The sequence below is a fragment of the Schistocerca serialis genome, chromosome 5 (assembly GCF_023864345.2).
Source record: "Schistocerca serialis cubense isolate TAMUIC-IGC-003099 chromosome 5, iqSchSeri2.2, whole genome shotgun sequence".
Taxonomy (NCBI): domain Eukaryota; kingdom Metazoa; phylum Arthropoda; class Insecta; order Orthoptera; family Acrididae; genus Schistocerca; species Schistocerca serialis.
The window spans coordinates 445461332-445605510 of record NC_064642.1 but is presented as its reverse complement, the minus strand read 5'-3'; positions in this window follow the sequence as shown (position 1 = coordinate 445605510).

Here is a 144179-nt window from a genome sequence, read left to right as displayed (position 1 = left end):
GTCTCCTCAAGACGCTGCTTAATGGGCCTCCGCTGCAGGCGTTTTATTCATGCATCTTTGCCAACTGCTGTTCATTGGCGACGAAAGCTGGACTTTGCAACTTGACGTACACTGACTGATGACAGCTTGCCTTTTCAGATGAGTCACCTACATGCTCCATCGGCAGATGGACCATGGCGTGAATCATCTGAAGGCAAACAGCTTGGAACAATCGTCGGAAGGGTCCAGGCAGTAAGAGGTAGGGTTATGGTCCGGGGAACATTTTATTGGAATTTCCTGGGTGATCAAGTCATTCTGAAAGGTACAGTAAATCAATACAAGTACGCTCTTATCGATCGGGAACAAGTCCACCCCCCACATAAAGTTTGTTTTCCTCGACACAATGGCATCTACCAGCTGGACAATGCAACGTATCACACAGCTTGCAGTGTACATGCGTTGTACGGAGAGCACCAGGGTGTGTTTACCGTACTCGCCCGACCACTAAACTCCTAGGATACTAAACCAATCGAGAATCTATGGGACCATGTGGATCGGACTGTTCGCGCCGTGGCTTCTCAACCGAGAAACCTAGTGTAGCTGGCCCGCGTCTGGAGTCGACGTGGCTCCACATCGCAGTGGGTACCCTCCAGATCTGTATTGACTTCCTCCTATACTTCTCGCAGCTGTCACCCTTGCAAAAGTAGGCTATTCAGGCTTTTGACAGGTGGGAACATTAATGTTACTGGACAGTTTATTTTATATAATTTAGTCCTGACAAAACTCTACAATCTGGTGAGCAAGATGTATGAGACAGGCGAAATACCTTCAGACTTCAAGAAGAATATAATAATTCCAATCCCAAAGAAAGCACGCGTTGACAGATGTGAAAATTACCGAACTAACAGTTTAATAAGACACAGCTGCAAAATACTAACGCGAGTTCTTTACCGACGAATGGAAAAACTGGTAGAAGCCGACCTCGGGGAAGATCAGTTTGGATTCCGTAGAAATGTTGGAACACGTGAGGTAATACTGACCCTACGACTTATTTTAGAAGAAAGATTAAGGAAAGGTAAACCTACGTTTCTAGCATTTGTAGACTTAGAGAAAGCTTTTGACAATGTTGACTGGAATACTCTCTTCCAAATTCAGATGATGGCAAGGGGAAAATACAGGGAGCGAAAGGCTATTTACAATTTGTACAGAAAGCAGAGTCGAGGGACATGAAAGGGAAGCAGTGGTTGGGAAGGGAGTGAGACAGGGTTGTAGCCTCTCCCCAATGTTATTCAATCAGTATATTGAGCAAGCAATGAAGGAAACAAAAGAAAAGATCGGAGTAGGTATTAAAATCCATGGAGAAGAAATAAAAACTTTGAGGTTTGCCGATGGCATTGTAATTCTGTCAGAGACAGCAAAGGACTTGGAAGATCAGTTGAACGGAATGGACTTGAAAGGAGGGTATAAGATGAACATCAACAAAAGCAAAACGAGAATAATGGAATGTAGTCGAATTAAGTCTGGTGATGCTGAGGGAATCAGATTAGGAAATGAGACACTTAAAGTAGTAAAGGAGTTTTGCTATTTGGGGAGAAAAATAACTGATGATGGTCGAAGTAGACAGGATATAAAATGTAGACTGGCAATAGCAAGGAAAGCGTTTCTGAAGACGAGAAATTTGTTTACATCGAGTATTGATTTAAGTGTCAGGAAGTCGTTTCTGAAAGTATTTGTATGGAGTGTAGCCATGTATGGAAGCGAATCATGGACGATAAATAGTTTGGACAAGAAGAGAATAGAAGCTTTTGAAATGTGGTGCTACAGAAGAATGCTGAAGATTAGATGGGTAGATCACATAACTAATGAGGAGGTATTGAATAGAATTGGGGAGAAGAGGAGTTTGTGGCACAACTTGACTAGAAGAAGGGATCGGTTGGTAGGAGATGTTCTGAGGCACCAAGCTGAAGATTAGATGGGTAGATCACATAACTAATGAGGAGGTATTGAATAGAATTGGGGAGAAGAGGAGTTTGTGGCACAACTTGACTAGAAGAAGGGATCGGTTGGTAGGAGAAGTTCTGAGGCACCAAGGGATCACCAATTTAGTACTGGAGGGCAGCGTGGAGGGTAAAATTCGTAGAGGGAGACCAAGAGATGAATACACTAAGCAGATTCAGAAGGATGTAGGTTGCAGTAGGTACTGGGAGATGCAGAAGCTTGCACAGGATAGAGTAGAATGGAGAGCTGCATCAAACCAGTCTCAGGACTGAAGACCACAACAACAACAACAACAACAACAGTTCCATTCTCTCTCTTTTCGTTACTATTCAATAATTACAAAGGTGTTTCAATGCTGTAATTATGTTATCAATATCCGTCATTCCAAACTGCCACAACAACGTTACACATCCAGCAGGTACCTGGCCGCACAGTTCAGAATGCTATTAACGCAAGTAAACCATATATTTAAGATTTTGCACTCTCATTCTACCAAAAAAACCTCTGTTTTTCTTCTTCAGCTGCTCACTTATATTTCAGCACCGTATTCGTCTGTTGTATCTGAAAAACTTGTATGTTTTAAATTTCCTTATTCTCATGTTTGTCCTTTTTGCAAAACGTAACACTGAGAAAAACTTTCCTGAGAAGGAACCAATGTATAATATTAAGCTTTTACTCTATTTGGAATATTTCAGAAAGTCACCTGAAAATCAACTCTGTGATTGTCAAGTTGAGACTTCAAATTTTCGTCCATCCATTCTCATTTAGGTATTCCACAGTTTCTAAAAATTAACGTTTCTTAGTAGTTTCCTATACAAACCCAGTGATGATTATCCTTCCACACTCCTTTGCTTTCTGTCTCTAACAGCCTCAATTTTTGACCTCATTGTTAAATTACAGTTATTTACAGAGTTCCCGTAAAATGAACCGTCCATTATCCTGGAAGAGGTTCATTTCAAGGTACAGTACACTGGTTACCAAGGCCACTATACTTTTTTCTGCTTATATTTCATATTTGAACTTTTGGTCGCTTCCATTTCTTTCGGTATCTGGAGAGTCCCGGACCTCATTACGCTGCAACCTAGAACTGCCTCGGAAAATTTCCTCTTTTTTAGACACTGTAAGCCGTCTGTGGTTCCTTTTCCCCTCAATCAGGCGCGGATTAAATGATTCTTTATCTAAATATAATATATTACAAAACTGCTGAGAAAACTATATCCTTACAAACAACTAAATATTAGTGGAAAACTATTCGGTGTATGAGCATACGTATTCATTCGTCGTTATGCGCTTGAACAAGACCGTGCATTCTGTCCCAGAACATATTTGCGTCATTATCCCTTTCTGAACCCCATCTGCTATATGAGTGAAATTTCGTAGGACATGATGACAAAGGGAACAAGTTTGCTTGCACGAGCTTGTGGTAGAAACGACGGACTGGCGTTTCATTGGTGGTGAAGTTGTTTTTCAATTTTCGCGCACGTTTCTCTTCCCCTGACCCTTTATATGGTGGAAAGGCACTTGTTAGAGACGATCACGTCTGGAATTGGTCCTACCCTTTTCAATGAAACAATCCCGGCTTTCGTCCTAACTGTTTTGGAAAAAACATGGAAAATCTGTTTGCGTGGTGGACCCAGATATCAGTCCAACTCCATCATTGTATGAATGCAGTGCCCACGTTTTCCGGCACTTACCGAAGAAATCACGATGATGATGATAAGGTCCTATACTCCGAGGAGCGTAGGGAACGATTCGGGAAACCCGCACCGCCGACTAGGCAAAGTCGTAGCGGTGGTGATTTGCCATTGCCTTCCTCCGATCGTAATGGGGATTAATGATGATGAAGAAGAGAACATAACACCCAGTCATCGCGAGGCAGGGAAAATCCCTGACCCCTCCGGGAATCGAACCCGGGCCCCGTGCACGTGAAGCGAGAACGCTACCGCAAGACCACGAGCTACGGACGTTGTACTAGGATACTCGTACATGGCACTTTATGTGCTGTACGTGATGTCGAATATCAGGATCAGTACCAGTGAAACAAGATGAGCTTGTCTGGTTGATAGTTCTGCAGTACACCTTGAATTGACGTATGATACAACAAGAGACGATACCCACCCCAATTTAATGTAATTTCTCCATGCGCCTACTTGGTAACGGAGTTACGTCTCCTAAAATACGTTCTACGTCGTGTCACATGCCACCATCCTCTGTCACAGTTGTATTTCAACGCAGACTAAATCCAGGTGAGACCAAGAGTGGCGAACACTACTGAGTTTGACCAGAGGGGTCGGCAACGTGGTCTTGGCCCACAATGCCGTACGCTCATTATTTTTTCCTGGCAGATCATTTCATGATGAATTGGTAGTACGTCCAAAATGTAAATGAGACCGAAACACATGAAAAAAATTAGGTCACTTTGTTTCCCTAAGACAGTATGCCTAGTCTGTGTTACTGGATTTGTTGAAAACTGTCAGCGTTAAAAAGCAACTCAAAGATGTGTGTTATCCTACCTTAACGGAAATACGAAAATAACAAGGATTGTTTCTCAACATTACAGCTATCTCAATCACACTCTGATAGGATATGTAGAGTTTACAGGACGATTCGACGAATCTTTATGCCATTACATGTAAAATTTCTTAATTAATTAATTCTCTGGCGCCCTCGCCCACTGTCGCCTCTATACAACGGTGCAAAAATAATAAAGCATAGATTAATGAACTTCTCAAATGGAGAAGAGCTAATGACCGTTGTCAAAACATCACTGAGAATTCGCATAGAACATGTAGACCATTTATTATCAAGTTTTCGGCTGTGACCTCGAATCTGAGACTTTCACACGTTCTATTGTACTAACTTCGTAACGACTACCAGCCAGTAACAACACTAAATTTTTCTCTACCTAAATTATAAAATATCTACTACTTTGGGTAACTTCCGAGTTGGTGGCCACTGTCGTCAGTCCCTCTATATGGTTTTCTTAAGTGTTCCAATAATACCAAATGCCACTCATAATATCGCTGTACTTCTTTCGCTCATTTACCGATTCTGCTACCTAAAAATGTGTTAATATTTCTACAGAACCTGTTTCCTAGATATTCGCTCACAACTGAGTTGGTAATATCCGGATCACTTAGAAACGGCAAGAAAGTAAGATTTTGTAAAGCTGTGAGTGCCTGTACCAGAACAGACATTAGGAAATTATGAAGACGACAGAAGAAAATGGTCTGACCATCTCACCAGAATGAATGGTAGTAGACTAAGACCAAAATGGCTGGAGCTCTGAGTCCGAAGGGCTTAACATTTTAGCGAGCGATCCTGTCACCATCAACCGTTGCATTTTCTCCATTAGCGCAGCTTACCAAGTCTTTTCATGCTGTGATACAACTTCTCCCTGTAAAGATACATGTTGCAAACAAAGGGATGCACTGTGGCCATAAAGTCCTAGTTGCCTTCTTTAACAAAACATATCTTAGATTCTACCTGAATTTGGAATTTTACCATTGTTCAGGTTTGATCCTGGAGACAGATACAGAATTTTTAGGCGTCACTTATGACTTCTTTTAGCTCCAGTAGTGTTTACTAATGTGAAAAATGACAAACTGCAATGCGATTCGATGTCCACCTTTAACTGTCGCTTCCTTATAACTGGCTCGGCAATCCAGTTCAAAGGTTGTAAGAGGCCAATGGCAGACCACCTACTTGAGGTGGTAAAGCGCTGTGATGTATAAGCCAATCCGATCTAAGGAAATCATCATTATTCGTTTTACTAAATGCATAGCTTCTTTAAGTAATATTATGAACGGCAACAATTCTTACGCAATAACCAAAGATGTTCATGACGTTGAGAAGCCAGTTGTTCGCCATATAATGCTATCTGCGTTGAAATATTACGATAAATCATTTCTAGAGCAGTGTAGCCGAAAGCATAAAGGGCGTAAGTTAGGCTTTCAGACGGACGTATCTCGCTGTGTTTGTGTGTATGTGTGTGTGTGTGTGTGTGTGTGTGTGAGAGAGAGAGAGAGAGAGAGAGAGAGAGAGAGGATGGGGGGGGGGGGGGCAAGGAGTAGCGGCGGAAGCTCTGGGTGGGAAAAAAATCTTAATTACCTCATATTAATTGCCATTAGTGCCCATTAACGGCGCTGCGCAGATTTACGTCCATCCCGGGAGTCCCCGAGGCGAGCCGGAAGCTACTAGGGCGTCCCCCCACCACTCACGCCGGACGCTGCGCATGCGCAATAAAACGCTCTGCCCGCCGGCCATTCGTTTGCGGTCAAGTCCAGCGTTTTAACAGATATTCGCCAAATAAATCGTGCGCGCTACTAGCCGACTGCCGGCCGACCTGCGCGTAATTTATTGCCGCCGATATACCGGTACGGAAACGCCTCTTTTCTCTCTCCCACTCCCACCCTCTCGTCTCTTTTTTTTTGTTGCGATGGAACGCGGGAGTGGGGGGGGGGGGGGGGTAGGTTGCTAATAACGTCGAGCGCTTGTTTCCTTTTTAGGAAATTATTGCCGTTACGTGTGATTAAATTCGGTGTTTTTTTTCGACCTGGTAGTTTTTTTAACTCCTCTTTTATGTTTCGTGACGTTTTGGTTGTTTGATTGACCAGTCAGACGACGGATAATGCACGGATCCAGTCAAGTACGATGTTTCATAGTAAACTATTCTCGGACGTTTTCTGGTCCTCAAAATGGGAAACTTTAAAGTGAATGCATGTTAATGGTACATATCTGAATTTAGTCTGCTGATGGTACATTATTTGCCTCTAGTACAAATTAAATACAACGAAAGACAGAAATTAATTGAGAAAATGAAATATTTTAGAGCTTCCAGCTGCATCAAGTGGTTAAATACCCACGAGCTTTTGGATGACTGCCTCTCAGTTATTGTTAAGCGGCAGCTGTTTACATCCACGTGTGAGCCTGCATCTGTACACTGAGTACCTCTTCGAGCTGTAAAGGAGTGCAGTAATAAACGCTTATCGACATGAAAGTAGTAACAATTATCGATGATGTCGTAGTACCTATGTACGAGATTCTGTATTAATGACAGTAGAGGATCATTACTAGACGGACAGCGGAAGACATAATGGTGGACGGCCAAACACATTTCCTTCCTAGTTTCCAACAAATAACGATAGACGTAAATGATGTCCTAATTGACAACAAGCAAATGACACTAGAAAGCATACAAGTTTTATAGCTGAAAACTATAATGGGCAGAAAATTCTGGAAGAGGTCTTTATCCAGCAGTGGAAGGCAAGTGGCAGATGATGTTGCTGCTGTTGTTGCTGCAGCAGCAGCTGCTGCTGATTATGAGGATGCTGAATATTATTTCTTCACCTATAAGTGACAGATAGAGATGATTACTTCAAAAGTAGTCGCCATAGTTAATACTTTTACCCACTGTGAGACAATAAGTCAAGTTTGCTTTTGCCTACGGAATTATGCTTTCACCCTGCCATTCACGTCTTCGTCCGAAGCAAATCGACGAGCACGAAGTCCTTCTGCCGTGCCCCAAAAATGTGTAAATCTTACGGGGAGGAATCGGAACTGTATTTAGGATGTGTAAGGTTTCCCTGCGAGACTTTTGCGACATAGTCGAAAAAAACATAGCAGCATGTGGGCGGGCATTTTGTTGGAATATTACTTAAAGAAGCTATGCATTTAGTAAAACGAATAATGATGATTTCCTTAGATCACGACCTTAATCACTGAAGAGTCCTATCACGTTACGAGTGTCTAATACACTATAAGAAAAGTACAACACCAACAGAAGTTGAAAGTTTTCGTAAGTCTTCAGCATTAAACAAGTAATTACTACCCATATACAGTGAAGCAGAAGAGGATACGTTGCAGGTATGGTACGTTAACTTTCAGAAGAAACATTCGTGCATACCAAAATTTATTTGTGTATTTACTTTGGACATATCTTAGACATAGCTCCGCAAGCTATCTCCAAATGACAAAGTGACAATATCCAAACTCGAACAGCAAAAATGAGCTACAAATAAAAAATGACTATTGATAATAAACCCATAGCAGCCGGAATACCAACATGAAAACAAAAACGCCACGAACTTATCACCAACCTAGTACATCATAATCGATAATCGCCGGGCAATTTGTTGAACGTGATAGCAAAATATTTTGTCACAGCACGTATTCAAATGCATTGTTGCGTAAATATGTGCTAAATGGCTTGAAACTACACAGCGCCTTCAGTGCAGTGTCGGTCCCGAAAACCCATTTGTATACAGGAATATCAAAGTATTCGAATCGATGCGTGAAGAGGGTCTTACAGTTAACTTCGATTGAGTGAAGTCACACTGCGCAATCACTGGTAGTGTGGCTGTTGGGCCCTTAGACGAAGAAGGGCGCAGCGTCTGGACTGCAGTCCCAAGTACGTCTTACTGATAGCCTATGTACTACATAGAGGTATGATAGAAGACTGGAAGTGAGAAAGGGACGAAAAAGGCTTAAAGTCGCAATAATTCACCTGTCGGTCTCCTACTCCACGAAATCCCATACACATTCATTATCTGGGTATCCCAATTTTTTTTAATTGCACGATTCACGTTGATATTTCAGCAAACATCTTCACGTGCTTGACATCGTAGACACACCTTTCTGCTCTTGTGGAGAACAAGACGCAGACCACCTTTCTTTTTGGATAGCCCAGACTACAACAGAGTATTATAATCCCGTCACGAGACCTTCTGAAGTTTGGTCATCCGTTACCAGTCTTCTTTATGGCTTTGTTAGCAATGAAGGACACGGACTCTCAACATGTACAGATTTTCTTGTTGCTGGACTTGCCGCAACAAACGCAAACGTATCGCAGGCAATGAACTGTACGAAAATATTCTATAACGCGTTGATACAAAACAGTGTACTGTACCTGTGTATTTGTAACTAGTATGTTCTGTCTGCAATGTGTTCATGTGTGTGTGTGTGTGTGTGTGTGTGTGTGTGTGTGTGTGTGTGTGTGTGTACATGTTGCACACGTGTTCGTATGTCGGTATAAAACAAAAATCGAGTGTCTAGTGTAGAGATTTGTTTGGAAACTTGTGCGCGAGTTTGTGTTCGTTCGCGAGTTCGTGTGCGTGCGCAAACAAATAAACAGTCTAACAGTAATGGCCTATTAATATCCATATATTAAGTAAAAATATTTAAAGTAAAAAAACTTTTAATGCCTAGACTGCAAGTTTCCTATTTCAATTAACGTGCGATTAACTAGTTTCGATTGCTGTCTACAACCATCTTCAGCTCGTTCAAAGGGTAAAGAAAGGCTGAATATGAACTGAAAAGCATCATTAGCTGTAGTCATGCAATAACACCCATTCGTACACACCAAAACAGTAACAATACGTGGTTTTAAAATATCACCGTGAGCAAGCCAGCTTGTAGATCGTAATCTCCAGTAATAAAGGAAAATGACCATTTGCGCGAGTAAAAGTTGCGTTAATAGCTCTATCTTTGCAACAGTATAGCGGGAATTGCAATGAGGACAGTGTACACAACGGTTCCAAAAACTGTCAGCTGATCCGTATCCTGGCTTACAAAAGAATGATCCTGTTTGGCGTATGAAATAGTCATTTTTATAAAATGTGCAGAGCTTTAAGGATAAACGGAAAATGCAGTAAGCCCACCAGGTTGACGAACTGACTGTTTAGTTACGACGTGTATTGCAGATACTCTATGCGATTAAAAGTATCCGGACACCTGGTTGAAAACGGCTTACAAATTCTTGGCGCTCTACATCGGTAATGCTGGAATTCAATACGGCACTGGTCCACCATTAGCCTTGATGACAGCTTCCACTCTCGCAGGCATGCGTTCAATCAGGTGCTGGAAGTTCCACAAAATTTTGGCGAACTGCCGGATGTTTACAACTTCCTGCCACAATATTTCGGCGCAGAGTCTTCTGGCCATCTTCAGGCGATACTGGCGAAAACTCCGTGAGCTCTGATATTTAAGGGCTCTCCGGCAGATGCGTGGTGGATTCACTTTAAATCTCACAGGTGCTGGAAGGTTTCTTGGGGAATGGCAGCCAATTCTTCGCGCAGTTCTGCACTGAGGAGAGGAAACGACGTCGGTCGGTGAGGCCTGGCACGAAGTCGGCACTCCAAAACATGCCAAAGGTCTTCTGTAGGATTTACGACAGAACTCTGTGCAGACCCGTCTATTACAGAGATGTTATTGTCGTGTAACCACTCCGCCACAGGCCGTACATTATACATAAGTGCTCGATCGTGTTGAAAGATGAAATCGCCATCCCCGAATTGCTCTTCAACAGTCAGGAAGGTACTTAAAACACCAATGTAGGTCTTTGCTGTGATAGGGCCAAGAAACAACAAGCCCCCTCCATGAAATACACGGCAACACCATAACAACACCGCCTCCGAATTTTACTGTTGGCACTACACATGCTGGTAGATGACGTTCATCGGGAATTCGCCTCACCCATACCGTTCCATCGGATCGCCACATTGCCTAACGTGATTTGTTACTCCACATAACGTTTTTCCCACTGTTAAGTCGTTCAATTTTTACGCTCTTTACACCACGTGATGCAATGTTTGGCATTTACCGGCGTGATGTGTGGCTTATGAGCAGCCGCTCGACCATGAAATCCAAGTTTTCTCACCTCCTGCCTAACTGTCATAGTATTTGCAGCGGGCCTGATGCAGTTTGGAATTGATGTGTGATGGTCTGGATAAATGTCTGCCTATTACACATTACGACCTTCTACAACAGTCGGCGGTCTCCGTCAGTCAACAGACGAGGTCGGCCTGTACGCTTTTGTTCTGTACGTGTCCCTTCACGTTTCCACTTCACTATCATATCAGCAACAGTTGTGCTAGGAATGTTTAGGAGTGTGTAAATCTCGCGTACAGACGTATGACACAACTGACACCCCATCACCTGAACACATTCGAAGTCCGTGAGTTCCGCGGAGCGCCCCATTCTTTTCTCTCACGATGTCTAATAACTACTGAGGTCGCTGATATGGAGTACCTGGCAGTAGGTGGCAGCACAATGCACCTAATACGAAAAACGTATGTTTTTGGGGGGTGTACGGATACTTCTGATCACTTAGCGTAGCTACCGCAACTAGGTATCCTACTTTAATTTAAATAACAACGTTGAGGTCTAGACATTAAAAGTTTTTTACTTGAAAAAATTTTATTTGATAAACCACATTAAAACCGCCATCCCCTCCCTGGCAATGTCAGGCTTCACTAATGTCCGTGTAATTTGTAGGATTGCTTCGTTAGTTACGCAAAATTCTTCTGACATTTTCAAGGATTGTCACAAAACACCCGCGTTCAAGAGCTATTCACTGCTTTTAAAAAGATATGTCCTGACGTTTAAATAAACTATACTTAACATCTTCGTAGAGAGGAAACTGACGAATGCTGAAAGTATAGTATGACATCCCCCTTTTATGTGCTGCAATAACTGAAAATGAATATTTCGATATGTTGTATGGGACTTCCCACGTATGCTAAGTTAAATTTAGTTCCTCATAGTCGGGGTTCGCAGTCGTGTAGAAGTTTTTAAAGCGTTTTATACGCGGCTTACTACAGAAATTATTTACTTCACAATTGCAATTTCGGATTTGGGGCATTTCCTAGTAACACTGCAAAAGATTTTTATTCAGCACACATGTCGCAGAATTTTAAAGTATGACATGTGCTGAAGCAAAATTTTTTGCAGTAGCTCTTAAAAATGGACGAAAGGCCGAAATTTCAATTGTGAAACAAATAACTTCTACAGTCAACGCCGTAAGTGATATCTTTTAAAAAAAATTAATTTAGGATCTTACGGACAAGTCAGTCCATTGTACAGCACAGGTAGCTCATTACGTACATGATTCCAGCAACACACGCCATAAAGTTCCCAAGGAGTGGATGTAGCTCTTTTAGGCTGCAGCACGAGCGGCGCTCGATGTGAAACCTTACAGCCTCTTGACTCGTGGAGAGGTGATGCGTCATTAACCGAGTAACAGAAAGAGCGAACCATAGCGGCATCAGTAAACGAAACACCGGATGACTCGCAAATGGACGTATTACCTCGTTAAAGGACATAAACTCCGCTTTAAACAAATCACTGCTGGTCTTTAGAGCGTTCCCAGAACGGAATGGCGCGGCGGCCCGTTGGAAACGGATAGGGACGGCGAGCGAGCGGCTAATAAGCCAATTTGTATGGCGTCCTGCGCGGCTGGCTACGTGAAGAACCCTTCAGGGGCGGCAAGGCGGCGGCGCCAGCCATTCCGACTTTGAACGGAGGAATGTGCGTGCTGCGTGCGCCTTCCTTTTCTCTAGCATTCAGCGACAAATTGGGGCCGCAGTAGAGTTCCAACTGATCGTGCGCCAATTTAGCCTCTGCTGCGTCTCAGTTCTTAACTGGATAGTTTGCCGCTACTTTACGGATCTGATTAGATATAAAGCACAGGTCTAACTTCGTAAAGCTTGTTACAGTTTCTGCAAATTTACAGCTCGTCGAAATAGCTTTTTCAGATTTCTCTGAAGAAATCACGTCTGTCCTGCGTGTTACGAATGAGGTATATTTATTTGCTCTACATGAAAAGACGCTTATTGCAAATGACACATCTTAGGAAGCATTATTAATCAGATAATTAACAACTACACAAGCTGCTGTGGTGCAGTGGTCTCTTCATAAACATCGGCTCCTCTGAAGCGACCTATAAGGCTCCGCAACTAACAAAAACTGTAAAAAAATTAGTTTCACTACACATGTCAACAGGAAGTGTAATTTTTTTGAACTGTTGTATACTGTAAAGATAATTCTGGTCTGGTTTTAAATAATAGATGATGAAAAGTCCTTTCGTCAAAACTTTCGTGCTGTATTCTCTCTTTAGAACTGCTCTCATTAATAAACGGTCACAACGCCCATATAGTACTAGGGACAGAAAGTTGGCTGAAACCAGACGTAAACAGTAATGAAATCCTAAACTCAGATTGGAATGTATACCGCAGAGACAGGCTGGACAGTGAAGGGGGAGGCGTGTTTATAGCGATAAGAAGTGCAATAGTATCGAAGGAAATCGACGGAGATCCGAAATGTGAAATGATTTGGGTGAAGGTCACGGTTAAAGCAGGCTCAGACATGGTAATTGGATGTCTCTATAGGCCCCCGGGGCTCAGCAGCTGTTGTGGCTGAGCACCTGAAGGATAATTTGGAAAATATTTCAAGTAGATTTCCCCACCATGTTATAGTTCTGGGTGGAGCTTTTAATTTGACAGATATAGACTGGGAGACTCAAACGTTCATAACGGGTCGCAGGGACAAAGAATCCAGTGAAATTTTTTTAAGTGCTTTATCTGAAAACTACCTTGCGCACTTAAACAGAGAACCGACTCGTGGCGATAACATATTAGACCTTCTGGTGACAAACAGACCGAACTATTTCAAACAGTTACCGCAGAACAGGGAATCAGCGATCATTAAGCGGTTACGGCATCGATGATTTCAGTCGTAAATAGAAATATTAAAACAGGTAGGAAGATTTTTCTGTTTAGCAAAAGTGACAAAAAGCAGATTACAAAGTACCTGACGGCTCAACACAAAAGTTTTGTCTCCAGTACAGATAGTGTTGAGGATCAGTGGACAAAGTTCAAAACCATCGTACAATATGCGTTAGATAAGTATGTGCCAAGCAAGATCGTAAGAGATAGAAAAGAGCCACCGTGGTACAACAACCGAGTTGGAAAACTGCTGCGAAAGCAAAGGGAACTTCACAGCAAACATAAACATAGCCAAAGCCTTGCAGACAAACAAAAATTACGCGAAGCGAAATGTAGTGTGAGGGGGGCTACGCGAGAGGCGTTCAATGAATTCGAAAGTAAAGTTCTATGTACTGACTTGGCAGAAAATCGTAAGAAATTTTAGTCTTATGTCAAAGCGGTAGGTGGATCAAAACAAAATGTCCAGACACTCTATGACCAAAATGGCACTGAAACAGAGGATGACAGACTAAAGGCCGAAATACTAAATGTCTTTTTCCAAAGGTGTTTCACAGAGGAAGACTGCACTGTAGTTCCTTCTCTAGATTGTCGCACAGATGACAAAATGGTAGATATCGGAATTGAAATCGCTCAAAAGAGAAAAGGCTGCTGGACCTGATGGGATACAAGTTCGATTTTACACAGAGTACGCGAAGGAACTTGCCCCCCTTCTTGCAGCGGTGTACCGTAGGTCTCTAGAAGAGCGTAGCGTTCCAAAGGATTGGACAAGGGCACAGGTCATCCCCGTTTTCAAGAAGGGACGTCGAACAGATGTGCAGAACTATAGACCTATATTTCTAACGTCGATCAGTTGTAGAATTTTGGAACACGTATTATGTTCGAGTATAATAACTTTTCTGGAGACTAGAAATCTACTCTGTAGGAATCAGCATGGGTTTCGAAAAAGACGGTCGTGTGAAACCCAGCTCGCGCTATTCGTCCACGAGACTCAGAGGGCCATAGACACGCGTTCACAGGTAGACGCAGTGTTTCTTCACTTCCGCAAGGCGTTCGATACAGTTCCCCACAGTCGTTTGATGAACAAAGTAAGAGCATATGGACTACCAGACCAATTGTGTGATTGGATTGAGGAGTTCCTAGATAACAGAACGCATCATGTCATTCTCAATGGAGAGAAGTCTTCCGAAGTAAGAGTGATTTCAGGTGTGCCGCACGGGAGTTTCATAGGACCGTTGCTATTCACAATATACATAAATGACCTGGTGGATGACATCGGAAGTTCACTGAGGCTTTTTGCAGATGATGCTGTGGTGTATCGAGAGGTTGTAACAATGGAAAATTGTACTGAAATGCAGGAGGATCTGCAGCGAATTGACGCATGGTGCAGGGAATGGCAATTGAATCTCAATGTATACAAGTGTAATGTGCTGCGAATACATAGAAAGATAGATCCCTTATCATTTAGCTACAAAACAGCAGGTCAGCAACTGGAAGCAATTAATTCCATAAATTATCTGGGAGTACGCATTAGGAGTGATTTGAAATGGAATGATCATATAAAGTTGATCGTCGATAAAGCAGATGCCAGACTGAGATTCATTGGAAGAATCCTAAGGAAATGCAATCCGAAAACAAAGGAAGTAGGTTACAGTACGCTTGGTCGCCCACTGCTTGAATACTGCTCAGCAGTGTGGGATCCGTACCAGATAGGGTTGATAGAAGATATAAAGAAGATCCAACGGAGAGCAGCGCGCTTCGTTACAGGATCATTTAGTAATCACGAAAGCGTAACGGAGATGATAGATAAACTCCAGTGGAAGACTCTGCAGGAGAGACGCTCAGTAGCTCGGTACGGGCTTTTGTTAAAGTTTCGAGAACATACCTTCACCGAGGAGTCAAGCAGTATATTGCTCCCTCCTACGTATACCTCGCGAAGAGACCATGAGGATAAAATCAGAGAGATTAGAGCCCACACAGAAGCACACCGACAATCCTTCTTTCCACGAACAATACGAGGCTGGAATAGAAGGGAGAACCGATAGAGGTACTCAGGGTACCCTCCGCCACACACCGTCAGGTGGCTTGCGGAGTATGGATGTAGATGTAGATGTAGTTATACACATTTGCTGCCAAGTCCGTCCTAGCAAATATTTTCAGAAATCAGTCAGCGAAAATAAATTCGTAAGGGATAGAAGCTGAACTACTGAGTAAAAATTTGAAGCAAAACCAGAAGTTAAACCCAGGTATGCTGCTTAATGGGCAGATATGCTATCCTCTACACCACCTTTTTTTTCTGACCTTTGCCTTTCGCGGGCAAGCGCTTTACCGACTTCTTTTTTAAATTTTTTTGCAGCCTATAAGAAAACAAATAAAAACCTCTTTTGTATGAAAATAAAAGACGACGTTCTTCATAAAATAACACAATATCCTTTGAAAACGGAAAACAGAAAAGATAGCTATATTTCCGCAGCGGCCTTCTTTTTTTATTCTTTTTTATTTTAATTTTTTTTTGTTAACATTAATGAGTATACAGTCTCACCATCAGCAGCAACCTTTTTTTTTGTTAACATTAATGAGTATACAGTCTCACCATCAGCAGCAACCTTTTTTTTTGTTTTTTTTTTTTGGGAGCGCAGGAGAAAGAAAACAAATAGGCTGCAGATAGAGAGCTATGTGTGAAAAGGATAAACATGTCTAAGTAGAAAAAAAAACTTAGAAGAGGAGGAGAAAAGAGAAGTGAAATAAAATAGTACTTTTCGCACCATGCTCCACTTTGGCGCGCCATCATAACAAAATGCATTCTATCATTGACCATTGAAGAGGAACGTGGGATCGTGGGATCGTCTAGTCTTGGCTGGCACGGTTCGTTGAGATTCCAGCTTTGAGGCGGGTTAGTGAAAATACTCTGTAAATAGTTCGCGAAAGTGGCCCCATAGTGTCGATGTCGGCGAAGGGTATGGTGATGTACTTGGAGGCGTGTCCAAAAGTCCGCCGGATCGACGATGTCGTCTCGGAAGAGGTAGTTGACAGCCATGCCACTGATCCATGTGATGGCGTGCCACTTAGCCGATGGAAAGTAGGTCGTGTCGGGATATATCATCATAGTGGGAGAAACATGATGTGGTGGTACTCGGAGGTAGAAAGCCACAATCTTCTGTACGAGGGTCCAGACAGCTGCTGCTGGCCCACACTCAAAACGATGTAAATCTGTATCTTCGACATTGCACTTGAGGCACAGGGGTGAGTCCACCAGTGCGATGAGATGCAGTTTCTGTCTTGTAGTATACTTTCCGTTGACGAGAAGGTACCACATAGAGGTGGTGTCAGTGGTGTGATATGGTTGGTGGATCATTTGTCAAACTGTAGGCCATGAAACCTGGGGGTGACGTGTTTCGACGGGGTTGCGGGGTGGAGACTTTCGGAGAAGGCGGTAGATGTCGCGGGTGGTAGTCTTCTTGGTCCTGGGGAGCTCGGTGCATATGTAGCTGTACTCCAAAAAGTAACGGCCGATATGTGACATCGGAGGTGAGATGTGTGCCAAAGACGTCGGTGGGCGTCTCGAAACAGGTGCGAGCTCGGTGGTCAACATTCCAGTAAAACTAGCATTTTGGCTTTTCCATAACCGGAGCATAGTATTGGTGTAAAGTGCCGTAGTCCTGGCTCTCACATTAACCAGATCGAGGCCACCATCCCGCTTCGGTAAGGTGAGAGCTTCATACTGGACTTTGAAGATGCGTCCAGAACAAATCAAATAGCCGAAAGCCGCCTGTAATCTGGTCGCCGTTGTCGCAGTGATGGGCAGAATCTGCGCTATATGGGGTATCCGGGCTGCTAGATGGGTATTGACGAAGGTGACTCTCTGGCACATATTCAGCGGGCGTAGTATGTGATTTTGTACGTTGGCCCAGATGCGTTGCAGCAGCGCCCGAAAATTGATCGCCGAGGTGCGGCGAATGTCTCGCGTGTACACCAACGCGAGACAGCGAAGGGTGTCTACCAGCTGAAATGGGACTACGCTGTCTGCGGGAAGGCCGCGGCCGATCTTCATGGCGCATGATTTTGCCACGTTCATAGCGCTCCCTGCCCCTGCACTGTAACGGGTAATCCACTGCATCGCAGCTTGTACGTCGGCCGCTGAACGTACGACGAGGGCCAAGTCGTCTGCGTAAGCTCGGCAGCGAAACATATGATCCCGGAGTGGAATACCTGTCAAACGTCGCCGTAATCCGCAAATGAGTGGTTCCATCGCAATGGCATAAAGCACCGTCGACAAAGGGCAACCCTGCCGTACTGAGCGTTCAATCCGTATAGGTTCTGTAAGTCTGCCGTTGACGAGAAGTCTGGACGTTGCTCCACGAGGGAGCCGCATAATCACTTGCGTGAACGTCGGGGGAATTGCCATTCGGTCCATCACTGCGTTGAGGAATGCATGATTGACGCGGTCAAACGCTTGTTTGAAGTCGATGGAGATTAAAGCACCTGGCAGTCGCGAGTGTGTTGCCACAGCGATCACATCTCGATATTCACTGAGGGCTGTCTTTATATTACGATCGCCGCCTAAAGATGTTTGTTCGTGGGAAACAATGTCTCGTAAGACATGTTTGAGTCGCACTGCTAGAAGTCGGAATTGAGTAACGTGATCGGCCGATAACTGTCGAGTCGTGTTCCTCCTCCGGGTTTCGGGACTGGTACAAGTAAGCCTTCCATGAACATTGGTGATGGGTTCGCCACGCCGGACAAAAGTTCCCAGTACATGTCCCTGCATCGTGGCATCATCAAATCTTGGAAGGTTCTGTAAAATTCGAGAGGTAAACCATCCGGTCCAGGAGATCGATTCAGAGACCCTTTGGCCACAGCGCCCTGGACGTCGTCGGTGGTCACTTCAGAAGTCAGGAGGGTTGCAGCTGCTGCGTTTAGAGAACCAAGTGTCTCCTAGCCAACCTCAGCAATGGCCTCTGCACCGGCAGGTACTTCTTGATAGAAAGGTCTATAGTGCGTTGTGAATGCATCCGCAGTGGTAGCTTGCGAAGTCAGCCGTCGACCATCAGGTAAGTCTAAAGTTGCCATTAAAGCCTGTCGGCGTCGACGAACATTTTGAATAATATGATGCATAGAAGGTTCTTCACAGTTAATCCTATCTTGGCTGCGTGCTCGTACAATAGCTCCCTCTAGACCGCATCTGGTCAAGGTTAAAATCTTACTGCGTTGAGCTTCTTTTAGACGATCCGGGGATGGAGGTTGATCCATAAGTTCACGTAGAGCGCTATAGTAGAAATCAGTTGTATGGTGATTCCACCTGGCTTTGGCTCTGCCATAGTGTGTCAATGTGCGTCGAATGGCCAGTTTGGCGCACAGCAACAACCACTGCAGTGTGGTCTCGTAACGCATAATGCGTTGAACACAGGTGTGCCACGTGTCGGCGACCTGTTGTCGACATTCAGGGTCCCGCAGTAGCGCGACATTGAGTTTCCAAGGTCCTGCACTGCGCCATATAGATTGTCGACGTAGGTTCATGGTACAGATGTACATGTCATGATCCGGAAAGGCAGGCGGCCAACGTTCCGCGTCGAGGAGAGCTGATTTTAGAGCGTTAGGAATGTATATTCTATCAAGGCGGCTGTCGGAGTGGCTCGTGATGTGGGTATACCTCGGGCGGTCGCCGTGTACCACTCGCCAAGTGTCGAGGAGACGAAGGCGGCAGACGAGGAAGCGAAGTTCCGGACATTTGGTGAAATGGGGGTTTTGGTCTGTGCGCTCGAGGACACAGTTGAAATCTCCACCTACGATGAGATGATCGTATCGGCCGAGGAATAAAGGCGTGATATCTTCTGCGTAGAACTGGGAGCGATCCCTCCGTTTATTAGTGCCAGATGGGGCGTAGAGATTTATGATTTTGAGTCCTTCAACTGTTATGGCCACCCCTCGCGCTGTTGGGAGGTATGCGACATCGGAAACTGCAATCCCTTCTCGGAGGAGGATGGCTTTGCCTGTGTGTTCCATAGCTGCAGGGGTGGCGTACGTCTCATATCCATAACACCCAGTCCAAGCTGCTGTCCTCAGTTCTTGTAACAGGGCGATGTCGATGTCCGCTGCTCTTAGCGTGTCACGGAGCAGTTGAAGTTTAGCGTGGGAGCCGATATTATTAGTATTGATGGCAGCTATTCGGTACGCCTGATGGGAGATCCGTGCTGCCGATAGGTTCGTAGCTGATGAAGATTGTTGTGGTGGATGCTGGAAGTCCATAGAAGTCGCAGGAGTCGCCGTAGAAACTTCCCCCATTTTAGTGTTGGTCTAACGGAGAAACAGATCTCATGTCAGCATCAGATGGAGGTGGGAAATCCGTGCCATCCGCCCATGAAAAGTGTCCGACAGGTTTGACATCGGCGAGAGGTGGCACCGCTGGCCGAGTCGGCTCCATTGTGTCGGTGACAACAAGCGTGCTATGTTCCATGGCTTCAGGGCGCGGGGGTTGCGCACGATCTCTGTTGGACGGTTCACCGTCTTGTGGATGAGGCGCCTCCGTGGCAGAGGAGAAAGTGTTATCGTGTTCTCCGTCAGAGTGATGTGCCATCTCTTCGTCCTGAGGAGGGGGCTCAATGGTCGATTCTGATGTCTTGCGGCGTTTTTTTCGTCGTTTGGGCGACTTCTGCTTTCGGCAATGAGTTTCGGTGTCTGAAGAAGGAAGAGATTCACGTCGTTCCCGTACAAAATCCGCGGGTGCTATGATGCGGTCGTCATTCTCCAGAACACTCTCATTAGTATCCTTGTGATCTTCTAGCGTGGGTGTGTCCGGCTGTTGGACATGTTCACGGGCGGCATCGCCGGTGTCAAGGTGCTGGGACGCCTCCGTGTGTATCGGACCAGAGAGACGCTCATGAACGGCGTCTTGTGTGGGCTGGACGTGCAGTGTCGCAGCATAGGTGACTGGAAGGGTGGTCGTGGTTCTGTCGGTGTTCGTATCGTCGGGGATTACTTATGTGATGCGGCGTTGCAGGCATTCATTACGGACGTGGCCTTCTTTGCCACAACCGGAACAGGTTCGAGGTTGTCCGTCGTAAATGACTACCGCACGGCAGCCGCCGATAGAAATGTACGATGGAACGTGCCGTTTGAGATCGATTTGGACTTGTCTCACACCATTAAGCACCGGATACTTCGTAAACTGTGCCCATGTCTCAGCTACGTGGCTCTGGACTTTTCCGAACGGGCTTAGCGCCGCGATGACTTCATCTTCATTCACCTCGAAAGGCAGTTCGAATACACGGATCGTCCGAAGGCCAAGTCCTGCATGGTCGACATCCACAGGCCCGACGTTTCCGTCGGAGTGCCGAAATTTTAGTCCATGTCGAGTCCTTTGAATAATCTCGTTGCAGGCAGCGTCGGAAGTCATCTTAACATAAACGACGCTGGTAATGAGCGATAGGTGTATGCCGATGAGTTCGTCACGGGGGATCTTCACGTCTTCGCGTAGGAAGCGTTCGACGGCCAGTCCTTTGGGTCGTGCGTATTCATCTGAGAAGGTGAACTTAAGAGAGTTCTTCCTGTAAGATTTGGCCATTAGAGCTTGTTCGATTGAGAAGCGTAGTGACGAGGAAGTAAACAAAACACTCCGCGCGCGCGGCGGCGTGGACGGCCGAGCGCGGTGCGCACTGCTGCCCTGCCGAACGCAGACTGCCGCCTTGGTACTGTAACTGATAAACCTGTACGGACTATCCCTCCCTAAGAAAAACTTCAATTCACACCTTAGCCCTTTTTCCCCTTCTTAAATCGTCAGTTCTGCCGAGGGTCTCCGATTTTGGAATAGCACCTCATCTTACGTTGTCTATCCTTATGGAAGCTGAGACTCAGAATGTCTCGAGGAAAATATAATTATATCACAAAATGAATTAGTTTTGTACTCTCTCTTTCTCTCTCTCTGTCTCTTTGTAGTAGCCAGTTTGAAGTTTTCACTTGGATCTCGTACTGAAAGAATCATACTTTTCGTTAGTTAACAAAATAATAGTTTGTAAAGAAAGACAGTGTTCAACAGTTGTGAATGCTCGCTCAAATGCTATACAGATCATCACTTTTGGACGTATAGAGATGGCGCTTATGAGTGCTCAACACGCCACTTTGAAACTTTTTCCCATGCAGAAAACATTGGAGGGAAGTGTGGAGGTTAAAAATCGCAGAAGGAGATCGAGAGTTGACTACAATAAGCAGATTTAGAAAGATGTAGTTGCAGAAGTTATGCGGAGATGAAGAGGCTCTCAGAGCATAGACCTGCAACAAACCCGTCTTCGGACCACAACAACAATAGTTAAGTTTGGGTTGTTTGGGGGGGGGGGGGGAGAGACCAGACAGCGATGTCATGGTTCTCATCGAATTAGAGAAGGACGGGGAACGAACTCGGTCGTGCCCTTGCAAAGGAACCATCCCGGCATTTGCCTGGAGCGATTTAGGGAAATCACGGCAAACCTAAATCAGGATGGCCGGACGCGGAATTGAACCGTCGTCCTCCCGAATGCGAGTCCAGTATAAAATGATTTCTTGTTTTTAATGTTTTGTTAAGCCAGACCCCGTAATAGTTTTTGATTTAAACGTAACCCAAAAATTTAAGTTTATCAGTATGTGTGAGTTGTTGCAGCAAATGTCATAACATATCTCCAAGTTCAGTAACCCTCTTATACATCTATATATCTTTAAGACAATGTGGTTGGTAAAACTTAACTATAATTAACGAAATCTGTATTTTTAGACAATTTTTTGTTGTGGTAATATAAACACGTCCTCTCACTGAAAAAATTACGGGAAATGGTTTGGTACTGCTAAGATTGTGTTAAAGGATATTACCAGGATCAGCACCTTTCACATACATTAGTGGCTATTTAAAAAGAAAGCTGTTGGTGAAAGTTAACTAAAATTAATGAATTTTCTTTTGTGCTCATAAAAAACACCCTCCCCCATGGTAGTATGCATTATGGAAAATATGTTGGCATTCCTGAAGCTATTTACGGGGCGCCGGCCGACGTGTGTCCGCATCAGTCGGCGCCACCAACTTGCTACCAGTGAATGCTCCGCCATTAGATAGCACGGGGATATTGTGCGGGCTGGTTCAATCCGTCTCGTGCTGGCCCACGCTATGCAGGTAATATGTCGTCCTTAATAATAAGAACTCCAATTTTTATCCAGCTGAAAGCCGGTGTCACGATTTATAAGATTATTGGCAAGACGTATTTCCACTGATTCCTTGATTACGGAATCCCAAAAACCGGAAACTGGGGCTAAAATTTTTGTTCCATTGTATTCCATTGAATGTCCCAATGAAATACAGTGCTCTGCTACTGCCGATTTTGACGGTTGCCGCAGACGGGTGTATCTTTCATGTTCTATACATCGTTCATGGACAGTTCTTGTCGTCTGTTATTAAAATTATACAATCACAGCGGAATCGACACTGTCATTCGATACTCAATGACTAGATGAACCTTTATTTTCACCACCAAGGGCAGCACGTACAACTCGGCTATGCTGCGCATGTCAAAACCTGACGCATGCGCTGTAGGATGCCAGTACATTTCGCATGCGCGAGATTCGGCATAAATACCGCGACTGCACCTGGACTCTTCAGTAGTTGTGTACTCACCTGATGATGGCCGGACGTCTCTGGGCCGAAATATCGTGGCAGAATGACGACGGGATCCGGCTGCATACCCGGAAATTATTAGAAGATGGACCGTATTTGTTTCGTGATACATTACCCGTGTTAAAATGGACGGTTTACCATTTGCGGAAAAGGTGGATATCGTGTTGATGTATGGCTATTGTGATCAAAATGCCCAACGGGCGTGTGCTATGTATGCTGCTTGGTATCCTGGATGACATCAACCAAGTGTCCGGACCGTTCGCCGGATAGTTACGTTGTTTAAGGAAACAGGAAGTGTTAAACCACATGTGAAACGTCCACCACGACCTGCAACAAATGATGATGTCCAAGTAGGTGTTCTAGCTGCTGTCGCGGCTAATCTGCACATCAGTAGCACACAAATTGTGCGAGAATCGGGAATCTAAAAAATGTCGGTGTTGAGAATGCTACATCAACATCGATTGCAAAAAAATGATTCAAACGGCTCTGAGCACTATGAGACTTAACATCTATGGTCATCAGTCCCCTAGAACTTAGAACTACTTAAACCTAACCAACCTAAGGACAGCACACAACACCCAGTCATCACGAAACAGAGAAAATCCCTGACCCCGCCGGGAATCGAACCCGGGAACGGGAAGCGAGAACGCTACCGCACGACCACGAGCTGCGGACCAACATCGATTGCACACGTACCATATTCTATGCACCAGGAATTGCATGGCGACGACTCTGAACGTCGTGTACATTTCTGCCACTGGGCACAAGAGAAATTACGGGACGATGACAGATTTTTTGCACGCGTTCTATTTAGCGAAGAAGCGTCATTCACCAACAGCGGTAACGTAAACCGCCATAATATGCACTATTGTGTAACAGAAAATCCACGATGGCTGCGACAAGTGGAACATCAGCGACCTTGGCGGGTTAATGTATGGTGCGGCATTATGGGAAGAAGGATAATTGGCGTCCATTTTATCGATGGCAATCTAAATGGTGCAATGTATGCTGAATTCCTATGTAGTGATCTACCGACGTTACTACAAAATGTTTCACTGCATGACAAAATGGCGATGTACTTCCAACATGATGGATGTTCGGCACATAACTCGCGTGCGGTTGAAGCGTTATTGAATAGCATATTTCGTGACTGGTGGATTGGTCGTCGAAGCACCATACCATGGCCCGCACGTTCACCGGATCTGACGTCCCCGGATTTCTTTTTGTGGGGAACGTTGAAGGATATTTGCTACCGTGATCCACCGACAACGCCTGACAACATGCGTCAGCGCATTGTCAATGCATGTGCGAACATTACGGAAGGCGAACTACTCGCTGTTGAGAGTATTACCAAATGCATTGAGGTAGAGGGACATCATTTTGAGCGTTTATTGCATTAATGTGGTACTTACAGGTAATCACGCTGTAACAGCATGCGTTTTCAGAAATGATAAGTCAAAAAAAAAAAAAAAAAAAGGTTCAAATGGTTCTGATCACTATGGGACTTAACATCTGAGGTCATCAGTGCCCTAGAACTTAGAACTACTTAAACGTAACGAACCTAAGGACATCACACAGATCCATGCCCGAGGCAAGATTCGAACCTGCGACCGTAGCTGTCGCGCTGTTCCAGACTGAGCGCGTAGAACCACTCGGCCACACCGGCCGGCACAAATAGTAAGTTCACAAAGGTACATGTATTACATTGGAACAACCGATATAAAATATTCAAACTTACCAACGTTATGTATTTTAATTTAATAAACCTACCTCTTACCAACTGTTCGTCTATAATCGGGAACCATATGTTTGTGACTATTACAGCGCCATCTATCACAAAGAGAAAAAAAGTAGTCCAACTAAAACATTCATATTTCTTTTCGTACTACAGGAATGTCTAATAAAAAATTGGGTTTCCTGTTTAAAAAAGCGCAGTTGATATCCGTTTGACCTATGGCAACGCCATTTAGCGGGCCAACCATAGCGCCATCTGGTTTCCCCCTTCAAGCTAGACAAGTTTCGTTCTTTGTAGTTTTTTCGTTTGATGGTTATTTCGTGAGAAATTTGACCCGGTCACGATCAATGGACCACCCTGTATATAAGATCTAGTGTTACCACTCCACGGAATCCAGCAGCACTATCAGCATTTTCATTATTAAACACAGTGATAAATGTTTGCTACATGTTTTCGATGTCATGTTTTTCAGCCCGAAGTTAATTTCATATTACTTGCTTCAAACCTGTAGCACATTTGAAGACGACTGTATCTGCAATGCGCAGTCACGAAACCGTGTCATTTCCGTTTTGACATTCGTGCTATAACAACTGATCGGTATTAGATGCGCACGCTCATGAGCTGTCAGCATTAGAAGACAACAATAAAATATTCCCGCTCTCACGTCTACTAACCCTGCAGAGGCCGCACTTCTTCCCATTTTGCCTCCTGAGGTAAGGGGCAAGCGTGACTTAGGTCTCGGCCGAATTTACCAAAGTCTATTAAAATTTGAACGGCAACGGCTTGCCGCAGTGGATACACCGGTTCCCGTGAGGTCACCGAAGTTAAGCGCTGTCGGGCGCGGTCGGCATATGGCTGGGTGACCATCCAGGCCGCCATGCGTTGTTGCCATTTTTCGGGGTGCACTCAGCCTATTGATGCCAACTGAGGAGCTGCTCGACTGAATAGTAGCGGCTTTGGTCAAGAATACCATCATAACGACCGGGAGAGCGGTGTGCTGACCCCACGCCCCTCCTATCCGCATCCTCCTCGGAGGATGACACGGCGGTCAGATGGTCCCGGTAGGCCACTCGTCGCTTGAAGACGGAGTGCAATTAAAATTTGGCACATCTTAAAATATTACTGTCCCTGCAAGTATTGTTGGCTCTGAGCACTATGGGACTTAACATCTTAGGTCATCAGTCCCCTAGAACTTAGAATTACTTAAACCTAACTAACCTAAGGACATCACACAACACCCAGCCATCACGAGGCAGAGAAAATCCCTGACCCTGCCGGGAATCGAACCCGGGCGTGGGAAGCGAGAACGCTACCGCACGACCACGAGATGCGGGCAAGTATTGTTGTTTTGTTACTGAACTAGAGAAATACACTCTTCAGAAAGTTTTAACGTCAGTTGTTTCTGGATTCTGCTGTTACGTATTTGCTAGGACATGTTATTATGAAATGCGGCTGGGAAGCGTGGGCCGCACAAACATTTGATTAGCGCCGCATGCAGCACGCGGCCGCAGTTTGGCGACCACTGCTCTATACGTGCCTAGCGATAAAACGCCGTACTGCAAAAGCTCTGCCCACCAAATATTAGTTCGGTATCTTTTTGGACCCTCTCTTATTACTTGGCGTCAGCACTCACTGTTAATACGCTATGAGTACACTGTGAATTGAAAGGAACACAAACTTCCAGTGCCCGGACAAGAACTTTTCATCCTACTCCCGTGAGGTATATCACGTGGCATACAGCAGCCACTGTTAATACAGGCAGACACGGCTTTCTGCGCACTTGGCTGTAGATAACCAACGCTGCTATTGCTGCTGCTATACGCGGCGTCATTTCACTGCGGCGAGCCGCAGCGGTTCACGGCTGGCGCTGAGGCCGTCCGTTTGACGGCGCGCAGGTGATGTTTGGTTTCTGCTCCCTCCCTCCCTCCCCCGCTACCCTAGCCTTTCCGCACCCGCTGGCAGAGATCCGCTCGGCAGAGCACGGCGCGATGCGGCGCGCCCGCCGGGACCACAAATCCACAGCTGGTGCGCGCACCGGCGCTGGGCGATACCCGGCGCGCCATGAGCCGTCCCGGCTTAATGAAATTCCCAAATGATTTCGCATTCGAAATCGCGCTTGCGGAAACCGCCGAGCGCCTCCCCCGTGGAGCCATTTGGCCACCGAGTGCTGAAATAGGTGCTCCAGCAGAGAGCCGAGCCGCGGCCGTGCTGTTTGAGTGGCTGGCCCGGCCTGCGCCCGGATGAACGGCGATCGTACCCTGCCGTTGTCCCAGTTACTCCTCGTGGCCTCATTTCCATGGACTGCTCATTTTGACGGCTCAAGTAGCGTGTCCCGTAGACTTCATGTAAACCAGTCTCTCTTACTCCTTGAAAAAAGTACCTGACACAGCAGATCTGCCCTCTGACAGTTATAATAATGTTTGAATTAGCCCAGTAACAAATAAAGTTACTGATGAAATTACAATTTCCTTGAGACATATAAGTCACAATTTTAGCTGAAGAAACGAATTAAAATCTATGCCACGGCCAGAATTTGAACCCATATCTTCTGCGTGCTGCCCATTACACCACCATAGCTATTTACGTGTACTAGGTATACTGCTAGTGTGGTGTAATGGGTACCACATCTGACTAATACACATGAGACTTGCGTTCAATCCCGTCTGTAGCACAAAAATTCATTTCTTCAGCTTCTGTCATCATCAAAGATAACGTTGAAACTCATATGTCTCAAGAAAATTTTAATTCCATCAACACTACCCTCCATTAGTTTGGAAACACCTATTGTGGTGTCACCGCCAGACACCACACTTGCTAGGGGTAGCCTTTACATCAGCCGCGGTCCATTAGTATACGTCGGACCCGCGTGTCGCCACTGTCAGTGATTGCAGACCGAGCGCCGCCACACGGCAGGTCTCGAGAGACTTCCTAGCACTCGCCCCAGTTGTACAGCCGACTTTGCTAGCGATGGTTCACTGTGCAAAAACAGACATGATGTCTTGTGGGATAACAGCAATCAGTGATTGTATAATGTTACATAAAATCCTTCTTGATTGCAAATTTTTTTTGTTTGAACTATAAATAAAAAAAAATTGCAATCGAGACGGATTTTAAGTAACATTACAAAATCACTGGTTGCTGTTATCCCATAAGATATTATGTCTGTTTTTGCACAGTGAAGAGCGACGTTCATCATTAATGGATTAAAGTGAAGTATCAAACTAATTACGTCCGCATTCTGAATTCTAATTCCTTGTCATGTTCTAGACCTCACGTCAGTATAGTTCTTCCGTCCTCACGCCAGCCTGCGTGAGCTAAAACGCGTGCATTTCGGCCTGCACTAGTAACATGGTGTTGGCTCTTCTGCCAACACACCACCTAGTAATTATAGACAATGGAAAGGAAACACGGTTGTTTTCCAAATGTTTATTAACCTCAAATAATACACAGGAAGACGCAACAATTAAATTTTCGATTCCTCAAAATAGCCACAATTACATTCATCACTGCCTTGCACACCTTACGCATGCACTGCGTCAGTTTTGCCAGGGCTTCAGTTGGAATTAATCTCTATTCTTGCTCCAGGACCTCCCACAATTTTTACCTACTCATGATTTCCCGTTTTAGGATCCTCCTGTCCAATTCATCCCATAGCAGCTCGATTGGGTTACAATCAGGGGATTGGGGTGGCCATTCCATGGTTTTCAATATTTTACGAACATCTCGAGATTTCACATAGTTCTGACACAAGCGAGACGTATGTTTCGTGTCGTTGTCTTGCTGCAAGACAAACCCTTTCCCAATCAGACGCAAACCAGATGTCTTAGCATGCCCCTGGAGAATGACATGATAATACTTTTGGTTCAGTTTTCCAACTATTTTCACCAAATCTCCGACTTTATTCCCTCCAAAGGATCCCCATACCATCGCAGAGCCCCCTCCGTGCTTTACAGTTGAAATTACGCATTGAGGATTCAAGCGTTGATGGGGTGAACAGCGTACAAATTTACGGCGTTTACTTCCAAATATTTCGAACTTGAAGTCATCAGTGAATAAGACTCTTTCCCAATCCCCGGCTGTCCAATGTTGGTGTGTCTTAGCCCACTGAAGCCTTTTCTTCTTGTTAACAGGGCGCAACAGTGGTTTCCTTGTTGCTACGTAACCTCGAAGGTTGTTGTCTGCCAGGCGTTGTCCCACTGTTGACTCACTCACCGGTGTATCCCTTGTTGCGTTTAGTTCAGCAGCCAATACAGGGACAGTTTTTAATCTGTTACGTTTACTTGTCACTACCAAATGCTTTTCATGGGGTTCTGGTATTTTCCTGGGTGCTCCTGAGCGAGGACGATCTCCATAGGAGTCTGTTTCTCGATGCCGGTGTATGGTTTTGACAACTCCGCTGATGGAAACCATCGGTTTCTTTGCTATTTGTCGGACACCATTGCCTTCTTGGTGAAAAGTGATTATCATTACTCGTGATTCATAAGGAATCTGGCACTTTGGGGCCATTTTCAATTACTTTCGCGGCGTGTTGTACCTTTACGCAAACTCAACTTCAAGTGAACAGAAATGTGAACATCTTACCTCTACACAGACATGCGGTCTACTTTCGCCACCTGGCGTGTTTAGTAGAACTGCTTGGAAAAGCAACATCGGTTTACATAAAACGGAGCAATACTAGTATGTTCCAATATGTATGTATATGTACAGTCATTCTCAAAAGTATCCGAACGACCTGAATTGCATTTCGCCTGATTCGCATGCAACCGGCATAACGCAGCTGTCTAGCAGGTCCTCTAATCGCTCCTTGGTACAGTCCTTTGACTATTGAAAATGGTTCCAACAAGTCACCACTAGAAAACACCGCTCTGTATCGCAGTAACTCATGATGTAAACTAATACCACGATGCTACAAATATTAGGGAACACCTTATCACAGATAAGACTGTCCTTAAGGTTTGTAAGCTCACATTTATTACAATAAATGACATACATGAAATGTTACCACTCTCATTATTACGACAGATAGGTAATGCACGTGATAAGTTCGTCGTATTCATGATTTCCTCTTCAAAGTAACATACAGTACTTATTATTTAACACAAAATGATATTAAAAATATAAGTTATCCACGAGCAGCTAGTTGAGAATATGTATGAACTCCAAATGACACGACGAACCGTATCGTTCTGCATATGGATTCAAACCCAGGTCAGGCAGACTAAGCAAAGATTTCGTGACTGACGCAAACTAGCAGTCATTCCTGATTAGGCATGCAGAGAGTGATATACCTCGATTATAGACAGTATCAGTTAGTAAATATCAACTTTAAATCACGCAAACATTTTTAACGGACGCGAATTCCTCCCCAGCATCTCTTGTCCCTGTTAACGAACTACGAGAGATGTTAAATATTGCTTCTTCACAAGTAACTTACTTGAAATGCCGTGAGGTAAAGCTTTGTGTTGGACAGGGATTCGAACGCAGAACCTAATCGGATTTCCTTGCCAGTACCTAGCTGTTTTAACTGAAATGACGAGAAGAAACATTAATTTTTTCCTTCCCAGGACTCCAACCCGGCACCTATCGCCGTTATATTCTAGAGAAAACGAACGTTAAATTTGGTTTGTTGCACCACCAGCGACATGTGAGCATGTTTGAACTAGAAATAATATGACGAAGAGTTCAGTGCTCACTGGGAATAGAGCCCCACACATATCATTGTTGACTACACACAAAGAGACGTCAGCTACCGAATTTTTCTCCACCAGCAGCTCGAAATAACATCTTGAACTTACAGTGATCTCACAAATAGTTCTGTGCCCCACTGCGAGTCAAAAACGTCAGATATCGTTAGTGTTGACAACGAGTGAAAACACATTAAAAATCAAAATTATTATCCACCAGCAGATAGGTGTTCTCATGCTAGAGCTTGATAATACATAATGAAATCTTTAGTGCCGACCGAGCGAGGTGGCGCAGTGGTAGCACACTGGACTCGCATTCGGGAGGACGACGGTTCAATCCCGTCTCCGGCCATCCATGATTTCCCTAAATCACTTCAGGCAAATGCCGGGATGGTTCCTTTGAAAGGGCACGGCCGATTTCCTTCTCCATCCTTCCCTCACCCGAGCTTGCGCTCCGTCTCTAATGACCTCGTTGTCGACGGGACGTTAAACACTAATCTCCTCCTCCTCCTTTAGTGCCGGCCCAGGATTCGAACCCATTCACACGTAATATGTGGAGGTGTTGAGGAATCTGCAGTTTTGAACAAACAACAAATTGTAGCCGAGCTATATTGCCACGAAGGGATCAAATTCCGCGTTAAGGGCGGTCTGAGTTGCATTCTCAGTTCAGAACCAATTTTATCGACATACAGAAGCTCAGATAAAAGATGGAATAAGTGTCCTATGACCCTACATAGCGTTTGTTTCATCACTAGAAATAAATAACTAGTATAAGAAAGGTTACTGGTGATAGAGTTTCTACATGTCGCCACTCCAGACTTTATTGTGGTTCAACCTAACGTCTACTTGGCACAGGAGGAATATCATCTTTAATGTGAATTTCAGGCCACACTGCCATTATATCTTTTTCACTTGGTGTAGTCAGAAGAGAATGGACTCTTTCTCTCCCTATCTAAAATCACTGACAGAAGTGGGAATCGAACCCAGACCGTAGGTATAAGAAACTACCATCAGTCCAACAGACCACCAAACCCTCTTTTCTATTAATCATTTTTCTAGCGTAACGCCGTTGCGCCACAGTGGATGAGAATTCTGACACACAGGCTCCCTGTAGTAAATTGCAGAATGTTCAGTAAATTCATTTACCTGGTTGACCGAATCACCATAAACTAGCTGCCTCGGCTACCCAGTGCATACATTAGACTTCTTTTACAATGGAATCATTCAGACATTTACCTATAGTCCTGCAGAGAATCCACGAACACTCCATATCTGCGGAGCCCACGCCTTCGCGAAAGCTAATTCAGTGTTTTAACCACTGCAATACGGCTATCGGCTATGAATTAAGCGAATGATTGTGTGGGACCATAACATGGTATTTATTTTATCAACGGTGGGACAATAGTGTAAATCAGTTCACTAAAAAGAAGCTTTTCTGTGTCAACTAGAAGCTCTTCTAAAAGGACTTGTAAATGAAACAAGTTCATATAATACCTTCTTAACATTTATATGTCAGAAGTACAGTCCGAAGTGTACACATTTGAAACGTCCCCTTAGAAAAATTAATGAATTACTGTGCTCATAAACCTCTTACGTTATTTGATTTTCAAACAGCTGTGCAGAACTGAACGTACTCAGACATTTCTCTCTTTACTTATTGTGATCAACACTAAACTGACACACAATATTTTTAGCGCAACGCAATCTGACTTTCAATAATCCCTACAAAAGAATGGCCCTGACTAACAATAACCTATTCCTTTCATGAATCACTTACCTCACAAAAATCTTCATTACTCGAACTACTGCAATACAGCGAGCGCCACTACTGCCTGCTAAATAAAAGATTCTAACTACTGAAGGCAATAACTACTGATAGGTATACTTAGCAAATGAAATATTTTTATAGAAAACAAACAATGTATTTACGTTAATAGTGTTCAAAAGTCATAATATATATATATATCAGTTCATGACATCCAGTCTTACAAATTTACTCTCTCTGATGGACACTCGTCTAGATCATCCGCTCTCAAAACTCCGCCATCTCTCTCCCCACATCCACCGCTGCTGGCGGCTCACCTCCAACTGCGCAACGCTACGCGCTGTTCACATCCAACTGCCCAACACTAGAATAGCGACTATTCCAACAGGCGTTACCAAGATAAAAACCTAAACAGCCTACTTGCACATTTAGTTGTCTCCCCTCCGGTCTGACGTGTCGCTCTCTATAGGAACTTTTGGCAAATGTTACCTATACGTCCAATACATCAACCTTTCACTCACACCAAGTTAAGCTCAGTCTTGCGTACAACAAAGTCACAATCTTTGTCGCTGTAGCATATAGTCTCCTGGTGAAAAAAAAGAACTCTCGGACGTAAATTCCTTCACTTAAAACGACCTGTCATAGCAGTAAGCCACAGAATTGTCATTTTGTCACGTTCTGAGTGAAATTAGACGTACCAGTGTCATTGTGTCCTTACTTCACTCTGTTGTACGGACGTCTATTCTTTTGCTGTCCGTCGCTTTCCAAACTGATTTGCTCCGGCAGGCGCACAGTGAGCGGGAGCGGCGTTCGGACGCAGAAAAGGGTTAAAAAGGCAGGAAATTGGCTCTAACCTGAAAGAGTTTCTGCGCGGCCAGCTATCGTCACGCGGAGGGCTGGACAATAAGGACACCGATCCGGCGTAATCCGATCGCCGTCGGCCGGCAGCGGCCCGACGGTTCCGGGGCATTGCCGTTTCCTCCTGACGGACGGCCAGTGGTGGTGGAGGAGAAAGGGGCGGGATTGGGGGGGGGGGGGGCCAAGCACTCCGCGTCCGTATCCCGGCACTCCGTTCTGCGCGCATCTCTTAGCTAGCGCCTTGAAGCTCAGAAAGCGAGAAGACGAGACCTTCGTTTTGTTCCTTTAAAGAGATCATCACACATACCAGTTGTAAAAAAATGTGGGCATCCAGGAAGTTCACTCTGTCAGTCATGTTGTACGTTATCACTATAAAAACAAACACCGTCCGAACAGGCCTTGCCGATTAAAGTTACTTAATGGTTGACATCTGCCACTTGCCGCTACAGTGGCGCCACACTAACTGCCGGCTGCATCTCAGTTATAGGTGGCACTCAAACACGGTGGATCACTTGGCAAATGCTGTTAATGTGTAGCGCGGAGCAATGTTGGAAGTGGCCCCAGCGGTCTATGTCAGAAACTATAGGTGTTCTGTCGACATCTCATTATACGGGAAGAATGACTCAAGTGCGGCAGTCGACGCGTTTTGTGGCGCTGAATTTAAACTCATGTCCTAAATTAACCACAATCTCATGTTGTGTGACGTGCCCGAGCAAACAGCGGTAAACAAAATGCGGAAAAAGTGAAATTACAATCACTTTGTTCATTGCGATTAAAGCTAATCTTTACGAGCAAATTCAAGACAGAAAAAAAATACGTTCCAGCTCTAAAATCAAACCATAATTTCTCGCTGTCATTGGTACCTGAAACTATCTTCACAATGGCTACACGAGCTGGTGTCTTACAAGACGATGAGCAGTCCTTGTTGGCACTTGGTTGCAGAATGTAGGCGACACATGTAGATTCCAAACGAAAAAAAAAGATCGATATGAAGAAAAATAAGAGCAAATAAAGAAGTCATTACAATGATGAAAATTACGTCAAAGTATTGGAAATAAAAACATCACATTTAAACCATTTAATTGAATAAAAATAATTTTTTCATAATGCGGGGCCATACTCTTGATATATTTATTTAAAGTCAGTACCGCAATTAGACAAATAAACAACAGTCTAATGGCGTTACTGCCTTTACATGAATAAAAATAATAATCAAACTCTTTTGACTAGATTTGAAAAAAAAAACAAAATTTACTATATTTGACAAAATTCGAACCTACGACCTTTTCGACGGCAGGTGTAAACGATAACCGTTGCGATACACCTTAACACTACGTTCATCATTTATATTTATGACTCTCGTATTCCAGCCCCAACGATGAACTGCAGCCTTAAAAATGTTCAAATGTCTGTGAATTCGTAAGGGACCAAATTGCTAAGGTCATCGGTCCCTAGACTTACACACTACTTAATCTAACTAACGCTAAGAGCAACACACACACCCATGCCCAAGGGAGGACTCGAACCTCCGGCAGGAGAGGCCGCGCAATCAATGAAATGGCGCCTCAAATCGCGCGGCCACTCCGGGCGGCGCAGCCTTAAAACATTGGGCTTCACACAATACATTGCCAAGTTTTTCTAATGTAAGCTGATCTGTGATTGTCGTAACTATATTATGTGATGCTCAATCGCGTCTGCCGCGCGGGGTTAGCCGAGCGGTCTGGGGCGCTGCAGTCATGGACTGTGCGGCTGGTCCCGGCGGAGGTTCGAGTCCTCCCTCGGGCATGGGTGTGTGTGTTTGTCCTTAGGATGATTTAGGTTAAGCAGTGTGTAAGCTTAGGGACTGATGACCTTAGCAGTTAAGTCCCATAAGATTTCGCACACATTTGAACATTTTGAATCGCGTCTTATGTGGAAGTATCCAGTAGTGTATGCTTAGGACTGTGTAAGAAACCTGTGTATTTCATTAGCATTAGTGTGCGTGCGTGCGCGCGCTCACAGGCGTGTGCGCTCGTGTGTGTGTGTGTGTGTGTGTGTGTGTGTGTTGTTTCTCGTGTGGTTATCATGTGTAATGACGTACGAAATAAAAGTGCCAATCACATCAAGATAGAAAGCCAGACCAGGAATTGGATGTGAACTGACCAATGCTTGTTGCGGTTTGACAACGGCGAACGGCTCGTGTGTGACGCAGACCGCTCTGATTGGAGGAAACGAGCTACAACTCGTGAAGCGTCAAGTACTTTTAACTGGACTCTAATCCCCACCCGCACCATACATTCAATAGAAACGAGTGAAGGCAAACACATATACCCAAAAGCTTGCCGTTGGGTAGCTCTAACCCATTTCGTAATAATTTACGATAATTAAATAATAAGACTACACTCATCACTGGAAAAATTTTCAGGTCCAGAGATGTTACCTCGGTAATGTACATCTGGAATCGACAGCTTCATCATTAGGCCATGATAAACACGCATCTGAGTGATTGCTAGTTGTCATCATCATATCAGGTTTTGGTTTAGGTACCCTTGCTCGTGCCAGTTTAAAGCAGACTACTGTTCATATTTACATCTCTTCTTAGGATGTCTAATAGTTCTTTTCCTTGAGGTATATATTTGTATATTAATGTTTAGGTATTCGTTCATCTGACATTCTTTGTACTCATTCCTCTGAGATTCTTTGAATGTGTTCATACCATTTATTTCTGTATGTTTTCTGAAGGAAACTTTCGACTCACACATAATTTATAATTTAATTATCATTTTTCCTGTCCTAGAACGTGTAACTAGTTAGTGGTCTTCGGAGTCCCATCTCTGTTGCTTCAATCCCAGTCAGTTGGCTTATGGTTACTGTCCAAATCTCTGACTCATACTTTACAACTAACAATGCTATCAAACAAACAAACACCATCGGAACAGGCCTTGAGGGCCGAACAGTACCCACTGGCCGCCGTGTCATCCTCAGCCCATAGCCGTCACCGGATGAGGATACAGACGGGCATGCAGTCAGCAGACCGTAGACAGATTTTGTGACTGGTGCCATTACCTCTCAATCAGGTAGCTCCTCAGTTGGTGTCATAAGGGCTGAATGCACCCCACTTGCCAATAGCACTCAGAAGACCCTGACGGTGATTTATCCAAGTGCTAGCCAAGGCCTATAATGCATAACTTTCGTGATTTGATGAGAACCTGTGTTGCCACTGCAGCAAGGCCGTTGGCTAGTACTCTTATCACCACCTCTTTCGTAAATTTTTATGGGGGAGTACCGAACAGCTGTTGAAATTTTTGTAATTTGCATCTTGAACACTGAATGTAACATTTGAGATCTCATATCCCAGGCATTCAAAAGTCTTTACCTCTTGCTGGCGTCAATTACTATTGTTGCTCTTCAGTTCTCCTTGGCGAAGAAAACCATTATCTTAGTTTTATCTTCGGATATAATCATATTATTATTTACTACCTTGTGCGAGAACGACTTATCTCCATAATTTCATAATTTATCTTCCGAGTTCGCTACGATTATTTGATCTTCTGCAAACAGGACTGTATTCATAACTGCCATGCTTTGGGCAGGAATCAGACAAAAAGCTGTGCACAGTGTGCGGGGGGGGGGGGGGGGGGGGGAGTCAGCGGCAGACGGACTCTGTAGCATATTGAAGCCAGTCCTTCCAGAGGTGACATTCTTTATGAAGAAAGGGTAAGGACATCCTACAAAACCCGTGTAGATAGGTCCATAGTGAAGGCAACTGTGTAAGGGAGCCAACCATAAAAGATAAAGACAATAGAGACACATGTGCTGGGATACCTACAAGTGGCAGCTCCACCAAATAGCTACCCTGGCTGCAGGTCGGTTTGCCGAAAAGGGGAAGAGTCAAGTAGAAATCGGACTGAGTTTTGCTGAATCCTTAATTTCAGTTTACGAAACTGTGTTGGAGCTTGCACAGAATGACAGAAGAATATACCAATATTTCTGACAATATTTATAATACAAGAAATATTCTTCTGTAATTCTGTACATGTTCTACCACAATTTTGCAGATTGAAGTTAAGAACATACTGCAACTAACACAGAGATACTTATATCTGGCTTGTTGATCGCACTGAAGGTGTATAAAGAAGCACAGAAGCCGAGGTGACGAAGCTGCGACTTCGAAATATACACTGTCACTATGTACACTTTTTGAAAGAAAGTGCCCAGATTGCCGGCTGGGGTGGCCGAGCGGTTCTTGGCGCTACAGTCTGGAACCGCGCGACCGCTACGGTCGCAAGTTCGAATCCTGCCTCGGGCATGGATGTGTGTGATGTCCTTAGGTTAGTTAGGTTTAAGTAGTTCTAAGCTCAAGGGGACTGATAACCTCAGATGTTGAGGCACATGGTGCTCAGAGACATTTGAACGATTTTTGAAGAATGGGATACAACCGGTCGGATTTCACCAATGGCTTCAGAAGTTACTATAGATGATTTATTACACATAGTCAATACCAAAGACGAATGTCGAGAAACAAAGAACTGCAGGACAGAGAAAACGGATGATAGACATATATCACATACATTCATTTTTCGAACATTATGTTCAGTATATCGCTTCTTTGAGCCCTAGTATGCTATACCTGAGTTGAGGTACATAGCTCAAATGAACAATGGGATACTAGTGCATAAAACAAAGAACAAAGAGGGACAGAAGTAACCTTAGCATAGAATACCTCAGATGACACGTACCGGTATGAGTCGTATCCAAAACTTCAGCTGATCTGTATAAATTAACTACAGTCCGGTATACAAATTTTGCAGGTATTGGTGTTTTCGCCCCCACTGCTACTATCATCCTATTCTTAAGTTCATACTAGCATTAGCGAAGGCGAAAAGACCAACATACGTAATATTTGTATGCCATACTCCACTTGACCTGCACTTGACCTAAGCGGACATCTATCCAGACCATCACACATGAATTCGAAACTGCATCAGGATCCACTGCAAGTACTATGACAGTTAGGCCGTGGGTGAGAGAACTTGAATTTCATGGTCGAGCGGCAGCTCATAAGCCACACATCACGCCGGAAGATGCCAAACGACGCCTCGCTTGGTGTAAGGAGCGTAAACATTGGACGATTGACAGTGGAAAAACGTTGTGTGGAGTGAAGAATCACGGTACAAAATGTGGCGATCCGAAGGCAGGGTGTTGGTATGGCGAATGCCCGTTGAACGTCAACTGACAGCATGTGTAGTGCCAACAGTAAAATTCGGAGGCGGTGGTGTTATGGTGTGGTAGTGTTTTTCATGGAGGGGGCTTGCACACCTTGTTGTTTAGCATTGCAATATCACAGCACAGGACTACACAGGTGTCCATTCACGTTTCCACTTCACTATCACATCGCAAACAGTGGACCTAGGGATGTTTAGGAGTGTGGAAATCTCGTGTACAGAGATATGACACAAGTGACACTCAATCCACTGACCACGTTCGATGTCCGCGAGTTCTTCGGAACGCTACATGTTGTTCTCTCACGGTGTCTAATGACTACTGAGGTCGCTGATATGGAGTTCCTGGCAGTAGGTGGCACCACAATGCACAATGCACACATATCCATCATCTATCATGGATCATTGGAATAGTGGAAAACTCAACGGGACTGGAAAAAGTCCCAGGTCATAGCAATCTATAAAAAGGGTAGAAATTAGGATGCACATAATTACCGGCCAATTTGTTGTAGAATCATGGAACATATATTGTGTTCAGACATAATGACCTTTCTAGACTCTGAGAAGCTCATCTGCAGAAACCAGCACGGTTTTAGGAAACAGCAGTCACGCGAGACACACCTTTTAAATGGCTCAGAGCACTATGGGACTTAACATCTGAGGTCATCAGTCCCCTAGAACTTAAAACCACTTAAGCCTAACTAACCTAAGGACATCACTCACATCCATGCCCGAGGCAGGATTCGAACCTGCGACCGTAGCAGTCTCGCGGTTCCGGACTGAGTGCCTAAAACCGCTCGGCCACCGCGGCCGGTCGGACCCTCTTCGTACATGATATAAACAGGCTCTAGATACCGGCTCCCAGGTTGATGCCATATTCCTTGACTTTTGAAGGGCGTTCGACTCAGTTCTACACTGTCGCTTGTTCAAAAAAGTGCTTGCTTACGGTCTATCCGATGACATATGCGGTTGAACAGAATTTTTTCTAACAGACAGAGAGCAAACAGTATGTCGTCCTGAATGGGGAGATTTCAACACAAACAAGCATAACATCAGGTGTGCCCAAGGGCAGCGTAACAGGTTCGCCGCTTTTTACGATTTACATAAACAATATGGTTGATGGTACTGATAGCGGCATTAGACTGTTTGCCGATGATGCTGTAGTCTACAGGAAACTAATATCACACGAAAGTTATGGACAAATCAATTACGATTTGCAGAAAATAAATGCGTGGTTTAATGACAGGCAGTTTCAATATTAGTAAGTATAACCTAGTGCGTATAACAAAGCGAAAATCCCCATTAATGTACGTGTACAAAATAAATGTCAAGTCTTTGGAAGCGATAACATCCGTGAAGTATCTTTTCGAAATGATCTCAAATGGAACTATCAGATTACATAAGTAACGGGTAAGGCGAGCGCTAGATTGCGGTTTATTGGTAGAATCCTGAATCGATGCAGTCCTTCAACGAAGGAAATTGCTTATAATACTTTAGTTCGACCAGTCTTATTGTTCGTCTGTATGGGACCCTTACCAGTTGGGTCTGATTCAAGAGATTGAGAAGGTCCATAGGGAAGCGGCAAGATTCGTGACTGGTAGATTTAGCCATCGCGACAGCGTTACAAATCTCGCAGAAAGTTTGAAGTGGGACATACTTGCAGACAAACGACGCGCTAAACCGAAGGGGCGGCTCACAAAATTCCTAAATCTGATCTTTCCCTAGAATGTAGAGCATATATTATTACCAACAATTTTCATATCGCGCAATGATCACCATTCGAAGGTAAGGGAACTCAGAGCTCGTACTGAGGCGTTCAGACTAGTTATTCCCTCGCGCGATCCGCGAGTGGAATAGAGGGGGGGGGGGGGGGGGGGGTGAATATGATTATGGCGCGAATAGTGTCACCGAGTGGTGGCTAGCAGAGTATATATGTAGATGTACAATCGCCCTTCAGTTGTCACAAAGTAAGAAAATTCAATAAAATCATATTCCTTCAACAATCGTCAATTACGCGAGCATATCGAAGAGACTGAAGGAAATGCCTCACCGTATTATAGGACAGTACACTGGCATAATTGTGGAAAAGTTATGACGCGATTTTTTGAGCTCCGGACAAAAATAGAAATTTTCTTGAATGAAAGGAATGGTCCTCTGGCTGAGTTACAAAACAGTGAGTGGATATGGAAATTATTATTTCATACAGATTTAACTAACATATGAACGACCTTAATATAAAATTACAAGGAGAACACCAGCTACTGCCTGATTTGTACACTCATATTTAATCGTATAATTTTTTTTTTATTTGGTCTCCGCTGAACAGAAAAACGTGTCAAGCATTTTAATACATGCCAAACAACCGATCAGCAATCAGAAACTACATTTCCAGTAGATTACACTAGTGAAACATCGACTGCTTTATAAACAGATATATTTTGAGTTTAGCGTGCCAGATACTGAAGCAAGTGCAAACGGATTCAAAGATGTTTCAAAATAGTTTTAGCGTCCCAGAACAGTAAATGGAGATGGATGATCTGCAATGTAGCGATTTTTATAAAGATAAATATTTAAATTCATCATGACAGGAATCTTATAAAAGTGTTTCACTCAGTCAGTTTGACCAGTTACATAAGTTTTCTGTTGGCTCTTTTTCCGCTTTCGGCACAGACTGTCTATGTGAAAAGACATTCTCCAAAATGAAATTTACAAAAAATGTTTACAGATCTAAAGTAAACTGATGTGCATTTTGAAGTAGCTGCTGATAATTTCCACTAGTAAACTTAATCCACAACTGCAGACAGTCGTAAATGGGAAGGTATAGCTACATAAATATCATTGATCATAATTACAGTGCTTAATTTCGTTATGAGAATTGCCCATGCATATCACTTAGGTACGGAGAATTTTCAGGTAATCCGAAAATTAGAGTTAAAGTTTTCAGTTACATTATGTTTATATATTGTGTACCTTAATTGGTCACAAAATAAAAATAACTGATTGTTGAACTATTTTGTATGATTTATTTGCGTTGTAAATTTTACTTTGTATCTTGTCACTTCAATTAATGAGCTTTATTTGCTCCTGAATCTTACTCATGAGGAACATTCGTTAAGTGAAGTACTTTTTCCCTGGGAAACCACGTAGTGTAGGTCGAGGCCTTCCATTGCGCAAACTTTTGTATTTTTAATTTGTAGTACAGTGCATCCTATTTTAGAATAAATTTATCTAAAGATATTTGTTTATACCTGTGCTTCAAAATTTATCGAAAAAGAGACATAACATCATCTTTTCTTCAATTCGTAGTGTGCTTAGCCACTGCCTGAAGGGCTTATTTAATGAATTTGTATTAGGTTACGATAGCAAATCAGAACTGGAATTTATAAACTGATACTTCAAGCGAAAGGGTTACGATGCGTCGGCGAAGAAAAGATCTTGCAACATCGTTGCAGAGAATTTGACTGAAAAAATAACATTAAACTTACTCTTTATGAAACACATTGTTCATTGAGCGAGTCAGTTACCTATATTTTATTCTACACATTAAGCAAATCACTCATTACTGGAAGTGCTCGATAAGCAAGGTTCGACTTTAATACAAAAAATTACGACGGGTGGGATACCACGCGCGTGTGACCCGTTACGGCGAGCCGGACTGATGGTGTTCGCGGGCCGGTGTTGGCCCATTGGCTGAAGTTTGAAGACCCCTGCGTTAGGACGTCTTGTGTATTTTATGTTTATCTTTCCTAGTCAACATTTTACTACTACGTTTTTTTAAAAAGCATAAGCACGGAATTTCACAATGCTTATTTCTTCTACTATTGAGGGACCGAAGACCTTGTCGTTTAGTCCCCTTCCCCAAAATCAACAAACCTTCTACCAAGGACTTTAGGAAAAGCGAGATTGAGATTCCAGTCCCACCATCCCGTGGTTTCTTCAGAAGCCTTTAATCTGAGATGATTCCTTTGAAAAGAATGCGTTCAGCTTTCTGCTTTGTGCGTGTCCAAACCAAAATTGTGCTCCACTTCTAATATCTTCGACGTCGAAGGGACATAAAACCCTAACATTCCTCCCAATACAAAATACGAAATTAGGAAAAAATAAACGTAATTACAGTGAAGTTCATAAAATAATTTTAATTAGAAGAAATAAGATTAAAATATTACTGGTTGAGCCGACCGATGTGACCGAGAGGTTCTAGGCGCTTCAGTCCGAAACCGCGCTGCTGCTACGGTCGCAGGTTCGAATCCTGCCCCGGGCATGGATGTGTGTGATGTCCTTAGGTTAGTTAGGTTTAAGTAGTTCTAAGTTTAGGGGACTGATGACCTCAGATCTGAAGTCCCATGGTGCTTAGAGCCATTTGAACCATTTTATTACTGGTTGAGTATACACTCCGGTTTATCCGACCAGAGAGTCTTGGTTTTAAGGTGTTACCATCGAGAGCACCGACGTGTCAGCTACGTCATACATCCGTGCGAAAACCGGAAATCGTTACCACGCTCGTTATTCACCATAATGCCACTGTCTAATGTGCTTGACAAAGGGAATGATACAGTTCATGGGAAACTGCGTGATGAAATATGTCTTTCGTACAACGGCGAAATAACAAAGCTTATTTAAGGATTTAATGCGAGCGACCCTACGTCCTTAGACACTCAATACAAAGAGATACGGTTCGTTTGTCAACCTCAGTTACCTTTATTATGCTTTTGTACTGTGAATGCATGTAAGCCAGAGCAACTGTGTGTAATACCGAACGTTTGTCGTGTTTGTGAAGTGAACGTTTCCGTTGCATTCTGTTATACGCTGGAGAGAACACAGTGTAACATTATTTTACGCTTTTTCCTCCAACTCTGCAAATCATACAGCACTATCATCTGTAGAGGAAAACAGTAACGATAACTTACGTATAATAGTATGCTGAAGCAACACTGCCGCCGTAGCTATAGAACATTTAATCTATGAAATTCCATCGGATTTATGTTAATCATTAGACGATATGTATGTGACCAAAGAGCTTGTGTCCTGACCGGAAACGACGTAAGGTCGGAACATGATGTAAGAGACTTACACAAAATAAAGCACCGCGTTTAAAGCAAAATTTGAGGAGTATCACCAGATGAAAAATCGTTTGTGCTACGGATTTAATTATAGCAGCCGGCGTGGTGTGGCGCAGCAATTTACTTGTGATGCGTAGTTACTGTAGTGAGCAAACAGGAATTGCGTTATTAGAGTGATAATTAGATAATTCAATAATATACCATTTCCTCATTGCTTGATGAACAGATAACGATCCCTGCGGCGTTAATTATTTTGAAATACAAACTGACATTCGTTTCGATCCCAACAAGAGTGAACAAATAAACCATTACAAGTAACAGAATTTATTTGAATCACTGTAATTCGATATGTTTGTATCTTGCCGTTCATGGTCAATGAATGATCCGTTCATTTCGTTGTGTCAAACTGCATGAAATGTTTGTAATCTTATTTATTCTTTATGTGCAGAAGTTCCTCTATCATGGTTTTACATGTTTCCATTTTTCTGTGCCTCATGTAGACATGGCCTATTGTTGAAACGAATTCTAGTACAGTCTGGCTCAAGATAGTTTTAGTCTTAGGCCCTTACTGATTACGGTAGCGTTCTCGCTTCCCACGCCCGGGTCTCCGGGTTCGATACCCGGCGGGGTCAGGGATTTTCTCTGACTCGTGATGACTGGGTGTTGTGTGCTGTCCTTAGGTTAGTTAGGTTTAAGTAGTTCTATGTTCTAGGGGACTGATGACCACAGATGTTAAGTCCCATAGTGCTCAGAGCCTTACTGATTATTGCACCTTTTCAGTGAATCTACGTTTCTTCGCCTGATTGCATCTACAGCACAATGTTATAACTAACATTAAAATCAGATATTTAACCGTAATAAGTAATTTCTTGATTGTAGTTCAGGCGAAGATGCGGCAATTTGTTACTCGAAGAATGATAAGAACTTCCTTAGAAAAAAAAAGAAAAATTGCTTAAATATTGGAGGGATAGAAAATATTTTAGTAGGTGATAGACAGACTACGAATGAAACATCTCATATAACATGTTTCTCATTTTTATTGTTCGTAGAGACACAGCTGTTAGAATGTTACGCAAACAAATATTCTCAGAAAACGTGAAGAAAAGATGAATGATTAATTTCAACGGTGATTTTCATGTATTCCGTCTTCATCTTAAATGCTCTTTTGAATTTTTTTGGCAGTAGTATGTGTAGTTCTTCTATTGCCACCTACGTATTCCGTGAGGAGGGCAGCACTATTCAATGATCAACTCGTGACTTGTGTTTATATATTTCTTGGTCGACTTCAACCACAGACAAAAATCTAAAGGGGCAAGGTCTAGGGACTTTGGCAGTGAAGAAACGTGACTATTTCTGCCGATTCATTTTCCAGGGAATGTTAGCTACAGGTCATACGTTACCTGATAACCAGAATGATTCTTCTAGATCTTATTTACCAAAGTAGCCAAAGGAACATCTCCTAATAATGCTTGAAGCTCGTTTTCAAGGAAGTCTAGTTAAACGTGACCCTATAAAACGATGCCGTAACACAAACAGTCCAATCAACTGACGGCCTGTCATGCCACAGCACACATTTACATAAAGAGTTCTGGAGAATGTGCCTCTACAAAGGCATGTGGAGTTTCATCGGACCATCGAGGTGTGTTACGAGTGTTACCGATACCGTCACAACTGAAAGTACGTTCATCAGCAAGCAGTATGAATGCGATAGCAGTATGAATGCGACTTATTAACTTACCAGATTCAGTCGTCTACGTTCATCTCCTTTTCGAACGCAATGAACCGGATTTAACACGTAATGTCAGTTTTATTCTTGTATAGAAAGCACTGATGCGTGTAGAAATCCCGAGTGCGCTTCTTGGACAACTACGATCCACAAGCTGAATAAGATATTCTACTACGTCCACACTCTCTATATTTGCACGTTAAGATGAAATATTACTGCTGGGAACTGTAGCTGTCTCATTCAGTTTAATGAAAACACGAGGAAACACCTTTGAATCTCGTACTCTGTACACAGGAAATCGTATACTTTACTCTCTTCGAGAAGCAGCGGCGATTCCATTACAAAACCCGTACACAAATACCATAACAACATTTTCTGCATTTGGAAATACAGGAGTTGGACAAAGACATGGAAACACCAGAAAAAAATTACCATGCTCAATACGGTGCAGGTATTCATAAGAGCTTTCAGTAAGACTCAGAATGGATAGGTGCAAGTACTGTATGGGTTTCAAGGGAATCCTGTACCATTCTTGCCTCAAAACAGCGGCACGTTTCAGGCTACGATGGTGGAGGTGTATAGCGATCTCACACCCTTCTCCCCACATCAGACCACGAAGACTCAATAATACTGAGATCTGCTGATTGTAGCGGCCAGGAAAGATACGACAATTCATCCTCGTGCCCACAAAACAAGTCCCGGACGACGCAAGCTGTGTGGAACAGAGCTCTGTCGCCTTGAAACACAGCATGAGCACAGACGAACAAACATTGTACCATGCATTCGAGCTAAAAGCCAAACTGGTCAAATAATCCTTTGCAGTAATGTAACCTGTCAGTGTAACCATGGGGCCCACGGAATGCCTAGAGGAGGTTGACCGAATCGTCACCGAAAGCCCCCCATAGTTCACTTTCCAATGAAAACTCGGATTGAAGTTGGAGAGAAACAAAACGTACCCGACAAAATGACTCTCTCCCATTGCTATACTACGTGATCAAAAGTAACCGGACACACCCAAAAACATACGTTTTTCATATTAGGTGCATTGTGCTGCCACCTGCTAACAGGTACTCCATATCAGCGACCTCAGTAGACATCGTGAGAGAGCAGAATGGGGCGCTCCGCGGAACTCACGGACTTCGAACGTGCTCAGATGACTGGGTGTGACTTGTGTCATACGTCTGTACGCGAGATTTACACACTCCTAAACATCCATAGGCCCACTGTTTCCGATATGATAGCGAATTAGAAACGTGAAGGGACACGAACAGCACAAATGCGTACAGGCCGACTTCGTCTGTTGACTGACAGAGACCGCCGACAGTTGAAGAGGGTCGTAATGTGTAGTAGGTAGACATTTATCCAGATCATCACACAGGAATTCCAAACTGCGTCAGGATCCACCGCAAGAGCTACGACAGTAAGGCAGGAGGCAAGAAAACTTGGATTTCTTGGTCGAGCGACTGCTCGTAAGCCACACATCACGCCGGTAAATGCCAAACGACGCCTCGCTTGGTGTAAGGAGCGTAAACATTGGACGACTGAACAGTGGAAAAACGTAGTGTGGCGTGACGAACCACGGTACACAATGTGGCGATCCGAAGGCAGGGTGTGGGTATGGCGAATGCCCGGCGAACGTCATCTGCCAGCGTGTGTAGTGCCAACAGTACTATTCGGAGGCGGTGGTGTTACGGTGTGGTCGCTTTTTTCATGGAGAGGGCTAGCACTCCTGTTGTTTTGCGTGGCACTATCACACCACAGGCCTACACTGATGTTTTGCGCACCTTCTTACTTCCCATTGTTGAAGAGCAATTCATGGATGGTGATTGCATCTTTCAGCACCATTGAGCACCTGTTCATAATGCGCAGCCTGTGGCGGAGTGGTAACACGACAATAACATTTCTGAATTGACTGGCCTGCACAGAGTCCCGAACTGAATCCTACAGAACATCTTTGGGATGTTTTGGAACTCAGGCTTCGTACCAGGCTTCACGGACCGACATCGATACCTCTCCTCAGCGCAATACTCCGTGAAGAAAGGCTTTCATTCCCCAAGAAACCTTCCAGCATTTGATTGAACGTATGCCTGCGAAAGTGGAAGCTGTCATCAAGGCTAATGGTTGACCAACACCATATTGAATTCCAGCATTACCGATGGAGAGCGCCACGAATTTGTAAGTCGTTTTCAGCCAGGTGTCCGGATACTTTTGGTCACATGGTGTACTTAGTCGAGGTTTATGACTTTCGAACCTCGATTTCCTGTTACCTGTCAGTGTCATCTGCTTCTCTTACGAGCAGTTTTGGGATTGCAGCTCGCCTTGCAATCCCCAGCGTATGGCTCCCTGTTCGTGTTATTTAGGTGCTGACAAGGTTCCGACTACGATAACAAGCTATGCAGTGGCTTTTGCAGCTTTCATTCTCTTATTTTTTGGCACAATCGTCTTCAATGACTGTGTCGCTATCGCTCAACATACACTGTGGCCCGCTTGTGACTTGGTGAATGATGTTTCTCGCCGCGCGGGATTAGCCGAGCGGTCTAGGGCGCTGCAGTCCTGGATTGTGCGGCTGGTCAGGGCGGAGGTTCGAGTCCTCCTTCGGGCATGGGTGTGTGTGTTTGTCCTTAGGATATTTTAGGTTGAATAGTGTGTAAGTTTGGGACTGATGAGCTTAGCAGTTAAGTCCCATAAGATTTCACATACATTTGAACAACTGATGTTTCTCCGTTTTCCCTGCATGCGGTGCAAGTTTTCGATATGGTGCATCTTGAATTAACGAACACTTCCGGACCCTTGGTTACGGAAGCATCCACCAAATTAGTACCAACAATTTGTCCACGTTTTAAATTCAGCACCGACACAATGCACTCGCAACTACACAGATATTTGCAGTGTACTGAGGACGCTCTGCAGGTACTGTTTGTGGTCGAATACAACAGTGAAATTTGCAGCTTGGCTAACATCTGCGTTTATATTCAAGTATGCATTTGTTGCAGTATTTCCATATACTTTCCCAACTCCAGTATGTGTGGCATGCTCAAGCGATTCTGTAGAACTGACAAACAATTACGTAAACTCAGATCATAAATTCACTATTTAAAAACTTAAAAACAAAAATTTAAATCGATTAGTAAACTCATAGAAACTGAATAACCAACACACGTAACGAAAACTTTTCTCTTGAATCGACTGTTTCTCTGTAACCAGTAAAACTTCGACATATTTTTTTTATATATGGGATGCATTGTTGGTATTAGCCAATAATACTGGGAATGGTGGGCTCCATGTGGTTCCCAAGTCGTGCAGCGACCGTTAACCATAAAATTACCAAATATGCAGTCGCGACTGGTTGCTGCATGTTTGGTAATTTAATAATACTGGCCACTAAAATATTTACTGGTCCTCATGAAACATGCCGTAATCGGTTTCGTTGGTTAGGTTTAATAATATCAATGAGATGTAGCGGAAGAGAAGGAAAAGTGTGCTTTTGTGTTCATTTTTCATACACCGTTTCACACATAAAAGCTGGAACCCTTCGTCTGGACTTCCTACTTAAATAATTTAGAACAGTTTATCAATAGAGACTGTGGGCAGGGAGCTCTGCTTGCTTACAGTCTACAAAAAAAAATGGTTCAAATGGCTCTGAGCACTATGGGACTCAACTGCTGTGGTCATAAGTCCCCTAGAACTTAGAACCACTTAAACCTAAGTAACCTAAGGACAGCACACAACACCCAGCCATCACGAGGCAGAGAAAATCCCTGACCCCGCCGGGAATCGAACCCGGGAATACAGTCTACAGCCGCGGCTGCCGGCAGGTACTGTAGTTTCCCCTCGAGAAGTGTGCCTCTTCTGGCACCTAAGTACCGTAAAGGACTTTGCCCCTGTTTCCTCAAACATGGCCTCATATTCCATCCTCCGAGGAAGTAAGCCATGTTCCCGCGCGTTCTCCACACGAGTTGGCTCAAGCGGTCAAAGCACCCAAACTAAACATAATTTTCAGACATTTACTGCGTATAAGTTGTTAGATAAGTTCAATTATCTGTTGATTCTCTGACATAATAAACGCCGGCCGCGGTGGTCTCGCGGTTAAGGCTCTCAGTCCGGAACCGCGCGACTGCTACGGTCGCAGGTTCGAATCCTGCCTCGGGCATGGATGTGTGTGATGTCCTTAGGTTAGTTAGGTTTAAGTGGTTCTAAGTTCTAGGGGACTGACGACCACAGATGTTAAGTCCCATAGTGCTCAGAGCCGTTTGAACATAATTAATCGACTAGACAAACAAAGTCAATAATGGAGTGACTGCTGCAGAGTAAAATGTCTACTGCCTGTAACTTGAATTTACGTACTACGATTCCGTGCAACCTTAATTTCGCATGTAATTATCTGATTTGTTTGTTGTCGGATACATTAAATGCTTTTATTCATTTTGTATACACACCAAATTACGTAGTTGTTGGAAGACAGGAGTAAACACAGCTCACAGTAACACACACACACTTTGAAGGAAACTATTTCATTAAAATGATATTTGTTGATTTTTTTAGGTCGTAATGGATCATTTTGACTTTATTTCTGAATGTGGTTCTGCGGGTGATGGAAAATATCGGACAGTCCCAAGTACGCATGGAAAAAATCGAGGGACACGAAAATTCATAAAGTGGACTACATGTAGATGTAGACTGTGACAAAGATGTAGAATCGAATAATGAAATGAAAATCCCATCAATATGTGATATAAAAGATGATTGTAACCTAATAGTTCGGAATAGTAAGCCAAAATTCAGTACTATGATGAAAGTTGCATGTCGTGAACATTAGTTCAGTAAATAGGATACAACGCAAGAAAGAAAAAAAATAGGGCAGAACATAGGAGATACAACAAAGGCCAAGACACAAGGACCATCAATATCTAATACAACACTATAAATGAAAGAAGGAAGTATAAGAGAGATAACAATGAGACTGGAAGGCAGGAACACAAGTCTCTTGGTACTGCTGTCAACACTAACTGAAAGGGGCATGCACAGAAAATCTCTACTACCATCCGATAGCGGGAAACGTGACGTCTGAGAAGCAAAGGCACTATTGTACGAATAGCACACGAAAAACTTCTGTCAAGACCAGGAAACACAAAAGGAGCATATCGAACACCTGAAGCGTGATGTGGGAGGAAGTCAATGTGGAAGAAGTCGGCGACCCAGTAATGTAACCGGAAACTGTAAAAGCATGAATGTCAACATTAAGCGATAAAAAATTTTCCAAGCTACTGAGATTCATTAGCAAGCACTTAAATTACGTAATTGCAGAGGGTAACAAACTGTGTTAAAATGAAACACCCAGTGGCAAAACTTCCATATTACCCAGGAGCGCAAAAGAGGATAAATAGGAAAGACAGTCTCATACACCGTGTTTCCAATCTGCTAACTAGAATAATACTCGACATAAAAGTTTTCTGGGTTTGGTACCGCGTCATAATGTAAAAACTTTTCTATAGCAGCAGTAGTTTTTACATTATGACGCGGTACCAAACCCAGAAAACTTTTATGTCGACCGACTCCGGCCGCGGAAGCCTACGCAATTATATTAGAATAATACTAATAAGCACAACATAAGAGATAATAATGAAGAAAATGTCCGGATAACGGTTACTTTAATCTCAAAGAAGGTTAAGTTACCAGAGAAGCAATTCTGACTTCAGCTTAGCAATGAAAAGAATAAGGAGTCTCAGTTAACCTAGCTTGCAGTTGTGGGACTTGAGGAAATCTCTGGCAATTTAAGATGGCGTAAGATGTTTACGTGCTCTGAGAATAATGTACGGAGACAAAACAGTAGACTACAGCTTCCAAAATCAACTGAAGACTCACAAATACGTGTTGCGAAAGAATGAAAGTGGAAAGAGAACAGATAATAACTCTTCTGTCTGAAATTGTGGAACTGAAACTTCATTCACAGGAAACCTGAACGAAAAAAGCATTCAAAGTGTTTAACATGTGACATTATTGACGAATGTCACGGCAATAAATCACAATGGCGCATGAGCTACTTCAGCGGTTCTAGAAGGGGACGTAGAAGGAAAAATTTGATTAAATCTATTTCATTAAAACGTTTTCAATCGCTTGTTGGTTGTATATTTCTTCTGGCGACGGGTTTCGGCCTTTTATAAGGCCTTTTCCACGCCTCTGGCTCCTGCTGTCACCAACGAGTGAAAAATGGTCTGATGATGAAAAGATCTAAACCGGTCACCGAACTAAATATATAACAATATGCAATTGAAGCTGTTTTACTGAAATAATGTTAATGTAATTTTACTGATCGCTGTTTATCCACGGGACAATGTTCCAAAAACATCGGAAAAATGTTTGTCTGACATAGAGTGGAATACGTAAAATATACACTCCTGGAAATTGAAATAAGAACACCGTGAATTCATTGTCCCAGGAAGGGGAAACTTTATTGACACATTCCTGGGGTCAGATACATCACATGATCACACTGACAGAACCACAGGCACATAGATACAGGCAACAGAGCATGCACAATGTCGGCACTAGTACAGTGTATATCCACCATTCGCAGCAATGCAGGCTGCTATTCTCCCATGGAGACGATCGTAGAGATGCTGGATGTAGTCCTGTGGAACGGCTTGCCATGCCATTTCCACCTGGCGCCTCAGTTGGACCAGCGTTCGTGCTGGACGTGCAGACCGCGTGAGACGACGCTTCATCCAGTCCCAAACATGCTCAATGGGGGACAGATCCGGAGATCTTGCTGGCCAGGGTAGTTGACTTACACCTTCTAGAGCACGTTGGGTGGCACGGGATACATGCGGACGTGCATTGTCCTGTTGGAACAGCAAGTTCCCTTGCCGGTCTAGCAATGGTAGAACGATGGGTTCGATGACGGTTTGGATGTACCGTGCACTATTCAGTGTCCCCTCGACGATCACCAGTGGTGTACGGCCAGTGTAGGAGATCGCTCCCCACACCATGGTGCCGGGTGTTGGCCCTGTGTGCCTCGGTCGTATGCAGTCCTGATTGTGACGCTCACCTGCACGGCGCCAAACACGCATACGACCATCATTGGCACCAAGGCAGAAGCGACTCTCATCGCTGAAGACGACACGTCTCCATTCGTCCCCCCATTCACGCCTGTCGCGACACCACTGGAGGCGGGCTGCACGATGTTGGGGCGTGAGCGGAAGACGGCCTAACGGTGTGCGGGACCGTAGCCCAGCTTCATGGAGACGGTTGCGAATGGTCCTCGCCGATATCCCAGGAGCAACAGTGTCCCTAATTTGCTGGGAAGTGGCGGTGCGGTCCCCTACGGCACTGCGTAATATCCTACGGTCTTGGCGTGCATCCGTGCGTCGCTGCGGTCCGGTCCCAGGTCGACGGGCACGTGCACCTTCCGCCGACCACTGGCGACAACATCTATATACTGTGGAGGCCTCACGCCCCACGTGTTGAGCAATTCGGCGGTACGTCCACCCGGCCTCCCGCATCCCCACTATACGCCCTCGCTCAAAGTCCGTCAACTGCACATACGGTTCATGTCCACGCTGTCGCGGCATGCTACCAGTGTTAAAGACTGCGATGGAGCTCCGTATGGCACGGCAAACTGGCTGACACTGACGGCGGCGGTGCACAAATGCTGCGCAGCTAGCGCCATTCGACGGCCAACACCGCGGTTCCTGGTGTGTCCGCTGTGCCGTGCGTGTGATCATTGCTTGTACAGCCCTCTCGCAGTGTCCGGAGCAAGTATGGTGGGTCTGACACACCGGTGTCAATGTGTTCTTTTTTCCATTTCCAGGAGTGTATTATTGTCGGTGCTTAGTAAACGTAGGAATGAAAGATTAACACATGATCTGAAAATCTCGAGGACAGTATCACACTAGTCGAAGGGCTTATGAAAAAGTCACAGTTTTATCTTTCGTATGGGTTGTATCATGTTACTTCAGCTGCCCAGTGATGAAGGCAATACGCTCGCATAGGGGAGCAGCGGTGTTCGAACCTCAGTCCGTAACTCCACATTGAAGTTTCTCATTGTTCTCCTAAATCGATTTATGCTAGTGCAGTTATAATTTGTTTGAAAAACATATAAATAATATCCTTGCTCATTTGCGCCCCGTCTCTAATAACCTGGTCGGCAATAGTACATTAAATCGTGTATTTTCTTTCCCTTTTTTATACAGTGAACAAACTGTACCTCTTTGCTGCACAGTACACACTGTCCTGAGAGTTTATGAAGTGTTAAAGCTGCATTCAAGACTTGAACAAAAATGTACGTAGCTCTCAGTTTTCCATAGGCAACGATGGGTCAAATCTGCAGCCGAGCACCACCTCACAACCCAGTTAAAAATCTCGACAATTATGGTTCTGATGTCCGTTTTCCTTACACTACTGAGGTGAATGCTGGAATGGTTCCTTAACTGGATTGTGGGCACTTTCATCCCCTAACCTACTGAGTAGTGTTCCATCTGTAGTACTTTAGACACTGACTTCCATTCGTTCCTTTCCTTCTTCGAAGCTGCAGTCTGTCAGAAAGTCCCTTTTCCAAGCCGCGTTCAGGTCGGATGGCGGGCGCTGTGAGACGAGCGTCTTCATAAATCGCGCGCCACGCGTCATTTGTCAACTCACATGCGATCCGCATTAGCCGACTCTGTCTGGTGGAGCAGTGCGTCTTATCAAACAGGAAAGGGCAGTGATCTCTCGACGAGTTTCCAAAGCTTTTAACCTGTCCGATTCGGTAGCTGCGCTGTCAGCGGGACGGATTGATGACTGATGAGATACGTGTTCGATTCCCGGACGGGTCGGAGATATTTGTCTGCTCACAAGGTGGACGTTGTCCTCACGTTCTTATTGTAATTGCATTTAGCAGTCTGACTAGACAGGGAAAAGTCACGCTTCTATTTCCATTTTCACATCATCAGAACACGTTGTGACAGGTATTTGTTCCTGTGTTAACCATCTCTTGATTCTAGCGACTTACACGTTCTCTCACTAAGAAAGTCATTTACCAGAAGTTTCTAAAATTATTTTCACGTATTCTTGCGTTATGAAGTTCGGAGGAAATGTTAGATATTACAGTCCGATGTTGCCTGTGCCGTTCGGAGTGGCCGTGCGGTTCTAGGCTCTACAGTCTGGAACCGAGCGACCGCTACGGTCGCAGGTTCGAATCCTGCCTCGGGCATGGATGTGTGTGATGTCCTTAGGTTAGTTAGGTTTAATTAGTTCTAAGTTCTAGACGACTGATGACCTGAGAAGTTAAGTCGCATATTGCTCAGAGCCATTTCAACCATTTGATGTTGCCTGTATTCGCCACGGTTAACTTAGTATACCTCCAGAATGAGATTTTCACTCTGCAGCGGAGTGTGCGCTGATATGAAACTTCCTGGCAGATTAAAACTGTGTGCCCGACCGAGACTCGAACTCGGGACCTTTGCTTTTCGCGGGCAAGTGCTCTACCATCTGAGCTACCGAAGCACGACTCACGCCCGGAACTCACAGCTCTGGAAACACCCCCCAGGCTGCGGCTAAGCCATGTCTCCGCAGTATCCTTTCTTTCTGGAGTGCTAGTTCTGCATGGTTCGCAGGAGAGCTTCTGTAAAGTTTGGAAGGTAGGAGACGAGATTCTGACAGAAGTAAAGCTGTGAGTACGGGGCGTGGGTTGTGCTTCGGTAGCTCACATGGTAGAGCACTTGCCCGCGAAAGGCAAAGGTCCCGAGTTCGAGTCTCGGTCGGGCACACAGTTTTAATCTTCCAGGAAGTTAGTATACTTCGCCTATTCATACATTATACTGAATTTGTGATACGTTTGGTATTCACGAATTCATTGTCTTACACCTTTCGTTTTGTTCACAAATTCCACCACCTGTACCTTTTCTCCCAGTGTAAATAAATGAGATTTGTTTAATTAAAAACGTGCTCCATTGACTAATACTGCAAATTGCTGGCTACGATAAATACGCAAGCAGCGCTGGCTATTATCTTTCATAGAAACTGTTGAGTAATTCAGGTAAGGTATCACAAATGCAGTACTTCGATATAGATGGCGGAAGAGACGTCGTGATCGTAAATTATTGATTGCACTACACACGTCCCTCGTTTTCTGGTTAGTAGCTGATATAGGACAATGACCACAAACGTATGCATAAATCGAGCCTACAGATCCCAATTTTAGCTACGTTTAAGGCAAAATAGTTTGACATTTTCAGTCGAAGTTCTAAATGAAAACTCATTTTTGTTACTTCAAAGTAACCTCCAACCCCTCTACATCTTTCATTGCACTCAGCGCGCCATCTCTGAAACTTAAAATGGGCGATATTTAACGTCTGGGGTTGGTATTCCAGTGCCGAATCGACTTTCATATTCTTGCCTGAACACTCAAGTAGAGTGGTAGTCTTACAAGATTTACCTCTGTATGTTACTGGATTGAAAGCTCGTAATATTAAGACACAGTTTTAATGAGCGATGAAGTTTTTTCAGCCTCAACTAGTTAATGTATTAGAAACTTCTTTACAGCCTCAGAATGGTAACATACTTTTTTTCGGAAGAATGGAAGACACTGAGCTAGGCGATAAGATAATAAGAAATAGCTAACAAAGAATGGAGAAACTGATTGCTCAGAAAACAAGAAATTCTTGCCTTATTCGCAAAGACCTGATCACATTAAATTTTTGGTTCTTCTAAATTCTGCAGTAATTAGCAATGACAGAATTTCACCTGTGGCCGTAATATGATCTACGACACTCCTCGCTGCTGTAGAATGTAACACTTTAGACAATATCACAGCATCCTTACGAAATGAACAACTCAGTAGGCATCTCCGTAAGTACTTCACGTTTGAAACTGTTCTAATACCGTCAAATAATTTCATGTTACGCCTCCGAAGTGATTCATACGCAGCTTGTACATGTAAACTGAAATATGGTAAGCATTTCTCTTGCATCTTGTGTAGTGTTAAAGTTAGTGGCGTAAACTACTGGATTCAATGATAACATCAGTCTACCGCTTTCGAAGATTACGATGTGATAAATCTCTTTTTTCCACCTTTGGTACTCTCATAGAACACTTTGACATTTTTTTCGATTGATCTTCCCTTGACATGTAGTATCCCTTTGAAGATCAGTCTGGGCGTATGAAATCGTCTCTTAACAGCGTGTTTGATAATTAGAAGCAAAGCGTCATCATTTAATAGGAGCTAGTATGCCACACACAAAGCCCCAGCGGGCCTCACTAATTATGGAGGGAGGTCCTTTCTCCTTTCCTTTTTAACTACCCCCGTCTGTCCTTCATGCGAGACAATAAATTTAGGATGTAATTAACAGTCACTGGTTCGACAAAACCGTGATGGAATCCTGGATGGTTGTAATCGAGGCAGCCATAAAAGTAAAATACGGCAGCGACGAGAAGTTCCCTGCAGGACGGTTGCGTGACAAGGCAGGATTCTGCGTAATGACTTTCCATAAATACTACAGTTAACGATTTAGAACGAGATAAATGTTCCGCAGTCACAGTGGAACAAACTACAGGCATTGACGCTCTTCTGACAATGCGACGTGGACAAGGGAGAAACCATGTAAGCGAGATTCACGGACAAAATGGGTCACTCGTAATAGGGGAAGTGCAGAGAAAACTTCAATCTCTAACGACACAATCACTCAATTTTTACACAAACACAATGCAAATGCAATCAGTACTCAAAGAAAATTGACGAATCCAACGCGGTGCAATTATCCTTTGGTTGCGAAAATTGTAATACGTATGGATGTAACTTCAGTTTTTCCATAATGTCAATGTTAAGAGTCGTGGGTGTTTCATCCAACAGCAAAGGTAAATATATTCAATATGTATTCAATCACGAAAATTCATTTTCTGTTGCTACATTGTATTTCAACTCCTTAAGTCATTATTCGGGTCGTGACAGGGTTTTAAAACACGTCCATATCGACCAAGTTTCTTTGCGTGACCAAAGGATTGATAAAATGTTGTATCCATTTTGATTAATTTTTTAAACATGCTATTCGCTTATTAGCTTACCAGAGCATACACTGTGAATGAGGAAGAAGTGGGCATAAACCCGGCTGTTTCCTCTTCAGTGGAACTACACGAGCAGTCACCTTAACTGTTGTAGTCAAGCAATGGCAAAACCTAAATCTGCGTGCATTTGAACCCCGGCACTGCCGAATACCATCCATATGTCTGAACCTCTCAGTAATCTTGTTGTGTTTTATGTGGTACGAAACGTATTACGCATTACTCCCTGCAGATTGTTCAGCATTTCTGCTGCGCTCTTGCGCTGAATGAAAAAAACTGTAATGAATAGTGCTACTATTCTTTGAATCTTCTCTATTTCTTCCGTCAATAAGACTGGATATGGGGCCCACAAAGACGAGTATTTTGTAGTTATTTTGGAAAATACATCGTATTCATCCTACCACGAACTGCACTATATTTTTCTCGTATCCCATATGTTTTCTTATCGTCGGTCTAGGTTGAATTTATCTGTAGCTGTTTGACGGTTGGGGAAGATTTAGTGAGTTCAGTATATTACCAATAGACGACGAATTGTAACTGTGATTTAAATTAGCGATCCGTCTTGGTATAAACGTGCGCAACCAATCACTTTTTTTTTTTAATTTCAGGATTTATTGTACCATTACCTAGTTGTCGAGCCACTACAAGATCATCATCAGACGGAGGTGTTACAGGAACGCTACATCATGGACCAAGTGTAGTTAGACGCTGTACGGATGGGACTGGTGAAAATGACGGAAATTAGTAATTGGCAACGAAAGTTTACGAAAGGAAATGTTGTTGCGTTTTGGATAGCTACAGCGCACTGCATCGTGGTATCCATAGCAAATCCATTCCCATAACGTACATTGTCAGGTGTACGCACAAATTTACACTGTACTTAGCTGCACTTGGTTTCACACTTATTCACAGAATTTAAACATTGGATGTAAATATGAAGAATATGTATACAATAGATATAACGCTTTGCTACATCATGATCTTTGGCCTGAGATGCATTCGATTACAAAATAAATATTGACAAGTACAGATAATATATTTAAGTGAATATGCCCAGTAGCAAGTCTGTTCTTATATTGACAGTATTCAGCTAACGTGGATTAAAGGTTCACAAAAGATTAAACAAATGGAGTGACCTATTTGCTATGTAGTTAAAGAGTTACAGCATGTCATAGTTGTTACATAATGAGGTAGTGAAACATTTTATGTAATTTATATTTTATGTAATTAAAGAGTGAATAAGTTACAGAATGCCATAGCTGTTACAAGACTGAGGGAATATAACTTAAACAGGAGGATGAATATGTCGTATTATTGTCTTTTTTGGTCATTTGATACCAGAATGTCTTGGAAATTCTCGATATAATATTCCTGTAATACCTCCATCTGATTAACCCAGGTAAATCCCCGACTTATTGATTGTTCGGCGGCTCTGTATCAAACAATGCAATATATTTCTTCTTTTGTAGAAACAAGAAATAAGATTTCTTTATAGTGAGTCACTATTGTCATTTGTACCAAATGCTGATCATTTGAATCACATCATAAAAATAAACTATCACTCCCTCTGTTGCAGGTAACATCTCTCCCTGACTGCAAAGATTTTCAGATTTAAAGAACAACTTCAGTGTTCCACTAGACGCTGCTGCAGACACCGCTCTTTTACGTCTGTCACTTTTTAAGTCACTTGTATATCTACATGTCCACAGTGATTTAGTGAGAAACTAGAAGCGCATGTGGTGCGTCTCATCTTTCCCTTTTGAGTCCAAACAGCTAATTTCGCTGATGAATGGAACTTCTTTCTGCAGTTGTTCATTGAAAGAGCACTTGCACCTTTTTTGAACTGTTTCTTATAGGGAGGCGAGGATATGGAGAGTTTTTAATAAACTGGAAGACGAATGGTTACATGCAAGCAGCCATACGAAATATCAACTTCAGATTCTGTTAAAAACCTGCACAATAGCTACTTTTAAACCGTTTTCTTCAAATAAAAACACCTGTTACTCTATTTTTTCCTTTCCCTTAGTGCTTGGGTGAAACCGAAACCGAGCCCTTCTCCCCCCTCCCCCTCCCCCTTCTTCCGGACATGGCCCACCTCCCGGGAAGTATGGTTATTGAAGAAGAAAGAATCTTAAATAAAGCAATATAGTGCAACATTACGTACCATTCAATACACCTGATATAATTTCAAGCGTGTAGTGGGGTAGGAAACAGCTTCGCGCCTTGTGCGCAAAATAACTGCGCTCATGATGACAAAACCGAAGAGACTGTGTATTAGAACGTAAATGGGTATTCTTTGGTTTGGGTATTCTTTGTCAAACAGGTTCGCCAACTTAACTAAAATTAATAATGAAATATATCGATCCTGGTAAAATGAGCCGGTTGTAGTCGCTACAGTCTGGAACCGCGCGACCGTTACGGTCGCAGGTTCGAATCCTGCCTCGGGCATGGATGTGTGTGATGTCCTTAGGTTAGTTAGGTTTAAGTAGTTCTAAGTTCTAGGGGACTGATGACCTCAGAAGTTAAGTCCCATAGTGCTCAGAGCCAGTTGAACCATTTGAACCTGGTAAAATGAATAATTGATTCAGGATAAATTGTTTTATAATTGTTAAATCCGAGACAAGTAAAGGGTCCGGAATTACCTTTAAAGAATTTCGGGAGAGAGCCACGGAAACTGATCGTCCCGAAACAAACGCGACTGATTGACGCCTTAGAAGATACAGCATTCAGATTTGTCTCCAACGAAGTTACCGACAGTTTTCCGACTTTTATATGGATTCTTGCTTAGTAAGTTAAGTATATGTTCCACCGATCATTTTTTATAGAAATGAAGTGTAACCAAATAGTCTACAGGAAATGTGTAAGGCCGATCAAAAAGTTTTCGTTTGAGGGCGTTGCTGCAGCATATATCTAACATAGCGCATCTCCAACATGCGTGTATAAGCACCGACATGTAGGCAAGGAATTAGTAATATATTCGTGGCATTCCGACGTGCGTGTGGTAAATGCGGGAAACGTGAACTATGGCGATGGTATTACCAAATGTGTCCATACTGAAGCAATGTGCTGTTATTCTGAAGGACAAACACAAGTAGACATACATCCGAGACTGAAGAATGTGTAAGGCTCAGCATGTCAGTCGAAAACCACCTTTTGGCGAAACGTCCGGGAAAACTGAGAACAACGCCTGGTGCTGCTTCACGATAACGCACTTCCCCATATCAGAAATGTCGAATCGCAGAAGTTACGCCAACTCAAGTGGAGGACACTCGCGTATCTGCTCTATAATCTTGATTTCCCTCTACGCGATTATCACGTCTTTGGTTCCTTGAAAAAGACCTCGAACGGTCGATGATTGCTTTCGGACGGGGATGTGCAGCGGGCAGTTAGGTACTTCTTCGCGCATTAGGAGACGGTGTTTTGCCAAACTGATATTTTCAACATTGTGCGTCGCTAATATGATCGCCTTCACGCTCACGGCGGTTTTGTCCCATTGACGTACCAATTCTGGACTGTACGGCCTTCGAACGGGACCTCTTGCGTACATGACTTGTATGTGGGTACATCTGCGTACTGGCCATTTACGGAACACTATACAGCATAATGCCTTAAATTCCTACATATACATCGACGTCCATACTCCGCAGGCCAAGATCATACAGTGCATGGCGGAAGGTACCTTGTACCACTAATAGTCATTCCTTTTCCTGTTGCACTCGCAATTGGAATGAGGGAGAAACAACTTCATACGAGCCCTAATTTCTCTTATCTTGCCTTCGTGGCCCTTGCGCGATAAGTACAGTCTAGGCGCTCAGTCCGGAACCGCGCGACTGCTACGGTCGCAGGTTCGAATCCTGCCTCGGGCATGGATGTGTGTGATGTCCTTAGGTTAGTTAGGTTTAAGTAGTTCTACGTTCTAGGGGACTGATGACCACAGATGTTAAGTCCCATAGTGCTCAGAGCCATCGTACTGCACTCAGCCGCAAACGACCGTTCTCTAAATTTTCTCAATCGCGTTTCAAGAAATGAACGTCGTCTTCTCTTCAGGAATTCCCATTTGAGTTCATGAATTATCTCTGTAATTGTTGCACGTTGATGGAAACCAGCGGTAAAAAATCTAGCAATCCACTTCTGAATTGCTTCGATGCTTTAATCTAACATGGCGCGTAACCTATACACTCAATAAAAAAATATTAATGTTTCTCACAATTTCGATGAAACTGAAACACAAATTTAAGAACGAAGTAATATCTTTGGATACTGTACCACTTATTGTACCAGAGTTAAATGAGACATTGATTTATATCGTTTACACTGTTTTCAAAAGAAATGATAATAATTTAGTCCGCTATCGTCACATATTTTATATTACTGAACGAATAATAAAAAGAAATTTTTGGATCAGTATTGAACTCATTTCGGAGCCACTGATAGCCCCAGTAATTAGTAAGGAAATTATTAATCTTTCTCGTGTTGTAGCTGCGGTCATTAATAACGATTTGAAACTGCGATGAATTAATATTAAAAGATAGTCCTGGGCTCAAAAGCGCGGATCGGCCACCGGCGCTTGGTTCCGGGGCCATGTTTACAGTTGACGAGCGCGATCTGAGTCACTGATGACCCACATCGTACGAATTAAACCTACGGTTACACTTGTTAAGTATTCCTCTGTAGGTTTGCCCTTGGTGGTTTTCATTCAATTTCCTCTAAAGTTCTTCACATTTGTTTATCAGATTTGGGACATATTTGCCGGATGTTTTTCGGCAGTATTTTACGTACTTACCTGTTCTTTACATGTTACATATTCACGTTTTTAGTTTTCACTGCTGACTATAGTATCCCCGGATAGAGCCACGCCTGGTTATTTGTTATGTACATTTTTATTGTTCTTCAAGATAACTTGATGATGCCCTACCAGGGTGAAATGCGCCGTTTTTGAGCCAATAAAAATCATTCTGTAATCTAGGACTGCCTTTTAATGTTAATCACAACAGAAGGTTGCTGCATCACTGCGCCACAATGGATTGGAACAAATTTTGCGATGAATTAGTTAAGACGAATTTCATTTTATTACATAATTTACGCAATTTTTTGTGACAATTAAAAATTGATGACTATCCGTGATATACTGTTTATACAATTTAGTCACACATAGTCTTAATATAATTTGCCGGGCGGTATCAGCCGAGCGGTCTCAGGCGCTGCAGTCATGGACTGTGCGGCTGGTCTCGGCGGAGGTTCGAGTCCTCCCTCGGGCATGGGTGTGTGTACAATAAATGCTTTCACGACCGGATGGTACTGTTGTTGATAATTCTTCCGGGTTATATGGCCGTAGTCCCTGGAATTCTTCTATTCCTAACGTTTCGTCAAATACTACGTTGGATATCTTCAGAGGTACGGCTGGTCCTGCTGAGTCCTGCCGACTGACGAGTCGGGTGTCGGAGAGCGGCCTAAATACCGAGGAAAGTGGGCGTGGTCTAGCTTACACATAGTAGCAGAGAGAAAACTAGTCAAAAATAAAATGTAACTGTCGATAATAGGCCGTCATAGATAAAAATCACTTATCGATTCCGTAACGCAACTGTCCATATCTCACTTAATTTCAAGGCCGGAAGAATTATCAACAGAATGGGTGTGTGTGTTTGTCCTTAGGATAATTTAGATTAAGTAGTGTGTAAGCTTAGGGACTGATGACCTTAGCAGTTAAGTCCCATAAGATTTCACACACATTTGAACATTTTTGATCTTAATATAATTTGTTCAAAATCTGCCCTCCTGGTTTCAGACGTTTCTAACTGACCGAAAATACGTGAAATACGGCGATGACTTATTTCCGAAAGTCGATCTGCACAAGTGGTGCTCCGAACGAGATCCGGTCTCTGAGAAGTGCCCCGAGGTGCGCTTACTCATACACCAATTTAGCCCTCGAGACGGCGAGGAATTTGTGCGGCGCGCCCGCAGTTTTGCGAGCGGGGCGCCCAGCGACTGCCGCAGCCGTGCCAGCGCCTCCCGGGACGCCAGAACGGCCCATTATAACGTAATTGGGTTACGAGAGTACGATGTGGCGCGTTGCACGCCGCGCCCCGATCGAAGGGTAATGACGGAGGCGGCGGCGGCAGCCTCGCCGCACAGACGCCGCTGCTACCCTCGGCCGCAGTGCGCATGCGCGAGCCGAATGACACAAGCAACCCTCGGAGATCAAATCATCCCGCCCGCCGCTCTCCGTCCTCGCGCTCTTTCCCTGTCTACTTCCGTTGCCTTCCCGCCTGCTGGGGAAGGCTACAGATTGTCTTATAATTGGTACAAGAGACGAATCTGTTTTTAAAGTGGGAGGATATTGGATTAGTTGATTGCTCTGTCAAGAATGACGTGTCTCCAGCATTCGGAGAGGCGAAAGAGGGAGGGGAGAAAGAGAGAAAAAGAGAGAGAGAGATGAGTTTTTGGTGACATTGCCACAAAAGTATACTTAGCAGACTTATCAGGAAACGTCCCTTCATTACTAATAACTATTTAACGCCGACTATAGCCTCAAGATGTCCCTCATGTGGTACAAAATAATCTGCACGAGAGAGCACCATCTTATACGGAAATAGTATGCCAAGGAACGGATGATGGCTACGAGACTAGAAGCGACGAAATAAGGTCATTACATACTAAGAATTTACTTGCTTAACAATGCAAACTGGCGCGTTTCGACCACGAACCAACAAAAGAATGCAAAGTATTCTGTCCACTAACATCTGTTACCAGTCGACATGATACTTTCCATCTTGCTTAATAAATGATTCAAATGGCTCTGAGCACTATGGGACTTAACATCTAAGGTCATCTGTGCACTACAACTTAGAACTACTTAAACCTAACTAACCTACGGACATCACACACATCCATGCCCGAGGCAGGATTCGAACATGCGACCGTAGCGGTCACGCGGTTCCAGACTGAAGCGCCTAGAACCGCTCGGCCACACCGGCCGGCATCTTGCTTATTTGTGATGTTTTCGTGGTATCGCACAGAGATCGCGGTGCCACACCAAAGTCGGCAACGCGAATCGTTACTATAGACATTAGCGAGGGTTTGCTGCAATCCGTAACAACCAATGGGAAGCACTCGAGAGGACCACGCCTGTCTCTCAGCATAGCAGTGCCCTCACGCTGAGGTCAATGTAGCGTCGAGCGTGTTAGAGCTCATCGACAGTTATAGACCTCATCTTTATGTGCGGCAGTCAACAACATCATGTAGGACTATGACACTTAAAGTTTCTGATTAAACGTTATTTCGTTAAGGTTGCATTTTCTACTGCAGTAAAACAATTTGTTAGCAAGTGCATCAAGCGATGCTTTGTTCATCAGTGACGTTTGTAAATCATACAACAATCATGTGGCAAAAAAGGGTGTCAAAGTTAAGTAAATCTTTTATTTATTAATAAAATAAAGTGCACTAATATTTGATGTGTTCTAGTTTGATGAGCTTCTCCCAGAGTAGTCAAGGAACCCACAGTTATGGCGAGACTTACGTAGTTTCTTCTGGTCACAACAGTTCTGATGGTAAGTTGTGCCCGAAAGGTGTCAATAATTTTTTATACTAGATAGAATCCGTTTAATTAGCGACGTGAAGCAGTGTTAACGGTGTGTCCAGTTAAACGCATGAGGCTCGCGAGTCTCCTTTGCGACCTTTCAAAGAAATTTATACCAAAAAAGTACATATTTCCCACCCTTCAATTGTATTCTGTCATTGGATCGACACTGGCTGCTAGAGTTAAGTGTTTCTTATGACTCTTTCATTTCAACTTAATGTACCGAGTACATCGCCCAAAAAGCGCAAAATTTGACCAAACAAATTACGCCTTTTGTTTATTAGTAAAGATTTGCGGCCAGAACCAAAACTGTGTCTCTAGAAATAGGACATACTGCGGTTACTTACTTGTGGGTGTACCGCATGGAAGACAATCAGCGAAACGAGGTTGCACGTTTTGCAACGAATACAAAATCGAATTCGACGTTGAGGTTCAGAAGCACTTCTACCAACCAAGAGCGTGACATCACACCAAGAAACGAACATTCCGCTGCTGAAAATCATAATCAATAGAACAGCCCGTCGACGGTACAGGAAATCGATTCACTACGGGATACCGCAAAAAGTCTACAGTCCATTGAAATAACAAGACCCAGAGACTAGCACAGATTTCCAGTTCCTCTAACCAGAGACGACGTGCATTAAAGAATACTGTTGGAATTTTTGTTCATATCACATGAGGCAAAAATACCAAAATGCCTCCAGGAATCGAACTATCAACGTTGAAGTGCGGCAACAAACTAAATGTTTCAGAGTGCAATAATGTGAAACAGAAAAGCTATTGCCAAACACGAATCCGCTTAGACTTGCAGAACTGCATATAAACATGGGCGAAAAATAAAAGGGAATCATTCCAGTGACAATATGGGCCGCTAATGTGGAAATCCATGTAGATAAGTGGCTACAAAAAATGGTTCACATGGCTCTGAGCACTATGGGACTTAACAGCTGAGGTCATCAGTCCCCTAGAACTACTTAAACCTAACTAACCTAAGGACATCACACACATCCCTGCCCGAGTCAGGATTCGAACCTGGAGAGACGTCTACAGATGTTAACGTAACCTCTGGTGTGCCACAGGGGAGTGTTATGCTTTTCACAATATATGTAAATGACCTAGTAGATAGTGTCGGAAGATCCATGCGGCTTTTCGCGGATGATGCTGTAGTATACAGAGAAGTTGCAGCATTGGAAAATTGCAGCGAAATGCAGGAAGATCTGCAGCAGATAGGCACTTGGTGCAGGGAGTGGCAACTGACCCTTAACATAGACAAATGTAATGTATTGCTAATTCATAGAAAGAAGGACCCTTATTGTATGATTATCTGATAGCGGAACAAACACTGGTAGCAGTTACTTCTGTAAAGTATCTGGGAATATGCGTACGGAACGACTGGAAGTGGAATGATCACACAAAATTAATTGTTGGTAAGGTGGGTGCCACGTTGAGATTCATTGGGAGAGTCCTTAGAAAATATAGTCCATCAACAAAGGAGGTGGCTTACAAAACACTCGTTCGACCTATATTTGAATATTGCTCATCAGTGTGGGATCCGTACCAGGTCGGGTTGACAGAGGAGATAGAGAAGATCCAAAGAAGAGCGGTGCGTTTCGTCACAGGGTTATTTGGTAACCGTGATAGCGTTACGTAGATGTTTAGCAAACTCAAGTGGCAGCCTCTGCAAGAGAGGCGCTCTGCATCGCGGTGTAGCTTGCTGTCCAGGTTTCGAGAGGGTGCGTTTCTGGATGAGGTATCGAATATATTGCTTCCCCCTACTTATACCTCCCGAGGAGATCACGAATGTAAAGTTAGAGAGATTCGAGAGCGCACGGAGGCTTTCCGGCAGTTGTTCTTCCCGCGAACCACACGCGAATGCAACAGGGAAGGGAGGTAATGACAGTGGCACGTAAAGTGCCCTCCTCCACACACCGTCGGGTGGCTTGCAGAGTATAAATGTAGATGTAGATGTAAAGTACATACGTCTGTTAGGCATGATGCTCAAAGGAGTGACATCATTACGCTGTAAAGTCACAATTTTAAAACCACCTGGTAAATGTGAGTTGCCTAGTTCATGCCTACCGCAGGAAGAAATGTCAAAGTAGATAACACCGGGAGTGAATGCTGTTCATTCAGTGATACAAGGGAAAAATTGATAGGACATCTATCCGTGTGTGCGAATACGCCTGTCTCCGCGGTGCATGTTTGTCTTCAGAAAACTCTGATTTCAAAAATGGCTCTGGGCACTATGGGACTAAACTTCTGAGGTCATCAGTCCCCTATAACTTAGAACTACTTAAACTTAACCATCCTAAGGAGATCACACACATCTATGCCCAAACTCTGATTTCCTTGAGCCATTTGAGATAATACTTTGTGGGATTCTAGCACTGTTCGTGCGAGATACTAGTGTTAAGAGATCTGATGAACAAAAAATATATCATACGTGATTTGTTTAAATAAATATTCACTGAAAACGAACACGATGGCACAAAAACTTCCCATACCTATCCTGTTTAAATAAATATTCTCAACAAATGTACACGATTGCTCTGTTAATTGACTGTGTTCCCATCTTCGTAGGTACTTCTAGAAATCATAGTGTACATTGTTTTGCTGATCACGAAGCAAACATCTTTCTTTTTTATGTTTAAAATTTCGCAATAAATCAAAATATTCTTTCGGTACTTTTAAATCCAACGTAAATGAAACGCCTCGTTTGTCACATCTTCTTACTGGTAGGTAGAATCTATAGTGGTACGAGCAAGTTCTTTAACTAAAACCATTAATCGAATGAATCATTTATCAGCTGATTCGACTGAAATATGTCAAAATTTATGATCCGTCTATAGAAATAAGAAAACGACTTCAACAATGTTTAATACCATTTGTTTGGTCACAAAACGAATATCTGAATACCTGAAGTTTCTAACAACTATATGTTCAAAGGCGACACTTTCATTGCATCTTCAATTTCCTAGTGTAGTAGCATCAGTTTACATTATAAAACGACAGTATAGAGATATATCGTAACAATTCTCAGTAAACTGAAATGTCTGAGATTTTCTGAAATATGTTTGAATTCTAAGAGGGTTGTTAATAGAACAGTATTAAGACACATTCAGAGAAAACACGTACTATTGAAACGTTTTGGAGGAACAGAAACATTTTAAGGGATTAAGTAGAGCGAAGTATTATTGACGTTGGTATGGGAATGGTTACATTTTGTGAAGATTAACAAATACATTGAGTAAGTCATTAAGGACGTTCCCTGACATGTTAGAAATTTGTTGTGGTCCGAGACTCTAAGCAGGTACACACAATGTTAACGTCACAGAGAGACAGATTCATTCTAACTTCTATAATTTCTCTACGAGTGAGTGCATGCTTACGAAGATATCAAGAATACGATGAAACAGTAACGTTAACAATTCAGAATCTATTGTAAGGCCATTGATTAACGTGATACTGTAGCGGCGTAGCATTCTCCTACAAAATGACACTTGTCACTTCACAATTTTTGTGAGAAATTATTAGGAGAACAAGCGTATGATAGGAAAATTAGTTCCAACTTAAATATGTTAGACCATTACCTGTTGGTCTAACACAGAAAGTATAACTTTACTGTTAGTAGCTATAATTAAGAGCTATAATTTGTGACTTGTAAGTCTGGAACGAGAGTGTTCGAAGCCCTTGATGTTGGGATGCTGAGAAAATCAACTCAGTTCAGCCCATTTAGATTACATTCAACTCACTCCAAGATGCCATACTATTCAGCTAATTCCTCTTGTTAACAACAAATGAATTCAGGGTAAAAATTGTATAAATCTACTCGATGCAGAAACGTTAAATTTATGTGCCGTTTCTATATCGATGCTTTTTTAACTGTACGTGTCACAAGGATAGAGCACAGCGATACTCAACGACAATTTGTTCTTCCCAATGCTGACTCGTCGAACAACGATAAAACCGCCGGACGGATGAGGCCGGAAATTATCTTTGCTAGCCGACTGAAAATTTTATCGATAGGAAATTAACACACGGCTGGCTAGAGGCTAACAGCGAATGCAGAATACTTTTTTTTAACGTTGGAGTGATCAGAGTAGCTTGTAAAATACTGCATTATTTCATAACTGCTTTCTGTGGGACTTCGGAGGTGCTTTCGGTCACTGCCTGCGTGAAACGATTTGTCACACTTAGTTATAAGGATGAGAAACGTCGCACCGCGGGTGCAACAGTGAGACAAGGTTATCACATGGGGTTTCCTGTTTATTATCACATCCGTTCTCGTTTGTTTTCTTTCTTTTCTCGCTATAATTCTCCATCAGTTACAAGGATGCCTGTTGTTTGCTTAGATCGGAATCCATGGGACTGTGTAATGCATCAGAACATGCATGTACAAGAAGCCGTTAATATCTTAGTGTTTACATTCGTAAAGTCTATATCTTTTTCCGGCCACCATGTATTATGGTCACGAAATACGCGCTCTTAACCTGACTATTTTGAGACTATTTTTCTACTATGGTTTTAGGTTATAAATAAATTTTAATGATTTCTACGACTAAAAAGAAATGTATGTATCCTCAAATTGCACGTGACCAGCACCTACCGGCTTGCGATCCACTCAGGAATCACCAACATCTTCGAACGGAACATTGCGACAATCTGTCGAGGTTCATCAATGACAATACTATTTGTCCATTTTCTTTAGTGTGTAAATAAGGAACTCTAAATAGGAACACACTATAAAGCAAAAGACACACTGCGGCAGCGAAGACGCATGTTTGAGAAAATAGGCTCTACTACTCAAGTGAATGTAAAAATTTAGGAGTCAAAGTGATACAGTGATGTAACTAAGCAGCACCTGGTAGCAACGACTCACATCGTAAGAAGCTAATATTAGAGGGGACAATATTTACTTCATGCGTCTTGTAAGCTGCACTGCGTTTTCGATTCCCCGCTACATCGACGACCTAACATTTCAGACTTGTGCTCAAATTTTCAGTTTCTTCCTCCATTTTTTATTTGTAACATCTCGAAATTCTTAATAGGGCCGCAAGAGGTTATCAAACTGGACTCTCTCATAGGTAGGTTTGTGGGGGAGGGGACGAAACAGCGGGATTATCTGTTAATACTGGACTCCCATTCGTGAAATTTGTAGTTCATTTCCTATTCCGATAGTGAAAATTTAAGTTTTCAATGCGCGTTTTGTAAGCCGCTTAATACAGCTGTCGAGATGAACACATTCAATAGAAACAGTGGAAGTCTCGCACCCTCCTCCCCTGTTCGAGGTTCTGTCTTTAGGCAATCCGTCATCGATGGACGTTAATCCCTAATCTGCTTACATCGTAATTTTTTGATACATTTGCGAAACAGCCTGCATGTTCTGTTACGGTAATGTATACAGGTTGATTTTCTTCCATCGTGTACAAACTCTAAGGATTGATCGATGAGAGGATACGGAACAAAAAAGGATCTAATGAACTTATGTCCGAAAATGTATGATTTCCATGCTAGAGCCCATTTATTCAATCATACATTGTTACAGAGACTGCGGTCTAATACGCGCTGCAACATGCAGCCACAGCATCCATGGTTCCCTCCTGGAGGGTGGTACCGTTCCTCATACGTCACGCCCTAGCGCCATCTCCTACCATAGTAATTGGTAATATTGTGTCCGATTCACTTCTCCAGTTGACTCACCTTGCAGTGGATGTGATACAGCGTTGAACACAATGGTTCCGTATTGGAATCGAGAGCTTGCCGACATAGTATTCACTTACGGAAAGGTAAATGGCAACGGGTCGCCGGCAGCAAGGTTTTCTGCATCTACATCTACATGGATACTGTGCAAATCACATTTAAAAGCCTGGCAGAGGGTTCATAGAACTCCTTGCGATCTCTGATTTCCCTTATTTTATCATGGTGATCGTTTCTCCCAATGTAGGCTGGCGTCAACAAAATATTTTCACATTCGGAAGGGAAAGTTGGTAATTGGGATTTCGTGGGAAGATTCCTCCGCAACGAAAAACGTCTTTGTTTTAATGATGTACATCAAAATGGTTCAAATGGCTCTGAACACTATGGGACTTAACATCTGAGCTCATCAATCTCCTAGACTTAGAACTACTTAAACCTAACTACCCTAAGAACATCACACACATCCATTCCCGAGGCAGGATTCGAACCTGCGACCGTAGCAGCAGCGCGGTTCCGGACTGAAGCGCCTACAACCGCTCGGCAATGATGTACATCCCAAATCCTGTATCATTTCAGTGACAATCTCTCTCCTATTTCGCGATAATACAAAACGTGCTGCCCTTCTTTGAACATTTTCTATGTACTCCGTCAGTTCTATCTGCTAAGGATCCCAGACTGCGTAACAGTACTCCAAACGAAGACGGGCAAGCGTATTTTAGGAAGTCTCTTCGGTAGATTTGCTACAGTTTCTAAGTGTCCCATCAATAAAATGCAGTCTTTCGTTAGCCTTCCCCACACTATTTTCTATGTTTTCCTTCCATTTTATGTCGTTATTAATTGTAATTTCTAGGTATTTAGTTGAATATATGACCTTTAGATTTCACTGATTTGTCGTGTAACCGAAGTCTAACGGATTCCTTATAGCACTCGTGTGGATGACCTCACACTTTTCGTTATTTAGGGTCAACTGCCACTTTTCGCACCATACAGATATCTTTTCCAAATCGTTTTGCAATTTGTTTTGATGTTCTGATTACTTAACTAGTCGATAAACAATTGCGTCATCTGTAAGCAACCTAAGACAGCTGGACAGATTGACTCCCAGTGAAGGGTCTATAACACTACCTTGGGGAATGACGAAAATCAGTTCTGTTTTGCCGGCCGGTGTGGCTGTGCGGTTCTAGGCGCTGAAGTTTGGAACCGCGTGACCGCTACGGTCGCAGGTTCGAATCCTGCCTCGGGCCTGGATGTGTGTGATGTCCTTAGGTTAGTTAGGTTTAAGTAGTTCTAAGTTCTCTGGGACTGATGACCACAGATGTTAAGTCCCATAGTGCTCAGAGCCATTTGAACCATTTGAACATCTGTTTTACTCGATGACTTTCCGTTAGTTACTACGAACTGTGACCCCTGTGACAGAAAATCACGAATCCAGTCACGTAACTGAGACGATATTCCACAAGCACGCAATTTCACTACAAGCCGCTTGTGTGGCTTAGTGTCAAAAGGCTTCTTGAAATCCAGAATATGGAATCCATTTGAGATCCCTTGTCAATAGCACTTAACACTTGTGTTTCACAAGGACGATGTTTCCTAAATCCGTGTCGACTGTGTGTCAATAGGCCGTTCGAACACGATATATGTTCCAAAGTACTGTTGCATATCGACGATAATGATATGAGCCTGTAATTTAGTGGATTACTCCTACTCCCTTTCTTGAATATTGATGTGACCTGTGCAACTTTGCGCTCTTTGGGTACGGATCTTTCGTCGACCGAACGTTTGTATATGATTGTTAAATATGGAGCTATTGCGCCAGCATACTCTGAAAGGAACCTAACTGGTATACAGTCTGAACCAGATGACTTGTTTTTATTAAGTGATTTAAGTTGCTTCACTACTCCGAGGTTGTTTACTTAAACGTTACTCATGTTGGCAGCTGTTTTTGATTCGAATTTTGGAATATTTCCCTTGTCTTCTTCGGTGAAGGAATTTCGGAAGCCCATGTTTAGTAACTCTGATTTGGCAGCACTGTCTTCGATAGTATTTCCATTGCTATCACGCAGAGAAGGCATTGATTGTGTCTTTCGCTAGCATACTATACATACGACCAGATTCTCTTTGGACTTTCTGGCAGGTTTCGAGACAAAGTTTCGTTGTTCAAATGGGTTCAAATGGTTCTGAGCACTATGGGACTCAACTTCTGAGGTCATTAGTCCCCTAGAACTTAGAACTAGTTAAACCTAACTAACCTAAGGACATCACAAACATCCATGCCCGAGGCCGGATTCGAACCTGCGACCGTAGCGGTCTTGCGGTTCCAGACTGCAGCGCCTTTAACCGCACGGCCACTTCGGCCGGCAGTTTCGTTGTGGAAACGATTATAAGCATCTCGCTTTGAAGTCTGCGCTAAATTTCGAGCTTTTGTAAAAGATCGCCAATCTTGGAGATTTTGCGTCTGTTTAAATTTGGCATGTGTTTTCGTTGTTTCTTCAACAGTGTTCTGACTCGTTTTGTGTACCATAGGGGATCAGCTCTGTCCTTTGTTAATTTATTTGGTATAAATCTTTCAACTGCTGCCGGTACTATTTCTTCGAATTCAAGCCACGTGTAGTATACGCTTACATTGTTAATTTCGAAGGAGTGGAGATTGTCTCTCAGGAGGGCGTCAAGTGAATATTTATCAGCTTGTTTGAATAGGTACGTTTTTTATTTATTTTTTAAGGATTTGGGAGTTGCAATATTCAGTCTCGCTACGACAACCATGTCTTTGCTAATCCCTGTATCCGTTTTGATGCTGTTATTAATTCAGGATTATTTGCTACTAAGAGGTCAAATCTGTTTTCACAACCGTTTACTATTCTCGTGGGCCCATGAGCTAACTGCTCGAAATAATTTTCAGAGAACGAGTTTAGCACGATTTCGGATGATGTTTCATGTATACCTCCGCAATTAAACATGTATTTTCGTCAACATATCGAGGGTGAATTGGAGTCACCACCAACTATAATCGTGTGTGTTGGGTATGTGTCTGAAATCAAACTAAAGTTTATTTTGAACCTTTCATCAGTTGTATCATCTGGATTGGGAGATCGGTGAAAGGACCCTATTATTATTTTAATCCGGTTGCCAAGAATAATCTCTGCCCATATTAACTCACAGGAAGTATCTACTTCAATTTAGCGACAAGGTAAACTATTTCTAACAGCAAAAAACACGCCACTGTCCAATGTGTTTATCCTACCCTTTCGGAACACCGTCAGGTTCTTCGCAAAAATTTCAGCTTAACTTATCTCCAGCTTTCGCCAGATTTCAATGCCTGTAATGATTTGCCCATCAGTGCTTTCTATTAGCAGTTGGAGCTCTGGTGCTTTCCCAACACTGGTACGACAATTTACAACTGTTATACCGATGGTTACTGTATCTACGTTCTTCCTACGTTCGGACTGCATCCTTTGTGACTGGAGCGCTTTTTGTGTTTTCCCCAGATGCTCTAACCTAAAAGACCGCCCAGTCCACGGCACACAGCCCCTGCTACCCTTGTAGCCGTCTCCTGAGTATAATGGACTCCTGACCTATTCAGCGAAACCCAACCACCCTACGGCGCAAGTCGAAGAACCCGCAGCCTACACTGTCACAGAACCATCTGAGCCTCTGATTCAGACCCTCCACTCGGCTCTGTACCGGAGGTCCGCTAATGGTCCTGTCGACTATGCTTCAAATGGACAGCTCTGCTTTCATCTCGCAAGCATGACTCGCAGCTTTTACCACTTCTCAGTTCGAATATAATTAATTTCCTTGAGACAGAGAAGTAGCTGTCCATGCATCAGCGCGGCTTTAGAAAGCATCGCTCCTGCGAAACGCAACTCGCCCTTTTTTCACATGATATCTTGCGAACCATGGATGAAGGGTATCAGACGGAAAGCGTTTGACTCGGTGCCCCACTGCAGACTCCTAACTAAGGTACGAGCATATGGGATTGGTTTCCAAGTGTGTGAGTGGCTCGAAGTCTTCTTAAGTAATAGAACCCAGTACAATGTGCTCGATGGCGAGTGTTCATTGGAGGTGAGGGTATCATCTGGAGTGCCCCAGGGAAGTGTGGTAGGTCCGCTGGTGTTTTTATCTACATAAATGATCTTTTGGATAGGGTGGATAGAAACGTGTAGCTGTTTTCTGATGATACTGTGGTGTACGGGAAGGTGTCGTCGTTGAGTGACTGTAGGAGGATACAATATGATTTGGACAAGATTTGTGATTGGTGTAAAGAATGGCAGCTAACTCTAAATATATATAAATGTATAATAATGCAGATAAATAGTCAAAAGAATCCCGTAATGTTTGAATACTCCATTAGTAGTGTAGCGCTTGACACAGTCACGTCGATTAAATATTTGGGCGTAACATTGCAGAGCGATATGAAGTGGAACAAGCATATAATGGCAGTTGTGGGGAAGGCGGATAGTCGTCTTCTGTTCATTGGTAGAATTTTGGGAAGATGTGGTTCATACGTAAAGGAGACCGCTTATAAAACACTAATACGACCTATTCTTGAGTACTGCTCGAGCGTTTGGGATCCCTATCAGGTCGGATTGAGGGAGGACATAGAAACAATTCAGAGGCGGGCTGTTAGATTTGTTACTGGTAGGTTTGATCATCACGTGAGTGTTACGAAAATGCTTCAGGAACTCAGGTGGGAGTCTCTAGAGGAAAGGAGGCGTTCTTTTCGTGAATCGCTACTGAGGAAATTTAGAGAAACAGCATTTGAGGCTGACTGCAGTAAAATTTTACTGCCGCCAACTTACATTTCGCGGAAAGACCACAATGATAAGTTAAGAGAGATTAGGGCTCGTACAGAGGCATATAGGCAGTCATTTTTCCCTCGTTCTGTTTGGGAGTGGAACAGGGAGAGAAGATACTAGTTGTGGTACGAGGTACCCTCCGCCACGCACCGTATGGTATGTATGTAGATGTAGATGTAGATGTTAGCCACGTGAAGCCAGAGAGAATCATTATTACCGACGCTGGCCTCACACTGTGCTATTCATGGCACCCAGAAAGACCTATTCCTCGTCTGTGATGACTGCACCCAGTATGCACAGGAAGTGCATATTGGCTTTCTCCCCCTTCATGGCAGCCATGTCCCTAAGTGGCCCCACAACGCGCCTAACGTAAGAGCTCCCAACTGTCAATACTCCAACCCTCTATGATTGCCCAGATCCTGCAGGCTGAGAGGTTTCCTCTGAAACAGGACAGGCGATTGCACCTAGATGAGCGACAGTGTGAGCCACAGACAGTACCTGGAAACTGTTTGCAGAATAACCAGAGAAACCTTAAACACCGCCCCCTGGTAAGTATTTCGCTGCCTGCCACGCCACAGGGCGAACCCCATTCGACCACAGGTGAGGGGTCAACCTCAGTGCAAGCAGTAATTGGGCAGGCCACCGGTGAGGACCGGTCGGAGGACATGGACGTGCTGGGCGTCCGTTGGGTCCTCATGGCTGGCCCACAACAGAGATGACCATCCTAGGCAACTTCAAGCTGTGTAACCGAAGCTATCACAGCCTGGAGCTGAGAGCGAAGTGTCACCAACTCGGCTCGCATCCGCACACAACAATCGCAATCCCTATCCATACTGAAGACTGTGGAAAAGTAAGCTACCGACATAAATGGACTATTGGCATGTGCTCGGGAATTCTACTGTAGACCTTTGCGAAAACACAGGAGCTGTGTCTAGTAAATTGGATTCAAAGACCGAACAACCAATGCAGTCAGGTGAGACTAAATAATTCTCCCCTGATTAGTAACTCTTAATATGTCACATAACCGGTTTACTTTCCAACACAAAGGGAAACGCAAGAGCTGTGACTATTGGATATTAAATTAACATGCAGAAACTAAAGAAACTAAACTATCAAAGCACGCAGATGAAGTTAAACAATTCGCTCCTGGTTAGGAACTAGTAAAAGTCACAAAATTGGTTACTTTCCTGTTGCTGCTTCTGTCTTGGCCGGTCGCTGCTGCCTGTATCAGGAGACCTTCCCCCGCCGAAAAAAAACACAACATTCAGTGTTTGCAACAGTGTTTCACCGTTTGTCTGAGACAGCGTCGTTTCTGGGAGCAGGAAATCACGAAGAATGTGCTCGAAATTTTTGGGCACCAAACTTGGAAGAAAATGTGATAAAAACTGTGAAAGGCGACTGCCGTGTTAGTACCAGGCAGTTGGCCGACCAGTAAAGAGTAAGTCAGATGGCCGAGTGAAACAATCTCCATGACAATTGTTGCTACCCTTATCACTTACAGCGTGTGCAGGGCTTATTAGCGACAGACTTTCCACATCGGGAGCAGTTTTGTCATTGGTTCCTTCACCAGGCAAGCACGTTTCCGCGATTTGTGTCATCCATCCTACTCACAGATGAGGTCATATTTACGCGGAATGGTATCTTCAACATTCGTAACAGTCATCTGTGGGATAGTATGCAGAACTATGGTACGGTGGCAGCGAATCATCAGCATCGGTGCAGACGGAATGTGTTGGCGGGATAACTGGCGACCGTATTTTGGGACCAGTCTTCCTTCCACATCACCTAACAGGATGGAACTATAAGAGTTCCTTGTTGGTGACTGCGCCTCCCCTGCTGGAAGAAGTGCTATTGATGATTCGAAGGGTTATGTGGCTCCTACAAGTTGGTGCTCCAGCCCACTTTGCCGTTAACGTCAGGGCTCACCTCAATGGTCGATGGATCGGAAGAAGGGGTCCAGTGGCATGGCCTGCTCGTTCACCAGACCTCAACCCATTCTATTTCTGGTTATGTGGCCATCTATAAATTATCGTGTATGCAGAGCCTATTCCAGTTGTGGAGACAGTGGATCGGCGTATTCATGCTGCCTTTGACACTGTTCGGATGCTGGCTGGCCGATGTGAACGTGTGAGACGGAACATGCTACGGCGTGTACAACATTCGTTGACGCACATAGAAACCATTTTCAGCACATACCGTAACTGTGGCTGCATGGTACGAAGTGTATTAGACCGCAGTTTCTGTAACAATGTATAAGTTGATAAATGGTCTCTAGCATGGAAACCATACATTTCCGAACAAAAGTTCATTAGACCTTTTATGTTCTGTATGCACGCACAGATCAATCCCTAAAGTTTCTACACGCTCAAAAAAATCACCGTGTGCATCACAATCTTCAGAACAGAATTTATGTTTAATGGACCTGGCTTAAAAGAATTTTGAAGACTTTAATTGGCCGTCAGGTGCAATAAGATGGCTGCGTTAAATTTCAGTTCAACACACTTGTGACCAACAGGCTTCAATAGCAAATTTTCTCTTCTTCTTCTTCTTCTTCTTCTGTATTAAAGAACTTGATGGCTGCCCGCATCTCGTGGTCGTGCGGTAGCGTTCTCGCTTCCCACGCCCGGGTTCCCGGGTTCGATTCCCGGCGGGGTCAGGGATTTTCTCTGCCTCGTGATGGCTGGGTGTTGTGTGCTGTCCTTAGGTTAGTTAGGTTTAAGTAGTTCTCAATTCTAGGGGACTTATGACCACAGTAGTTGAGTCCCATAGTGCTCAGAGCCATTTTAAACTTGATGGCTCCTGATCGTCTCACCGCTCTCGTTCCATTCAACCCATTCTCCTTCTTTCTCCTGTATCCTAAGATCTCCACTTTTGGAAGGACAGTCACCATCCTGGTCATATATTTTGCTGTTGGTTGTTACATACTTCTCTCGTTTTTACTTCCTCGTGTTCTCTGTCATCCAATGTTTTTGCTTTGCTCTCCAGGTATGTTATTATGTAATCTACATGATTTGACAAGTCGACAGACATTTGGGAAGATACCTGCTGTTCCTCAGCCAGCTGCAGGTCTGTAATTCTGACTGCACGGTTGTTTGCATGAGGGAATTGAGCTCTCTGGTTTGGAAGCGAACTGTATCAACACACGTCTATCTTAACTCCATATCTTAGGCAATTTTAATCAATTTCCTCTCGCAGACGCGGAAATGATCCCTCGGATCTACTAATCGTGTCAGCGGTAACTTACGCTACCTGTCCCATCCAAGGCACCAAGGCAACTTTTTCCTCCCTAACTGCAGTCCTTCTCGTATACCTCCTACATTCCCCATTTAATCTCCCCACACACACACACACTATATACATTTTTAAGCTAATTCCCGTCTAATATCCTCTACATTCATATGTTTCAACCACTTTTCCCAGGGATGCCCAACATTAGCACTTCCACAGAGCAGAAGGGGCAAATTTCTACCGTCATGTTAAGCATACAGACGTCATTACTTAAATTTCTGTTACTTTTTGTTCGTCACATAGTCACTGCCAGTCCGTTCCCAAAACCGGAAATGTAAATAATAAGGGAATAAATAAATTTACAAGGAAGCAGTAACGCCACTCGTTCTTTAGCTCTTATATTAATTTTGAAAAGCAACTGACTCTAATAAATGTACACTAACAAGTGTATTCAGAGTGCTACTTGTTCACCAGCACCGAAGGCCTGAGTCGCCTGTACGGAGTAACGCAGAGCAAACAAGATGTTTATTCCTTTAGTCGGTCTCTGATGCGTGATCGGATGATACTGTTGCATACCTATTGCACGTGAAATGTAGCTGTCCGTATTCGCGTCAAAATTTGTTATCCTATTTCTATGGGGTATAGTCATAAAGTTTCAATTTTGCATTTTAAAAGTAGCGTAATTAATTTTTCGTTTGTATGCAGTTATATGGCTGCAGTCCTGGTACGCACTGATATCCTCGTGCCACAGCTCTAAACTAGGCCTTTAGAAGGGTCATAACGATATGGTACAGCTTAACGATATAGTGGAGTATCGTGCGGTAATTAGTTTTCTGAATTTGATGGAAAACAACAATGGAGTATCGCATGTTGAGTTTGTGGAAGCGTACGGTAGCAATGATTCTGTGGTTACATGGCACCGATCCTTCCAGTGAGGTAAAATCAGTCTGAACGACAAAAGAGAAGTGTCAGACCATCTCTCCAATGGAAAACCGGGGTTCGTAAAGGAACTGGAGATCGCGGTGCTTAGAGACGAGTGTCAATCAAGGCGAAAAGCGAAAATCGGTCGTATAGGAATTTTCAACATCTTAAAAGACATTTTAGACGTGACGAAGTCCACCGCACGTTAGAGCCCGAACCGAAAATTCCAGCCAAACAGAGGCAGCAGCTGCGTGAGTCCTTGCTGGATGACTTGTTCAGCCGCCTAACGACCAAGGAAGAGTCGCCACACGGGCAGTGGTAACTACCGTGCAATGTGCTGATTTATCTCCACTGTGCTGCTGAACACTCGCTCAGAAACGATCCTTCCTGTGCATCCTGTACGTGTGTCTCAATGTGAGCGCTCCAGCGGCAATTGTCAGCTGCATCTGACTACTTAATCATACAGTTTGTGTACGAAATGGATGGGTATAAAATTCCTACTTTCGGTTCCCGGCCGGTCGGGGAGATTTCACGCTCGGGGGCTGGGTGTTGTGTTGTCCTTACGTTCGTATCGTCATAACTGACATTACACTGTTGCGACGGCTACTCGATACGAAAACCAATGAAAGTAATTCTACGTTAGCTCTATTAGAACACACGTATCCTCCCTTGTCCATATGATTGTTCAGTCTGTAGTGTGAATAAATAAAAATTTCGATCTCCATCAACATGTTACAAGCCAAAAAAGAAAATTTCATGCGCTGTCAGTAAGGGCATCCAGTTTATAAAAGTTCCATAGTAAATAGTACGATACAACTTTACATAGTTCTCCATATGAAATCAAAATTATTTCATTATTCTCACTATACAGTAGAAAGTAGCAAGTAGCAGAACCGTTTGAAGATGTGAAATACAAGACCTTAAAAGAGAAAATGCCAAATATCTTACTGCATGTAGTGCAAGCTCTCTAGTAAATAAAGCCAATCGCAGAAACACACTCCTGAGAGAGAGCTCACTTACATTTATAATAGTATAGAATATACTTCTATTAAATTAATAAGAAATTCTCAAAACCTCTTAGAAAACACGAAGGTGACAAAAAACTGGGTACGGTGTGAAGCGGACCGGCTACACATCGCACAAAACTCTGTAAAACCGCGTTTCTATACTCTTCATCGTCTTTCTTTCGATCTGGTTCTCCGTCGTTTATCGTCAGTGATTATGTGCGGACCTCGCATGACGTCTTTCAGATTCCATCGCTGAGGTCTGCACTACCTGGTTCTATTACATATGGTGACCAGTTCCCTGAGCGACCACGAGGAGCTACCGTGCCTGCAGCTGAGCAGGCTCCAATGAATTTCTGCCACGTACAACATTGTCTCGTACTCTGCGACATTCAGAAGGCTTTAATAGCAGGTAAGTTATTAACTATTCAGTTATAACAAATCATAAGAAGATCAATGCGTTCTTGATGGATCTTCAATGTACCTTTGCTTGGAATGGCACACATCCATAACATGCAATCTACAATGCGAAAATTCTTTAACCATCAATACGACATTTCCCGTCATTTTATTAGAACAGACCGTACCAACAATTTACAGGTGCTCTAAAATGGCTTGTATTCATAGGACGTAAGTTATAAAACCCATAAAATATATGCTTAAAGTGAGAGCCAATCTGGCGTCTCCCGACTCTCTACTGAAGAGACGTTACGTGCATGTGACGTCGGTGGCGTCTTCTGTCTCATTTGTCTACGTTCAGTCGCACGTTCATGATATCTTTCATGCTTGATATTGCCCTACACATTCGGAAAGACTTCTCAACGCGTTTTTTTTCACGCTATAACGACAGAAACCCGGCACGCTCAACACTGGGGTATGAATGCACGGTCCGCGTGTCGATGGCTTTTGGGGAATGACTACGACACCGGCACAAGGAAACAAAGCATGCGGTGGAAACATGTGGTTTCATCAGCGCCGAAAATAGCCTAGACCCAGTCATCATTGACCAAGAAGATGCTTAGTATTTTTTGAGAATGACATTGTGTAATACTAACAGGTTATGGGTCAAAATGGCAAGCCGTCACAGAAGCGTAATACCGATACCTTCTGACGAGGTTGCGGGAGGCTGTAAAGACGAAACGTCTCGGGAAGCTATTGAAGGCGGTGTTTTTGCTCCTTAATTCATTCTTTACAGTACACAGTCCCAATTCCGGCTTCTTTGGGATCACTACTCGTATTCTCAGAAAGTAACAGAGTTCTCTTTCCCCGGATGAAGAAAAAAAACTGTTACGTGACAGCCTCGTCTCCAGAAAGGCGACGAGGTGATTTTCGAGGTAAAATGCTTCCTAAAGAGCTAAAATGAAAACTCCTACACTCAATGTCTCCAACAAGTCATTCACCATAAAAAATCGCATTGAATGGTGAATGTGTGTTGAGTAACCGAAGTTTGAAGATTACAGGTTAATATTTTCGAGGTGATAATAGGAACTTTATGACCACCCATTGTAGGGTTAGATGATGTGGTCTGAGGTAATTTTAGATTTCTGTACCTCAGTAGGTAAAAAAGGAACGATTATAGGATCACTTAGTTGCCCGTCTGCCTTTCCGTCCATCCGACTGTTAACACTCCATTTCCTCAGGAACGAGTGAAGGCACCAAACTGAAATTTTCAGTTCCTAAGATATAGTCCATTGACGGTGTGAAACATTTAAGCTTGAAAGTCAATTAAGTCAAAAGATATCGCCATTTATAGAATGAGATTTTCACTCTGCAACGGAGTGCGCGCTGATATGAAACTTCCTGGCAGATTAACCGAGTCTCGGTCCGGCACACAGTTTTATCTGCCAGGGAGTTTCAAGGCCTTTTTGCCACATACTTGTTTACTCACTCACCATGTAATGATTTTTTTTTTTTTTTTTTTTTTTTTTTTTTGTGGCGGTGACATCAGAAGATGACAGTTGCAACTATTAAAAACCTTTAGTCAATAATAAATACTAAGTAATGCAACACTGGTTATAAAACGTTTATTGAAGTTATGTATAGATCGCTTCTTCCATTTTCTCAATATAAGAAACTTCAGTCACATTGTGTACTGATAAACTTATATAGGAACACGATTTATAATAAAAATGATTTTGTTTCTTTTTTTAATATCAGAATATAAGTTACACTCTTAAATCTGTTCGTCAGTAACAAATCTTAATTAATGCGGTCCTGGCTGTAAAAAGTATGTTCACTCATCAAAACCTGTAGGATACTTCCGGCTGTCTTGAAATCAAAAAATTTGGCAACAAGTAAGGTTTCACAAGATAAGTAAAGGAAGAAAACCCGAAAACTGTTAATTTGTAATTATATCATACAAGAATTTTTTTTAACCTTTTTCCGTATGTCAGTCCGTTATCATCCTTTTTTCTCAGGAATGAATATAGGTATGAATTTAAATTTACTTCAGATACTGAGATTACGGTCCCCGACTGTGTGAAAAGAGAGAGCTTATAAATAAATACCGTCAAAAGATACGGCAGTATACATCACGTATTTTGATACTCGTAAACTCAGTCACGAAAACCTACAGATGAACACTCTTCTCTACACACTGAAATATCTCAAAAACTACGCATACTATCAACAAAATTGTAATTCCGATTTATTTGTCTCGGAGAGGGACACCAAGCAACATCGCACTTGACCCGCCAACCAACCCCGTACGTGGGTACAGTGGAGTAACATTGTAATCTTCAACGCCAAACTTTCATTCGTTTCGTCTGAAGCATTTTCCTTGTTTTGCCATAGATGTAGGTATAATTTGAGGAATACAAACGGGCACACAATCTTAACATCCACTGGCATGTGGGTCCACGCCTCTATGCTGGGAGGGTAGGAAAGACCAGTATTTCATATCTACTAATTGGGAACCCCTTTTGGGACGTGTTATTCCTCCAACAGGAGCAGGAACTTCAAGCAATAGTGAGGGATATTGACCTGGACGTTCGAAATAGTATGTGTTTTCAGCATGACGGTTGCCCAGTGCATTACGCAGTTGAAGCACGGAAGGTATTAGACCTGGTCGGTGAATCGATAGAGGTCGGCTGGCAGGCCGTCGCTAGGACGCCGGATTTGAATTCGCCAGATTTCTTTCTGTGAGGATGTGTAAAAGATAACCTGTACCAGAAAATGCCAACAGGCCCTGAAGACATGATCAACCGCATCAGAAACACCTCTGCTGACATTCCCGCGGATATGCTTCTGTCTTGTGTACGGAGATTTCAGAAGCAGATCGCTAAGTGTAATGAAGTTGCCGGTATCACGTTTGAACACTTACTCTAACTGGAAAAGTACAGTAATGTTCGTCTAGCCTCGGCCATAGTGGCGCGCAGAGTAGTCCCCTATTCGATATGTCGAAGGAATGCTATGATGCGAATGGTATTTACAATTAGAAGTTATGAAGCAACGGCGTGTCCTAGGCTTGCACCATGGAGGTGGGGTTCCACGTGCCATGGGATATTCAGGGTCCATTGGGTACCACGTCGTAACTTACGATTGTGTACCACTTTCTATTCCTCCTATGACAGCGCCACATGCGGTGAAACTACTCCTGACAAAAAGTATATACATTTTGCCGTACAATCGTAAACTGCAATAAAAAACGAGAGATCCTCCCCCCCACCCCCCCCCCCACCCCACCCCCCGCCATCCGTACACGCGGTGGAGTTGGGTGAGAGGTCGAGTGTGGTATCATGGAATGTCCCCCACCGAGAAAAATTGGAATTATAACTTTTTTTATCCGATGTGGAGTTTTCGACCTATTTCAATGTACTGAGCTAAAATGATTGTCCCGTATACATGTCGGGTCCACTGGCGTAGCCATAAAGTGCGTGCCTGGAAACCGATAAGTGGAGGGATCGACTACAGGTCGGAACACAGACATTTCTGTCTACCTTTTGAAATAGCCTTCACCTACGAACGATGTGAGGACTCACCAGAACCAACACGTTATTCGCATTCGAAGTTAAACTCCTAGGTCCCCTTACCTTGGTTGAGTAACTGCGAAGGTCAGGGACACACAAGTCACCGAAGTGCCAGGCCATTCAGCCACTTTTATTATCATTAATATCAATATGTTGTTGTTGTTGTGGTCTTCAGTACTGAGACTGGTTTGATGCAGCTCTCCATGCTACTCTATCCTGAACAAGCTTCTTCATCTCCCAGTACCTACTGCAGCCTACATCCTTCTGAATCTGCTTAGTGTATTCATCTCTTGGTCTCCCTCTACGATTTTTACCCTCCACGCTGCCCTCCAATACTAAATTGGTGATCCCTCGATGTCTCAGAACATGTCATACCAACGGATCCCTTCTTCTAGTCAAGTTGTGCCACAAACTCCTCTACTCCCCAATTCTATTCAATATCTCCTCATTAGTTATGTGATCTACCCATCTAATTTTCAGCATTCTTCTGTAGCACCACATTTCGAAAGCTTATATTCTCTTCTTGTCCAAACTAGTTATCGTCCACGTTTCAGTTCCATACATGGCTACACTCCATAAAAATACTTTCAGAAACGACTTCCTGACATTTAGATCTATACCCGATGTTAACAAATTTGACTTCTTCAGAAACGCTTTCCTTGCCATTGCCAGTCTACATTTTATATCCTCTCTACTTCGACCATCATCAGTTATTTTGCTCCCCAAATAGCAAACCTCCTTTACTACTTTAAGTGTCTCATTTCCTAATCTAATTCCCTCAGCATCACCCGACTTAATACGACTACATTCCATTATCATCGTTTTGCTTTTGTTGATGTTCATCTTATGCCCTCCTTTCAAGACACTGTCCATTCCGTTCAACTGCTCTTCCAAGTCCCTTGCTGTCTCTGGCAGAATTACCGCGACGTTACTCAGTAACAATAAAATTAGGTATAATGTAAGGCTGTATTTTTCGAATGGGCAATACTTCCACTGTCCATATGCGCCATGCTGAAGTGAGCATAAATTACAGAGAACTCAGATGCGTTCAAACAGTCAATCCTCCAGCGGTCCAGTGCCACTTGAACGGAAAGAGATCCTAATAAGTGATTCAGCGAACCTCAAAGTTTTTATTTTTTCTCCATGGATTTTAGTACCTACTCCGAACTTTTCTTTTGTTTCCTTTATTGCTTGCTCAATATACAGATTGAATAACATCGCGGAGAGGCTACAACCCTGTCTCACTCCCTTCCCAACCGCTGCTTCCCTTTCATGCCCCTCGACTCTTATAACTGCCATCTGGTTTCTGTACAAATTGTAAATAGCCTTTCGCTCCCTGTATTTTACCCCTGCCACCTTCAGAATTTGAAAGAGAGTATTCCAATCAACACTGTCAAAAGCTTTAAGTCTACAAATGCTAGAAATGTAGGTTTGCCTTTCCTTAAACTTTCTTCTAAGATGAGTCGTAGGGTCAGTATTGCCTCACGCGTTCCAACATTTCTACGGAATCGAAACTGATCTTCCCCGAGGTCGACTTCTACCAGTTTTTCCATTCGTCTGTAAGGAATTCGCGTTAGTATTTTGCAGCTGTGACTTATGAAATTGATAGTTCGCTAATTTTCACATCTGTCAACACCTGCTTTCTTTGGGATTGGAATTATTATATTCTTTCTGAAGTCTGAGGGTATTTCGCCTGTCTCATACATCTTGCTCACCAGATGATAGAGGTTTGTCAGGACTGGCTCTCCCAAGGCCATCAGTAGTTCTAATGGAATGTTGTCTACTCCCGGGGCCTTGTTTCGACTCAGGTATTTCAGTGCTCTGTCAAACTCTTCACGCAGTATCGTATCTCCCATTTCATCTTCATCTACATCCTCTTCCATTTCCATAATATTGTCCTCAAGTACATCGCCCTTGTATAGACTCTCTATATACTCCTTCCACCTTTCTGCTTTCCCTTCTTTGCTTAGAACTGGGTTTCCATCTGAGCTCTTGATATTCATACCAGTGGATCTCTTTTATCCAAAGGTCTCTTTAATTTTCCTGTTGGCAGTATCTGTCTTACCCTAGAGAGATAAGCCTCTACATCCTTACATTTGTTCTCTAGCCATCCGTGCTTAGCCATTTTGCACTTCCTGTCGATATACATAATTAAGTTTGTAAGGAACCCAATGAGCGTGAGTCCTATTCACACTTGTCCGGTATATTTTTTTTTTTTTTTTGCTTGTAGGCTTCCCTGCATACCTGATGATGCACAGCAAGTTTGATATGTTATGAAACATAATACTAATGAACTCGGCGGACTACGTGCCACGCTGGAAGCAGATTTCGCCAACCATGAGTCTTTCGGTGGTGAAAGCGGTTGCTGATTTCTTGCAAAAGGACGGTGCCGAGTACGCAGCGCGCACAGTTAGCAGAGCTACTGCCAACAACACACTATTTGCTCGAGGTATGTGGGTCCAGTACTCCCACACTGGCCGCCGATCTGACGCTCGTGTCGCCGCAGCCCGGCACGCGTCACGCACCGTGCTTCCGGCGGCAGACCTCGTCCGACGAGCGGCTGAGAGCGACTGCGCTCCGACATCATCGACGTTTCGACCCCAGTGCCGGCGGCCTCCGCGGTTCTACGACAGCGACGGTGGTGGTGGCGGTGTCGGTGACAGCAGGTCACTAACGATGCTGACGCAAGACCAGCGTGCTGAAAAATTTCGCCCGGCTTTAGCGACTTCGATTGGTAGCAAACTCTCGACTAGATTTCTTAAATTTCCCTAAAGGGACCGACGGAGTACTGCATCGTCGAAAACTAAGACCATATAGAACACCTACGCGAATATCAATATCTATGCAACCCACTGTGAAGTGCGTGAGAGAGGTACTTCTCACTGAATCACTTATTAGGATCTCTTTCCGTTCAAGTGGCACTGGACCGCTGGAGGATTGACTGTTTAAACGCATCTGAGTTCTCTGTAATTTATGCTCACTTCAGCATGGCGCATATGGACAGTGGAAGTATTGCCCATTCGAAAAATACAGCCTTACATTATACCTAATTTTATTGTTACTGAGTAATGTCGCGGTTTTCACAGTTTTAGCGCTCCACCTTTTTTCGTTCGTACGTAATAGTTTTCAGTTTCATACATCTGTATAGTTTTTTGAGTTGTTTATTCTTTTGTCAAGAACAATGCGCAGTTCAGTAACGGGCGTACCATTAGCCTTCACAATGTTTTCTAATCGTAAGAAGGGACAGACGTTTCAACGTGAGAGTAATGAATAAAGAATTAAGTAATATTATAAAATAGTGTGATCTAGAAGCAAGGCAGGAAAGTAAAACAACGTTATATAGTTGATGCCTGTTATGCTGACGTATCTCTACAGTCTGTTGCAAAAAATTCGAAAAGGCGTAATTTTCACTGGGATTACCCCTTTGTGCTCCTGGTAAAAAGCGTCCAAGATATGAACTACACAAGTTTCACTATCATTACTTGGATATGGATGTAATAAGAGACGTTACACTACTTACACGCGGACATGACATTTCTACTGCAATCTACAAACAGTCGAGAAGCCCGCACGAATAACAATGTTTTATTTGGCTTTTCACGACGAGAAAAGCATTTCAGTGGTTGCATACACACTATCAGCATTAATAAACTAATTATAGAACAGCCTACACAAATGAAGAAATGGTGGGTATTATTCCGAAAGTATGGTGTACAAGCCCTCATCACATCATCCACATGGCACAGATGCTCACTTCGTAACAGGTCGGAGGAAGGCATCGGCAAACCATCTCTGCTATGACTTTCACATGAGTCTGCTAGCCCACGCTCATGTCATGAGTATGTGACATTGCGTTGCATAGTCAAAAACCAGTTACACGCTAAATACATGAAACTGAAGCTATCTGCAATTATCTTTTATTTCCGTTACTAACACAGGGAAAGTTCTTAACACAATAAAAAATCTCAGTTCATTTGCGAATTCGCGTCTTCCACAGCAGAAGACCTACCATTTCGAGTTACAGTATAATGCTTGACTGACGAAGTTTGTCTTAAACATCCGCACATTACACAAATCGACAATATTCTCCAAATGTTTACAATGGCTGCCCAAAGCACGCCCCCGTGTCTCACAACAACAAAAACAGTAGAAAATGCTGGAAAGTGCTTTGGGCCGCCTCTAACGCGTCTTCCTTCACGTGATCCTACAATTTGTAACCACACCGAAACGCCGACAAGAAACATTATGTGTTCCTAGGTACATTATCACGGAGATAGAACACTCTCTCCTACTGGACGGCGAGTATCATACGAGGGTTTTCTAGAGAGTAAGTCCTCCGAATTTTAGATGTGAAAAGTCGTTAAGACTTTTTAAATAAAACAAACACAAGTAATATTCTGCATGTTTATTCTTCATGTCTGCGTATTTAGTTCTGAACATAGTCATCCTGGCGACGAATACATGTTTCCTAACGAGAGGACCAGTTTGTTGATACCGCCACTGTGAGATGTTTGACGCCGTTGACGCAGCCACAACCTCAAATCTGCTGTGACCTCTTCATCACTAGCAAAGTGTAGTCCTCGGAGGTGTTCTTTCAGTTTTGGAAACATATAAAAACCGGATGGGATCAAGTCGGGACTGTAGGAAGAATGATCGATAACAGTGAACCCAAGTGACGTATTTTCGCAGATCTCTCAGCGCTCGTGTGCGGTCTGGCATTGTGATGCTGAAGCAGGGAGTGCTCCATGTGTGTACGAACTCTTCGAATTCGAAACCTAGTTACAACACCTTGTTTCGGACGCACCTACATAGGTACATTACACACGGTCGCGTTACACGCTACAACTGGGAGCGGTAGAAAGCTGCAAGTATGTAGAATAAAGGTGTAGACGATAATAACATTTGTTTGATTCAGAAAACTTGAAGAACTTTCACATAAAAAATTCGGAAGCATCACTTTTCATCATGTATGTAACTGTGACTCTGCCCAGTTCAGGTATAAAAAGACATAATTATAATGCCTTCCCGTCGCGCTGTGTGGCCGCGCGGTTAGAGGCGCCATGTCACTGATTGCGCGGACTCTCCCGCCGGAGGTTCGAATCCTCTCCCGGGCATGGGTGCGTGTGTTGTTCCTAGCATTGTTGTTGTTGTTGCGGACTTCTGTCCTGAGACTGGTTTGATGCAGCTCTCCATGCTACTCTATCCCGTGCAAGCTTCTTCATCTCCCAGTGCTTACTGCAACCTACATCCTTCTGAATCTGCTTAGTGTATTCATCTCTTGGTCTCCCTCTACGATTTTTACCCTCCACGCTGCCCTCCAATGCTAAATTTGTGATCCACTGATGCCTCAGAACGTGTCCTACCAAGCGGTCCCTTCTTCTTGTCAAGTTGTGCCACGAACTCCTCTTCTCCCCAATTCTATTCAATACCTCCTCATTAGTTATGTGATCTACCCATCAATAATATTCAGCATTCTTCTGTAGCACCACATTTCGAAAGTTTCTATTCTCTTCTTGTCCAAACCATTTATTGTCCATGTTTCACTTCCATACATGGCTACACTCCATACAAATACTTTCAGAAACGACTTTCTGACACTTCTTAGCATAAGTTGGTTTAAGTAGTGTGTAAGTCTAGGGACCGATGACCTCAGCAGTTTGGTCCCTTAAGAATTCACACACATTTGAACATATAATGCCTTCCATAAATTTGTGGTGATTCTTTCCTACGTTTAAAAACCTCCGGAGTGACATGAATGACGCTGAGAGCAGTAATTTTTCAGTGTAAGACACATGGTGCCGCTTATGTCAGGAAATAGCCAAAAATAGATGACAAATGTAGTGCACAGGCTTACGAGAACGACAGGCCACGGTGCATACGTCACGAAGGTAGGCCTACGCTCGCTCGCACGGTCGCTCAACTCAGCAGACAAACTACATTTCTACACCTGTTAATCTGTAACTGGGTGTGTACGTACAAACGAGAATTTCATCCTCTACTGGAGTCCGCTATTATGGAGTCTTACTGTTATTAGTTCTATAATGTTTGGATGTCCATAGGCATACTTATAATTTGTTCGGGGTACAATAAAATTAAAATGATGCCAAAAAGATTATCAGCTCCACAAGGTACCACTTCTTGTGTGAAATGAGGACTGTTAAGCAGAAGAGGCTAAATGCTATGAACAAGCCTATATACTTTTTATATCAAGTATTGATCTTAAATTTTGTTGTAGTACTGCTAATCGGTAAGACTTCATAGTAGAATATTCCAGTAGAAGATGCAGTTCTCGTTAGTACGTACACGCTCAACTACGAGTTAACAGGTTTGGAAACGTATTTTGTCTGCTGAGGTGTGCGAGCGAGCGAGTTCGGGCCTTCCTTCGTGACGTACGCAGCATGGCCTGTCTTTCTCGTGGGCCACTATGTTGAACATATAACGTCACCAGGTGACGCACATCGCCGCATGTGCAGCGGTTGGGCTTACCGAGCCTACTCTCACTGGCCAGTAGCGGTGTTACACATCGCTCCGCTAGGCGACTCTGTTATCGTAAATGTAAACCGATCCATCGTAGTCTTGTGTTACCGCTATTGCGTATACTACCGTGTCACATCGGTTAATGCAAGAACGAATACGGAGTAGCCTAGCGGAGTAGTGTGTTGCATTGCCAACTAGCGGCGAGGATAGGATCGACTAGTTCAACCGCTGCATGTGTGGTAGTTTCTACAAGAAATACGGGCAACGCAGCGAACATAAGTCCGCTGCCTGCCGTACAACGCGAACGCTCGCTTCCGTGCAGGACACATGGGCATCTAGTACGTCAACGAAAGTTTATCCACTAAAGGTCTTAACTTTATCGTGAGCTTGTATGCATTTAAATGTGCAGCTGGGAATTATTATATTCGTCTAAAATCGTGAATCGCTCCCCGCTGGAGACGGCAGCTTGCACTCGTAAGACCTGTAGTGTCACCCGCTGTGACACATGCGCCGAGGCTGTCTTCCTCGTGGGGTCTCGAACTGCGGTTTCCTACTGCGGACAGCCGTGCCGTGGAGGTTGTACAGGTCCACCCAGCTCAGGTGTCACAGACCGGCGCTTGGCTGACTACAGTATGTGGCCTGGCTTCGCTTCCCCCTTAACTTCTCCGCTTTACATTACGATGCAACCAAACCACATCTCACCTAAGGATCACGACAATAAGATAAGACAGATTACGGTCGTACAGAGGCAAGTAGGCGGTCAGTTTTTGTCTCATTCAATGCGAGAAAGAAAATGAAAGAAAATCGATATAAGATTCGTACGATGTACCCTCAGCTATGCGCTCTACGGTAGCTTGTAATGCGTATTTGTGTATGTAGAGTACAAAAAATAATCCCTACGAATGGAACTCGCATACTGCACCACCAAGTATCAATTAAGAATCATTTTGAATAAGTTGTATAGTGTAAAGAATACTAACTAATGCCAAATTACTCTGAACCACCAGTCGTGAAATCTCAGAACCGTTTCGCCATTCACCACGATACTAATACTTATTTCCACAATCCACTACGCCCTTTCCCCCAATCTTAATTCTGAGTACGATCTTTCACTGAAGTCTTGCACATTTCTCGAGAAACTGCCAGAATAGAGTAAGGAACTGTAGATAAAGCTACTCTTAATAGCAGGCTCAGCAGGACGCAAAGTCTTTAAGGGAGATTTTGTCGAAATTTTTGGACAGGACTCGACATACCTCCAAGACACCAAGAAACTCTTACAGTTTCTTCAGTTATCAGAGCAGACTGAGCTTCAGTTTCTATTTTTAATGCCTATGTGGCCTACTGGAGCACTGAAGTATTTATCAAGTAAATTAACGTTAAATTTCAGGATACAGCCTTGCCTTCCAAGTCATCAGAACAACCTAGAACAGCGCAAAGTATCATTTTCCAAATGTTCTGCTGTACGTTTGTATGTGTCAGATAGTCAATATTGTTTCGAAGCCGATGTTAAACATGAAAACCATCACTCGCTTCTGCAATTTGCAACGGTACACAATATTCACAAAAGCTAATTAAATTGGCGCCGGAACATTGGTACGTGCCGATGTCAAACGAAGGGTGAATTTTTCCCCTTTTTATACCTTCATTTACGCATGAAAAAGCGACTCGCTCCTGTTTTGCCTTCTGAAGCATATACGAATACTCGCATAATGAAATTCTTTCGGAATTCATATTTCTGTCATCTGTCCTTTCCTACACAATTGGATATCAATTGTAATTTGTGTTCAACGTCCCCGTGTTGTGTCACATGTAAATAATCAACTGTTGGCCGTATCAAACTCTCGTCCCTTACGTTCATCTCCGAACAACATGCAACTCTCAGAAACATTATATCGGAAAAGACGACATTAAGCAACTTTCTAATTTGGTTTGCAAATTACTTTTTATCTGATTTCCATAACCTTTGTTCTGCTAATGGCACGTGTATATATATAAGTGGGGAACTTCTCGACCGCGTCAGATATCATCTTTCTCTACATGCTAATACTCACGCTCTTGTGATGTAAACCAGGTATCGTATTTTTTTAAATAAATAAACACACCGCCATTTGACTTTATTGTTATTTATTTAATTATGACCCATATTTCGGCCTCTTATGCCATTTTCAAGTGATTGAGTATGTGTCATTAACATATATTGCAGGACATCAAGCTCAAAATCAGCCATAAATTAAGAAAAACATTCGCTCCCCACGAAATGCCTTAATAAAAACAGGTCTACTTTAGTATATGTTAATGATATGAACTCAGTCACTTCAAAATGGTATAAAAAGCCTAAACCTGGTTCGTAATTAAGTAAACAATAATACAGCCAAATGGCGGTGTGTTTATTTAAAAATAAGGTATCCTACTTTTACGATTTGTATTTAAGTGTTCTACTTTCCGCTTTTTGCAATATCTGTCTTATGTCGTATATAGTTTCAAATGTCGCTGCCTCCCCATCGATGGGTCAATGCTGGAGAAAGAGATGTTTGGATAGTAAGTCACATGTTCCATATATTATGTATATATTATAGGGCTATAGTAAACATACGGATCACTACATGTAGTGTCTGCATGTTTTATTTTTGTACATCACTGTTTCTCTCCCGGATCATTACGACCACCTGCAGTAAAGCTACAGAAATTTGTATCTAGTAGAACGAATATTTCTTTGAAATTCTACTATCAGACCTCGAAGATCAGTCAGACTTTGCAATCAGATTTTTACGATTTTAGGTCTCCCGTTCGTTTAGAGCCAGCCGTTTCTCACTTGATATTATGATAATTACGAGTGGTCTTCGTAATTTTTCGATGATTATTCTTTGGCTTCCTGAATTTAGTTCACCCTGCAACAATGCATTTCAGGCAATGCTATCTAAAATGCTGTCAAAAAAACAAATATTATTGCCAATTATAAATTTTTCTCAGTCATGAGTACGGAGGAACGAGCTTAAATAATGTAAAATTAGTCACTTTGTTACATTTCAATAGAGTGCTTATTCTGTTGTATTTTCCAACTGTTAGTTCCTCTTTCGTGTAGTTCTGCGTAGTAGAAAATTGTTTTCGTTATTCATTAAAGTATCTTTCTCAAAATAGGTTTTTGAGCTATTAATATTTTTCTATTTTTGTAATATCAATAGGGTGTTGAATGTTTTCCAGGGAGCCGAATGTTCTCCCCAATGTCCACAGCAAAGAGAGTTATACGTGGAGAAGTGCGTGTGCCTTTCTGAGACTAAGGAAAAGTAGCCTGGGTAATGCTTCCCGCCTATTGTCTGTCTTGAATTATGGAGTATTACTAGCAAGATCTTCCGTTTGGAACGGTATATTCGCGTAGTGATTGTTGAATTGTCAATTTTTTTTTTAAGAGACGTTTTCTATAAAGGTATCACAGAATAGTAGCAAATACTGTGTTGCTCATATGGTAGATTATTGTTCTGTAAGCATTTTCTTTTTAAATACTCATTAGATCATAACATCTTATGAAGAAAATTAACGAATGAACTAACTAACGATCACTGAGGTATTTAATTTACGAAATGCAAAAATTAATGAACACACAGGTTTAAGACATTCGCACACTCTTTTGTTATAGTTCTGATTATATCTACACGTCTTTTACATAAGTAGAAAACAGAGATCTGATTGCTAGTTAATGCCTGTTTATTTCATTTCTGGATGGTTGTAAGTGAATTTGTAGATGTGATAGTTTAGTATACTTTCTTTCGGTGAAGGAAAGTACTAACAGGAAATCAGTCAATAATTATTATAAAAATTATTACTGTTTTCTATCTGTACATACACATTCTCCAAGCCACTTTGAGAAGCTTGGATGTGGATGCTTACCATTCTGTCACATCTGAGAATTTCTTCTCGTTGCATTCGTGCACAGTGTGCTAAAACGCTCAGGTGCCTGTCATATCCTCCTGTCTTTGTAGTTCTAAGAGAGAGATACGTAGGAGATAGTAACACAGACATAGTTTCATAACTTAACTCTGGATCTTTGTAAATAGGCTTTTGCAGAATTGTTGGCGCTACGTTCGTCCAACGTCCACCAGTTCATGCTCCTCAGCACTTCCGAGACACCCTCTTGCGGGTCGAACAAACGTGCCCTTTGTTACAATCAGGTATTTTTATGAGTTGAATGGTTCCAGTTGACAGGGTAATCAGAGGATATTGCAATACTGATGTGCCTGTGTCATTAGGAAGTATGCTACTATGTTCCTTCAGACATCCACGCTCTTACCCGCCGGTACCAGGCAGCGACTCTCAATTAAAATGTCCTCCCACTGTGCGGGAATTACATAACATGTACGCGTGCAGGTTGTGACACATGAACAACAACATATGATAGTTTGGGCATGGCTGTGAGTCGTGCGGCCGGCCGCGGTGGCAGAGCGGTTCTACGCGCTTCAGTCTGGAATCGCACGACTGCTACGGTCGCAGGTACGAATCCTGCCACAGGCATGGATGTGTGTGATGTCCTTAGGTTGGTTAGGTTTAAGTAGTTCTACGTTCTAGGGGGCTGATGACCTCAGATGTTAAGTCCCATAGTGCTCAGAGCTATTTGAACCATTTTTGTGAGTCGTGCTCGGAGAGCCAAAGCTGTTAAGGTGACTGCTCAGGTAAAGCGGAAAATCCGGGTTCGAGTCCCGGTCCTGCACGAACTTTCGCTGTCGTCATTTCACTATACAGCTGCTGGTTGTTCGTTTTCGCGGCTGAGAATATATTTCAAGTGTAAAGGATATTACGTCTTAGCGTTATGCGAAGAGCCTAGTTTTACATTTCTGTTTATTTAAAGCAAGTTGTCGTATTTTCCTCCGTTTGAAATCATGTCGTGATCTCTCTGAATATTTGTGGTTTTAATCAGATAGTACCTCATTATAGGCAACTTTATCATTCGAAACGTGTCTGGACATACTAGTTTTTTGTCTGCCAGTCATTAGTAAGTTCGCATGCAGTTACTTCTACCTCTGACGATTACTTTTCATTTGAGATAGTATCCTTAGTCCTCTCTGTGAAGTACTTCTCGATCCGGCAACGAATTTCGTTTCGTACTCCACAGTAAAACTGAACATTTCTGAAATCAAGAAAAAACTGTATCCATTTTGTTGCATTGAGTCACGTATTTCATTATATGCAACACAGGAAAGAGCTGAGTTTACTACGGCCATTGATGACAGATTCTACTACCCTTTCTGTAGACTGATATGATCTACGCTTTCTTCCAAATACGGGGAACACCTTATTTTTCATAGGCTTTTCGTATGTGTAGTGGTTAAAATGGGAGATAACTCAGCTGAAATTTCTGTATAGAAACTGACAGGGATTTTTCGGGTCCTGAGGCCTTATTCATTTTTGGTGATTTTAGCTGTTTCAGAACACCGCTGACACTAATATCAGTGTCACTCTTGTATGAAGTGGAGCACAAAGCAAACTAATTCAATGTTGTTGTATCTTTATTTGTATGGGAACATTTGAAAACGGAGCTTCAGCACACCGGTTTTTGCTTTGGTATCCTCAATGTTAATTTCTTTGTCATCCGTGGACTGACCTTAGGTTTGGTGCCATTGACAGTCTTTACATGTAACAAGTATTTCTAAGGGTTTTGTAACAAGTCGTGCTATAAGTTGCTGAAGGCTTCACGCTTTTGATAAAGGCGTTTCATTTTGCAACTCTCAACCTGTTGTTGTTGTTGTGGTCTTCAGTACAGAGACTGGTTTGATGCAGCTCTCCATTCTACTCTATCTTGTGCAAGCTTCTTCATCTCCCAGTACCTACTGCAGCCTACATCGTTCTCAATCTGCTTAGTGTATTCAACTCTTGGTCTCCCTCTACGATTTTTACCTTCCACGCTGCCCTCCAATACTAAACAGGTGATCGCTTGATGCCTCAGAACATGTCCTACCAACCGATCCCTTCTTCTAGTCAAGTTGTGCCACAAACTCCTCTTCTCCCGAATCCTATTCTCTCAACCTATAGCCCTTTATTTTACAGATTTTTTGGTTGTTTCTGTACAAAGTCTGTACAGTATGGAGGGGTCCCTTCCGTCATGATTCTACTAGTTACATAGTCCAGTGCTTGCTCAATAATTTTTCTAGAACCACATTTCCTCTACGAGCTAATATACAGAACTAAAGTTTGGAGTTCTCCCTTGAGATGTGACCCTACAGTTTCTTTATCTATTTACCTGGGCATGTAAATCTTTCTTCTTGTTTTAGTTGTCCTTGGTAGAGCGATAACCATTGGCGCTACTTGTGCAACTGCCTAATTGTCACTGGGAAGTTACGACAGTGACGGCCTACGTAAACACGGACCCAACTCTGTTTCCAGGGGCCAATAACACAGACAGTAAACTACGATGAAATTCAGTGGGTAACTCTGGTCCTTCCAACTTTTTCTACCTGTCGCTGTAGTGGTCCTAGAATGATCCCGGAGCTGTCCGTTGCTAAAGGTCTATTGGGATTAATACCGCTGCTTCCGTTTTAAATCGCAGGGACTATCACCAGTTCTTACGAAGAATAGTAATGTACGGTAGATAAAGATTTTGGGAATCATTTTTCTTTGGTATTCAACATTGTTATCGCAACTACACTCCTGGAAATGGAAAAAAGAACACATTGACACCGGTGTGTCAGACCCACCATACTTGCTCCGGACACTGCGAGAGGGCTGTACAAGCAATGATCACACGCACGGCACAGCGGACACACCAGGAACCGCGGTGTTGGCCGTCGAATGGCGCTAGCTGCGCAGCATTTGTGCACCGCCGCCGTCAGTGTCAGCCAGTTTGCCGTGGCATACGGAGCTCCATCGCAGTCTTTAACACTGGTAGCATGCCGCGACAGCGTGGACGTGAACCGTATGTGCAGTTGACGGACTTTGAGCGAGGGCGTATAGTGGGCATGCGGGAGTCCGGGTGGACGTACCGCCGAATTGCTCAACACGTGGGGCGTGAGGTCTCCACACTACATCGATGTTGTCGCCAGTGGTCGGCGGAAGGTGCACGTGCCCGTCGATCTGGGACCGGACCGCAGTGACGCACGGATGCACGCCAAGACCGTAGGATCCTACGCAGTGCCGTAGGGGACCGCACCGCCACTTCCCAGCAAATTAGGGACACTGTTGCTCCTGGGGTATCGGCGAGGACCATTCGCAACCGTCTCCATGAATCTGGGCTACGGTCCCGCACACCGTTAGGCCGTCTTCCGCTCACGCCCCAACATCGTGCAGCCCGCCTCCAGTGGTGTCGCGACAGGCGTGAATGGAGGGACGAATGGAGACGTGTCGTCTTCAGCGATGAGAGTCGCTTCTGCCTTGGTGCCAATGATGGTCGTATGCGTGTTTGGCGCCGTGCAGGTGAGCGCCACAATCAGGACTGCATACGACCGAGGCACACAGGGCCAACACCCGGCATCATGGTGTGGGGAGCGATCTCCTACACTGGCTGTACACCACTGGTGATCGTCGAGGGGACGCTGAATAGTGCACGGTACATCCAAACCGTCATCGAACCCATCGTTCTACCATTCCTAGACCGGCAAGGGAACTTGCTGTTCCAACAGGACAATGCACGTCCGCATGTATCCCGTACCACCCAACGTGCTCTAGAAGGTGTAAGTCAACTACCCTGGCCAGCAAGATCTCCGGATCTGTCCCCCATTGAGCATGTTTGGGACTGGATGAAGCGTCGTCTCACGCGGTCTGCACGTCCAGCACGAACGCTGGTCCAACTGAGGCGCCAGGTGGAAATGGCATGGCAAGCCGTTCCACAGGACTACATCCAGCATCTCTACGATCGTCTCCATGGGAGAATAGCAGCCTGCATTGCTGCGAAAGGTGGATATACACTGTACTAGTGCCGACATTGTGCATGCTCTGTTGCCTGTGTCTATGTGCCTGTGGTTCTGTCAGTGTGATCATGTGATGTATCTGACCCCAGGAATGTGTCAATAAAGTTTCCCCTTCCTGGGACAATGAATTCACGGTGTTCTTATTTCAATTTCCAGGAGTGTAGATAGAGCTTAAGAAAGGAATTAACACACCCAGATCGACGTGTCATGTATCAAAAAACATCCGAGATATACTGAATAGAAGTGGATTAAAATTCGACAACAGGACATGCAGCCTCGAGCACGGACTTGCAGCGTGCGCCTGTCCGTGATGTGAGAGTCGACTGTATCCACCTGGCGTTGCTACATTACTATTCAACTGCTGCGTGCAGGTGGCGTCTGCCATTCAGAGGGCATCTGCCAGCATTGTGGAGAGGGCTCGCGAAGTGGTCACGGGACGAGATGCCTATCGGCGTGAGAGAGCACAAACGACTATTGTACGTGCTGCGTCGTTTCTCGGAAATCTTGATTTCGGCCGGCGAATCGACGCGTAGCATTCTGCGGCACTCAGTTACACAGGAATGTGTGATCGTGGGTGTCCGTCTCCAGGCACGAGAAAAATAAATCTGGCGTTCTATCGTAGCCGACAAGTGACAGCGTTCTGGAGTGCAGCCACAGTCCTAGGGCTCCAGCAGAACAAGTGTTCCCACATCCGTTTAGCAGACAACTGGAGCTGATTTCTGAAGTGTTCTATGTAATACGCAATTTTTCTTTACAATATGTTCTCGTGCCTTGACCGGCAGTCAGTTTGGATATATATTTTGTATTTCTATTTATTTATATACTATCAGGCGGCACTACACGGGTATTTATTTTCCTAACATGCTTTCAGGAATGACAAGGGAAAAAATGAACTGTGTTTGTAGTGTGATATCGAAATGAATCAATTTTCGTGTATTCGTGAACACGCCTTAAAAATTGTGGAACAATTGTACAAATAAATACGCATAATGGACAAATGTATAAGTACAATATCCAAATTAAGAAGTGTAGTACGCAAAATACAGATTCTCTGTAATGTTTGTTTAACTCGGAACTTGGATACAAACAATATTTACAGTCACATGAGCAGCCAGGAGAGCACGCCGGCTTTGCATGTCTACAACGCGATTTGTGAAAGTCACTAAGAGAACTGCTCTTCATAGCTTATACAGCGTTATTGTTTGCGCCTGCAGCCTTTTGAGCTTCGCAGTTGAAAGTTGTCAAAAGAGCTTCCAGGTGCCAGGGATTTCTTAAAGTTGAGTCGACTGTAGAAGTATATTCGTAGAAGAAGAACCTCTGGTTTGTACGATGCGGCATGTCTTCACGTATCTCAGTGTTTGTGACGTCATATCTCTTGAATTATGTTTTGTAAAACGATATAATTTTGTAGATGCATTGAGCGGCATATGTTGATAATGTCTGTGAAAAATAGTTCAAATGGCTCTGAGCACTATGGAACTTAACGTCTGAGGTCATCAGTCCCCTAGACTTAGAACTAATTAAGCCTAACTAACCTAAGGACATCACACACACCCATGCGCGGGGCAGAATTCGAACCAGCGACCGTAGCGGTCGCGCGGTTCCACACTGAAGCGCCTAGAACCGCTCGGCCGCTACGACCGGCTGAAATCCGAAAAGAGTTAGTAGTAAAGACGTAATACATTTAAACGTAATGCGCAAAGCGGCAGATTTTCACGCATCTTTTTGTTTATAGCTTCATATTTGCTTAACTATGACAGGTAGGTGGTTCTTACTCCGACAGCGATTGTTGCTTGACGGTAATACATGTGTGCACACGCACCATATATATATATATATATATATATATATATATATATATATATATATATATGTTTTCGTCGACATGTGAATTAACCAGATTAGATATGTTTCAAAATATTATTTCATATCAGTCGAAGACATAAAATCTGAAAAAGAGTCCGTGATCACATTGTGGCACTTTGTTTGTAAAGGTCCGCCTTAATCACACAAACTTTTACAATTCACTATAAACGGTTTGGCTACTGTCATCTTCAGATCTTTTACAAACAGAAACCAGTAGTGTAACCAACTAAGTTCAATTAGCTGAATCAAATCCCAAAATAGGTGGCCGGCCGATGTGGCGAGCTGTTCTAGTCGCTTCAGTCTGGAATCGCGCGACCGCTAAAGTCGCCGTTTCGAATCCTGCCTTGGGCATGGATGTGTGTGATGTCCTTAGGTTAGTTAGGTTTAAGTAGTTCTAAGTTCTAGGGGACTGATGACCTCAGATGTTAAATCCCATAGCGCTCAGAGCCATTTGAACCATTTGAACCAAAACAGGTCTGGTGATGCATGAGAAAAGTAAATAAAAAATATTTACTCTATTAACAGCCATGTATACCAACCATACATACCGTAAAATATTCTGATTTAGGAATCAACGTCAAAATTGTAGGCTATATGTAGGTACATAAGAAGTCATAGTGACGACCTGGATGCTCGTAATATTCATACAAATAAATGAGGCCAGCAGAGGGCACTATAGCTAGGATACATGAGTAACCAGTATCGTAAATTTCATAGTTAAGACGCAGTATGCGTAGTCATTAACTAAAATTATTTCTATGGCAATATGAGCGTCTACAATAAAACATGTACTGACAGAAAACATGTGAAATTAGATACATACTTACAGTCCACATAAAAAGCGGAAATAGTAATATGGAAGGCTTCTAGCCTCATAAAGGAAAACACACAACTGTGTGAAAGCCAGTGTCAGAGATTTAAAAATAGAATCATATCTGTAAATTGAAACAATTGAACCAAAACCGAAAGCGTAATGTAATTAACGGAACAGTTACTATTAATTTAAAAGTCGTTAGTCAATAATACGTCCGAGTGGCATTCAGTGGTGCCGCCTCATGGCTTCTCTGTATGAGGTTCTTGTTTTTCTGTAGCGAATCTCGCGGGAGAAGACCCAGTCGCGTCGCCGCGGTTGGCCGGCGCGCACGACCGCAAGCCAAGCCGCTGCTTAACAATCATAGTACACAGACACAATAGCTCTACTGCAGTGGTCGGCAAACCGCGGCTCGCGAGCCACGTGCGGATCTTTGGTCCATTGACTATGGCTCTTCCAAAAAAAAGTTAAAGACTTACCACTGACTAAGTTACCACTGCCTACTAAACCAGTGAAAGTTACAACAATCCAAAATATGTCTTCACATATAACCAACCAGCAGATCGAAGACAAAGTAGTTTCAGCATTAACAACAGCAATTGACGCGTTTTTTGACATAAATGATTCAGCGAAGTTTCACTTTGTGTACGATTTACTTCATCTACAGATTCCAGGAAAGAGTTTTCGGTAGTATAGTCATTCAAATGTCTAACACGTGGGCATGAAATATGAAATGCTGTAATTAAGTTCACTGAAAAACATCGTATTTCACTCGATAACATTGTCCCACTTTGGACAGACGAGGTGATAAGAATGAGAGGCATAGGAAACAATTTTTTTGCTTTTCGAAAGAAAGGTAGTTACGTACCATTGCATCATCCAACATGAATTCCTTTGTGCGCTGATATTTCGAGGAGAATTCTGCGAAGTTGTGAAATTGGCGATTAAGATCATCAAGTCCAGCTCTTAATCATCACCAATTTCAAGATTCTTCTCCTGAAATGGACAATTAGTACACAGCTCTGCTGCATAATGAGGTAAGTTACTTATCAAGAGGAAGTGTTTTGGCACGATTGGCTTCTTTCTTGACAAAAATTGGAGCATTACTCCTTGAGAAGTGCATTCGCCAACCAGAACAAGTAAACCATCACTGAATCCAAAATTTTATTGCGTGGTACACCTTTCGTCTGACCTAAATCAACTACAGGGAAAACCAGACACAATGTTTTCGATTTTTAGAAAACGTTATTTCATTCGAAAACATCTATTTCTGTTCAAGATTTTGAAGGATAAATTTTGATTCACTTTCCAAGCCTGCTCAAACACGCCAAGAAAATAAATCTGACTTTGACATGTGCTTTTTCAAGACAACACTTTTAAATATGAGGGGAGCTTTACTCAAGAGGTTTCAAGAATTCAGAAGCAGCAAAGGGACATTATATTTTATCAAAGAATGTGTAACGCTATTGTAACTGAGTTAAATTTTTCTCTTTTTAATATCGACATTGGAAACTTTGAAATGCAAGTGATTCATACAAAAAAAGTAAAAAAAGTAAATTTGAACATTTTGTGCTGATATAGAAATATTTGACAAAAACAAACGTAGACCTAATTAACAGCATATTTTGTCTGCTTTGAAAGAACGTCAGAAGTGAGGTATTTTGATTCCTAACACATGAAATAGTATTCCTCACACACATAATCAGCTGAAAAAACTAGTATTTTCTGATCTTTCCTTATTCGGGGTTACATATTCATAGGAACAATCGTTTTTAAGCATGAACCTGCTCAAGGGTAAAGTGAGAAGTCGTCTTACTGCTGAGAACCTTATATCGCGGTAAAATAAAAAGCAACAGCAAACGAACTTAGTTTACCTAAACTTTCCCAGGAGATGCAAGATCATTGTTCACTCTAATGTTTCAGTCATTGCCGCCATTTAATTTCATGGATACCTTACAATTTAATTTCATCAATAATTAGAATCGTTATTGACAATGGTATCGAGTTTCATTCAACGTATTTTTAATTTAATCAAGACTTCAGACCTTAAGAACAGTTTATCAAGTTAATTTCAGGGTGCTTTGCGAAGTGAAAGGAGATATAGTACCGATTACTGAGAAGTGTATGTTGAAGTGGTTTGGACACAAAAAGAAGATGAGCGAAAGAAGAAACACGAAAGAAGTAGACTATAAAAGGCGAGTGTGAATGGGAGAGTGGGAAGGGATCGAACTCAGCGAATGTACCTCAGTCACACTGAGGACGTTTTAAGTAGGATTATCCTAAGCAAGTTTAAAATATTTGACTCTCAAAAGAATTTCAATCGATATACTGCTGTTATTTAACTCTGTTGATTAATTTGTTTGCCAACCTTTGGGTTAAACAGAACTATTCCCAGTCATTCGTACTTTTATTCGAATCAGGTGTACATTAAAAAACAGAAGTCCGTCACCAAAGCATAAGATTTATAGTGTATATGTGTAGAATACAAAATGATAAATGTTATAGCAATTTGACGGACAAGGGAATAGTTACGAATGTCTGAATTCAAAACAGGACAATTTCAACGCATTTTTCGTGACTGAAACAACGAAGCAAAGAAGGTACCAATGACTTTACCTCGAAAGCTGCGTTGGCAGTTATACCGACGTTTGTAACTAACGAGGGCAACTTGAAAGTATTCATCAGAACGGTCATTACGACTAGCCTGCCGCCTTGACACAGTTGCAGCAAACTAAGTGTTCTAATCAATGATTAACACGGGCGCTCTGTTAATTAGAAATTTTAATTTTCTATTGATCATAGTTATGGTTTCTCTATATACTGTGCAATATGCCAACTGCTTTATGAAAGTAATACGTGCTGTTAGTGAATAAAGGCTCGTCTACTACTTGGGAGAGTTATTTATAAGTAATTAAAATTACAGTTACTTCGTATTTAAATTATAATTTTGCGGACACTGTAGATGTGAGTAATACTGAATTGTAGTTCTATGAAAATAGAAAAAACGGTCAGAGTGAACAAAAACTGAATTTCATTCGTTCTTTGGATTTTTATTTTTTCCTTTATTCATATTCAGCCAGAAGAAGAGGAATTTTCGCATAAACCAGGGGTACTATAGCAAACTAATGACACCGGAAACGATAATATTTAAGTAACATGACGCTGAAATATGTAATAAAAACGGAGTCGAAAATTATTACATTTCAAAATATTTTCGTCTAGTAATAACTCTGATCTAATCGTGTGCTGATTTTATCTTTACTCTGAGTCTCGTGGTATAGTGGAAGTAATTTACATTCATTGTATTCTTATCAGATATGTGGATGTAGTTAAGTACACTCATCACTGTTGAGGTAATTTCCTGTCGGAGCAACCTGTTTCAAGTTTTATGTATTTTCCCCATATTTTTGAGGCCAGTAAAAAAGTTTCCGACTTGCTTCATACAGGCTTCTTATCCGTTGGGCTGATTTTAGCTACAATTTATATGTCTCTGCCATGAAACGACTGACTTAAAAAATGGGCCTATCATAAGTAAAATATCTTCTTGGAGCTGAGTCTTCTTTTTGTGTTCTCAAACCGGCGTAATCAAAAGCACAATGGAAAGCATTAAAGGGTATATAGAGACGAAAATTTGCTAGAGGTGTAATTCATAAACAAACTACTCTCTTCTACCAGTCACTATTTATGGAAATATATTCCTACTACTGATTTCAAATGGTGATTCCTTATCGATTGATACGTATCTCCTACAGATTACGGTTTGGTGTTTTAAGTGACACTATTGTTTTGGCGAAAGGCTTTATACCTTGTCATTGGTTAAGATATACATACGATGACAATTCGATCCCAGCGTTCTCACTTAAGATATTACTAACGAAGTGGTCCTTTATTTCTTGTTTTCCAAAATGTTCCTTTTCTTGTAACTATAGTACATGTTCATTTGTTTCTGGTTTTATACTTTTACACATTCACTTAAACTGTCCAAATTCTATTTTAAAAACGTAATAACAGTTGTCTGGAAAAAATTCCAAGACTGTAATGACACATTTCATAAGATAAATCACCATTAAAATCGCATTTTCTTTTCTTTGCCATCGTCGATGCGACTCTTGTTATTACTGTCAACCGCCGCTCACCAGAGATGCTTAATTATAGATTGTATTCACTGTCAGTAAGTTCATTTTCTTCATCCGGTAGTGTAAAATGTGCAGATGTATGATCTTTGCTTGGGATTGCATTAAATATTAACCGATTTCAATATAATTTAATCTGGTTGCTGTGGGTTATGGTACTTCAATAGGTGAAAACAATATACATCCCCTTAAATAAATTAAATGTTTCAGAATTTGAATTTCTCGAATATATATATATATATATATATATATATATATATATATATATATATATATATATAGAAAGAGAGAGAGAGAGAGAGATAGAGAGAGAGAGAGAGAGAGAGAGAGAGAGAGAGAGAGACGTTCTGTAGTATTTATGACTGTTCTCAGATATCATAAAGAAATTCATATAAGCTGGAGAACAAATCTTTTGACTCTTCTGTAACTGCATGCGTGTCCTCATAACTGAACGTCAGTGTGAGTATGCAATACTGTAGTATAAGCATGACTGTCTCGAGGCAGGTTTTTGCAGCAGATGTAACAATAATAGAAATGTCAACACGTAGGTCATGGTACCTTCAACAGCAGTCAAACAGTAGCACATAGAATGAAATTTTCACTCTACAGCGGAGGGTGCGCTGATATGAAACTTCCTGGCAGATTAAAACTGTGTGCCGGACCGAGACTCGAACTCTACCAACTGGGCTACCCAAGCACGACTCACACCCAGTCCTCACAGCTTTAATTCCGCCAGTACCTCGTCTCCTAACTTCCAAACTTCACAGAAGCTCTTCTGCGAACCTTGCAGAACTAGCACTCCTGGACGAAAGAATATTGTGGTCATGGCTTAGCCACAACCTGGGGGATGTTTCTAGAATGAAATTTTCACTCTACAGCGGAGTGTGCGCTGATGTGATCCTTTCTTCCAGGAGTGCTCGTTCTGCAAGGTTCGCAGGAGAGCTTCTGTGAAGTTTGGAAGGTAGGAGACGAGGTACTGGCGGAATTAAAGCTGTGAGGACGGGGCGTGAGTCGTGCTTGGGTAGCTCAGTTGGTAGAGCACTTCCCCGCGAAAGGCAAAGGTCCCGATTTCGAATCTCGGATCGGCACATAGGTTTAATCTGCCAGGAAGTTTCAGTAGCACATAATCATCCCACATTATGTGAGACAGCTCAGTTAGCAGGTACGAAATAAACACTGAATGTCAGATATCCGATCAGTATCACTTCCAGATCTCCTCCTGTTGAATACGTCATGTCTCTTATCACAAATCCACAAATATTTATCGGAAATTTCCAAAACACACACATTAAAAAGCCGACAATCCTTTGTTTATTCAGACAGCGGTTCGAAATTTCAATTTATATTCATTAATTCCGCTCAAATCAAGCAGCTAAAATAAGTTCCGTTTTTTGCAGTATTAAAACGTTGCGCTTGTGGCGGACGCTGAGTCGAAACACGGTGCCAATTAAACGTACGGGTAATTCTGTGAAATGAAAGAGAACGCCATTCAAACGCTTTTTAACGCCGTATTCACTAAACATACATAACAAACCACTGCCAAGCCAGCTCCTGGTAGTCCGCAGTAACTTTTCCCAAAACCGGGGCGATCGATACGAACATGAGATCCACTACCGAACAGGCAGAGAGTAAACAGTAATTAATCATCCGAAGGATAATACATATTAATCTTATTTGCTCGCATTTGATTATGAATGGCCGCAAATATACACCGAGCTGGTATTGATCGGAGCGATGAGGCTGCAAATCTACCGACCTAACAAGAGGGGTGATATATGTTGTCCCCGATCATAAGAAATAACAGGGAAAGCAAAGGTTACTGCTGTAAGATACTGCCAAGCCAACACTAATAAAATACATCCACTGGGAAAGAACGATGATTTGAATTTGTTCAGTGACATTGTCCCTTAACTGCAAAGATGTCATTAGGTTTCAAAGAGAAGACAGGTAAATTTTACGAGCCATGGTGTGGCCTGGTTGGTGGTCATAGTTAGACGATTTCGCCGTTTGGCGCCCGGTACGCGACAGGAGCTCTTCGCTTGCCGTGGTGAAATTGGTTGAATGGAAATTACCTCTCTATTGCACAGATACCTTGATCAAATGCAAGGATCACAGATGATCTGCGTCTGCGCTGGTAACACCTCTGTGAAATTAGATTGTGATGGACAAAAATACGAATCTCTCAATTGTCAAGCGTCCTGTGGGTGCAGATGTTTGCACTGTTCTGTCCGAGAAGCCGATGTTTTTGCTGTGTAGCTACAATTGGAGTGTTCTAGTGAATTATTCTGATTACAAATTACATTATATAATCAATATTTGTGTGCACTGTGATATTCTCGTAGTTTCGCATTTCGTTTGCTATCATGAAAATATAGAGGCTGAAGTCTTGGCTTCCGTCACACGGCTTGAGGCTGCTGAAAGGGGCATAACCGTGCTGGGTCAACGCATGGATGCGAGAGGTATCGAGCACGACCGACGTGTCCCCCGATCGATCCACTGCTGTGGCCACCCCGGGTACTGGCTGCACTGAGCTTGACCCCTCACCCTTGGTCGAGTGGGGGATCATTCCAAAGTCTGGCAGGCAGCGAAAGACTCTCCGTGGGGCGGTTGAGGGGCCTCCCCGGTTCGTTTGACGAACAGGTTTCGGGCTTTATCTGTGGCTGGCTAATGGTTCTAATGGCTCTGAGCACTATGGGACTTAACTTCTGAGGTCATCAGTCCTCTAGAACTTAGAACTACTTAAACCTAACTAACCTAAGGACATCACACACCTCCATGCCCGAGGCAGGATTCGAACCTGCGACCATAGCGGTCGCGCGGTTCCAGACTGTAGTGCCTAGAACTGCTCGGTCACCCGGCCGGCTTATCTGTGGCTGACGAAGTCTCTGAGCCAGATTCAGTCGTCCAACCTGTTCCAGAGGAAGCTTCTCGGCCCGCAAGGTCTGGACATTCACAGAGGGTGTGTTTGCTGCAGTTGGGAGCTCCAACGTTAGGCGCCTAATGGAGCCCTTTAGGAACATGGCTGGCAAGGAGGGGAAAAAAGCCAGAGTCCACTCCGTGTGCATACCGCGAGTAGTCATTCCGAATGTGGAAGGGGTGATTTCGGATGCCATGAAGAGTACAGGATGCAGCCAACTGCAGGTGCTAGCCCATGTCGGTACCAATGACGTGTGTCGCTTTGGATCGGAGGAGATTCTCTCTGGTTTCGGGGGGCTAGCGGAAATGGTACGGACTGCCGGTCTTGCTTCGGAGATTAAGGCAGAGCTCACAATCTGCAGTATCGTCGACAGAACCGACTGTGGTCCTTTGGTGCAGAGCCGAGTGGAGGGTCTGAATCAGGGGCTCAGGCGGTTCTGTGACCGTGAAGGCTTGACTCGCGCCATCGGGTGGTGGATTTTCGGGTTTATAGGTACAGAAAGTTGGCTAAAGCCGGAAATAAATTCAGCCAAAATTTTTCAAACGATCTAACAGTGTTCAGAAAGGAAGATTAAATACAGTTGGTGGTGGGCTATTTATTGCTGTCAGAAGTAGTTTGTCTAGAAGTGAAATTGAAGTAGATAATCCCTGCGAAATAGTATGGGTAGAGGTTATATCGGACAATAGGACTGAACTATTAATTGGATCGTCTTACCGATGATCCCCCCCCCCCCCCTCCCGTCCCCCGACTCAGGAGATAAAGTTGCTGAACAGTTCAAAGAAAATTTGTATCATTTCAAATAGGTACTCCACTCATACAATTATAGTCGGTAGCGACATCAATCTAACCTCGATAGGCAGGAAAAATTAAACGTTTAAAGCATGTGGCAGGCATAAAACATCATCCGAAATTGTACTCAATGCTTTCTCAGAAAAGTATTTTGAACAATTAGTTCATGAGCCTACTCAAAGCGCAATTGGTTGCGAAAGCATACTTGAAGCACATTGTAAATACTGTTTGTTAGGGTTTAAAACACCTAAACAGCTTTGCACAGGGTCAAACATGCGATTCACTCTGTAGTTGTATATTGCAGTCCCTCACATAGTAATACAATGTTCTTTAACTAGGGACACTTTATAAAAATCAATAACGTGGTCACCAATAGCTTTGGGGTTGCACCCAGGCTTGTAATCCGACATAAATAAATTTACTACCCTAAATTTGGTGGTCACCCACATTAAACACGCTAGCCATATGAAAGCTGTCGGCGAAAAATGACTGTTTTCCTAGTTCCCAGTGCTTCCATGTCAACATTTTTTTCGTATTCCTCTTGTTGTCAAATCCTCGTCCTCATTTAGAAGAATTTTCCTGCGCCAAGCAGGAGATATGCAAGTACTTCCTCACTTCCCCTCATTTTCCCCACACTTTCGGGAGTTTTAGAATACTTGGCGAGAAGTGACATAAAATCGAAAAAAAATTACGAAAATTCGCTTAAAATACTTATAAGTTGAGATAAAATACGATCTCGATCCTTATGATGTGTGGCAGTAATTGTGGGGAGGACTACTCCGTTTGGAAACAATACCATACCTCGCATTATAAATCCATGTATAGTTTTCAACATTGATATATTTAGCGACACTTGCGTGGGCCTGTAGAACCCAGAACGCTTTTTATGCAGGGTGACAGTAACATAGTCGTTGCGACCGCGTTTTTACTAGCGCGGTCCTTACGCGAAATGTACGTTGACGGCGGTAGAATCATTCTGCGGTCAGCTACATATGTCGTTTTCCAATAGTGTTCTTCGAAAAGAACATTGTCTTCCCTCCAGCGAATTCGCATTTGAGCCACATGCGAAGTGTAATCCGACTGCTGAAATCAAATTACGGGTCATGCAAAGTGACTTTCATGATCAATTTAAATAAGTAGCCTATCAATTCGATATCAAAGGCGTGCTGCTGGGCGGGTGGAAGCGATAGCTAGAGTAACACGAATATGATTCGGTAGTTGGAGCAGTAATCAGATGACTTTTCGTTGCTGCGATATTTTTTAACGAAATTTCAATCTCCCACCTACACAGGGAAAGATTACCGTCATAATAAAATCAGACGTTTTACTTAATGTATAAAGTGGTATATAGTATAAACCTGACGTTTACAACTTCTTTGTGATGTTACCTTAGGAGATTTAGTATTTGGGGGAGCATTTGGTTACCTTAACAGTGTTCGAAAGTAAGGAAGCATCCTGTGGCAGAGGCAGATTTAGCACTCTGTCATGAGCCAAAAATGATTTTAATATTATAGTAATGTGACGCAGGATGCAACAGATATTCAGCTGATTAGAACGGTTTCTTTTATCTGATGAGAGATTACTTAGAGGAAAAATAGAAAAAAAATTTGAAATTTGTGGCAAGGTCTTATGGGACCAACCTGCTGAGGTCATCGGTTCCTATGCTTACGCACTACTGAAGCTAACTTAAACTAACTTACGCTAAGGGCAACACACACCCATGCCAGAGGAAGGATTGGAACCTCCAACGGGGGGAGCCGCGCAGAGCGTGACAATGCGTCTTAGGCCGAGCGGCGGAAAAACGGGCTATACCATAGTGTAGTACACGATTATCACAACAAGTAACGATACCGTAGCGACGTGAAAACGTGTGTATGCCTCGATTTGTTCACTCTTCGAAAATAACTGTTATAAAAGAGTGAAATCTACATTTCCCGTGGGAAATTTGAGGTTTACGGTAAACAACATCCCCGTCTCGGATTTGTTGGAGCTGTTTAGAATTACTGTATTCATCCAAGTCGCTGCTGCTAAACTCACAGTGTGCCGCAGGTGGCGGCAGGAGTTTACAAGAGGAGCCTGCGACCGGAAGTCACGTAATAGCTCAGTCTGTAACGGGTGGCTAGGTACAAAGAACGGATCGACCTGTCGGCTCTTGCCAACATCAGAGGCAGCTAGCGAAGGGATCAAATGCTGGGTGGGCGACGACAGATGCGAAAGTGTGTTGTATGAGAAGATTCAAAATGACGGGGAGTTCTACCGCCCGTGTAAATTGATAGCCTGACTGCTTGGTGACAGCCTCGCTCTGACCTCTGAGCATTCGGGATACTGGAGGATGGGTGTGCAGCTGCCGGCAAGCCTGATGTGGGTGCGAGTCTCTTCTGGCCGATGCGGGTGTGGCCACTCGGCAGTCAACGGACGGTGTGCGCTTCGCATTTGCAAGAATGTGTGTGTGTGTATGTGTATGTGTGTATGTGTATATGTGAGCGTGTGTGTGATAGAAAGGAATCAAGTGATACATGACCTCTTGCCTGGAGTGCTATGTGTGGACACTGGCAGGTGAGCGGGCTGTATGTACAAGTGATTTCAGTGATACTCGACATCTAGCCATAACAAGTAGTAGGATCGTGGTTTACTGCTTCTCAATATGTTGCATTTCACTGTGTATTTAGTGGTTTTTGATGCTGTTGTTATCGTATCCAGTGGTACGCCCTTTATTCTTCATTCTCAGTCACGGTGTAGCTGAGGGAACACACATAGGAATTCTATAGTGCTTTAAAAACCCAATCACAACATCAGATTCCCGAATAATCAATTTACTGTCTCCAATAACGGTTTTGTGAACAAACAACAGTCCAACCCCTCTGCGAATTGCTTGAGGGTGTAGCACGCAGCTGAGCTGAAATTTGAAATTTTTAGCTACACCCAACGTAAGGGACCTTCTACTGAATGACTTAAATTTGCCATTATCCTCCAACGGGAGGCAAGGGAAAACAATCTGGAAGTGTGATGAGTAGGTTTTGGAGACCAGACAGCAGCAGAATTGAGCCCCGTCACCTTATACAAGTCCTAGTGTTCACCAATAGGACGCAAGGAAAAAGTAGCCCATACACACAATTTATCGATTTAATTAACTACTCAGTCAAAGCAATCTGATTGAGTGAGGGAGGCCGGCCAATGTGGCCACGCGGTTCTAGGTGATTCAGTCTGGAACCGCGCGACCTCTACGGTCGCAGGTTCGAATCCTCCCTCGGGCATGGATGTTTGTGATGTTCTTAGGTTAGTTAGGTTTAAGTAGTTCCAAGTTCTAGGGGACTGATGACCTCAGATGTTAAGTCCCATAGTGCTCAGAGCCATTTGAACCATTTCTTTGAGTGAGGGAATATTTTCAAGTCATCCAAATCTTGGGATTCAGCAGACATCCAATACTTTCTTCAGGACATAAGAGTGGATTGTGTGGTGACAACAGCTGCTCGCTGGACAAGAAGTATCCACCAGAGAGAGAGAGAAAGAGAGAGAGAGAGAGAGTGATTAAGTGTGAGAGAGAGAGAGAAATTTCGTAGGCATCTATACCAGAAAATATCACCACCTGAGGCTTTGTTCAAGGATTAGTGCGACTTCTGGTCTAGGTGCTGTGAGAGCCGGCGCTGTGTGAGCGGTAATAAGCAAGGTGGTTGGCAGTGCAGCAGCCGACAGTGGTCGCGGGGATACAGGAAGTAGCCAGCATGTCTGCCCTGCAGATAGTGCGAAGATGGGATCGAATGGTTTTTATCAGTGTAATTAGATGCGATGAGTGTTTCATGACGGTATTCCTTGGGCAATCAGAATAAAAAAGCACCACAATTTTTTTGAATATCCCACACTGCTTTGTTGCCCACAAATTGTTTAAATAAAGAGGATCCCGTAGACTGCATTCAATTTCCCAACAACTCCTATAAATAAATATATCAACTATATTCCAAACACTGCTTTGTACCTCATAAATTGTTTAAATAAACAATATTCAAGATAGTTCCTTGCCTACCAGATATCGTTTAAACAATATTTCATAAACTGCACTCGATTTCCCGACAAATAGCCAATCAAGTGAGTCTTTTTTGCGCCTATGTCCAGGTGGGGGAGGGAGGAAGGCTTGGGGGCTCAACAGGCTGAGATGGGTTAATTTATTGATTTAATTAATTAGTCAGTCAAATTGATAGACTGGGATGGGGCTATTCGAATAACTCTGTCCCAAAAATGTGCTCGTACCGGCGAGGGTTAGGAGAAGGGGATTCGCTGATTTAAAGAGGGAAGAGGGAGATGGAGGGAAAGGAGTAGGGAGCAACCCTCTGGGGTCATAAACTATTTTGCATAACAATAGTTTAAGGAGAGAGGGAGAGGGTTAGAAATCAACCAAGTTTGCCCATAAATGTGAGCAACCTGCAATAACAAACTGTCTCAGAACCACCATCAAAATACCTGAAGGAGATTATAATCTTGATTGTTGTAACAATCGAAAGCTTAGCAAAAGTTAGGAAAAGATTGATCACATCATGAAACCAGACAGAAGACCTACTATTTAGAAATGAATGTTCATCATTGCCTGTGGAGATGGCTGTTAGTGAATTTTCTGAAGAGGCTACTGTTAGTGCAACTTATCTCTGATGGAAGGAATGTTGCAGCTCGTTCACTGACTTTTGTTTAAAATGTCGTTGTAAACTGTATTTGTACGTCAATGAAGTCCTCATTGCTCCTAAAACATTTCTGTTCAAATTTTCAAATACCTCAGTGTTTTGCAATTGAATCACGTTTCTTGTTAAGTTATTACATCTACATCTACATCTACATGGATACTCTGCAAATCACATTTAAGTGCCTGGCAGGGGGTTCATCGAACCACCTTCACAATTCTCTATTACTCCAATCTCCTATAGCGCGCGGAAAAATATACACATATATCTTTTCGTACGAGCTCTGATTTCCCTTATTTTATCTTGGTGATCGTCCCGCCCTAAATAGGTCGGTGTCAACAAAATATTTTCACATTCGGAGGAAAAAGTTGGTGACTGGAATTTAATGAGAAGATTCCGTCGCAACGAAAAACGCCTTTCTTTTAATGATTTCCAGCCCAAATCCTGTATCATTTCTGTGACACTCTCTCCCATATTTCGTGATAATACAAAACGTGCTGCCTTTCTTTGAACTTTATCGATGTACTCCGTCAGTCCTATCTAGTAATGATCACGCACCATGCAGCAGTATTCTAAAAGAGCACGGACAAGCGTAGTGTAGGCAGTCTCCTTCGCAGGTCTGTTACATTTTCTAAGTGTCCTGCCAATAAAACGCAGCCTTTGGTTAGCCTTCCCCACAACATTTTCTACGTGTTCTTTCCAATTTAAGTTGTTTGTAATTGTAATACCTGGGTATTTAGCTGAATTTACGGTTTTTAGATAATTTGTAAGGTGTCAGGCAAATCCAACACCTTCCATGAAAACCCTGACATGATAAGCAAATCCAGTAGTATGTCACATAGCTCCGAATAAATCGTGACATTAAATTAACCAAAGTAATACGAGAAACGAGTGAGCAAATGGAATACCACAGACTAACACAAGAATGCCTAAATGCATGTCATACCTTCCCACCGTGAGACAGACGCAGTTCCGAGGGGAGAAACGAGAACAGCCGAGAGCAGAACCGTGTTAAGCTGAAGGCCCTACGATAAGGGACAGACACCCACGTCGCCAGCTAACCGCTAGGACAACCCCAGCTGCAAGGTTTAGCGTGAGACTTTTTCGCTTCTCTGTTACGTCAGGACCACCCCCCAGCCCATGTTAAAAACTAGAGCCCTCCAGATGAACAGTATAGATCTTACGATAACACAAAAAGGGCCACCCCAGCCGCATGTTTTAGCGTGAGACTTTTTCACGTCTCTGTTACGTTAGGACCACCCCCCAGCCCATGTTAAAAGATAGAGCCCTCCAGAAGAACAGTATAGATCTTACGATAGCGCTAAAGCACCACACCAGCTGCAAGTTTTAGCGTGAGACTTTTTCGCGTCTCTGGTACGTTGGAAACTTTAAAAACATTGCCCCACCACGAAAAGTATAACGTTTCTCGTTGGATAGACATAATTTTTGTAGGCAGAGCTTAAGGTTAACATTGAGACCCTGATTGGTCAGATGAAAACACCGCCAGGTAGCTTTTTTTTAAACTAACTTCGATAAATTGTAGTAAGGAGAGGTTAGAGGAGACAGTTGCTTCCGAGATGGCGAGGTGAGCGGAGCTGTGCAGCCCGCCGCCCCCTGACGAACACCGACAAGGTAATGAACGCTCGCGATGGCGCATAACAGCGCATATAGCTTCACTCAGAACTGCAGAAGTCTCATCTGTTACACCCCCTTTTTGCGTAATACTAGTGTCGATCGTCAATTAAAGCTTATGGTGTTCACATTTGCCACTTGAAGAAAAATCTAAAACGCAGTGATTTTTCTGTTATATAGTTATTGAGAAGCCACATCAGCCACTGTAATTTACGACAAGTTAAATAAGTAAATAAAGATAATTGAGGGTCACTGTAGACCATTTTGGTAGTTTTCTCTCTTGTGAAACTTAATTTAAACCTAGATTATAGATGTGATATGGCATAGGTCATCCTTCGATCCATTGTAGAACTTGGAAACCCATTCGGAGAATATTCGTTCACATTTTTGTTGAACGCAGTTGGTTTTTACCATCCTGTATTAAAACATTTCCGTTTATCAATAGTGCAATTTATAAACGATGTTTTGTGAGTAGAAGAAAATTTCCAATGGTAACCTTAACTGCTTTTTCGACGTTATTTTACCAGCTAGGAAAGCCTTGAACCCCTTCCACTAAATTTAGTTAGTATTAAGATTCTTTTACAGGGAGTGCAGTGGAGCTGACGCTGAAATCATTAAGTATTTGGTTATATCATCGCTAGTCTCACTGAACTCTTCTGAATTCTATATGTCATGTGTGGTCTGGCGTCTCCTTACCAGCAACAGGTCCCAGGTTCAAACTAGTCAATTCCCTAAAAACCACGCTCAGAGCGTCGTTGCGCGGAAATGGTAGGGAGACACGATATGGAACAAACAGACACCACGCAGAATGATAGATATTTATCGTGTAACCGAAGTTAAATGAGTTCCTTTTCGCACTAATGTGGACGACCTCACGCTTTTCGTTATTTACGGTCAACTGCCACTTTTCGCACCATTCAGATTTTTATAAATCGTTTTGCAGTCTGATGACTTTATTAGTCGATAAACTACAGCCTCATCTGCACACAACCGAAGACGGCTGCTCAGATTGTCTCCCAAATCGTTTATATAGACAAGAAACAGCAAAGGGCCTATAACACTACCTTGGGGAACGCCTGAAATCACTTCTGTTTTACTCGATGAATTTCCGTCAGTTACTACCCACTGTGACGTCTCTGACAGGAAATCGCAAATACAGTCACATAACTGAGACGATATTCCAATTTCACTACGAGCCGCTTGCGTGCTGCAGTGTCAAAAGCCTTCCGAAAATCGAGGAATACGGGATCGATCTGAAATCCCATGTCAATAGCACTCAGCACTTCATGTGAATAAAGAGCTAGTTGTGTTTCAGAGGAACGATGTTTTCTAAACCCACGTTGACTGTGTGTCAATGACTGTTTCCTACGAGGTAATTCATTTTGTTAGAACACAATATATGTTCTAAAATTAATTAATTAATTAATTAAATTGAAGTAATTATTTTCTATCAGGCCAAGAATCAGCTCTATAGAATAAAAGAAGTTTTTTTCCAATCGATCAGTTGTGCGTAAATGACGTAGAGAAATAAAGATTACCAAGATTTATTACCGTGCTCCAGCACACATAAAAGCGTAAAGCTTCATGAATCAAGGGTACAATAAAAGTTGGCCTTTGAGAATAATTTCAAAAGAGTAAAATGAGGCATTCCCATGCGCTGCTTAAGTTACAAAACGGAACAGAAAGGGTGGAGTATAAACCCAAAGCCTAAAATTCATTGCGTATATAGAATGTTACGGTAAGCACTGGCTCTTAAATGTCAGATTTTTCGCCGCCGCCGCCGCCGCCGCCCCTGCTGTGTCTCTCATGAAGTTCCAGGATGAAAATCCACACAATCAGGCTCGTGGTATGAACGAGAAAGTTGCCGGGTGCGCAACAAAAGCATCGAATTTTTATTCGTCAATAGCACAATGCGCGTACCTGTGAGCGGATACGGGCTTTGGCAAGGGGCTACGACCGCTGACACAGCGCGCGCCGCACAAAGCTTTCAGGTGGGTATCGACAGGGAGGGGTTGAAGGGGGCGGGACCGATGTGTGCGAGATATCCGCTGCGAACGCCTACCGCACCAATGCTCTCGTTGCTACCCCGCCCTCGGCCGCGGACGCGTCGCTCAGTTTCATGTTCCGCCACTGCCGAATGACAACGGTATAGAATTTGCTGCGCAGGTGGACTTCGAGGGCTGTGTTTCGTGTGGTGCATCCGTCACGACACTCGGCCGAACGGCACACTGAAGAGAAGTGAAGTGTTTGTGAGCTGGAGTTCGTCATTGAGTGGGAGAAATTTTCGGTAAAATTTATGTTGCAGAACAAATCTACAACTGTTTCCAGTAAATTGAGGTCTGTGGAGGTTAAGATTTAAACTTAAATAACTTGTCTTCATTTCTGCACTTTTAACTGAAGCACTTCCAATTAAAACTCACAGATATATTTTCATCTATCTGCTGTAGTTAGTGGTAGGCTGGTTAGGCTAACATGCGTTCTTTCAAGTATCACCCACAGTTTTAATTCTTCACGCTCCTTGCGGACTTTCAATTTTAAGAATGTCTAAGACAACGAACACACACACACACTCACAAAACACACACACACACACACACACACACACACACACAGGCTATAACAGATATAAATGCAGATATTTTTGTATGTGGTACCTCACTATGTACACAGATAAGTTATTTTCTTGTTATCGCTCTGTGTCTAACAGCGTTTCCACGAACACGTCACATAATTTACAACCTGATGCTCTATTGCTGTGGACGTGTCTATGCACGCCGCTTGGATTTTTCTACAGTGTTATGGACTCTGAATGCGTCCTGAAGCGCCGATCTTTCACTGTTGCGGGAAAGTTACTTCCATATCTCGATGAACAAAAACGTTTCGAGTATTTATCATACAACATACATGCCTCATTGCGTGCTATCATTTGCAGAAAACTTCGTTTAGATATCCTGAATCGTTTACGAAGCATGACGATTATTTTGACCACATGGTTTTCGATGCTCAAGGACGTGAATGAGCGTGTCGTGCGCGAACATCATTCGCATGTAAGACCCAATAACTGGACAACGAAATGAGATATACTTTTCTTCTTAAAGTTTTGACCATAGCTGCGTGGTCAGACACTGTTTACACAGCAAAAGTAATAGCAATAGCAGCCCTCGGTCGCAACAAAGGTGTCTTTTCACCCAGGTTTCGGCACTGCTATGACTGCCTTCATCAGATATGACTCTCAAATTGGCATGCCACGTATTATACTGAAAATCAATCGTTAAAGCTATAGTCATAAAATTTTTAAAACAGAATACATAAAAGGCAAACCACTCTGGGCTCCTCACGTGCATCCATCTTCGGTAGCGTCAGACTGATTATACGTGACATGCCAATTTGAGGGTTGTATTTCTGATGAAGGCACTCATTGCAGTGCCGAAAACTGGGTCAAAAGACTCCTTTTTTACGACGGTGGGCGGCTATTGCTGTCAATTTTATACTTCTCTCCATTTCATTAGCTGCAATGTATGAGCTAAATCACCTGTAGGCATAGTTCACGCAATGCATTTTCACTTCTGAGAACTCTTTAAAATTTGCTGAAAAGTTTTATTTAATTCGATGCAGCGCAGTATATATGACGGATAACGAAAAGAAATTCAGTTCTTTACCGAGTGAAGATATCAGACTGTAAGATGTGCTAAAATCCATTTTCTTTTTTCAGCCAGTAGTTTACGAAAAGTCGAATGATACGTATTTCATAACGGTCGAAAACCGCCTCGCAGCAGAAGCGCCAGTATTTGGCCAGCAGTAGAGCTGTAATAACAGCACCCTCAGCACGGAATGGTTCAAATGGCTCTGAGCACTATGGGACTCAATTGCTGAGGTCATTAGTCCCCTAGAACTTAGAACTAGTTAAACCTAACTAACCTAAGGACATCACAAACATCCATGCCCGAGGCAGGATTCGAACCTGCGACCGTAGCGGTCTTGCGGTTCCAGACTGCAGCGCCTTTAACCGCACGGCCACTTCGGCCGGCTCAGCACGGAATGCAAAGAGCTGGTCTTAGCGGCGAAACGGTTAATGGCTCGCTCTTGCCACATGTACTCGGAGGAACTAACCAACCTAAAAACATATTACACTTAATACCTATTATTATTAAATGACGTGAATAGTGATGGAATGCTGTTCAATACACGGCCCTCAGTTACCAATAGAAATATTAGCACTTATACTCCTTACAAACAAAATGTGTGAAACGCTTATAGGGACGTTGCGGTTCAGGTTGTACTCAGACATAAATTTTAAGAAAAAAATTCGATAGGCTGTTCCATGTCGGAGTTATTTAGCGTATATATAGGAGAGAGGCGGACAAAAATACGGAAAACCAAAAAAAGAACACATAACCATGCCTCATACTGTGTAGAAAACACATTAACTTGCGTTTGCATTCAAAACAGCTTTTAGTCACCTGGTAATGGATAAATACAAGTTCTGTGTGTTTTTCAGAGGTATATTATATCATTTTTCCTGCAAAATAGTGGATAGGCTGTTCAGGTAAAGATGATGCAGGTAGGAAGCAATCACGCAGCCTCCTCACCAAAGTAAACAACAAGGGCTGAATAATGTTGAGATTTGGTGACTGGTTGCCAGCGGAGATGCTACAATTCACTTCCAAGTTCACAAAATCAGACCTGGACGATGCATCGTGCCGAGCGGTTCTAGGCGCTTCAGTCCGGAACCACGCTGCTGCTAAGGTCACAGGTTGGAATCCTGCCTCGGGCATGTATGTGTGTGATGTACTTAGATTACGACTCGCACCATCAGATATACTCGTAAGTCTTGACGTAGCCTACTTTTTACTCGAGTACCATTGCAGGAATCGTTGTTGCTCACTAGCGAGAAGCTGGATGGGGAACTTTTAGACTTATTCCAACATGTGCTCACCTCGACATACTTTTTATTTAATGGACAATACTTTGAACAGACTGACGGCGCCGCAATGGGTAGTCCCTTGTCACCCATTGTGGCTAATCTTTTCATGGAAGACTTCGAGGAGAGAGCACTCCAGACGTCGGGTTTGAAACCTACGTGTTTTTGGCGATATGTGGACGACACCTTTTTTATCTGGCCTCACGGCATTGCATCGCTGAATGTTTTTCTTGAGCATCTTAACTCACTTCATCCCAACATCAAGTTCACTATGGAGATGGAGAAAAACGGCGAACTTCCATTCCTGGACGTGTTGGTACGGAGAAAAGAAGATGGCACATTAGGTCACGCAGTGTACCGTAAACCAACACACACGGACTTATACTTACAGGCCGCCAGCTGTCTCCATCCTTCGCAACGAAGTGGCGTACTTAGGACGTTGGTTTACAGAGCACGAGCCATATCAGACTCAGACAGCTTATCCAATGAGCTACTCCATCTGCGTACCACTTTCCAACATAATGGATACTCCGAACGGGAGATTCGCCGTGCCTTATATCCGGAGCGGGTTACCCAACGTGAGGAACTGGAAGAAGACGAAGAACAAAGGGGAATGGTCATCTTGCCATACATCGGCAGTGTCTCTTCAAAAATAGGAAGATTATTGAAGAGGCATAAAGTTAAATGTGTCTTTCGTCCGCCGGCCAAACTCATAGCTGTCTTGGGCTCATCTAAGGACAGCCTTGGCCGAAGAAGACCCGGTGTTTACGAGATTCCTTGTAGCTGCGGCATGTCGTACATCGGACAAACTTGTCGCACTGTACAAGAGAGATGTACTGAACACCGACGCTACACTCGTCTGGAGCAACCATAAAAGTCTGCAGTGGTCGAGCATTGTCTCAGTACAGGCCATCCTACGAATTATCAACATACCAAAATTGGCGCATCGACGAGTTCGTACTGGGACAGTGTTATTAAGGAAGCAGTGGAAATACGTAGCTCGACGAATCATTGTGACACGAGCTTTCAGCTCAGTACAGCTTGGGATACAGCAGTGGCCGTATTGAAGTCGCATCGAGCAGAGAGGAATACTATTGGCCATTGACCGATGACGATTCGCCAGCAACATAAATATTCTGTTGACAACGGGAGGATAATCACACGCCTACGCGGACGGCATTTTTGCTTGCGGCTTCCGACAGAGGTCGCTGGAGTGGCCGATGGCAGCGCAGAGCACCGGCGGCAGCCTCCGCGCGTGCGCCGAAGTCTTTGGTTCTTCATCCTGTAGCTGGCGTTGCTGCCCTTCCAGCTATCGGTTGTTATCGTCGCTATTGGCCGTCGAATTTGGTGCCTCCACACACGCGCGCTTCCTGCCTAAGACTGGCATAAAAGGGAGCTCTGGTTCTGCCTTAGCAGCGTGTTCGTCGCACCTGAAGATGTCGGCCAGTTGCGCTGATGAAATATTGTTGAGTTTTCACTATGATATCCGAGGTCTCGCCCGAGAAACATATATACGCCATTGGATTAATTAGGTTTATGTAGTTCTAAGTCTAGGGGACTGATGATCTCAGATGTTAAGTCCCATAGTGCTTAGGGCCATTTGAATGATGCACCATGAACCGGTACGTTGTCGTCTTGGAACACAGCAACACAATCGGGGACCCAACATTGTACAATGGGACGGAACGTATCAGCCAAAACGGTCATGTAATCCTTGGCAGTAGTACTACCACTGGGCTCATGGATTTCCACAATATGGCTGCGCAAATAATTATCGAACCGCCGCTATGCTTCACTCTTGGGAAAAAAGCTCGACCAGAAGTTGTGCCCAACAAGACACTTAAGATCAAACAACATTTTTCCATTGCTCCATAGTCCTGGTTTTATATCTCTGATGCAACGTTTTTCTGTTACGCGCATTTGTGTCACTGATGAGCGGTTTTGGAATTCTAGTTCTCCCTGCTGTTCCCTGCTTCTGGTACTCCCTTTTTGTTGTTTTAGTGGTGACAGTGTTCGTGAATGCGACAGTTAGTTCTGAAGTTGCTTTTGCAGCCGTCGTCTTGTATTTCGTTATGATCCTACTGAACTATTCGGCTCCCTTGATTACGGAAGCTCACACCGTAAGAGCACCAACATTTTGTCCACTTTTGAAATCACTTAGCTCCGATATAATGCACTCGTAACCATACAGAACACTGTTACGGCCATGACTGATACTTGCCAGGTATTGAGGACACTGCAAAGGTGCGTTTCTTGGTCAAATACAACTGCGCCACCTGCAGCGTTGGGTAGCATCTGCTCTCATGTTCAAACGTGTATTGCTCTTAGTGTTTCCATATTTTTGTTCAATCTTTACATACACATTCAGTAGCGGACCTACCGTGATGTATTTCAAAATGGTTGAAATGACTCTAAGCACTATGGGACTTAACTTCTGAGGTCATCAGTCCCCTAGAACTAGAACTACTTAAACCTAACTAACCAAAGGACATCACACACATCCATGCCCGAGGCAGGATTCGAACCTGCGACCGTAGCGGTCACCCAATTCCAGACTGTAGCGCCTAGAACCGCACGGCCACCCCGGCCGGCTGATTTATTTCATATTTGTTGCTAGGGATTTTTGGGTGTGTAAGTGCTGTGAACGGTGTCAAATGTATTATAGCTGTGAAGGACACAGAGACGCTGCGTAAACATGTGAGACAGCATTATCAGCACCTGACCGTCTGAAAGGGGTCTCGGTGTGGGCCTCTGTTTTGCTCTCTGATCGAATGATGAAATTCAGATCCATGTGATGTCACATTAATTGAGCACACAGTTGACCACAAAAGTGGTTCGACTATGTGAACTGAAGCTTCACACATTTAGTATCACAAAACAAATAGATAAATACAAGTCAATGAAATTTCAGTCTCCAGCAGAATGTGTTTGTGTGTTGATTTGAAAATTACTGGTAGATTTAAATAGTGTCCAGGAAAGGAACTTGAACCCGAGACCTTTGCCTTTTGTGGACATCCAGGTTTAATACATCAATTACTTCTCTCTATCGTGTGTCGGCTAACTCAATTATAATATTCGAGACGTGTGGCGCTTTGTGTTTATTTTCGAGTACACAGGAGGACTGCGAAGTTTGGAAGGTAGGCGAGAGCTACTGACACAGAGACAGTTGTGAGGACAGGTCGTGATCCGTACTAGGACAGCTCAGGCGGTACAGCACTTGCCAACGAAAAGTAGAGGTGGCAGGGCGGAGTCCGATTTCGTGACACAGTTTAAATCTTCCGGGAATTTTAAATCAGCACACACATACGCTCCGCTGCAGACTGAATTTCTTTTTTATTTGTATTTTTCCATTTACAGTACTTCCCAACCATTCAGATCATCCAAAATAACTTTCTTTTGATGTGCTAAACGAAAATTTGTTCCAATCAATGTTTTTTAACACAACTGGGTGGTTCTTGCTGTAGGTATTGGTTTTATGTAGGTTAAATTTTTTAAATGGGACCATGTGCATTTTATTCAAGAATACACTTACCCACTGCAAGAGATATTCAAAAATTTATCACATTGTGAAATTTTTGTCAATAATAAAATGTAGATGTGCAAACGATAAAGAGCACACACGTTGTGAAAAAAACGAGCTGTTTACTGCTCTGATTGCACGCGTTCGGTGCGCAATGTAGTGCTGTAGTATAGGTGTGTGTTTTGTTTATGATTTCCGACTCATGGAAACACAGGCACTCTTCTCCCCTGGTTGCTTTAGTGTACAGTACACTGCATACCAGTGTAGTCGTGCATCAGAGTAACTTATAACAGAATGGTGGTAGTGCACACTGTGAATACGTTTTTTGTTGTGTAAAGGTATGTTATGTGCACACATGACGACAAGTTAGAAATGCTGCTGATCTATAGAGAAAGTACGTTGACTGGAAATAATTTAGTAACTTCTAATTTTATGTTTAGCAGTGTTAGAGAAGATTATAATTCCTATGTTATAACGCCTATCTTTTACTCTACTGTACGTACCGTACCTGTACTGTAATTTGCTGAAGGCAGGCGACTTTCTGCTCAGGCACAGCTACCGTACAGCAGAAGATTAGCTGACAACTTTTCGGCTTCTCAGTGGATGTTTTTTCGCTCTTTTTTTGTCTATGTGAGACGGGAAATTTAAATGCAAGACCTCTAAATCGTCGTAGAACACGAACAGACGAAGCTGCTGAGGTGGTCACGGCCGTAGCTGTGAATTCTCAAGTCATCACAAGATGAATTCAACCTGAAGTTGGTGTCTCGATAACAAGCGCACATTGCATTCTGCAATGTCATGAATTCCATCCTTACCATATTCATTTACACCAAGAACTTCAACAATACGGTTCAATTTTGTCTGTGGGCTCAGCAACAACTTACCGACGGGTCATCATTCTATAACGAAGGAATGGTCTGTAAGAGAACTAAGCGTTATTAGTCCACAACAATCCATGATGGCTCTGACATGTAAAGCATCAACCTACATGGAACGTTAATTTCTGCTTCATAATTATTGGAGGTACCATTACAGGACCTTTCTTTGTAAATGGCAACCAAATTGGCAACCAATATGCCCAATTTTTAAGACCCACTCTTCCTGTTCCCTTTGATGCCATACCTCTGAATCCGAGGGTGGTCTTTTGATATTAGCATGACGGATGCCCTGCACATAACGCCTTATGAGCACCATGAATTCTGGACCGTAAATACTCTGGTAGGTGGATTGGACGTGGTGGGCCAGTTTCTTAGCCTGCCCTATCTCGAGACCTTACAAAGTTGGATTCTTTTCTGTGGGGAGCAGTCAAGGATGCTGTATACCAAAATGTTCCAACAACAACAGAGGACATGCAGTAACACACTATTGATGTTTGTACAATCGTCACAGAGGAAGGGTCCACAGAATGACCCTATGATGAATGCCAATGAACATCATTTTTAGCATGTCATGTAAACGCTCTGTTTCTTACGTAGTGCTGGTATTATAGTTAAAGTTACTTCAAAGGGCCATGTTACTTCTGCACTGTCAGAAGTACTGTTATACGATACTGTACAATAACAAGATCCAATTACTGTACAGTGCAGTACTGTTAAATTCAACTGTTATTAGAAATGTTGAAACACGCTTTGAATGAAATGCAAAGCACTGAAGTGATATTCAAAGTAGAGAAGTTATGTATTATTTAAAATTTCCATAACTACTAGTTTCGTGGGTAAATGGTACAGTGTGAAAATTTTGGATAGCTCTTGGAGAGCGTGACTGTATTCTTGGATAAAATGTACATGGTTCCATTCAAAAAATTTAAACTCTACCCCATCTGTGGAAATACATAAAATGTATACCCTCTGCAAGAATTACCAAATGAAGTTAAAAGACATTGCTGGAAATAATTTGTCATTTGATGCATCAGAGAAAAGATATTTTTGGTGAGCAAGATATAAGTCTTTGTGAGATTAGATTTGTTAACTGTCAGTTCACATATGCGAACTAGTTCGGTGACCATCTCTGTGTGTCAATTAATGTGACGCATCTGCCAATTGTTACATGGGTCTTAATTTCATCATACCCTCGTTTAGCTGGTGTTCCGGATATAAACATGCTTGTCTTGAATACACGTCTATTAAAAGAAAGCGTTGAAATGTCTCATATTTTCCACCATTAGTGACATCTAGTTCTGCATTTCGTAACTGGGCACGTTAACCTATTTCCAGTAACAATCGGCTAACCCCGTTCATGGTGCATGCTACATGTTTCATGGTTCATCGTTCCTGATGTACAGTTTCCGTTGTAGGTTGCCACAAATTCTATTCGCTAACACATTCTGCCGATAATGTTCACACCACTCAATGTACCTGCAAATTACATCACTGAAAAACACATAGATCGGGAGATATAAAGTCATACACATTTACACATGTGAAAAACTAGCTACACTTATCCAATGTTTGCTAATCAGAGAAATTAGCGAATTCCAACAAGCTTTAAATTTCAAAACTTTTTAAAACATTTTCTCTCTCATATGCTTAAAGCAAAATATTCAACGCATTGACGAGTTTGAATGCAATTCGAAGTTTCAAGTTGTTTTGTACGAGGACATTCGATTCTTTACAGACTCAGGGGTTTACTGCTACCATATAACCTGCTCCCTATCGAAGAGTCCTGTAACTGTGTAGAGCGCACCTACCCAGAGCATTCGGTCCCTTTGTTAAGGGTGTTAAGGGCAGCACCACAGCGAGTAGACGTATGTCTCAACCAGGCAAGCTTTGCAGTGAACGAGACATTGTATCTTGCCATTTGTTGTTATTATAATACAGGTGTTTTGTATCAAATGCCTTTCATTCTGGTGTATCATGTAAGTAGAAATAAGTTGTGAGTCCCTTCGATACTCACACTCCTAACTTATGTGTATCAAAACATGAACCAGAGGGTTGCAAACAGATATTAAAACTATTGCAGGCTGCCGTAGACTGCGATAGATTTCCTAGTACCTTTGGTCAGTCAGGGTCATACTCCATTACCGGTACATTAGGTGTGCCGCATAAAAAAAAATAATAAATGGTTCTGAGCACTATGGGACTTAACAGCTATGGTCATCAGTCCCCTAGAACTTAGAACTACTTAAACCTAACTAACTTAAGGACAGCACACAACACCCAGCCATCACGAGGCAGAGAAAATCCCTGACCCCGCCGGGAATCGAACCCGGGAACCCGGGCGTGGGAAGCGAGAACGCTACCGCACGACCACGAGATGGTGCCGCATACCTGTCGTGCGTAGCCTCACAACGATCCCTTTCTTTACGTATGCGATCGCTGTCCAACTAAAAACTGGAAGCGGTGAACCATCTAGCAACTGATACATAAAAGGCCAGGTAACATATGGAACATTTTTGCTTTCCATAGTTTTCGTCCTGTCTGTTATTTAAAAGTAAATAGCATTTATAGTACAATTGAAATTGCCGATGTTTAATTCAGCTTTATTCGAAAATTCTTGATTTTTAACGTGAAACAAGGGGATGTTGTAGTATAAACAAAAAAAACAAAAAAAACGGATTTGTCATACAGCACTAGGAAACTCAATTTCCTCAACGAAAAAGGTAAAGTGGAAAAAATATATCAAACATCGCATCATACTTCGTTGCACTTATATAAAATATGTTTCTGTTTCTCATAAAATTACTTCGCATTTACCAATAATAACAGGAAACTGCCTTCGATCACGATTAAGAACGTTCTATTGACCACAAAATAACAACAATAATTATGTATCTCTTTCCGTTTGTACATATTAACTGAACTGGCATCAAAAGTGAATTGCTTCGGTTTCGTAAAAGCTCAGAACTTTTATTACTTATAAAATGCTATTGATACTCTGTACGGATATCAAAATGCACGATGGATTAAGGCTGAATGATGTGCGGTTCTAATTACGTGCAAAACAAACAACCAAACAAACAAAAAATAAAGAGAAGTCGTCGGCTCCCAATTTCTCGTTTTGTACATTTATTTATGTTTCACTCCCTACCAATGCTACCAACACTACCAGCAAACCTTCAGTTTACTACTTCATTTATGTAGAGTAGCAAAATTATCGAACCGTAGCCTAACTCTAGCTGCAAGTGAAGTGTTAGGTACGGTGTTAGTTATATTATAATTTTGCTCACAGACAACCATCTTTCCAGATTGCCGTCTTTCTTGTTTTCATTGGCTAATCAAAATCCTTTGAGTTATTGCTGCGATACATACAAGTATACAATTCAGATAGCAGTAAGTACATTGCAACATGACGATGCAGCTGCCGGGGAGTCGAAATACAAATGGATCCACTGTATGTTTAAATGAATATAGGCAGTCGTTCACGTATATATTTCTGCTAGGACATAAGATGGCACGGAGATTACTGTTGCTCAGAAACGTACTGTCTTTCAGTATTGTTTGAAAAAAGTCATTGGTAGGAGAGTGGCTCTAGACAGTTTCATTCTAATACCTAAGCCTTTGACTTAGTACAACTGAGTAGGAGCTACACTCTACAGCCATGGCTGTATACTTCCTGTGCTTGAAGTTTACTCAAAACAACTCGGAGAATCTGTGTTATTGATTAAGTGCCTCCATGCAGCTTGCATGTTCCTCAGGCCCGAATGCACACTTGCATCTTGCATATGGTCAGTCATTTAGTAGAAAACGCATGCTCTCTTTAGAACCTTCCAAGGCGCTTAAGCGAACTTCTAAACCCGTTCAGGAATTGCAATGCTGCATGCGGCTTCGCTTTGACTCTCAGATTTAATTCACAATGTTGCATTGACACCCAGGCAAAAAGCTTTCGCGTTGTGCCACTACTATTGATGTATGTAAACATTCTCTTAATCACCTCGCTAGCTCGATTGTTTACCAACTGCGAATAATTTATTCGCCCTTGGTGATAATTACTGCGGAACGAGAGCCGGTGGCCTCTTTAAATAACGGCCATACTTTCTACATTTCAGGTGTAAATGCCGCTGCTTGCCAACCGCCAGTGCGCGCAGTGGAAACAGTCACTCTTTGTCGCTGCCACACAGACAGCCCCCACCCCCTGCCTCGTGCAGTGCGGCGCCCGCACAACATGTGCATCATTCGCCGACTGGCTGCACACTCGCCTCCCTCTCCATCAATAAATCATCATTTGGGCGAGCTCTAGTGTAAATATTGCGTGTTTGACCTGGTGGCAGGTCGCACCGCCATGCCGTCTGTTGACCAATGGCATGGCCCGCAGCGAGCACACAGCGGCCAGCGCTGCTGTGGTACTCACGGCCGACGTAGCGCGGCGATGCTCGATTGTCAGGGGGGCAAGCAGCGCAAGCTGAATGGGCCGCGCGACTTCTTTGCAGTTGTTTCAGCAGTTCACTTGCAAGGCGATTGGTCTAGATTTCATACGGTAATTATTATTTTTATTATTATTACAGTAACCACAGCAAGTGATTCGCTACGCAGGATTTCGCTAGTTGCAAATTTCCAAAGCATCTAGGACTTTACAACAGTTTTCTGTCGTCTCAGAATGGATAAATTCAGACCATTTATGGTTTTAAGGGAATCTTACACGATTCTTCCTGCAATATTATGGCACGTTGAGGTAACGACGATGGAGGTGAATAGCGATCACACACCCTTCCCATCAAAATGGACAACAAAGGTTCAATACCATCGTGATCTGGTAACTATAGTGGTCACGGCAAATGCCACAATTTATTCTCGAGTTCACAAAACAGTCCATCACGACGCGAGCTTTGTCAGCACATGCCTTGCCGTGTTGGAACACAACATCACGATTGGGGAACAAACGTTCTACATCTACATCTACATCCATACTCCGCAATCCACCCGACGGTGTGTGGCGGAGGGTACTTTGAGTACCTCTATCGATTCTCCCTTCTATTCCAGTCTCGTATTGTTCGTGGAAAGAAAGATTATCGGTATTCCTCTGTGTGGACTCTAAGCACTCTGATTTTATCCTCATGGACTCTTCGTGAGATATACGTAAGAGGGAGCAATATATTGCTTGACTCCTCGGTGAAGGTATGTTCTCGAAACTTCAACAAAAGCCCATACCTAGCTCTCCTGCAGAGTCTTCCACTGGAGTTTATCTATCATCTCCGTAACGCTTTCGCGATTACTAAATGATCCTGTAACGAAGCGCGCTGCTCTCCGTTGGATCTTCTCTATCTCTCCTATCAACCCTCTCTGGTACGGATCCCACACTGGTGAGCAATATTCAAGCAGTGGGCGAACAAGTGTACTGTAACCTACTTCGCCGCTCGGAGTGGCCGAGCGGTTCTGGGCGCTACAGTCTGGAACTGCGCGACCGCTACGGTCGCAGGTTCGAATCCTGCCTTGGGCATGGATGTGTGTGATGTCCTTAGGTTAGTTAGCTTTAAGTAGTTCTAAGTTCTAGGGGACTGATGACCTCAGATGTTAAGTCCCATAGTGCTCAGAGCCATTTGAACCATTTTGTAACCTTCTTCCTTTGTTTTCGGATTGCATTTCCTTAGGATTCTTCCAATGAATCTCAGTCTGCCATCTGCTTTATCGACGATCAACTTTATATGATCATTCCACTTTAAATCACTCCTAATGCGTACTCCCAGATAATTTATGAAATTAACTGCTTCCAGTTGCTGACCTGCTACATTGTAGCTAAATGATAAAGGATCTTTCTTTCTATGTATTTCCAGCACATTACACTTGTTTACATTGAGATTCAATTGCCATTCCCTGCACCATGCGTCAATTCGTTGCCGATCCTCTTGCATTTCGGTACCATTTTCCATTGTTATAACCTCTCGATATACTACAGTATCATCCCCAAAAAGCCTCAGTGAACTTCCGATGTTATCCACAAGGTCATTTATGTATATTGTGAATAGCGACGGTCCTACGACACTCCCCTGCGGCACACCTGAAATCACTCTTGCTTTGTAAGACTTCTCTCCATTGAGAATGACATGCTGCGTTCAGTTATCTAGGAACTAGTTATCTAGTCTACATGCTCTTACTTTGTTCATTAAACGACTTTGGGGAACTGTATCGAACGCATTGCGGAAATCAAGAAACACGGCATCTACCTGGGAACCTGTGTCTATGGCCCTCTGAGTCTCGTGGACGAATAGCGCGAGTTGGGTTTCACACGAACGTCTTTTTCGAAATCCAAGCTGATTCCTACAGAGTAGATTTCTAGTCTCCATAAAAGTCATTATACTGGAACATATTACGTCTTCCAAAATTCTACAACTGATCGACGTTAGAGATATAGGTCTGTAGTTCTGCACATCTGTTCGACGTCCCTTCTTGAAAACGGGTATGACCTGTCCCCTTTTCCAATCCTTTGGAATGCTACGCTCTTCTAGAGACCTACAGTACACCGCTGCAAGAAGGGGGGCAAGTTCCTTCGCGTACTCTGTGTACCTGTACGTTGTCCCATGGGGTGGACGTAATCAGTTAAAATGATCATATAATTATTGCCAGTAATAATGCCATGCCTAGTGTCCACGGGGCGCATGGAATACCACTACATGACTGCCAAACCATCGTTGAATCCCCCTGTCCTCAACACCCATGTGCACCAATCTTGGGATGTACACACGGCCATAAGTTGGAAACAGCGTGAGAGAAAACTCATCCGACCAAAAATATTCTTCCATAGCTACATAGCCAAATTCCTCTCACCAGCATTTGCGATCACTTTTGAAATTCCAGCTCGCTCTGCAGACCCCTGTTTCAGGAGCTTCTTTCGTGTTGTTTTAGTGCTCACAGTGGTCGCGAGAGTAGAGTATAGTTTTTCATTGACCTTTGAGCTGTCGTACTCTATGAGCCGTGCCGGCTCGTATCGATTGATCGATCGGGTCGGCATGGTGTGATCTTTGGGGTTCGGCCGTCTGACGTGGCTTTTCGCCGCGACGGCTACTTGAATTAGCCCGTGCCTATGTGACGTCACATGTTTTGAAAATGTGTCGCGAAGGGGCGTACCTGTTTGTATTTTATTTTGTGCTAAAAAAATTTTTGTGATATCCTTTATTGGTTAAAGTTTATTTCATTATTGTAGTCTCCTTTTGGGAGTTTTACTGTGTACAGAATTTAATTAACTTGCGAGTCACTAAATGCTTGTTTAAAGATTAATGTTGTTGTTTGAATAGGGCGGTTGCCCGTGCTTCCAAGGATTTTTTTGCTAACTTACCTTATCACAAAAATTTTAAAGATAAAATTTTATTTTGCCAAAGAAAAGTTTAATAAAAGTTGTTGTTACCAACTGTGAATGTTGCTTATGTGGCCCGGCCCTCCCGCTCAACGGTAATTGGCTGATTAGGGTGAATTAACCTAACCACACTCTAATTTCTCACAGTCCTCTTCGACGACCGTCCGTCACAATCAGTCAACACAAGCTTTCGTCCGCGGTTTGATTTAGCGGATGCTGATTTCCCCCCCCCCCTTCTCTGTATGCGGCAATTATCTTCTACACGGTACGTCTTGGAACACCGAACACTTCGGCTCCGTTGGTTAAGGAGGCACCCGCCATACTAGCGCCAACATTTTCTCCGTGTTCGAATTCACATAGCTCCAACATATTGCACTCACGACTACACAAAACATTGTCCTGAAGTCGACTGACACTTGTAACGTACTCTAGGCATTGCACATGTTCCGTCCATGGTCGAATACAACCACACAACCTGCAACCTTTGAAAGCATCTGCATTTATATTCATGCATGCAGTTCTTGCGGTGTTTCCATGTTTTTGTCCAATTCCTGTATCAGCATATAATTTTTGCAGATTCCAGTAAAGTGGTATTTTTTTTTATTTGGCTGATGGATAATTGCTTTAATGCCCCTGTTTTTTCGAGTGCCTACTAAGAACTTTTGACAGTACTCCCACATTGGCGAGAACCACTAGGACCACTTTCTCTGGTTCACGCAAAGAGACGCTGTAGTTAGGTTTTCAAGTCCTGGTATCCGGCAAGTTTCTGAAGTTGTTTCTGGTCGATTCTGCTGTCACTTGGGATCGCAATGTCAATGATGCATACTTTGACGTACACAGTTGTGATATTTGGTCTACTATTTTCCATCATTCGATCTGCATGAATTATTATCATATAGACAAGCATGGACGTTGTTAAAGAACCCTCCCCCCCCCCCCCTCCCCGAACTACACACTTTTAGTATTTGTTTCTAAGTCGCATCATTTAAAGATAAATTTCATACCGTTAGAACAATATTTTTAGTAATCTGCGATATTTCCATCCCCTAACGCGGAAGAGAGAAAAAGAATGAGACTTTTTTTGTAGTACTTGTGATACAGTTCAATTTTTTATCGGGGTATATTTTCGCTAGAAGCCATGGTTTTCGTGTTTTTCAAGAAAAATGTAGCAAAGTTACTGTCAAAGGCATCCGCCCCCCCCCCCCCCCCACCGGTTCAACCAACCACAACGCTCACACCCCGTCAGAATTTTCAGAACGTTGTTCGTGGCACTCTCTCCTACAACTGAACAGAAATTTGTGTCTACTCCAATTTTTCCCTTAATTCCCCTTCTTTAACTGTACATACACAACAAGTTTTCATTGATTTTGCTACTAATAATATCTATATAACATTCGCATGATATTTAGTATTAAATACAGTGAGGTGACAGAAGTCATGGCATACCTCCTAATATCGTGTCGGACCTCCTTTTGCAGTGTGCAGTGCAGCACCTTGGCATGGCATGGACACAAAAGGTCGTTGGAAGTCCCCTGCAGAAATAACGAGCCATGCTGCCTTTATAACAGTCCTTAATTGGTTAAGTGTTGCCGGTTCAGGATTTAGTGCAGGACTTCTGTTCTCTCGATTATGTCCCAAAAAAAGGCAATGGGATCCATGTCAGGGGATTGTCGTGGCCAAATCATTCGCTCGAATAGTCCAAAATGGTATTCAAACCAATCGTGAATAACTGTGGCTCGGTGACACGGCGCATCATTATGTGAACATGAAATCCTTGAATGCTTGTAAATGGTCTCGAAGTAGCCTAATATAACTATTTGCATGCAATGTTCAATTGGATAAGAAGACACACTCACTCCATGTAAACATAGCCCACACCATTATGGACCCACAACCAGTTTGAACAGTGCCTTGTTGACAACTTGGGTCCATGGGTTCGTAGGGCCTGTTGCACATTCGACCGCCAGTTATTATCAACTGATATCAGGATTCATATGACCTTTCCACGGTTTTCCAGCCGCCTAGGGTCCAGCCGATATAGTCACGAACCCAGCAGAGGCGTCACAGGCGATGGGCGATGTCGTGTTGCTAGCAAAGGCACTCGGGCCATAGCCCACTATCGCCACATTTCACCGAACTGCCCAAACGTGACGTTCGTCGTACTTCCCACATTAATTTCTAGGGTTATTTTAAGCAGTGTTGCTTGTCTGTTAGCACTGACAGCTCTATGCAGACGCCACTGCGTTGTCCGTGGATTTCCGAAATTAAATGTCCCATGTATCTACCTCAGCTAACATTTTGCGTTCAAAGTCTGTTAATTTCCGTCGTGCGGCCATAATCACACCGGAAACCTGTTCACACGAATCACCAGACGACACATGACAGCTCCGTCAATGTATTCGCCTTTTATACCTCTGTATATGTGCATATATCTTTCTCATGACTTTGTCACTTCAGTAACGACTGTGCACTGACAAGACGTTTTAGTAATAAAAATAGTACTAGGTGTTAAAATTGCTGACAAATAAAAAAATTACCCTTTGAACTGAAGCACAACCAAACGATACATTAAAGTGCGTATACGGTCAGGTAGACAGTAAAGAATGAAACAACCTGAGTACTATATTCAAATATGCTGGAAGGCGTCTCCATCTTTAGTAAGAACCAGCAATTTTCTTCACGAGGCAAGCAGTTCGTCGCTCACCACCGGGAACTCCGCAGGCCCAGCAGACTCGAGATGATACACCAATGACCATTAAAATTGGTACACCCAGTAAAAATGCAGATGATAAACGGGTATTCATTGGATAAATATATTATACTAGAACTGACAGGTGATTACATTTTCACGCAGTTTGGGTAGATAGATCCTGAGAAATCAGTACCCACAACAACCACCTCTGGCAGTAATAACGGCCTTGATACGCCTGGGCATTGAGTCAAACAGAGCTTGGATGGCGTGTACAGGAACAGCTGCCCATCCAGCTTCAACACAATACCACAGTTCATCAAGATTAGTGACTGGCGTATTGTGACGAGCCACTTGCTCGACCACTATTGACCACACGTTTTCAATTGGCGAGAGATCTGGAGAATGTGCTGGCCAGGACAGCAGTCAAACATTTTCTGTATCCAGAGAGGTCCGTACAGGACCTGCAACATGCGGTCGTGCATTATCCTGCTGAAATGTAGGGTTTCGCAGGGATTGGATGAAGGCTAGAGCCACGGGTCGTAACACATCTGAAATGTAAAGTCCACTGTTCAAAGTGCCGTCAATGCGAAAGAGAGGTGACTCAGACGTGTAACCACTGGCACCCCATACCATCACGCCGGCTGATACGCAAGTATGGCGATGACGGATACACGCTTCCAATGTGCGTTCACCGCGATGTCGCCAAACACGGATGCGACCATCATGATGCTGTAAACATAACCTGGATTCATCCGATAAAATGACGTTTTGCCATTCGTGCACCCAGGTTCCTCATTGAGTACACCATGGCACGCGCTCCTGTCTGTGATGCGTCAAGGGTAACCGCAGCCATGGTCTCCGAGCTGATAGTCCATGCTGCTGCAAACGACGTCGGACTGTTCGTGCAGATTGTTGTTGTCTTGCAAACGTCCCCATCTGTTGACACAGGGATCGAGACGTGTCTGCACGATCCGTTACAGCCATGCGGATAAGATGCCTGTCATCTCGACTGCTAGTGATAAGAGGCCGGTGGGATGCCGCAGGGCGTTCCGTATTACCCTCCTGAGCCCACCGATTCCATGTTCTGCTAACAGTCATTGGATTTCGACCAACTCGAGCAGCAATCTCGTGATACGATAAACCGCAATCGCGATAGGCTACAATCCGACCTTTATCAAAGTCGAAAACGTGATGCCTCTTACACGAGGCATCACAATAACGTTTCACCAGGCAATGCCGGTCAACTGCTGTTTCTGTATGAGAAATCGGGTGGAACTTTCCTCATGTCAATACGTTGTGGGGGTCGCCACCGGCGCTAACCTTGTGCGGATGCTCTTAAAAGCTAATCATTTGCATATCGCAGCATCAGCATCTTCTTCCTGTCGGTTAAATTTCGCGTCAATTGATTTTTATGGCATTATATGGACAATCTCTAAATCGACATAGTCCACCTTTTATTCCAAACCGAACGTAAGGATGCAAAAGTTTGAAATGGAGAACCGACCAGCCACCTCCTGCCGTCGCACTCCGTGAGAATCGCTAACACAGGATCTGCCTCTCACCCTCGCATGCGGACCTGTACGCCACGGTGTTTGGTTCGAAACACTCACTCCTCTGTTCTAAGAAATTTATCGAGACCACGTGCAGAGCTGTAGCAGAGCATGCTCTGGCGGCAGTAGTCACGCGCACCTTAGTGGGAGCAAAACCGATTTCCCCGCGTCCCCCACTGGCCACTCAGCCCACGCTGAGACTGATTCACCAGCATACAGTGCCGGTGTCGATTGCATAGGATCCCACCTACATTTACTGAGTGTCGCGGTGGCAATATCTCTGATTTATGGACGATCCACAATGTTCATCGGAAAAGGGCAGGTAAAACATTTTACCAAGGTGGAAGCCCAGTAGTGCGGCAGTTATACACTGTTCAGTCACAGTAACATGACCACTTCGTCGCCATCGTGCACTAACCATTCACAGACAGCAGGTGGAAGCACTAGCAGTGGCGGGTATATAAAGTGTGTCGGGATATGCAGAAAACTGTGCACTCATTGTCGTAATGCAGAAACGGAGTAATTTATCTGACATCCAAAATGGCATGATCATGGGCTTTCGGGTCCAAATGCGCTGTCCAAACCCTGCACTGAGGTAACAGTGGTGCACCACGGACCATAGATGGCAGTTTCCAACGACGACTTCTGAGATGTGTAGGGGTGAATAGACGTGCAACTATTGATCAAGATGGAGATGAACCAAGAGGCTACCAACTGTTTCTCAAATGATCCAATGGGTGTGACTTCCTAAGGGACCAAACTGCTGAGGTCATCGGTCCCTAGGCTTACACACTACTTAAACTAACTGGTGCTAAGAACAACACACACACACACACACACACACACACACACACACACACACACACATCCCAGAGGGGGACTCGAACCTCTGGCGGGAGGGGCCTCGCAATCCGTGACATGGCGCCTCAAACCACGCGGCCACTCCGCGCGGCAACTGTTTGTCCTCAACGACCATTCAGTGAACTTCGTCACGTATGGACTTCTGCAGCAGACGCTTGGCTAATGCAGGCATGCTGACTACTGTCCATCGCCAACGAAGGCTGGAAGTTGCACGCCCATACCGCAAGTGGACGTCCATTCAGTTTCGACAGGGCCGAGCGGTTTAGGCGCTTCAGTCCGGAACCGCGCTGCTGCTACTATCGCAGGTTCGAATCCTGCCTTGGGCATGGCTGTGTGTGGTGTCCTTAGGTTAGGTTTAAGAAGTTCTAAGTCTAGGGGACTGATGACCTCAGATGTTAAGTCCCATAGTGCTCAGAGCCATTTGAACCAAGTTTCGACAGGTGCCCTTTTCAGATGAGTCAGGTCTTATGTTCCGTCGGGAAGATGGCTCTTGGAGCTGATGGAGTGGGAGATTTTTTTCATTGCATTCCCTGGCTGATCTCGTCAATCTGGAAGATGTGTCTGTCCTTGGGGACCATGTTCACTCCTAAATGCAGTTTGTTTTTCCTCGGTAAGATGTCATCTACCAGCAGGACGGTACAACGTGTTACATAGCTCGCAGTGCACGTACGTAGTTCGAAAAACACAAGAATGTGTTTACCGTACCCTCCTGGCTACCAAACTCCCCGAACTTAAACCTAATCGAGAATCTACGGGATCAGTCGACTGGCCTGTTCGTGCCATGGACCCTCAAACGAGGAAACGCGCAGCTGTCCACGGCGCTGCAGTCAGCATGGCTTCACAGCTTTGTCGGTACCTTCCAGAACCTCGCTTACCATCTTCCGGCATGCCTCGCGCCGCAAAAGCTGGTTATTCAGGCTGTTGACAGGTGGTCACATTAATTGACTGGATAGTACATGATACTGCAACACCCCTATTATTTATTGCCTTTGGGTCTTCTGAATTGTATCGAACAGGGCCCTGTAACTTTCATCGGCTGTGTCAATACAAACTCCCGTTACTAGATGAATAGATGTAGTATGCAAGGCTTGCTTTCTGGAGAGCGAGCGCGCTACATGGTGCGCGATTCGCGGAAGCGCATGGCGCGCCCGCGCGAGATTTGCAACGGTCAGTGGGTTGTCTCAACGTGGCCCGCAGCTTGGGTGAAGAGCGATGCGGCAGTGGATTGTGATCAGCAATATGCACCTCCTGAAAGATCGGTCTTTATTTCAAGTCACGAGACGCAAAAGTTATAGTAACCTCAAATTCGGTTAATATCACGAATACTGAAAGATTAATAAAAATAGTAAATAACAACTTACAGGGATGAGCGAGCACTCATTAAAAACGTTTCGTCATAGCGGATCGAGTGCCATTGTCGTGTGTTAAGATTCATAAATAATTAAGCCCGTAAAGAGCAATAAAAAAAGGTTGAGGGAAAATTGTTTATAAAATTCAATAGAAAATTCATGACGCAAAAGAACGGCACTATATAATATTTTGGGTGGCATCACACGTATTTTGAACTGGTTATACTATACATGTAACTTGCAATAATTTTCATTGTTTACAAATTATTATTAACATTTATCAGCCATAATTAATTAATTATTATAGATATGAAGATTTTGAGCAGCACAATGTGTAGATCGCTATAGATTACGTCTAAAAACAGTGCTATATGCAGTGCGATGTTAAATCTTTTCAGCACAGTTGTCAACAAATAAATTTGCGCTAAGTGGTGAAACTTTGCCAAAGCTAAAACTTGATTTACGGGCGATAGAATAATCCTAGAAATTAATGTAACATAGTAAATAAGATTTTAGTGCGGTTCCGATGGTGTACTTATTTCTGTCGAGGGATGTATGTATCAAAATTTGTAACCTTAACTGGTGAGATTGGATCTTGCATAACCAGGGGGTTGACGTCCAAGCCTATATAAGCGAGCGGCCATCTTGGCCAGAGGTCAGTCTTTGCGTCGTTGGTCAGTCGTTTTGGAAGGTGGGTGGCGAGCAAGCCCCGCTTGAGGGTGGCCCATGTGGTCATGTGAGAATTCTTTTTCGCGCCGACTTATTTCGACAAAGGGTATTGTTTAAGAGTGCAAGTGTGCAAGCATATATTTGGTGAACTGGAAGTGCTACGATTATTTGCGTAAGTACGATTTACGAGGTATACGTCGTCGTAAGAGAACATGTGGTGAACTATGATTTAGCGCCAAAACTGTTAGAACAAAAAGGACTGTGGGACTTGTGGGTCTGTTCGAACTGATTGAGTAATTTTAGTTTAAAGCAGCCTACATTACTGCTATTGGAGGCTCGGAGTCAAATTATTATTAAAGTAAAACTGTAAGCCGTCTCACCAGTACTAATTTCATTGTGTGAAAGAAAAGAACAACGCCAATAAATAGTGATTTCACTGTGTCGTGAAAAACTGATTTTAGTATAATAATCAGCTAATTCTTGTTTCCTAGCATATACTGTACTTATATCTGAGTGAATAATTGATTCCAAAACTATAACAAATGCGCGGGTGTGGAAGTGTACTAATGCACCAAGTGTGGAAATCATCCGCTGAGGCTTACGTGAGAGCCAAAATTTGCAGTAACGTTTTTTAACTAACATTTGTATTTGCACATTTCGTGTGAAAACGCTTCAACCGCGCCACTTTATTTTACCGCCCCGTCGCACGGCTTAGAGTCTCACTATGAAAAAATTTGTCTTTATTCTTATTCTACATGTGACGTTTCTTGTTACATCTTTTTTTCATTTAAATTTATTAAGAATGTTACTTTTCTTCTGATATACATCGTAATACGTCATTATCGATTGTAGTCACGTTAAAATGTTTCACCGTCCGCAAGCCACTCTGCCACAAGTTTATATGTGAAAATGCACGCTGCCAGGTATATTCTACTTTGCCTCCTGAATACAGATGAAAAAGTGTATGAGTAGTGGTGGTGTTCCGACTTGGCAAGTACACAGTGGAATCTCAAAGTCATTTGTCCAAGTACCTATTTTTAACGATTTTAATCTTTTATTATAGTTATATAAATTTTTCATCATGTAGGCCTACTACGTGGGTAGACGTTGCGATCTTCACTAGTTATTAGTAAACTAGTCTTTATTGCTATTGCTGGTGATTACACGTGATGTAAGACATATTTTGGAGTCCATATAGACTGCTTTAATTTAATTAATTATTAAAAACTCAGCAGACTCGGTAGTGTGAGTACGAGTTACGCTTATGTAAGTATGGTCTATGGGAAGGTATAGTTGATTTGTATTGGAACACCTAAACGGACATAAGTTGTCATATCGCTGCACACTTCATTTTCTATGCGGCAGCCACTCCCATTTCTTGGATGTACGGTACAATTTTGTTTTTCTTCTTTTAATTTCACAGAGAAATCAGAAATCGTCTCCATCATTAATAAAGGCTTATCGAATTCCTTGATTTGGCAGGCGAAAGGATTTCTAACTCACTGATTATCGACATCGATTTTAGACGTGTAACCTTCTTTAAAATCGATGCCAGGTGGGGTAAGGCAGTCACGTCCAAATATCTGTCAAATTCTATCAAAATAATCCAGACCTCAGAAACTTGAATAAAAGTAGGATGCGCCCATCTTGCTCTCGATTTAAGGAGGAGGAAGGCAAATTTGTGTTGACAACGAGCGACGGCCAGATCTGGAGATCCGACCACTGCAGAATGGACCTACAATTTTCGACCTCCCGCATTCGGAACTAAGATTCCATAAACGAGATTGCATCTCAGAGACAAATATGGTAATCCTAAGAAAACTAGTTTATTTTCAAAGAGGGGTGCAAGTGAATTCTTCCGGAGATGGAGCAATGCGGCACGAACTCAGAAAAGGTGAGAAGCTGAAAATTTAGGAAAGTTTGAAGATTATTTTAACATGCGACGAACGTGAGAGCAGAAATAACCAGAATTTAAGTGTTGGGCATGATTCCACAGAACACAAATGTAAATGCGCAAAATCTCCGGTTGCAGACCCAAAACAATTTCGCGGCGCAACCGCAAATATTGCCACCATGGGCGTACTTGTTCGGTAAACATCAGAAAGCTTGGGTCGAGTATACGTGTCGAGTATGTTGTTGCTGCGATGAAGAATACCGTGGATTTGAACTCACAAGAATGGCAGCCACTTCGCTCACCTAATAGAGCGCCGAGATCTTAAAATCCAAACTGCACTCTTACACGCTCGCACACACACACACACACACACACACACACACACACACACACACACACACAATCAAGCACGGGATCTGCACACGACTCCCCCGGCCGTTTTATTGGCTTCCCAGAACTTGCAGCCACTACTTCTCCTTCAAGACGCTCTTCAGTTCAAATTGGCACGAGGAAGCTGAGGGGAATTGTTCCAGTCTTTCCATTAAGCAAAACGCCGTAGTGGTACTGGGAATCGAAACCGCAAAACTTAAGGACGAAAGTAACTTTAAGATGATGCGTCACTGATAAGTAACATAGCTCGATAAAACGGTTCCTACCTGAATGGAACTGTACCTAAGGTAACTGAAAGAAATACACAACTACCCGAACATAAGTGATACGTTTATTCAAAGACAATAATTACTCTGAAGTCACTTAGATTTATGATGGCCCCCGCGACGCTACGAAAGGCAGGACGTGATTCTTTATACGGTGTCTGATCACCACGAACGGCAGTACATGCTCTGCCAGGAGCTACCATGCTGCCCACAATATTGCCAAGAAGTTCTTATGGTAGGGCATTCCGTCTCTCAACCACCACTTTTGCCAACTGCTGCGTGGTCTTTGGTGCATGTATGTACTACAGTACGTCTCCCCAACGCCTCCGGCAACGTGCTCTGTGGGACTTTAGTCGGGAGCACAGTCAGACCAGCCCATTCGCCGTATATCCTCTGTCCCAAGATATCCTCCACCTGCGCACTGCCGTCCACAAAAGTGAGGTCTGGACCGGATGCACCTCTGGAAAGACACACTTGAGAAAGGGTTCCAGCGCCACTATAGCGTTAACTGGAGAGTGTAAAATCATGTTGGCCAATGCCCCTACGTGCATTACTTATAAGCGTACATATGAGTGTAGTGCAGCACTGTCAAACATGATCGTATTGGTGGTTCAGGTGTTACGGTGAAGGGAGGCTTAATGTTGCACGGGCGTATCGACCTTCAGATCCTACAAACAAGGTATAGTCACTGGTCAATTTTACAGGGTGGCAATTGTTGAACTGAAATAAAAAGTCATAACATCCGAACGGTTTGCGCTAGGACGTTAAAACTGCACAGTTGGCCGCGGGGCATGATGGGAATTAGTATGCCTACGCATGGTTTGGTTTAGAGACGAAACCCACTTTCAATATGGTGTCGACAAGAAGTGGTTTCCGCAAAACGGAGCTCGACACCATCGAAGCAGAAGAGTGTTTGATGTCATGGAGGAACACTTTGGGGGCCGCATTCTGGCTCTAAGGAACCCAGAGGCCACTGGCATGAGTCTCGATAGGCCGTCATATTCTCCAGATCAGAACACATGCGACTCCTCTTTGTGGGGATATATTAAAGTCAAGGCGTACAGCAATAATCCCGAGACCATTGCTGAGCTTGAAAACAGCTATTTAGTAGGTCATCGACAGCATCGATGTTCTGACACTTCTGCGGCTCATGCAGAATTTCGCCATTCTTCAGCACCATATCATCGCCAATGAAGGCAGGCATATCTAACATGTCATAACCTAAATCCGAAAATCTGTAGTAACGTTTACGTGTTGAATAAGGTGTATGCACGCCGTAGTTTCTAATTTACGTTTTTTTTTCATATAGCTCAATAATAGTCACCCTGTATTATGACGCTGTACTCCCATGTATCTCTTGTGAACCTCTTTTCAGTGATAACACCAGATGCAATCACGTCTATTAAATATCTTTCCGCAGTGGTAACACGACTTCCTTTCAGATCACCGATGTTACGTGTTGTCAGGCTTGGCTAGCACTTGGTCTGCCGAGCGCTGTTGTAATGTAAGTTGCACTCAGCCCTTGTTAAACCAATTACGGAGCTACTCGATTGAGAAGTAGCGGCTCTGGTCACGAAAGCTAACAACGGGTGAGAGAGAACTGTGCATATCTTCACCCAGTAACGCCTATCGGCTGAGGATGACTCGTCGGTCGGTTGGTACCGTTGGGTCATCCGAGGACTGTTCGGATAGAGAACTGTATGTATATGTACGGAGCGATTTAGGGTGGAACATAAACAAAACTATTCGGATAACAGACATAGATCCATTGGATTAGCCCATGGAAGACGTAACTTGCAAAGCCCTCTTTCGCTAGGTACTTTAATACTGATCGGCAGTCTGGGAACCTTATTAGGTAGGACTGAAAGGAAATATAGAAAATCCAAAGAAGAACAGCGTAGCACGCTATGGGTCTGTTTAGTCCAGAAGGTGCTCATCCAACTCAAATGGAGGACGCCACCAGTGGCGCTATCACGAGTTTGGTTACTGCTGATATTCCGAGAGCGTATGTTCCTGCGTCACATTAAAAGGGCATCTTGGTAAAACTGGAGAGATTCGCACTATCAACGAGGCATACGAATAATCATTCTTGCAGCACTCTTTCCTGCGAGAGGCCCGAAATACTGAACCAAAGCCCTAAAATTTGGTGCGAATATTACCAAAGCAACTGAAAACACAGTAGTGCATTGTCTTACACATATATTTTAATATATGTACCAGACACAACTGGGGGTTTTGAGTCCCCTCAGGATATAATCATCGTATCTGATCAGATGAATTACTGAGTATCACTGACGAAAAGAGG